At 37.9% G+C, this 116,733-nt stretch overlaps 3 protein-coding genes and 1 long non-coding RNA gene across 5 annotated transcripts; 2 read left to right on the forward strand and 2 right to left on the reverse strand.

Moving 5' to 3' along the window:
• Positions 1–29,176: 29,176 nt before the first annotated feature.
• LOC107763589 (uncharacterized) lies at positions 29,177–31,678 on the reverse strand. The gene is made up of 2 exons (XM_016582075.2): positions 30,429–31,678; positions 29,177–29,611 (listed from the first exon to the last, which is right to left on the reverse strand). The coding sequence occupies exons 1-2, from the start codon at positions 31,237–31,239 to the stop codon at positions 29,307–29,309; spliced, it is 1,116 nt and encodes a 371-aa protein (XP_016437561.1). The 5' UTR covers positions 31,240–31,678; the 3' UTR covers positions 29,177–29,306.
• A 25,906-nt stretch (positions 31,679–57,584) lies between these two features.
• On the forward strand, positions 57,585–61,628 carry LOC107763590 (selT-like protein). Its single transcript, XM_016582076.2, has 4 exons — positions 57,585–57,849; positions 57,952–58,025; positions 59,270–59,588; positions 61,203–61,628. Exons 1-4 carry the CDS (start codon positions 57,676–57,678, stop codon positions 61,320–61,322), a joined length of 687 nt encoding a protein of 228 aa, XP_016437562.1. The 5' UTR covers positions 57,585–57,675; the 3' UTR covers positions 61,323–61,628.
• A 324-nt stretch (positions 61,629–61,952) lies between these two features.
• On the reverse strand, positions 61,953–82,467 carry LOC107786215 (uncharacterized). The gene is made up of 24 exons (XM_075232180.1): positions 82,139–82,467; positions 80,569–80,693; positions 79,186–79,270; positions 78,406–78,459; positions 76,499–76,590; positions 76,304–76,407; positions 75,320–75,395; positions 74,062–74,518; positions 72,880–73,218; positions 72,577–72,780; positions 72,377–72,475; positions 72,226–72,295; positions 65,850–65,977; positions 65,459–65,747; positions 65,156–65,376; positions 64,948–65,072; positions 64,171–64,288; positions 63,999–64,054; positions 63,810–63,900; positions 63,542–63,737; positions 63,354–63,425; positions 63,184–63,281; positions 63,031–63,093; positions 61,953–62,479 (listed from the first exon to the last, which is right to left on the reverse strand). The coding sequence occupies exons 1-24, from the start codon at positions 82,196–82,198 to the stop codon at positions 62,366–62,368; spliced, it is 3,336 nt and encodes a 1,111-aa protein (XP_075088281.1). The 5' UTR covers positions 82,199–82,467; the 3' UTR covers positions 61,953–62,365.
• An 11,167-nt stretch (positions 82,468–93,634) lies between these two features.
• On the forward strand, positions 93,635–99,335 carry LOC107786225 (uncharacterized). Of its 2 annotated transcripts, none has more exons than XR_001648091.2 (3): positions 93,635–93,743; positions 95,180–95,236; positions 98,426–99,335. It is a non-coding gene; the product is annotated as an uncharacterized LOC107786225 (long non-coding RNA). The 2 variants fall into 2 exon arrangements; XR_001648090.2 differs by lacking the exon at positions 93,635–93,743 and adding an exon at positions 93,750–93,893 and having other exon boundaries at positions 98,426–98,600.
• The last annotated feature ends 17,398 nt before the right edge of the window (positions 99,336–116,733 follow it).

A 116,733-nucleotide genomic window follows, 5' to 3' on the forward strand; every position in this document is an offset into this window, starting at 1 on the left:
CAACAGGAATAGTGAATACAGTAAAGAAGAATGCACGGCATCACCCTTCGTACTTTTATTCTCAATCTCACCATAAAATTAATAGAAACAGCACGGCATCACCCTTCGTGCTTTTACTCTCATATCATGGCAAGGCATCACCCTTCGTGCATTAACACTCACAATATGGCACGGCATCACCCTTCGTGCATTAACACTCACAATATGTCATGGCATCACTCTTCGTGCATTAACACTCACAATATGGCACGGCATCACCCTTCGTGCATTAACACTCTCCCTTACCATAATGCAATGCATAAATAACAACAGGGAGATAGAATAACAAGTACAAACCTTACTTCAACATTTGGTTCCATAATATCAATCTCAACTTTGAAATAAAAACTCAATTATCACCAGAAAATCCGTAAACATGATAAGAACGATAAATTGAACAACACTAGTATAACACGTAGCAATTTGGCATAGGAATGAGATAATATCAAAAAAATAGAGAAACGTGAAAAAAGATGGCGGCGCATAGGTACTCGTCACCTCACATATATGACGCTCACATGAATTTCACTTAGCAATTAATCGAAGGTTCCTAATTCCCTCAAGTCAGGGTTAGACACAACACTTACCTCGCTCTGAAGGCCACTTAATTCTCAATCACAGCTTTTCCTTTGGAGTTCACCTCGAAACCACTCGTATCTATTCAAAAATGACTCAATAATATCAAATATTGCTAAAGGAATCAATTATATTGCATCAATTAAATTTTCCAAATTTTCCTCCAAAAAGTCGAAAAATCGACCCCGGGCCCGCTTAGTCAAAACCCGATGTTCAGACCAAAATCCTTTTACTCATTCACCCCTGAGCCCGAATATGTAATTAGTTTTGGAATCCGACCTCAAATTGAGGTCTAAATCCCCAAATTCCCGAAATCCCTATTTTCTACCCTAACCCCTAATTCTACCATGAAAACTTTAGATTTTAGGTGAAAATTCAAGAAATGTAATGGGTAATTGAAAGAAACGAGTTAAGGAACACTTACCTATGATTTGGGGAAGAAAATGTCTTTGAAATATCGCCCTAGGCCTCCTATCATTTAGAAAACGAGAAGAAAAATGGCTCGAGTCCGAATTAAATGCTCACTGCCCAGCGACCTTCGCACCTGTGGTGCTTTGGTCGCACCTGCACATCCGCATGTGCGGACAGGGTGTGCGCTTCTGCGGAAAAGGGCTGGGCCAACTGGGGCCGCACCAGCGGACAGGATTCCGCTTCTGCGGTCCCGCTCCTATGGAGAAAAGTCTGCATCTACGAAAAAATAAAGTCCAGGCCTGGGTCGCATCTGCGGGACTTTCGCTCGCACCTGCGACCAAAGGCTCGCAGGTGCGGGCACACCAGATTTGGTGCACCAGCAGCCTTGTTGAGGTTTGAACTCAACTCGCGCATCGCCCGAATGGCACCCGAGCCCACGAAGCTCCAAACCAAATATGCACGCAACTCTAAAAATATCATACGGACCTGCTCGCGCGATCCAATCGCCAAAATAACATCTAGAACTCTAAATTTAGCACCAAATCAAATGAAATTCTCAAGAACACTTTAAAACTTTTAATTTCTCAACTGGACGTCCGAATCACGTCAAATCAACTCCATTTCTCACCAAATTTCACAGACATGTCTTAAATATCATAATGAACCTGTACCGGGATCCAGAACTAAAATACGGACCCGGTACTAACAATGCCAAACATCAATCAATTCTTAAAAACAATTAATTTTCAGACTTTTAATTTTTATCAAAAATTCATAACTTGAGCTAGGGACCTCCGAATTCGATTCCGGGCATACGCCCAGGTCCCATAATTCGATACGGACCTACCGGGACCGTCAAAGCACGGATCCGGACCCGTTTACCAAAAATGTTGATCGAAGTCAACTAAAATCAACTTTTAAGGCAAAAATTCTTATTTTTATCAGTTTTCAACATAAAAGCTTTTCGGAAACCTGCCCGGACTGCGCATGCAAATCGAGGAGGGTAAAAATGAGATTTTTATGGCTTAAGAGCGCAGATTCGAGTTCTAAAATATAAGATTCGAGTTGAACTCACCGGAATGACGAGGCCTCTTGTCAGACCCCTGATCTCCCTGAGTAAGAACCATCTCGACTCGTCTAGCGACATTAGCAGCCGCCTGAAAAGAAATCTCACTCCCAGTCTCCTTAGCCATCTACAGTCTAATAGACTGAGCAAGTCCATAAATAAACCTCCTCACCCTCTCTCTCTCTCTCTCTCTCTCGGTGGGAAGTAGAAGAATGGCATGACGGGCCAAATCCATAAAATGAATCTCATACTGAGTAACAGTCATACTGCCCTGCTGGAGACGCTCAAACTGACGGCGACGCTCCTCTCTCAATGTGATAGGCAGAAACTTCTCTATGAAGAGCTGAGAGAACTGGTCCCAAGTAAGAGCATGCGACCCAGCTGGTCTGGTCAACAAGTAATCTCTCCTCCATTTATTGGCGGAACCAGTCATCTAAAATGCAGCAAAATCGACCCCATTGGTCTCCACTATACCCATGTTCCGTAGAACCTCGTGACAACTGTCAAGATACTCCTGGGGGTCCTCTGAAGGAGCACCACTGAAGTGAACAGGAAAGAGCTTGATAAACCTGTCCAATCTCCATAAATCCTCAGAAGACATAGCTGGCCCATCTCCGACCTGTGCCGCAATAACCAGTTGAACTAATCTAATTGGCTGAGCTGTTGGAGCATGATACTGGGGAGCTATCTGCTCCGGAGCGAGAGTGGTAGGAGTCTGGGCTCCTCCTCCAGCCTAAGAGACTGCTGGTGCCATGGGAAATGTGCCACTCTAGGCCACACTCTCCATAAGGGCCACCAAACGGACCAAAGCGTCCTGAAGTACTGGGTAGCAATGAACCCCTCTGGAACCTGAGCTGGTCCGACAGGAACAGTCTGGGCTGGAACCTCCTCGTCAATCTCTATCTGAGACTCAACTGCTGGGGCTGCTGCTCGGACCCTAGGTTGAGCCCTGCCCCTGCCTCGGCCTCTGGCACGGCCTCGAGCTCGACCTCTGCCCTGCGTAGGAGCCATCACTGGAGGCTCTGGCTGCTGCTCAGCTGAGAAAGCGGTATGTGTTCTCGCCATCTGCGCGAGAATAAGAGTAGAAGAGTTCAATCAGTATTGAGAAAGCAAAATCGCAGGACAAAGAAGAATATAAGTGAAACTTGTTCCTAAACTTCATAGCCTCTGGAAGATAAGCACACACGTCTCTGTACCGATCCTCCAGACTCTACTAAGTTTGCTCGTGAATCGTGAGACCTAGGCAACCTAGTGCTCTAATACCATTTGTCACGACCCAAAATTTCCCACCGACGGGACCGTGATGGCGCCTAACATTTTACTTACTAGGCAAGCCAATGTTAGATAATCATTTACCAATTCCTTTTTTCCGTTCAGTAATTAGCAATAATTAACTACGATGAAATATAACAAGTGCGAAAGATCATAAATCTGTATTAACTACTACCACCCGGATCTGGAGTCACAATTCACGAGGATTCTAGAACTTACTACAAGTAATAGTCTGAAAGAAATACAATTGTCTGAATGAAAAAAATAGTAGGACATAAAAAATAGACGGGGACTTCAAGGTCTGTGAACGCCGACAGATCTACCTTGAGTCTTCGGACAACGGACTAATAGCAAATCTCGATCAACCTGAGCCGGTATCAAAATGTGCACAGAAAGTGCAGAGTGCAGCATCAGTACAACCGACCCCATGTACTAGTAAGTGTCGAGCCTAACCTCGACGAAGTAGTAACGAGGCTAAGGCAAGGCACCTACAATCACCTTGTACAATTTAACAGTGTATACGCAAATAACAAGAATGAAGAACTAAACAGGAAATGTCGGGAGGGGAGACATACAGAGGGGAATACAAGATAAAGAACTACAATAGAATGATCACCGGAGCAGTCAATATACCATGAAACAACAGGAATAGTGAATACAGTAAAGAAGAATGCACGGCATCACCCTTCGTACTTTTACTCTCAATCTCACCATAAAATTAATAGAAACGGCACGGCATCACCCTTCATGCTTTTACTCTCATATCATGGCACGGCATCAACATTCGTGCATTAACACTCACAATATGGCACGGCATCACCATTCATGTATTAATACTCACAATATAGCACGGCGTCACCCTTCGTGCATTAACACTCACAATATGGCACGGCATCACCCTTCGTGCATTAACACTCTCCCTTACCATAATGCAATGCATTAATAACAACAGGGAGATACAATAACAAGTACAAACCTTACTTCAATATTTGGTTCCATAATATCAATCTTAACTTTGAAATTAAAACTCAATTATCACTAGAAAATTCCGTAAACATGATAAGAACGATAATTTGAACAACACTAGTATAACACGTAGCAATTTAGCATAAGAATGAGACAATATCAGAAAAACAGAGGAACATGGAGAAAAAAAAAATAGGTAAATTGGCGGCGCATAGGTACTCGTCACCTCACATATACGCCGCTCATATGAATTTCACTTAGCAATTAATCTAAGGTTCCTAATTCCCTCAAGTCAGGGTTAGACACAACACTTACCTAGCTCCGAAGACCACTTAATTCTCAATCACTGCTTTTCCTTTGGAGTTTACCTCCAAACCACTCGTATCTATTTAAAAATGACTCAATAATATCAAATATTGCTAAAGGAATCAATTATATTGCATAAATTAAATTTCCTAAATTTTCCTCCAAAAAGTCGAAAAATTGACCCTGGGCCCGCTTGGTCAAAACCCGAGGTTCAGACCAAAATCCTTTTACCCATTCACCCCCGAGCCCGAATATGTAATTAGTTTTGGAATTCGACCTCAAATTGAGGTCTAAATCCCCCAAATTCACGAAATCCCTATTTTCTATCCTAACCCCTAATTCTACCATGAAAACTCTAGATTTTAGGTTAAAAATTCAAGAAATGTAATGGGTAATTGAAAGAAACGAGTTAAGGAACACTTACCTATGATTTGGGGAAGAAACTGTCTTTGAAAAATCGCCCTAGGCCTCCTATCCTTTTGAAAACGAGAAGAAAAATGGTTGGAGTCCGAATTAAATGCTCACTGCCCAGCGACCTTTGCACCTGCGGTGCTTTGGTTGCACCTGTGCATCCGCATGTGCAGACGGGGTGTGCACTTCTGCGGAAAAGGGCTGGGCCAATTGGGGCCGCACCTGCGGACAGGGTTCCGCTTCTGCGGTCCACTCCTGCGGAAAAAGGTTTACATCTGCGAAAAAATGAAGTCCAGGCCTGCGTCACATCTGCGGGGCTTTCGCTCGCACCTGCGACCAAAGGCTCGCAGGTGCGGGCACACCAGATTTGGTACACCAGCAGCCTTGTTGAGGTTTGAACTCAACTCGCGCATCGCCTGAATGGCACCCGAGCCCTCGGGGCTCCAAACCAAATATGCACGCAAGTCTAAAAATATCATACGGACCTGCTCGCGTGATCAAATCGACAAAATAACACCTAGAACTCTAAATTTAGCACCAAATCAAATAAAATTCTCAAGAACACTTTAAAACTTCTAATTTCTCAACTGGACGTCTGAATCATGTCAAATCAACTTTATTTCTCACCAAATTTCAGAGACATGTCTTAAATATCATAATGAACATGTACCGGGCTCCGAAACCAAAATACGGACCCGGTACTAACAATGCCAAACATCAATCAATTCTTAAAAATAATTAATTTTCAGACTTTTAATTTACATTAAAAATTCATAACTTGAGCTAGGGACCTCCGAATTCGATTTCGGGTATACGCCCAGGTCCCATAACTCGATACGGACCTACCGGGACCGTCAAAATACGGATATGGGCCCGTTTACCAAAACTGTTGACCGAAATCAATTAAAATCAACTTTTAAGGCAGAAATTCTTATTTTCATCGGTTTTCAACATAAAAGTTTTTCGGAAACCTGTCCGGACTGTGCACGCAAATCGAGGAGGGTAAAAATGAGATTTTTAAGGCTTAAGAGCGCAGATTCGAGTTCTAAAATATAAGATGACCTTTTGGGTCAACACATCAGGACTCACCCTGAAGTGGGGCACTATCAAAATATTCTGAGGCTCATATATGGAGCTAGGTTCTGTGAGGCATGCGCCTCAAGCGCCCGATTGTGCGTGCAAAATATGCCTAACGCTCAACTCTTGGGGCTCATCTAACAGTTCCTACACAAATCATACGCCAAATTCCCTAATTAGCACTTTGAACCTCAAAATTCTGATCCCACGATCCTTCGAAGTCTTTAACACATGCGCGGAGCATATCCTCCAAGATCTGAATAGTGCGCTCGAACTGTCCGTCCCTCTAAGGATGAAATGATGTGCTCAACTCAACCCGTATGCCCAACTCATGTTGTACTGCCCTCCAGATGTATGAGGTGAACTGCGTACCTCGATTAGAAATGATAGACACGGGCATACCGTGAAGACGGACGATCTCGCGGATGTAAATCTCTTCCAACCGCTCCGAAGAATAGGTAACTGCCACAAGAGTGAAATGCGTTGACTTAGTCAGCCTGTCTACAATGACCCAAACGGCATCGAACTTCCTCTGAGTCCGTGGGCGTCCAACAACGAAGTCCATAGTGATACGCTCCCACTTCCACTTAGGAATCTCTATCTTCTGAAGCAAACCCCCGGGTCTCTGATACTCATACTTTACTTGCTCACAATTTAGACACCGAGCTACATAAGCAACTATATCCTTTTTCATCCTCCTCCACCAATAATGTTGCCGCAAGTCCTGATATATCTTGGCGGCGCCCGGATGAATAGAATACCGGGAACTGTGGGCCTCCTCAAGAATCAACTCACAAAGTCCATTCGCATTAGGCACACAAACACGACCCTGTATCATCAAAACTCCGTCATCTCCAACAGTAACCTTTTTGGCACCACCGTGTCGCACTGTGTCCCTAAGGACCAACAAATGAGGGTCGTCATACTGCCAATCTTTGATGCGCTCAAACAAAGAAAACCGAGTGATTGTACAAGCTAGAACATGGCTGGGCTCTGAAATATCCAACCTCACAAACTGGTTGGCTAAAGTCTTAACATTTGATGCATGCGACCTCTCACCGATTGGAATGAACGCAAGGCTGCCCATACTCACTGCCTTTCTACTCAAGACGTCGGCCAGCACATTGGCCTTCCCGGGGTGGTATAAAATAGTGATATCACAATCTTTCAATAGTTCCAACCACCTCCTCTTCCTCAAATTGAGATCCTTTTGCTTGAACAAATACTGAAGGCTCCGATGATCCGTGAAAACCTCACACGACACACCGTAAAGATAGTGCCTCCAAATCTTCAGCGCATGAACAATGGTTGCCAAATCAAAGTCATGGATAGGGTAATTCTTCTCATGAACCTTCAACTGCCATGATGCATATGCAATCACCCTACCCTCCTGCATCAATACCGTACCGAGCCAAACACGGGACGCATCACAATATACCATATAAGATCCTGAACATGTGGGCAATACCAACACCGGCGCTATAGTCAAAGCAGTCTTGAGCTTCTGAAAGCTCACCTCACACTCGTCTGACTATCTGAACGGGGCACCCTTCTGGGTCAACCTGGTCAACGGAGCTGTTATAGATGAAAACGCCTCCACAAATCGACAGTAATAGCCCGCCAAACCCAAGAAACTCCTGATCTCCGTAGCTGAAGTGGGTCTAGGCCAGTTTTGAACTGCCTCAATATTCTTAGGATCCACATGAATTCCCTCTTCTGATACAACGTGTCCCAAAAAAGTGACTGAATCAAGCCAAATCTCGCACTTTGAAAATTTAGCATACAACTAGCTGTCTCTCAGAGTCTGAAGTGCAATCTCGAGATGTTGCTCGTGCTCCTATCGACTGCGGGAGTAGATCAAGATATCGTCAATAAACACGATCACAAAGGAGTCCAAATAAGGCCTGAACACTAGGTTCATCAAATCCATGAATGTTGCTGGGGCATTTTTCAACCCAAAGGACATCACCAGAAACTCATAATGCCCGTACCGAATCCGAAAAGTTGTCTTAGGGATATTGGATTCCCTAACCCTCAACTGATGGTAGCCAGATCTCAAATCAATCTTCGAAAACACCTTGGCACTCTGAAGATGATCAAATAAATCATCAATCCTCGACAATGGATACTTGTTCTTGATGGTGACTTTGTTCAACTGCCGATAATCTATACACAACCTCATCGATCCATCTTTCTTCTTCACAAACAACACAGGTGAACCCCAGGGCGAGACACTAGGTCTAATGAAGCTCTTATCAAGCAAATCTTGCAACTGTTCCTTTAATTCTTTAAACTCTAGCGGGGCCATACGGTATGGCGGAATAGAGATGGGCTGAGTGCCTGGAGCCAAATCAATACAGAAATCAATATCCCTATCGGGTGGTATCCACGGCAGGTCTGCAGGAAACACCTCCGTAAACTTACGAACAACTGGTACTGAATCCATGGAAGGAACCTCCGCACTAGAATCGCGAACATAAGCCAAATAAGCTAGACACCCCTTCTCGACCATACGTCGAGCCTTCATATAAGAGATAACCCTGCTGGTAGAATGGCCAAGAGTCCCCCTTTACTCTAATTGAGGAAACCCCGGCAAGGATAAGGTCACCATCTTAGCGTGATAGTACAATATAGCGTGATAAGGTGACAACACTCTATACCCAAGATAACATCAAAATCAACCATATCGAGAAGTTGAAGATCTACACTAGTCTCAAGACTCCTAATGGTGACCACACATGAACGATAAACACGATCTACAACAATAGCATCTCCCACAGGTGTGGACATATACACAGGAGCACTCAAAGAATCACGAGGCACAACCAAATATGAAGCAAAATAGGATGACACGTAGGAATAAGTAGAACCCGGATCAAATGGAACTGAAGCATCTCTACTGCAAACTGAAACAGTACATGTGATAATAGCGTCAGATGACTCAGCCTCAGGCCTGGCTGGAAAAGCATAACATCGGGGTTGGGCCCTACCACTCTGAGCTACATCTCTAGGATGGCCTCTAGCTGGTTGGCCTCCATCTCTAATGGCCGGACCTCCACCTCTAACAGTCTAGCCTCTACCTCTGGCTTGCTGAGCAGGCGGTGCAGCAACTGGTGCCGGAACCATGGCACAAGAACCCTGATGTTGTGAGTTGCCCGATGCCCGAGGACAAAATCTAGCAATGTGCCTCAGATCACCACAAGTATAACAGGACCTCGGCTGATGTGACTACTGACCCTGAAACTGACCTTGTCAACCTAAGTAACCACCTTGAAAACTGTGGAGCGGAGGTGCACTAATAGGAGCTGGTGGTGCACTGTAGGCTAGCTGGTCGGAATAAGGCATATGAGGGCCACGACCACCTGAGGCAACGTGGGATGCCTGGAGTGCTGAATGAAACAGCCTGGGAGGATGGCCTCTACCAAAAGTACTCATGCCTCCAGATGAGGCATCGTTGAACCCCCCGGAATGACGTGGTCTCTTGTCAGACCCCTGACCTCCCTGAGCAAGAACCATCTGGACTCGCCTGGCGACATTGGCAGCCGCCTAAAAAGAAATCTCACTCCCAGTCTCCTTAGCCATCTGCAATATGATAGGCTGAACAAGTCCGTCAATAAACCTCCTCACCCTCTCTCTCTCGGTAGGAAGAAAAAGAAGAGCATGACAGGCCAAATCCACAAAACGGGTCTCATACTGGGTAACAGTCATACTGCCCTGCTGGAGACGCTCAAACTGACGACGGTGCTCATCTCTCAGTGTGATAGGGAGAAACTTCTCTAGAAAGAGTTGAGAGAACTGGTCCCAAGTAAGTGCAGGCGATCTATTTGGTCTGGTCAACAAATAATCTCTTCACCATTTCTTGGCGGAACCATTCATCTGAAATATAGCAAAATCGACCCCATTGGTCTTCACTATACCCATGTTCCGTAGCACCTCATGACAGTTGTTAAGATACTCTTAGGGATCCTCTGAAGAAGCACCATTGAAGCAAACTGGAAAGAGCTTGGTAAACCTGTCCAATCTCCATAAAGCCTCAAAAGACATAGCCGACCCATCGTCGGCCTGTGCCGCAACAACCGGCTGAACTATCCCAACTGGCGGGGCTACTGGAGTCTGATACTGGGAAGCCATTTGCTCCAGAGTGTGATTAGCGGGAGTCTGTGCTCCTCCCCTAGCCTGAGAGACCGTCGGTGCCATATGAAAGGTACCGGCCTGGGCCACACTCTCTATAAGGCCCACCAAACGGACCAAAGCATCCTGAAGTACTGTGCTGACGATGAACCCCTCTGGAACCTGAGCTGGTCTAGCAGGCACAGTCTGGGCTGGAACCTCCTCCTCAAACTCCACCTGGGGATCCACTGCTGGTTCTTCTACTCGAGCTCTAGCTGAGCTCTGCCCCCACCTCAGCCTCTGCCCCTCATAGGAGCTGCCACTGGGGGCTCCGGCTGCTGTCCAGTTGAAGACATAGCACGTGTTCTCGCCATCTGCGGAAGGACAAGAATAGAAGAGTTTAATTAGCAATGATAGAATAAAATCGCATGACAGAGAAGAATAGAAGTAAAATGATTCCTAAACTTCAAAGCCTCTGGAAGATAAGCACAGACGTCTCCGTACCTATCCTCCAGACTCTACTAAGCCTGCTCGTGAATTGTGAGACCTAGGCAACCTAGTGCTCTGATACCAACTTATCACGACCCGAAATTCCCACCGTCAGGACCGTGATGGCGCCTAACATTTCACTTGCTAGGAAAGCCGACGTTAGAGAATTATTAAGCCAATCCTTAATCAATTCAGTAAATAACAGCAAATAAGCTAAAATGAAATACAGCGAGTGCGGAATAATATAAAAACTTCATTAATTACTACCACCCGGATCTGGAGTCATAATTCACGAACTTCTAGGATTTACTACAAGTAAAAGTGTGAAAGAAATACAACTGTTTGAACGAAAGAAACAGTAAAGAAAAAATACAGAAAATATATATGGGGACTTCAAGGTCTGCGAACGTCAACAGATCTACCTTTAGTCTCCGATGAACCAATCCGAGCTGTTACGCCTCTCGATCAGCTAAGACTAATACCAAAATCTGAACAGGAAGTGCAGAGTGCAGTATCAGTACAACCGACCCCATGTACTGGTAAGTATCGAGCCTAACCTCGACGAAGTAGTGACGAGGCTATGACAAGACACCTACATAACTAACCTGTACAATTTAACAGTATATGTACAAATAACAGCAAGGAAAAACTTGACATGTAATATCGGGAGGTGGAACATACTGAGGGGAATACGAGATAGAGACTACAGCAGAATGGTAACTTGAACAGCCAATATACTATGAATCAATAAGAACAAGTAAACACAGTAAAGGAAAAATGTACGGCATCACCCTTTCTGCTTTTACTCTCAATCTCACCAATAAAATCAATAGAAATGGCACGGCATCACCCTTCATGTATTAACTCTCATAACATGGTACGGCATCACCCTTCGTGCATGTTACACTCACAATATGGCACGGCATCACCCTCCGTGCATTAACACTCTCCCTTACCATAATGCAATGAACAAATAACAACATGGAGATAGAATAACAAGTATAAGCCTTACTTCAATATTTGGTTCCACAATATCAACTTCAACTTCGGAATCAATACTCAATAATCACCAGGGGATCCGTAAACATGATAAGAATGATCAATTTAACAATACTAGTCTAAACACAGATAACATGAACAAAGAAAGCTATAATTGCAAGAAACCAAACCCCACCCGCATGCTTTAACCCGGCTATAACGCATAGGTACTCGTCACCTCACATATACGTTGTTCCCCAACATTTAAACATGTAGAAAATAGACAAACAAGTCATATTCCATCAAGTTAAGGTTAATCACGACACTTACATCGCTCCAAAGGCCACTCAATTACTGATTTTCCTCTAGAATCCACCTCCAAACCACTCGTATCTATCCACAAACGACTCAATAATATCAAATATTCCTAAAGAAATCAATTACAATGCATAAATTTAGATTCCTGAAACTTTTCCCCAAAAAGTCAAAAATCGACCCCTGTTTGGTCAAAACTCGAGGTTCGGACCAAAATCCATTCACCCCTCCGAGCCCGATTATGTAATTAGTTTCAGAATCTGACCCCAAATTGACGTCTAAATCGCTAATTTGCAAAAACCGCCAATTCTTCTTAAATCCCTAGTTTTCTACCATGAAAGAACAAAGATTAGGGCTAGGAATTTAATGGGTGATATTAGAAATGGAAGAAAATGAGTTAAAGAGTATAAACCTATGAATTGGTGTTGAGTTTTCCCTTCAAAATCGCACCTAGGCCGAGCTCTAATGGAGAGTTTATGAAAAATGGGTAAAATCCTGTTTTTGAAATGTTTTAAGGTCTGGGCGTCAGGCCTTCTTCGCGTTCGCGAAGGGCCTGCCGCGTTCGCGATGTGCAGCAGCCTAAATGGCTTTCGCGTTCGTGAGTCCTCCTTCGCGTTCACGAAGGCTGCTCCCCCCTGGCCTTCGCGTTCGCGAGCCATTGATCGCGTTCGCGTAGGAGAACGAGTGTCTCCTCCCCCAGGTCCCTCAAGTTTCGCATTCGGGAAGGGTAACCCCCCCCCCTGCTTCGCGTTCGCGACCTAGCTACCCTTCGTGTTTGCGAGAGTACCTTCGCGAATGTAAAGAAGAAAACACCAGATAACAGCTGAAGCAAAAAACAAACTAGATTTTCCTAAGTTCAAAACACCCGTAGCCTATCCGAAACTCGCCCGAGCCCTCGGGGCTCCAAACCAATAATGCACACAAGTCCAAAAACCTCACACAAACTCGCTCGTGCGATCAAAACACCAAAATAACGCCTAGAACCACGAATCGGACATCAAATCAAAGAAAATATTTAAGGAAGCTTGAAAACTTCTATTTTCACAACCGAACGTCCGAATCACGTCAAATCAACTCTGTTTTTCACCAAATTCAACAGACAAGTCATAAATATAATAACGGACCTGTACCGGACTCCGAAACTAAAATACGGACCCGATATCAACAAGACCAAACATCAGTCAATTCTTAAAAACCATTAAACTTTCAGACTTTCAAATTTCAATAAAAATTCATAACTCGAGCTAGGACTTTCGAATTCGATTTCGGGCATACGTCCAGGTCCCAAATTACGATACGAACCAACCGGGACCGTCAAAACACGAATCATCTCTCAAAGAGTACTCTTCAACCATTCCCTTACCATACTCTAACCCATGGAATCACTTATTTTAACTGTCAGTTTGTGAATAGGAAATTCCATTGGATGGTCCTTTGTGATACTAGAGGAGATGGTTCATTTAAATGGGTGATTGTGTCCTTAAATTATTCAAGCTATGAATACAAAGCTATACCACAATCTAACTATCAAAAGGCGCCACGTACACATGATTACATTGATATAGTTGTTCTAGAGTTTACTTTGTGTCTACCACTACTAGAAATCAGGTGATTTCCGTCCAAGGCTTTCCGACCGAAATCGATCGGAAACAAAAACCGACCGAAATCGGTCGAAAATAAGAGTATTTGGTCGCAAAAGTCAACAAAAAATTTCTGACAGCAAAAAAATAAAAATTTCGACCGATTTCAGTCGGAAAGTGGTCAAATATTTGGTCATACTTGAATATAATGTACAAAAATAATTATTTATTAAAAAATTTCCAACTTTCCGACCGCAACGGGTCAGAAATTAATCAAATATTTGGTCATACTTGTATATAATGTACAAAAATAATTATTTATTTAAAGTTTTCCAAATTTTCGACCGATTTCGATCGAAAATTAGTCAAATATTTGGTCATACTTGTATATAATGTACACAAATAATTATTTATTAAAATATTTCCAAATTTCCGATCGAATTCGGTTGGAAAGTTTGAATTTTTTGTTTCCCGCCCAAGACAAAAATTATATATATTTAATTAACCAACCAAAATAATTATAATTCAATATTTCCGATCGAATTCGGTCTGATAAATGCTTTTATACAAATTAAAATATAAATTTAATAATATTTGTGTGTGTAAATAATAAAGAGCTTTTAAATAAATAATATTTAATACTTATTTGATATATATATAACTTATAATAAATAATAAGTAGTTAATTAATTATTAAATATTAACTAAACATTTCGAACAATTGTATGTTGCACTTTCAAGAGGGATATCAAGATCGACAACAAGAGTTTTGGTCAAGGTAGAGCAACCAATGCATTAGTAGGAAACAAACACAAAAAAATATTGTCCACAAAGAAGTGTTCGTTTAGATACCATCACATTAAATACTTTTAAACCATAATACATAATTATCTAACTAACATGACAAAATTGATCATTTGTGTAAGTTTTAATGATGTCTTTTTATTTTAAATTCATGTATTATGCTAATGTAATAATATTTTTCGGCATTTAGATGATTGTTGTTTTATTATACATAAAATTTCTCTCATTAATTAAATTTTATTTTTCCTTCATATAAATAAATGTTTAAAGCATCACGTGTCATTATTAACGTGCAACTCACGTTCATAGATACTAGTATATATATATAACTAATGTTATATCGAATATAGCTTATATACTATACACTTAGTATATATATTATACTATACTATATATTTGTGTGTGTAAATAATAAAGAACTTTTAAATAAATAATATTTAATACTTATATATATATATATATATATATATAGAGAGAGAGAGAGAGAGAGAGAGAGAGAGAGAGAGAGAGCTTATAATAAATAATAAGCAGTTAACTAATTATTAAATATTAACTAAATATTTCCGACCGATTTCGGTCGGGAATTTTCAATTTAGATCTGCCAGGGACGGGCTTCTTCCCCATTTCCCCATTTTCTCTGTCTCTCTTCCATTTCTCATCTTCTTCTCTAGAGTTGCATTTCCACCCAAAATCAACTCTTGTCTCCCTTCTCACCCAAAATTAAAGCCCCTCATCGTCTCCCTCCCCTCCCCCGCCATTGTTCGGCCGTCGGCTGCCACCACTGCTTCCTCCGCCACCACCACCCACTGCTTTTAGCACCCAAAATCAAACCCCCTCTCTTTTCTTTCAAGGTTAGTTATCTATATTTTTTAATTTAAGTAATTATAATTATTCTATTGTATAAACTAGGGTTTAGTTAATGATTAATTAGATTTAGGGTTTACTCCTATTGATTATGTTTATACTAGTATTATCTATGTTAGAAGATTATTATTATGCTAGGGTTAGATAATTTTATAGCTTTCAATTATATTGATTATGATTATGCTAGTAGGATCAAAAATTGCAGGATCATAATCAGCCGGAAGCTTTCTCTGGTCAATCTCTACTTCTTCCTCGTTTTCCTCCTCTTTCCTAGCAGGCTGAGAAAAGTGTCGAGTAAACACATATGAGGTAATAAAACAGGAGTCAGCCACATTCAATCGAACCGATTGTCTCAAAAGTACACCAGGCAAACGATGCCTCAGACGTGAAATCAAACTCATTTCTCAATTCTGCTATACAGGAAACTGAACTAGAAAGCAACCATCTATCTGATTCGGAAGAAAGGTCAATCAATAGCCTGCGAAGACCAAAATGCAAAATTTAAAATCATATGCGAGTATATAACTATTCCAACTTCAGACCATATAGTGGCACTACTAAAGGATCAAAAAGAAAAAGTAACAAGTGTCGCACTGTGAATGAGAAACAAGTTAGTAACCGCATATATCATACACAGTTCAATACCTTATATAGACATTACACTAAGAATGTAATTTCTTCTGAAAATCATGGCAGAAATAGGCTTAATGAGCAATTTATTTTCAGGAGGGTCCAGAGAAATGTCAAGTTTTTTTTTTCTTGTTATGAAAGGGAAAAGGGGCAACTCTGCATAGTGCGCACACCTATGTACCATTCACAGTTTATATATGTATGCACCACTCAAATCTTTTTCTTTGATCATTATCATAAACAAACCAGTGAGGCTAGCATCTATAGTTATCACTTATCACAAGAAGATATAATTTCAAACACAAAGGTTCGGGGCAGGGAGTTAAGGGACTAACGGGAATATCCCATGGGATTAGCTATCCCCTCGAAAGGTTAACAAGAAACCTTCATGGGTTCTACCGGATTTATGGGAGGATCTGCAGAGGTATTGGGCCACCGAAAAATTCGAGAAGCAGAGTGAACTGGGAAAGAAGGCCCGAGTATCTGAGAAGGGTGGCTCCTTGCATTGTCTGGATTCAAGAAGCATGGGGGATACGAGGAAACAACTGGTAATTCCTTAAAATATTTCGGTCTATTTTTATCGAACTATATTTATATATGTTAATTTCGTTAACACGTTTTATTATATTTGTAGGAAAAAAAAATATGGGATGAAGATGAGTCATGATGAGTTCTTCATTGAAACTCACGTCTAGAAGAAGAAGGCACTGACAGATCCAACTAGATGGGTTGAGGACCAGACAGAGACTACACATGTAAGTTTCATAACTACTATAAATATTTATAATATTATATAGATAGAAGATCGAGGCGATTGATAAGTCGACTATATCGTCTATGCAACAGAAGATCGCAAAGATGACAGCAGAGCTTGAAGAGACATTCTAGAGAAAAAAAGAGAAATGAACAATTTGGTACCCTTCAAGTTCAGCTAGAAAGGAGGGACGAATAATTTAATCTCCTTCAAGGTCAGCTGGCCAATCTTCTTGCTAGTGGTGCTTTCTCCATTCCCCGGTCTCGTGAGCCTTTCCCATGTGCCGACGATAAAGGTTCTAGGAGTGAAGATGGAGATGATGCTAGATAAAAAAAAACTCATTGAATGGTGTGTATTGCTAAACAAAGTATTGAACTTGTCAATATTTAGTTGAGACTTGTTTTGAATGATGATTATATTGTTATTTTGTTATTGAACATTTTAGTAGTTGTTGTTGTGGTTGTTATTAGTTGTTGTTGTTGTTAGATAATGGTTGTTAGTGTTAGTTAATAGTTTTTGTTAGTTAATTGTTATTGTTGTTGTTAGTATATTCATTGTTGTTGATTAATTATAGTTGAATGGCAGCAATGTAATGCTGCCATTATAGGATGAATATTGGTTGTAATTGGCACGTGGTGTAGCTCAAAAATAGACATTTTCTGCCCAGTTTTTACCCAGATTTCCGACCGAATTCGGTCGGAAATTATGAATTTATATTTATTTTTTAAAATAAATTAACAATTTATTATAATTTACAACTAATTATTTAATTAAATAAAATTATTATTTTTTTAAATTTCCGACCGAAAGGAAAATGAAAATTTTAAATAAAAAAAAATTAATAGTTTCCGACCGATTTCGGTCGGAAATTTGAAAATTAAAAAAAATATTTAATTATTTCCGACCGATTTCGGTCGGAAATTAAAGTTTGACAGTCAGTCAACGCTTTGATGTTTCCGACCGAATTCGGTCGAAAATTTCCGACCAATTTCGGTCTGTACACGTTTGCGACCATTATTTTCCCGACCAATTAAAATCGATCGGAATTTGGTCGGAAATTATCAATTTACGAGGACAGAATTACACTGTTTTTTAGTAGTGTACATCCATTACTTTGGACGTTCTTTTGATTTCTGGACGATGAAAGATTATGGAGTCCAACAATCTTGGATGATGATGCTCTCTATCCCTCATGATAATATTCTGGCATCTGGTGGCACTCTTAATTTGGATACGAGATTATCTTGGTATATCTCCCCGTTGTACTTGTTTGAAAACGGTGATGTTTGGTTCAAGGCTGGCACACTTGAGAAACAGGACATTATGATTTACAAGAAAGACAAAAAAGTTTTCAAGCCTTGTTTTGGTCGTGAAACAACAATGAGAGGAAGAAGTTTTATTTATATAGAGACTTTAATTTCACCCGACCGATATTTGACTCCGGCCCGGTTTGAGAACCATAAAACTTCTAAATAGGGTCTCGGTGAATATGCTTGTTCATTATGTTTCTTAAATCTATGTATTTAATCCTTGGATAAGTTTGTGCTAATTTATGTGTATCACCAAAAACACAATGGATAGTTTTATTGTGTTGATGTTGCTTGCACAATTGTTATAATTATGTATATTTGTTTTGAGAAAATTATTGGTGTGATTTTCTCTATATTTAGTAATTGTGGTCAAAGGCAAGGTGATGTGGCATAGTTCTTAGGCTAAGGATTCCTCTTTCTTTTCTTTTTTTCTTGGGGCTTTTTTCCCCCCTTTCTTCTTTCATTCAAGTCAATCTTTTCTTTTGCATTTTTCTCCTTACTTTTTCTGTTTATTTAATTTTAAATGGAAAAGGGCCTAATAGTGTCTAAATAAATAAATTGCTTTAAATAGGGAGATTCTTTATGGTACTATTAAAAAGGAACGGTTATATCTTATATATGAACATGGTAAAAGCCTAACTATCAAAATATTTTAGGAGGTGATCACGATTGCATTGAAATAGTTGCTCTAGATGGTCTACTTTGTGTCTATTGCAATTACTTTGGACGTTCTTTTGATTTGTGGATAATGAAAGATTATGGGGTTCAACAATCTTGGACGATGATGCTCTCTATTCCTCGGGAGATGATGTCACATTGTTAAATAAAGGGACGCAAGCAAAAAAGAAAATGGGGATGTTCGGAAACACATCAATATTGTTGTTTACAAGAAAGACAACGTACAAAGTATTCAAGCCAATCGATGGACGTGAAACTAGTCTAAAAGGTGATTGTAATATCTATACAGAGAGCCTAATTTCACCAAATAGATATATCAGCCCAGCCGCTTTAAGAATTGTCAAACCTCTAATGGGGATCTCCAGGGATAGGCTTATTCAGTATGTTTCTTAGATCTATATATGCATTTCATCACTGGATAGGTTTTATGGAAATTCTCTCTCCATTCTTGTATTAAATTTATGTATATCGCCAAAAGTACAGTGGTTGGAACAGTTTTTATTTATGTGAAAATTCTCTAGTTTTGTTACTGTTGCTAGTTCGCAAAATTGTTTCAGCTATATATGGAAATTCTCTACCCGTTGTTTCAGTTACGGGTGTATAAAGAAAACTGATAAACCGTACCAAATCGATAATCCGAGTCAAACCAGAAAAAGAATGTTAAATTTTGACAAGATTAATGTGAACTAGTGTGAATATTTGAAGCCTCCTTTTAGGAAGAAATTGGTAGATGCATTTTTCATACATTTATATTGCATGTTCACACTTAATATGATGTCATGCATGACATTATTAAGGTCATTTCCCTTTTATAAATAGCAAGTGTTTTGTTCATTTGAAATCATCCCTCACTTGCCTTCTTATCTCCTAAGGCATTTGAATCTTCTCTCGCTTGTAGTATTTCACTTGTATTTTTGGAGTGAAATAAATTTGAGTTGATTGTGTCCGAGGACTAGGCAAAAATTTAATTTTACCGAACCTCGTTAATTTCTGGTGTTCATTTTATTATTGTCTAATTTACTATTTATTAGCTATCTTTAGATATAGTAGTTGGGATTTAATCACTCTCTATATATTCGGCTTCCGCAATAATTGGCATGTGGCAAGATGTGCAGGGAAGCAAATTGTCAATAATTGCCAATCTGAATGTCGAACTCGAATCAAGGCTGAGGGCTCGACCCAATACCGAGCTCGAGCCAGTATCGAGCTCGCAGACAAGAGACATTGCAACTGCACTAGGGGAGAGAATCTTAGCGGGAATTGAGGAAGAGGCAATTCATCATGGGTTCTCTACTATATATTTTTTATTATAAATAAAGTAAGATCCCTCTGCTATAAAAGGGGGAATCCTTGTAAGCACAAAAAGATTCACACATTGTAAGAAAAGACTACTTCTCTTATTGAAGAATAAATCTCTTGAGTTTGTTTTACTCAGCATACTTACTCTTCTTGTTCAATAATTTATCTCCCGTCTTTATAGCCAAGAATCTAAACATTTTCACTTCTACGTACGATTTATGTCAAGCTATATCACATATCCTTAGAACTACTTATAAATTCAACTATATCCGATTTTCCGGGTAAACAGTTTGGCGCCCACCGTGGGGCTAAGGGTAACAGTGGTTGTTTGATACAAATCTGCAATACACACCAATTTACAGCTTTCGAATCAGCAACGGCAAACCCTCGATTGATGGCTTACCTATCGACCACGAAGTCGTCTTCAAGATGAAACCAACAACTTGATTCCCAGGGCCGGAAGGCCACTTAACGATGTCACTGAAGCTCGAGTCGAAGTACCGCTAGATGTCAATTCACAAGTGGCTCTTGAGGCGAACCAACGTTCCGAACCGGAAAAAAGCATTCAGGGCGGTACTCGATCCATAGCTCGAGACACCCATAACGTGGAGGAGATCGGAGTCATCTTACGAATGATCTTCGAGATATTACAAGCCCAGCAAATAGCGATAGCTCAGTTGCATAGCCAAACTCGGGTACAAAGCAGGCCGGAGCCCAATCCGCTTTGAGAAATCACCCACATAACGGAGCCAGCCATAGTGAAGTCAAACGAGCAAGAATCGGGGACTACTCCCGAAATTATCAAATTGCTCGAGGAACTCACAAAATGAGTCGAAGCCAACGATAAAAAGTAGAAACATATAATTCCAGGGTCGATCAGATCCCGGGAGCTCCACCAATGATAAAAGGGCTAGATTCGAAAAAATTCATACAAAAGCTTTTTCTCTTGAGTGCAGCCCCAAAATCAATCCCCAAAAAATTTCGTATGCCCGAAATTCTCAAATATAACGGTACGACCGATCCCAACGAACACATCACCTCTTACACGTGTGCCATCAAGGATAACGATTTGGAAGACGATGAGATTGAATCCGTGTTATTGAAAAAATTCGGAGAGACCCTCTCGAAGGGAGCGATGATTTGATATCATAATCTGCCACCAAATTCCATCGATTCTTTTGCCATGTTAGCGGATTCGTTTGTAAAGGCACATGTTGGTGCCATAAAGGTTGCAACAAGGAAATCAGACCTCTTCAAAGTAAAACCAAAAGGGTAATGAAATGCTGAGGGAGTTCGTGTCCCGATTTCAAATGGAACGCATGGAATTGCCACGGGTCACAGACGACTGGGCCGTCCAAGCTTTCACCCCAGGATTGAACGAGCAAAGTTCAATAGCATCACGTTGGCTGAAGCAAAATTTGATCGAGTATCCAGCAATAACTTGGGCGGATGTACACAACCGATATCAGTCAAAAATTAGGGTCGAAGACGACCAGTTGGGAGCTCCTTCCGGATCCATGCATCAGAATAGGACAGCTATTAAAACCCAGAGGGACATCGATAGAGAGCAAAGGCCGAACAGAGACTGATATCAACCGTACGTCACAGATCGAATGAACAACGGTTCAATGCGCAATGCCGCTCGGAACAATCGAAGGAATGATCGAGGACAAAATTCTCGGGGGCTTATGAGCAAGAGTGTCTTTGATAAATATGTCGATCCTATAGAGGCAGCTCGGCTGTCGGAGTACAATTTCAGCGTCGACGCATCGGGCATTGTATCAGCGATCGGAAGAATCAAAGATACTAGGTGGCCCAGACCCATGCAAACCGACCCTTCCCAAAGGAACCCGAATTCGACGTGCAAGTATAATAGTACGCATGGCCACAGGACCGAGGATTGCAGATAATTAAGAGTAGAGGTAGCTCGTTTATACGATGAGGGCCACCTTCGAGAGTTCGTCAGTGACCGAGCCAAGAATCACTTCAAATAAAGGGACGCAAGCAAAAAAGAAAATGGGGATGTTCGGAAACACATCAATATTGTTGTTTACAAGAAAGACAACGTACAAAGTATTCAAGCCAATCGATGGACGTGAAACTAGTCTAAAAGGTGATTGTAATATCTATACAGAGAGCCTAATTTCACCAAATAGATATATCAGCCCAGCCGCTTTAAGAATTGTCAAACCTCTAATGGGGATCTCCAGGGATAGGCTTATTCAGTATGTTTCTTAGATCTATATATGCATTTCATCACTGGATAGGTTTTATGGAAATTCTCTCTCCATTCTTGTATTAAATTTATGTATATCGCCAAAAGTACAGTGGTTGGAACAGTTTTTATTTATGTGAAAATTCTCTAGTTTTGTTACTGTTGCTAGTTCGCAAAATTGTTTCAGCTATATATGGAAATTCTCTACCCGTTGTTTCAGTTACGGGTGTATAAAGAAAACTGATAAATCGCATCAAACTGATAATCCGAGTCAAATCAGAAAAAAAATATTGAATTTTGACAAGATTAATGTGAACTAGTGTGAATATTTGAAGCCTCCTTTTAGGAAGAAATTGGTAGATGCATTTTTCATGCATTTACATTGCATGTTCACACTTAATATGATGTCATGCATGACATTATTAAGGTCATTTCCCTTTTATAAATAGCAAGGGTTTTGTTCATTTGAAATCATCTCTCATTTGCCTTCTTATCTCCTGAGGCATTTGAATCTTCTATCTCTTGTAGTATTTCACTTGTATTTTTGGAATGAAATAAATTTGAGTTGATTGTGTCCGAGAACTAAGCAAAAATTAAATTTTGCCAAACCTCGTTAATTTCTAGTGTTCATTTTATTATTGTCTCATTTACTATTTATTAGCTACCTTTAGAAATAGTAATTGTGATTTAATCACTCTCTATATATTCGGCTTCCGCAATAATTGGCATCAGAGCCAAGGTTCTATCTTAGTATGCTTTGTGGTTGCAGCATAGTCTGAACTTTTCCATCAGAAAAGAATTACTTTGGTATTCTGTACTATCAGTAAATAAATAGTATCTATAGCAAAATGAGAGATAATTAAAATGAAGAGTCCACATCGGGTGTCACTAATACGTCGTTGGCATCTTCGTTTATGACAAGAATTATGTCAAATGCGAAATTTGTAATTAAAATTTTTAACGGGTCAGGACATTTCGGGGTTTGGCAAGCTGAGGTTCTTGATGTCCTTTTTCAACAAGAGCTAGATGTTGCCATAAAAGAAAAAAAACCAGACAATATTGGAGAAGGAGATTGGAAGATTATCAACCGCGTTGCTTGTGGTACCATTCGATCTTACCTCGCAAGAGAATAGAAGTATCCATACACAAAAGAAACTTCTGTAAGTAAATTGTGGAATGCGTTGGAGGATAAATTTTTGAAGAAAAACCGTCAAAATAAACTTTACATAAAAAAAAGATTGTTACACTTCACATATGTTCCTCGTACTACAATGACTGATCATATCACCAGCTTTAATAAGTTGGCGACAAATTTGCAGAATATGGACGTGACTTTTAGTGATGGAGATATGTCCTTAATGTTATTTAAGTTCACTTCCCGATGAGTACGAGCACCTCGAAACTACTCTACTTCATGGAATGATGAAGTGTCTCTCAAGGAAGTTTGTTCTGCCTTGTACAGCTATGAACAAAGAAAGAGAGAAAAACAAAAGAGTGGAGAAGGAGAAGCACTGATCATGAGAGGTCGTTCTCAAAACCATATGAGAACGAAGAAAGGAAGATCCAAGTCAAGATCCAGACCTAGCAAAGATGAATGCGACTTTTGCCAAAAAAAAGGGCATTGGAAGAAAGATTGTCCAAAGTTGAAAAACAAGGCCAAACCTTAACAATGGGAAGGCTGTCATGGATTCAAATGTAGGTGATTGTGACGACTCTGATTTCTCACTAGTTACAACTGAGCCATTATAACCATCTCACATATGGTTGATGGATTCATCTTGTAGCATTCATATGTGTCCCAACAAGGACTGGTTCGTTGATTTTCAAGAAGGAGAATGTGGAGTTATTCACACGGAGTTATTCACACCGCAAATAACAATCCTCTTACCACATATGGTATTGGTTCAATCCGATTAAGGAACCATGATGGATTGATTAGAACATTAACAGATATTCGATGTGTACCGGAATTGAAGAAAAATCTCATTTCTGTAGGAGCCCTGGAGTCAGGAGCTCAAAGTCGTTGTAGAAAATGGGATAATGAGAATATGCTACGGTGCACTAGTGGTAATGAAGGGAATTCGACGAAATAATAACAAGTACCACTATCGCGGTAGTACAGTTATTGGGACAGCAACAGTGACATCCAGTGATGATAAGGAGCCAAAAGCAACCAAGTTATGGCACGTGCGCTTGGGACATGCTGGAGGAAAATCTTTGAAACTTTTATCAGATCACGGATTGTTAAAAGGAGTAAAGGCTTGCAATTTGGAGTTTTGTGAGCATTGTGTCAAGGGAAAACAGACAAGGGTTAAATTTAGAACAGTTATCCATAATACTAAAGGTATTTTGGATTATGTTCACTCTGATGTTTGGGGTACTTCTAAAACACCTTCATTAGGTGGGAAACACTATTTTGTAATATTTATTGATGACTTTTTCCGAAGTGTGTGGGTGTATACTATGAAAACCAAAGATGAGGTATTGAGAATTTTTCTCAAATGGAAGGCGATGATAGAGACTCAAACAGGCAGAAAGATAAAGTGTCTCTGCACAGATAACGGTGGAGAATACAAAAATGATCTTTACAATAATATTTGTAAAGATGATGGCATTTTGAGATATTTCACCGTCAGAAATACACCACAACAGAATGGAGTGGTAGAACACATGAACCGGACTTTGCTGGAGAAAGTTCGGTGTATGTTGTCAAATGCTGGCTTGGGCAAAGAATTTTGGGCTGAGGCAATAACATATGCATGCCACCTCATAAATCGTCTACCATATGCCGCTATTGGAGGCAAAACACCATTTGGAAAATGGTATGGAATACCTACTGAAGATTATAATTTTTTGCATGTGTTTGGCTCAATTGCATAATATCATGTGAAAGAGTCAAAATTGGATCCGAGGGCAAAGAAAACTATATTTATGGGGATTACTTCTGGAGTCAACGGATACCGATTATGGTGTCCAGAGACAAGAAAAATTATATTGAGCAGATATGTTACCTTTGATGAATCTGCCATAACAGATAAGATGACAGTTGAAGATGTCAAACAAACTGATGGTGCTTCAAAACAGGTGGAGTTTGAGGGAAAATTAATTTTTCCAACACGGGGAGAAAACGAGAAAACGATAGAAGATTTTTCCCTAGAAGAAGAGTCAGTGGAAGGGAAGATTCCAACTCAGGAATCCCAACAACAACTTTAATCAATAGCAACCAGCAAGCCAAAAAGAACAATAAAGAAACCTGATCGTCTCATAGAGACGGTGGCTTGTGCAGCCTCAACTGTAGCTGATGGTGTTCTTACCACTTATAAAGACGCAGTCCAAAGTTCAGAAGAAGATAAGTAGAGGATTTCCATGAATAAAGACATGCAGTCCCTTCATCAGAATCGCACATGAAAATTGGCCAATCTCCCGAAGGGCAAGAAAGCAATTGGGTGCAAATGGGTATTTGCAAAGAAAGAAGAATTTTCTAACCAACAAGATGTTCGATACAAAGCAAGATTGGTGGACAAAGGGTACGCTCAAAAGGAGGGAATTGATTACAATGAGGTATTTTCTTCAGTCATGAAATACTCGTACATTAGAGTTTTGTTGGCTTTGGTAGCACAGTTGAATTTGGAACTAGTTCGGTTAGATGTAAAAACTGTATTTTTACATGGAGACTTGGAAGAGAAAATCTATATGACTCAGCCAGAAGGATTCAAAGTTGCTGAAAAGAAAAATATGGTGTGCAAACTTGAAAAATCATTGTACGGTTTGAAACAATCTTCTAGACAATGGTACAAACGATTTGATAAGTTTATGTTGCGGTAGAAGTACAAAAGAAGCAAATACGATCATTGTCTGTATTTGCGCAAGCTTGAAGATGGATCCTTCATATATCTTCTCCTATACGTTGATGATATGTTGATAGCTTCCAAAAGTCAAGAGGAAATTGAGAAGTTGAAGATTCAACTAAGAAAGGAGTTTGAGATGAAGGATTTAGGTGAGGCGAAGAAAATTCTTGGCATGGAGATAAAAAGAGATAGACATTCAAAGAAACTCTATCTATCTCAGAAAGAATACTTGAAGAAAGTAATAGATCGATTTGGCATGAATGAGAACACGAAGTTGGTTAGCACTCCTCTTGCTCCTCACTTTAAGCTTAGTGCTTCTATGTCGCCGAAGAATGAAGCCGAACGAGAGTATATGTCAAGAGTGCCATATGTGAATGTCGTTGGTAGCTTGATGTATTCAATGGTTTGCACAAGACCTTATATTTCACATGTTATCGGAGTTGTAAGCATGTATATGCATGATCCAGGAAAGGAGCATTGGCAAGCTATGAAATGGATTCTACGGTATATTTGGATATTGTGACTCGGATTATGCGGGTGATTTGGACAAGCGTAGATCAACTACCGGTTATGTTTTCACTTTTGCAAATGCACTAGTTAGTTGGAAGTCTACTATGCAGTCAACGGTTGCTTTGTCTACTACTGAGGCAGAGTACATGGCAATTACGAAGGCTGTAAAGGAGGCAATTTGGCTTCAAGGGTTGCTTAGAGATCTTGGTATTGGTCAAGAAAGCATCACACTATTTTGTGATAGCCAGAGTGCTATCCAATTAGCAAAGAACCAAGTTTATCATGCAAGGACGAAGCACATTAATGTTCGATATCACTTTGTACAAGATATTATAGAAGAAGGTAGAGTCATGGTGCAGAAAATTCGGGCTACAAACAGCCCTGCCGATATGCTAACAAAAGTAGTGACTGCGATCAAGTTTCAACATTATTTGAACTTGATCAACATTGTTGAACTTTGAAGATTGAAGTTGAAGACACAGTCAAAATTTATCACTAAGAGAAAATTGCAAAAGTGGAATCTTGCGAGGGTGGAGATTTGTTGAATTTTGACAAGATTAATGTGAACTAGTGTGAACATTTGAAGACTCCTTTTAGGAAGAAATTGGTAGATGCATTTTTCATGCATTTACATTGCATGTTCACACTTAATATGATGTCATGCATGACATTATTAAGGTCATTTTCCTTTTATAAATAGCAAGAATTTTGTTCATTTTAAATCATCTCTCACTTGCCTTCTTATCTCCTAAGGCATTTGAATCTTCTCTCTCTTGTAGTATTTCACTTGTATTTTTGGAGTGAAATAAATTTGAGTTGATTGTGTCCGAGGACTAGGCAAAAATCAAATTTTGCCGAACCTCGTTAATTTCTGGTGTTCATTTTATTATTGTCTAATTTACTATTTATTAGCTACCTTTAGATATAGTAGTTGTGATTTATCACTCTCTATATATTCGGCTTCCGCAACAAAAAAAACTCGATGTTGTTTAAATAAAATCCGACCATAATTGATTTGGTTTGGTTTTAACTAAAAAAAGTCAAACCGAAACTAAACCAACCCGATAGTATATTTATATAATTTTTAAAAATATTATATACATATAAATATTTATTGTAATGTAATTTATAAATATTTCTTAAAATTTTTCACAGTTTTATCTTTTAACGTATTATTTCAAGTTTAGACTTAACATTTTTTAATGGTAAATAAATTTTATAGCACATAAATGTAGTAACTCAAACAAAGTTCAAATCAATACTAATGCTAACAAAAGAAATTCAATTCAATACTAGGAATGACGATAGTGTTGGATAATTATTTTAGTTTTACATTGGTTTATAATGAAAATGCATAACTTAGTTTATCTTTTTCTTTAGTGCTTAGTTATGTAATTAATATTAGTACTTATTAGCTATACTTATTTTAGCATGACCTATATAGTATTTTTAAACTATGTTAATTTTTATTATGGCTTATTAATTAGCCATATTTGTTTTATGTAATTTTATTATTTTATCTTTGTTATTGAATATTTTAGTATAATGCTAAAACTTATCTCATATTATTGTGTTAATTTCTTGGAAAACACATTATATAGTTGTATTTTACTAGGACTTAAGAAATATTTGGAGCACAAGTTACATATTTTATGTTATGAAGACTTTACCGGAAAAAAACCCCGAAAAACCCGAGAAAATTCGAGATTGAAAAACCCGACTTTGTTGATTTGATTTATAAATTTAAAAACCCGAAAATATTGATTTGGTTTGATAATTGAAAAATCCGAACCAACCATCCTGTACACCCCTAGTTTCAGTTGCAAAAATGTACTCTACTTGTTAAGGTTGTTGGTGTGATAATCGATGAATTAGAATTAACTAAATCTAAGACCAAAAGTGTAACTTGCTTTATTTATATAGATCGCTCTTAAACTTGTCAAACAAAAAAGTTTCTTTTTTTTGTTTTTGGTGATTAACATTAACTTTTAATGCTTCATTAGGCATTTTATGGTCTAACCTAGGGGTGGAAAACGGGCGGGCGAGTCGAAACGCGTAATATAAAAAAACGGATAAATTATCTTATAAGACTCATATTTAATACGGATAAAAAATGAGTTAACCGGGGAGTCTTCTTGAATATGATCAATTTTGGTAGAATTCCTGGTCTCCCAAACTTGAACAACCTTCAATTTGAGGCTTTACATATGTAAAAGTTAAACTCATTAGTTATCCATTGGTTATCCATTTTCTAAGTGAATAATATGGTTAACAATATAGTTCTTATCCATATTCGACCCGTTTTTAAAAAAGTTCATTATTCAACCCATTTTTTAACGAATAATATGAGTGGATAACTATTTTCTTTTAACTATTTTGCCTCCACTAGTCCGAACTATTGAAGACCCAATTAAAGGTGACAGATATGCATACAGCATATAAACACTCATTGGTAACATGACACATCACGTATTTTACAACAAAATTGGGTGTGTGTAATGCCTATTATTTTCGGCCATTATTTTCCTCTCTTTTTTTCGGACCAATTCCTCCAAAATCAGTCGAATGAAAATTCATTCAAATCAGTTGAACAACTTCGAAAGAACAAAAATGAATAACAGCAGAACATAATACAAGGAGTTATAAATCTCAACTCTAAAGCCAGTCATGTTATAAACTTTCCAGATGCTGAGCCATGAATAATTAGAATTTGTAACTAAATTTTTTCTAGCCAAAATTTGAGACTTAGATATTATAATTTAATAAGTACGTATGACTCATATACAAATTGTCATTGTCTAAAATAATAAAAGTTCATGGACAACCTGATCTAATAAAAGTTCAAGAATTTCTTGTCCAAAATTTAGGCATAAATCCTCAAAATCTTCAAACTTGAAGTTTCCACTATTTCTAGTAGCTACCCGATATGACTCATTTAACTCTTCTTCTGTTAATCTACAAATTTCTCCAAGTACCTTTAAGTAATAATCTGTCTCTTTATTAATCTCCTTTTGTTTCTCAACTTTGCTTGTGATTGCAAGTTCTGGATTGGTGACTCTTGTTCGAGACTTTCTTGAATTAAGCTGCATTTTCCTTTCATTTCCTGCCGAATTTCATACAAAAGAAGGTATTAATAGCTGTTTACTCTGGGTAAAATAATTTCAAGGTAAAGACTAAAGAATGAACACGTGATTTCGATAGCTATCTACTAAAAGATACCTACAGTAGTTACTTGGATCAAGTCTATTTCATAAATCTAAAAAGAAATAGTATATCATTTCAATATGGATTCAACGGGATTTAAGAACTATGAGCTGGAATCACCTAAATCTATATTTGATTATTCAAATGGACTTGGAATGAAAATCTATGTTAATAAGTGGAGCTAATTATTTGAAAATAGAGGTAATTACAGGTTAAATTATACAGCTATAATGTAAATTCTTTTTATATTTTTATCCTTAATGAGTTAAGGTGATTCTTGAGGTGCTATTTGGTATATCATATATTTGCTTGATTTTAAATTTTATACACTGATAATATATAATATATTTGCAAGTTAGGTAAAGTTAATCCTCAATAACATGGAGTAATTTATAAGCCTGATACGCAAATGTAAAAAGCAGAGTAATACCCTGTTATAGGCTTATATATGTTTAAATAATATTATAAAAAGTCTTTAGACCTTACTTAAATTCTTTTCAGTTACTTTAGATTGACTAAGTCAAGCAAATTTATCTCTCTAATATATATATATATTTATTTATTTTGAAGAAATAAGCATCCTTGGTTTTCTTTTCTACCAAATTTCATCCAAAGGTAGAAGGAGTCAAATTAAACATTAAAATACTCAAAAAGGAAAAAAAAACAGAAACTATGGAACAAGTTAGGAAAATTAGGAGTCACTTTGTGAAACACACCTGCTGGGGTAGCAACTTGTTGAGGATGATGAATTGGAATTGAATCTGCTGATTTAAACAAAGGCTGCATTTTAGTAGACACTACACATTTGCTCTTCTTCTTCTTCTCCTTAACCTGGGATTCAACAGATATTTTCCTTGGATAATCCTCAAACTTCACTTGCTTTTTCACCTTATTAGCAATCCTATTTTGTTTTCCACAAACTTCTTTCTTCTGGCCAACAGTAGACATATTTAATGATGTTTTAGCAACATCAACTTTCTTCTTCCCTTTTTTCTGAACATTTTTTCTACTGCTATCTGCAGCATTCTTTTGCTTCATTTCTTGATTTCCCACCTTATTGGATTTTCTAATATTAAAGCCCTGTTTCTCTTTTTCATCATTGAAGCAAAATACTAAAAACTCTGACTTGAATTCTTGATCAAAATTTGGTATTTCGCGAAAAGACAAGGATGTTCTAACTCTTCTATGATGAAAATTTTCAGTTAGATTAAACTGCATCAAGTAATCAAGAGAATTAACTGACCTGCTTCTTGGAAATGAACCAACAAAAGTGTTGTTTTTTTCAGGTAATGAGTCTAATCCCATTAGCCTTGCTACAATTCCTGGACTATTGGCTGTAACTTTATTACTAGTAATGTTTTCATCAGCCTTGAAAGGTAATTTTTGACTAGAAAAATCAAATTCTGTTTTATTTGGTTTTGTAAATTGATCAGAAGGGTGTGTTGGGAGGCTCCCACCACAAAGTAGTCTTTGAAAAATGCCTGAAAAACACTTAGCTGAAGTTACATCCTTTGGATTTTCAGCCATGTTTTGAGTTTTCAAGAAAAAGAGAACAAAAAGTTATCACTGGTCAGTGACTGAAAGAGAAGAAAAGTCACTAAATAGAATGGTTTTTATAAAAAGGGGTTGATAGAGAATGATGAAAGGAACATCAAGTTGGCTATATCAGGGAGTTGAAAAAAAAACCTCTACTTCAAAAAATTAAGCATGAAAAGGACCTTTTTTGTTGTTTATTTTTGCAAGATTGAAGAAGGGGGTGATTTAAAGAAAGGGGTAGATAGGAAATAATGAAAGGAACATCAAGTTGGTTTTACAAGGGAGTTGAAAAAACAGAACAATTTCAAGAAGCTTAGCACTGAAAAGGACTTGTTATTTTTTTTTCTTGTTTATTTTTGCATAGTTTGGAAAAAAGGGGATGTGTAGAGGAGGACTAAGAGTTTGAATGATGTTTCTGAGAAGTGGGGGGACTTGGAACTATTTGAAAGCTTTAAGAATGAAAATTTGATTGAAAGACTTCTGGCTCATTGAGTTCACACTATAAGTTTGGAAAAATCTTGGACCTGAAAAACTGTTATTTTATTAATCCAATGCAATATCACACGCTTATCTACCCTTATTCTTTTATTTTCTTTACATCTATTTTGGTTGGTCCAATATTATAATTACTCATAAGAATCTAACATATATACTTTGATAGGGATAAAATAAGTTTTAACATTGTCAGTTTATTTTGGGGAGAAATTCAAAAATAGTCAGATTTACAAGTGGTTATTGAAAAATAGCCACAATTATCAAAAGTCATCGAAATTTAGTCACTTTTCATGTAAAGATAAATTTGAACGAAAACACTGTTCATAATCCGAAAAAATACTCCAGCATAATATACTGAAATTCCAGTATACTTTGCTGGAACTCCAGTATATTATACTGGAGCCAACAAAGTATACCGGTCCAACATAATATGCTGGAAGTTCATACACAGGTGCACCGAACTCCAATATATTATGTTGGACCGGTCTCTGTTGCAGCAAAATAGTGACTATTTTTCAATGACTTGGCAAACGCCGGCTATTTTTGAATGACCAGTCCGAAAACTGGATATCCCGTGCTATTTTAACTTTATTTTGATATATTGTAAGAAGCGGACAACATATCTTATTTTTCATGATTTCAAGTTGTACTTTTTATGGACAAATTTAAGTTATATATACTAGTAGTGTATTTTACACCATCTATTTAATTTAATTGTATATAGCAAATTATTACTTTATTTTTCAGGTTACTCTATCATATTCTTATGAAGACCTGTTGTCAAGTTAACCTAATGATCAATGTACAGATTTTAAACTATGGATGAATTTAAGTTATATACATCGACAGTAATAATTACGGGCGTACATGAGTCGAATTGATTCGGTTTTAACCAAAATCAAATCAAACCAACTATATCGGTTTGGATTGATTTGATTTTATTAGTTTTTTCAGGGGGTTTTTTGTTACATGAATATTATTTTAATTTTACTTTGTTAAAGTTATATAAAGCTTGATAAATAAATATATGTTTAGTAAAAATTGAAAAAACTGACAAACATATATATTATCTATTAAAATATTCTTATGGGAGAATTTTTTTTATTCACATGATAGTTATTTTCTTAGTTGTTGATGTACACTTTCAAGGTTAACTGAATTTAATAATTAAACACAAAAATTTATATATATGAAACCTAAATAATAATATTTTATTTAATTAAAATTACCGATAAAATACCACTTCAAATTCGAAAAAGATATAAGAGTTTAATAGATCTTGACATATGAATATGGAAGAACAAAAAGATTGACGCATTTCAATAATACTTGATAAGATAGTAATGATACAACCTATTATTTGAAGTAAATAATAATAGATACATTTCAGAGTTCTATTAAATATTACATCTCATGAGAGGGCTCACAAATATTTTTAGATATTTTTTAAAGAAAATCTATATAAAGTCTTAAAAATATATTTAAAAATTATATATTTATAAGTCGATTTGGTTCGAAATATTTTACTCAATACCAAACCAAATTAAATTAAATCTAATCAAATTTTTTAATCGATTTAGGTCAAGTTTTCAATTTGATACGATTTTTGAGTTCGATTTGATCACTCAAGTGCATAGTCCAAGGGCATTGAAGTTTGGATGTCACAATACAAAGAAAGAGACCTTAATTGGTTAACAATTCAAGACCAGTTAAATCAACACGTACCTATCGTTACTAAAAAATAACACACCAGTATGAGAAAAATGGTCTGATTTGAAAATCCCAATTCTGTTTACTTATGGATCGTGTTTTACATGTCAGCGTGTGTTGACTCAATGTTGCCGAATTTGTTGACTTTTTATCTGTTCAGACAACCGTTTTCTCATTTCACCGACATCTTTGACTCTTTTCATTTACATCCAATTTTTTGTACATTCCCTTTCAAAAATTATGTGGTCCAGTTTTTATAATATCATGATTTTCCCTATAAATTTTGAGGTAATTTATTATCCAAAATTTGATAAATAAATCCCAGAACATTGGTCCACGAGTTACGAGTTGAATAACTAGTTCAATTAGAAGTTGTTACTTGAAGTAGGAAAAAAAATTGGGTGTGCCTATAACCCAACAGTCACAAAAATTTCATAAGAAGGCTGTTCCTTTTTTATAGTGCTTTTGACAAAATTAAACAGCCCTAAACCTAACTTTTTGCTTTTAAAAAAAACCTATATTAACCAGAAAAGAAATTGAGGAGAATATATGCACTACTGGTGCGATTCTTGGCCAAATGTTTCTCGTGCAAGAGCAGAGCGAACTAATCAATAGGTTAGCTGAAAATATATTTTTGGACAAACGAACATACTTTTTCAAAAAAGAAATTTGATCCAATTATTTGTAAATGAAATGTGTATCCGAAATGATGATAATATATCGAAAAGCATTTTCCCTGCTCTCTTTTATTCTCTATTCAATTATTTGTTTATTTGATTGATCACTTATGTAAGTGGGAATAGTACAAAATTGATATTAGGATTAATAAGGTGACACTATATATGTTTCGATTGAGTTTCGTATATACCCTTAAATTTGAGATAGTTGGAGTCACAACGAGTTCCTTGAAAGTCTTGCGAGAAAATGGAAAGAAACATGGTGGATTAGACAGCATTATTAAATCTCATGATTCCACTTAATTACTTTAACAGACTTTTGAGACGTATTTTGTCATTTTCCTTATAAATCTCAAAGCTATATATGTTCAAAAGTTTGCTAAGTTGATACCTTGACGACCTTAATTTTCAATGGTCTAGCATTAAGGTTTTCTTTTCTTCTTTTTTGTCCTCTTAAAATGTAGTTGAATTTAAACCATAGGAATGCACCAAGCCACCAAGTAAAGTGGACAAAAACGACATGACCATCAATTGTGTGATGCTCACGTTGGAGGGTGGATGTAGCAGTAGCTATGCTCCAAACTCACAATATCAAACAGGAAACCCACTTGATTGTATTAATAGAGAAGAACGATTACAACTTCTGAAATTGCAGCAATGAAACAGTAACAAACATGGTAAGGATAAAATCAAAGAAAACCCTTCGGGATTGCCCAGTTGGTTTAGAGGGCGGTCATCCATACGGATGACCTGGGATCGATTCCCCCCTCAATATCTTCTGGGTTGAGCCTGTCACACGGGGTTTGTCTAGTGCAGTTTATATTCCCTGTGTGGTTTGCAGGTTATTACACAGGGGGAGGTTTACCCAGTGCGTACAAAGTGCTCACCCGAAGGACAAAAGCTGTGACAGAGATTGTAGCGGCCGGCGGTTGCGAGTTTTTCCTCTTACCAAAAAAAAAAAAAAAAAAGTTAGAACCAAAGAAGGGGAGATGAGCTGGGACAGAGTAGTGCAGAAGGAGGGTCAGAATAATCAGAGACTTCACAACTTTTTGCCTGATACTGAGTGCGCGAGTGCCCTTATTGTAACAACCACAACTTATTCTCACGCGTAAAGTACGTGCCCTCTATTAACTTGGACCCAAAACGTAGTCACCAAGTCTTTTATTTGGAATTCTTGGCCTGGAGCTTTTAGACCGGCAAGCTCTCGAAGAGGAAGTGCAATCTCACATCGGAATAAGAGGGAAAGTGAAGAGTTTTATAAGTTATAGTATAAGTTCACAATATGGTACGTGCACTTTTAAACTCGATAATGGTAAACCTCAAAAAAATAAATCGGTGAAGTCTGTTGAGCCAAAGCAAATAATAGGTGTTATGGTCGCGTTGTGACAAATTGGTGGGACTGCAAGTTCAGTCACAACGAAAAAGAGTAAAAACGGAACCTTTTCGTTGATGAAATTTAAAAATTAGCAAAGGCACTTGATCTTAGTTAATAATCTAGCTAGAAGAGACCTAATAAGCTAATTAATCTTAGACAGTAACACTAATCTAGAGAAAGGGACATAGAGGTTGTTTGGATTGACTTTTAAGTTGGTCAAATCAGTTTTTAAACTTTTTTTAGCTTTTTCAGTGTTTGACAAAGTCAAAAAGTGCTTAAAATAAATTTTAAAACTGCTTAAAATAAGTTTTAAAACTGCTTAAAATAAGCCAAAAGTAATAAGCTGGGCAACCCCAACTTCTTATTTTTTGGCTTAAAAGTTATTTATGCTGAAAAACTACTTCTTTTTTTTTTTAAGTCATTCCTTTAAGTCAATCCAAATGGGCTCATCCTAGCTCTTAGGCTCATTTGCTTTTATTCTTGCTCATTATAACACTCGTGTCCAAAGAAGTAACCATTTCGCATTTATGCTGTTACACCATTTGAGGGCACAGAGAGATAGAGTTTAAGAAAACAAAATGCTGCACATAATGATATTATTAAAAATGATTTTATATAGGAAACATTGTTTAAAACTTCGCAAAAGCAGGGGGTTTATGATTTTCCACTGGTTGGTTCAAGTTTTGAATTTTTTTTTTAGGTAAAGTATTTTTCACCGGAAAAAAAGGAAAAATAATCTATATTGCTGATGACAAAAGGTTACTCTCTTTGACTAACTATGAATTCTTACCCCATAATACTTAATACTTCAATGAATACATAAATATGGAGTATTATTAATTTTTAATTGATACTTAAAATTTTGTCAAGATACTATACTCATGGACTATCTTTCACCTTGTGTGATTACAACATGTCATTAATTTTTACATCAAACTAGACATAGAAAGTTAATCAAAATCAAATTCTCTCTAAAAAATAAAAAAATATTTTGTTTTCCTTAATTAAGAAAAATACCCCTATGGCTGGAAGAGTACTGAGAACTCAAGACACATATTCTATTGATATTGATGGTGTATGTGTGCTCTGAAACTCAAGAACGTACGTACTGCAGTTTTGAAACTTGAACTAGCTGGAATAATGCAATAGACTTTTGAACAGAAATGAAGATGGATACAAGGAAGAGCTAAGATCTCAAAGTGTACTGTTACTTTCTATATGACATTTAATTTGGATTGAAAGGAACAACAAATTGTACCAGAAAAGAACTAAAGGAAGGAAGAATATAATATGCTACAATTAACTGCATGCACTAGAGTTACGTTAGACAAACACAGGAAACTAAATTTCTGATCAGCTCTTTGTGAGAATGGATATATATGTTGATAGCTCATAGGAGGAGTGTGAAAGTATTGATTTCCATGGATTGATTGGGATTTTATGCTAGGGCTTGAAGAGTATCGAGAGAGAGAGAAAAAAAAGGAGAGGGAGATATTTTTATTTTAACTCTGCCAAAATAAGGAAATATTTTTTCTCTGTCTAGAAGGATCCAAGAATCGTTTGTATATACAGAACCGGACTAATCCTACTAATACAAAAAAAAAAATGGGCCTCACTATTACAAGTGGGCTGATACAAATAAATACATCAAGTGGGCTTATTAGCATCATATTGGGCCAGCTTATTTAACTCCAACACCCCCCCTTCAAGGTGGAGGATGACTGAATCCCCAGCTTGAGCATGAGAGAATGATGAACAAGGCCTGTCAAGGGCTTAATAAAGACATCAGCAAGTTGAGAAGTAGTAGGAACATGATTCAAAGCAATCAACCCCTCATGAAGCTTTGTCCGAAATGGCAGTCCATCTCAATATGTTTGGTCCTCTCATGAAAGACAGGGTTCTTGGCAATGTGAATGGCTGCTTGATTATCACAGAAAACAGGGACAGCAGCAGGAACAGAAATACCAAACTCAGAGACCAACCTAACCAGTCGAATTAACTCAGCTACAACTTTACTAATTGCTCTATACTCGGCCTCAGTAGAAGAAAGAGACACAGGTTGCTTCTTAGCCTTCCAACCAATAAATGAGCCCCCTAAGAGAATGCAGAACCCAGTACTATCACAATAAGCAGAAAAGTGAAAGATCAGGGGAGTTGCTTATGAATACCCCAACTTCAGAAGATCGCATGCATATGAGAGGAGGTAGGCTTCTGAAGATGTTGTGCAGCAAAAGCCAAGTCTGGTATGGTGTGGGTGAGAAAGTTGAGCTTACCCACCAGACTTCTATAGGATTTAGGAGAAGGAAGAGGATCCCTCGTGTCTGCCTTGAGCTTGACAATCAGGTCAAGAGGACAAGTAACAGAGGTAACAGTCTCACAATGGTACTCTTTGAGAAGGTCCTTAATAAATTTTCACTGGTGGAGTAACAACCCACCAGAAATGTATGCAACTTTAATCCCAAGAAAGTAATTGAGAACTCCCAAGTCTTTGATCTTAAACTCATTATCTAGAAAGCTCTTTAATGCAGTAATTTCAGCCAAGTCATTACCAGTAAGAATAATATCATCAACATATACAGCCAACAAGGCAGTGGAAGTACCAGATTTTCTGGAGAAGAGAGAGTAGTCATTGAGAGAAGAAGAGTTTCCCCTAGAGCATAAAGCTTGAGACAGCTTGGCATACCACTACCTTGAAGTCTGTCTCAAATCATATGAAGACTTTTGAAGATAGCAAACCAAAGGAGAAGAAGATGAAGCAAAGCCAGATGAAGGAGTGGCTGACAACCCAGGTGGCAGCCTCATGTAGACCTCTTCATCTCAGTCACCATGCAAAAAAGCATTGTTGACATCAAGTTGAAATAGAGGCCAGTTTTTCTTGACAGCCACAACAACAAGGCACTTAACAGTGGAAAACTTGACAACAGGGGAGAAGGTTTCATTGAAGTCCACACCCTCAACTTGGGTGTCACCCCTAACAACCAACCAAGACTTATATCTTTCCACAGTCCCATCAGCCCTATACTTGATCTTATAAACTCATTTGCAACCAATGGGTTTCTTACCAGGTGGCAACTGAATAATGGACCAAGTATGATTGGCTTCTAAGGCCTCAAATTCCTTCCTTGTGGCCTCCTGCCATGCAGGAATGGAGGCTACCTGCTGATATGAGGCAGACTCAATCTCAGTAGTGTTAACTAAATTATGAAGACAAGCAGAAGAAGAACTGGGGCCAGACAGGGATGGAGGAAGGTTACAAACATATTGTTGTAGATGAGCAGGAGGAACATTAGTCCTACTGGACCTCCTAGGAGCAAGTGGAGTGGGTGAAGAAGAGGGAGATTGTTGAGAAGGATGAGATGGTGAAAGAGAAGTAGAAGGTGAAGGCATAGGAGCTGGAGGAGGATCATGTAAAGAATTGTCATTTGGGAAACTCCAACTAGCAGCAGGATTGGGAGGAGAAGGAGATGGAGAAGCATTGGGGAGATTGAAAGAGGGAGCAAAGGAAAAACAGTTTCATGGAAGACTACATCCCTGGATATTAAGGTAAGCTTAGTTTTCAAATTGTACAGTTTGTAGCCCTTCTTAGCTAATGGATATCCCAAAAAAACACAAGGGTCAGCTCTAGGCTGAAACTTATCCCTATGGCATTTGGGAACTGTGGCAAAAGAGAGACAACCAAAGGTTTTAATATGGTTATAAGAAGGAGGTTGCCCAAAAAGCAGTTCAAAAGGTGTTTTGTTGTTAAGAAACTTAGAAGGGAATCTGTTTGTAAGGTATATAGCAGTAAGCACACAATCTCCCCAGAATCTAATAAGTGAGTGAGAATGAAAGAGTAGGGCTCTTGAGGTTTCTAAAAGGTATCTATGCTTTCTTTCAACCATACCATTTTGTTGTGATATATAAGGACAAGAAGTTTGGTGAACTATTCCATTTTCAGCAAAGAAATTACTGCCACAATTACTAGTCCCAAGCTCAAAAGCATTATCACTTCTAACAGTTTGTACAACAGACTTGAATTATGTTTTGATCATGGCAATGAAAGCTTTGATAAGAGGAAAAACATTGCTCTTGGACCCCATAAGGTGAGTCCAAGTAGCTCCAGTGAAATCATCAACTATGGTTAGGAAATATTTACACCCATTATGTGTAGGGCTTCCATAAGGACCCCAAGTATCCACATGTATAAGTTGGAAAGCATTTGTAGTTTTGATAGAGCTATCACGAAAAGGTAGCCTAGGTTGCCTTGCTAATGGACAAACAGTACAGGTGAAAGGCTGTTTAGTAGAGAATTTACAAGGTATATGAGGAATTTCTCTCATTCTAACAAAAGGTATATGCCCCACCCTATTATGCCATAATAACTCCATTTTATTCAATTCAGAATGATATGTACAATGAGAACAAGAAATAGAATCAATAACTAATGGAGAATGGTATTTACAGGGAACATTTTCAGAAAGTAAAGGAGCATTCATAGAAGTAGATTGACATGTTGTTGCATGGGATTGAAAAGAAGGAGAAGACTGCATAAGCCTGTAAAGTCCATCATCCAATTTACCAATTTCCAATGGCCTCTTCAGTGAAGGGGTCTATATCAAACAGGAAAACTTAGTAAATAGGACAATAGAATCCAACTGGCAAATAAGTTTGGATATAGAGATAAGGTTGTAATGAAAGCTAGGAATGTAGAAGACATGATGCAATGTGAAAGAGAGAAATTGAATGGAACCAGTACAAGTTACCTTGACCTTATAACCATTTGGCAAGGTGACTAAGTATGGTATGATTAAGGGTTTAATGTCAAAGATAAGGTCTTATTGGATGTCATATGGTCAGTGGACCTAGAGTCTATAATCCAAATGCATTCATTCATTTAGTTAACATGCAAGTATCATAAGATACATTTTTCACACAACTGGGTGAAGAGAGAATACCAGCAAAGTTAGCAGATGCCATGAGGCTGGACTGGGGTTGTGATTCTGAAATTTGTGTATGCTGAAGTAACATCATAAGTTGTGAATATTGATCCTTGGTTAACCCAAGGATCAAAGACTCTGAATCAGAAGACCATTCAGCTGGAGAGTGAGAAACCTCAACAGAATTCTGAAGACCAGCAGAATTTTGATGACCATGCACCTCAACATTTGCAGCAGTCCTTTTACCCTTGGTAAACTTGAAGCCTAGTGGGAACCCATGGAGCTTATAACATTTGTCAACTAAATGTCCAGGATTCTTACAATACCTACACATTATATTTGACTTGTTGTATTCAAAGTTGACTCTTTGAGTGAACTGTTTGGGAGGGGCAGGAGTCCCTGAGAACTTGTTAGTGAGATATGCATTGAAAGAAGTAGAATCAGTACGGAAATGGGATAGTGAGGACACTTGTCTTTGTCTCTCATCCTGAAGTAAGATGTTGTTGTCACACCACTTTTTTCCGAGGGGATAGGAGAGTTTTTTCAATTAAAGTGACATTATTCGAAATGAGATTATTTTATCAATCAGAGTCGCCACTTGGAATAATTTATGGTATCCCAAGTCACCGGTTTATTTTAAATCCCAAATCGAGGAAATGTTTACTCTGTTTTAAAGTCTACGAAACCAAAAGACCGGTTAAGGAATTCTGTTAACCTGGGAAAATGTGTGAGGCACTCCCGAGTTCCGTGGTTTTAGCACGGTCGCTCAACTATTAATAATTGGCCTGATTATCTGATTTATTATATGTTTAAAACCTATTATGTATTTTTAACCTTTTAAACCGCTTTTAATTATTTATGGAATCTGTTTGAACAAGTTGCGATGTCGCACACTTGTTGTTTTTTAACACATTGCGAATCGCGTCACATGAAATGCACCCGCTGTTTACAACATGTTTATTTTTATTACTATTTAAAGTTATGGTCGGGTCACATGAAATGCACACCCGAATTGGAATTTACGTATCGTGACTATGCCACGAGAACCGTACCCATAGTCACGATAATTTATTATTAATCGCGCCTAAAGCAACTAGCGATGGTTTATAAGTTGTTTAATTACCTAAGCTTGAGATTATTGTGAGGTCATGAATTATGGATATGACATTGTTGGAAAAGTATAATTTTAAGTAAAACATACATTCTAACAACACAATTAGACAAAAAAACATAAGTAAAATAATAGGAAATGCTCTCAAGCCCAATTTCTTTTCTAACGTCAAATAAACTTCCTCGACCAAACCCTTTTCCAATTTTATCAACCTGAGCCTAACTCACTGTGTGCTTCTAATTTCAGGCAAGATTTCCACAACAAACCATTTATAATTAAAACCAACTTAAACCCAAATTCTTTCCCTAATTAACCAACACAGTAGCTCAAGTTAAACAATAAAAAAATTATCAAGCAAGTTCAAGATAATAGTGACTTAAGTACCAACTAGACGTGAAGGCTAAACTAAAAACAACAGCATACTATATCCCTGTGGCGCACCAAATGCCTAAATCAATTTCAACTCAAGTCTTTTCCTTCGCCATTTTATTTACCGGATAAGTCACGAAGCTTTCAGTGATATAAGTCAAAGTTGCATTGAAATATCAATTCATCCTATTCACTGTCACGAATTAAGACATTTAACCAAATAATAAAACTAAGACAGCAAATGCAAACAAACCAACATAACAAAATACCAAAATCATTCAAAATCCTTCAGCAAACCAGAATAATGAGATGAAATAAGATGAAGGTTTGAAAGGTGCACCTTTACTGTTGCACACTCTTTGAAAGATTGTATTAATGAAAAAATACTGAACAAATCCTTAAACGAGCAGATGAACCTGTGACCGGAGACCTCGATCGGCGACCTCGAAGATCGCAATCCTTCGAAAATCAGACCACAGAAATAGAACCTCTGTTTCGTATGGAAAAGAAAAGAGAGGTGATTTATTTCTTTTTGAACTAGAGCCTCATGGAGAAATTGGATTGAGAAGGGGGAAACATGGTTAATGATTGGTGAGGATGAAAGGTTGCGGTTTGGATATGAATTTAGTTGCAAAATCGTAGAAGGGGATGGAAAGCTTGCTTCTGTTGCGCCGCTATCGATTTTCTCACGTCCCCTACATTTTTCTATCTGATCTCCTCCCATGCTTCTTTCGTTCCCTTTCTTTTGATTTTTGCCTCTCCCATTTTTTTTCCTTTTTTTCCCCTATGGTTAGCTTTAGGTCTGTATATATAATGTGTGTGGGCAAAGTCTTGGAGACAAAGAAATTCATATCATGAAAAATGTATGAATGGATAAAAGATCCAAAATAAGGTGCATGTGATTACTCTGTGAGAAAAATCACGTGAGGGGGAGAGAATATGCCATATGAGTTAGTTATTTTGGGATAGGGAGGAATCTTTTGACTAAAAGACAAAAACTCAACAAGAATACAAAAGAGTTGGCACAATTTGATTGGTTCTTTATTCTTGTTTTTTTTTTTTTCTTGTAAAAGATAACAAAAAAAAATTAAAATATTATGCCTACTAAATTGAGATAGAAAAATTAAATATTAACTAGCTACTTCCAGTCTAGGAACTATTAAAAAGCAATTCCAAAATTACTAACATACTAAAAATAAGAGGAAAATATATTTTTGTGTGTTTTCTTTTCTTTTGCCAATTAGAACAAAATTGTATACTCTATCATTGTGAAACCTTTTTGTTGATTTTCAATTTATCTAAAATAAAACTATAAAAAGGTAAAATAAAACTAAAATATTAAGATTAAACTTAAAAACTATTTAAATACTAAAAAGTGAGTGAAAATTCAAATATGGTCAAAATTTAGGTGCTCACAACTGCCTCTCTTTGCTTGGAAACATGAACAGTTTTCAAGCAAAGACAAAGTGAGTCGTGTGACTAAGTTTTTGACCATATCGTTATTCAAAACAGGAAGAAAATAAAAGAAAAAGGTGCAACTGAGTCCTGATTTTGGACAACCTACATATCCCAGGTTATAAGGGAATCAGGTCGCATGTAGTTCAAGGAGAATGATGGAGTGTGTGGAGAGGATGAGAGAGTCGAGTGAGGTACCGTTCCGTCGAGGTTCCAGCCCGCGGTCCTATTATTACATCAAAATCAAAAACGGAAAAAACTAACTATGCCTGCTAGCTATGAGTTACAAGATTCCTATCTATAAGTCTTCTGAAGCTTGATCTTGAGTCTTGAATGGTTCTTCACGCAGAATTTTGATTTAAACCTTGATGCTTGCTAGCTGCAGGTGTTGATTCATTCTTCCACAGCTTTTTCGGATCAAGACCGGACATGCAGTGCTCGTGACTTCAGCCATGTCTTGAGCAGTTCACATATTTCATCTGCTTCTGCATTTTGGATTCACTTCTCTTTTTTCTTTTCTTTTTTTTTCTCTGGATTGAGACTTCTTCTTTTGGTCATCTCAAACCCTGTCGACTCTCATTCTTGAGGCGAGCTTCTTCTACTTCTAACTTGAATTGACAACAAGACTGGAGGTTGCCCCTATTCTTCAGGAGGGATCCTATTATCTCTGACTTGAACTTGAAATGAATTCCCTCATTTTTTAGGTGAGTGCCTGCTACTGACTTGAAACTTAAAATGACTCTAAAATGAATTCTGAAATGTCTTCCCTCGTTCTCCAGGTGGGTACCTGATGATGGCTTGTAACTTGAAATAAATTCCCAGGTGGGGCGCCTGATAACTTAAAACTTGAAATAAATTCCCTCATTCTCTAGGTGGGCGCCTGCTGACTTAAAACTTGAAATAAATTCTCTCGTTCCCCAGGTGGGCGCCTGATGACTTAAAACTTGAAATAAATTTCCTCGTTCTCCAGGCGGGCGCCTGATGACTTAAAACTTAAAATAAATTCCCTCGTTCTCCAGGTGGGCGCCTGATGACTTAAAACTTGAAATAAATTCCCTCGCTCTCCAGGTGGGCGCCTGATGACTTAAAACTTGAAATGAATTCCCTCATTCTCCAGGTGGGCGCCTGATGACTTAAAACTTGAAATGAACTCCCTCATTCTCCAGGTGGGCGCCTGATGACTTAAAACTTAAAATGAATTCCCTCGTTCTCCAAGTGGGCACCTGCTGACTTAAAACTGAAATGAATTCCCTCATTCTCCAGTGGGCGCCTGCCAATGACTTGAACTTGAAATAAATTCCCTCATTCTCCAGGTGGGTGCCTACCGATTTAAAACTGAAATGAATTCCCTCATTCTCCAGGTGGGCGCCTGCTAATGCCTTGAACTTGAAATAAATTCTCTCATTCTCCAGGTGGGCGCCTGCCAATGACTTGAACTTAAAATAAATTCTCTCATTTTTCAGGTGGGTGCCTGCCACTACAACAAAATGGAAACGACAAAAGAAACTCTTTCTGCCTTAGTTTACACTAGGAAGATTTGTGAGTTATTAGCAGAACTATAAATCACCTATGCTATTGATGAAGGATGTAATTGTGAGAGTAAAATTGAAGACCCGACTAGGATGTACGTCTCTTGTGAGTAAAACCAAGAAAATTTCGACTAGCAAATACGTCTACTAAAAAACCTAAATGACCCAGACTAGGAAATGCATCTCCTAGGGGTGAAACTTGAATGAACCAAATTAGGAAGTGTGTCTCCTAAAAGTATATCCTGAAAGACCCAGACTAGGAAGTGCGTCTCCTAGATTTGAGATTGAGCTTGCGAAAAACTATAAATTAAGCTTGACTAAACAAAAAACTGACCCTATTCTCCAGGCGGGACCCCTGATTTCAAGAAATATAAAGATTAATAACTTAAGAAAACTAAAAATTGACCTTTGTTTTTTAAAAAAAGAAAATCCAGACTTCCCTTTTTTTATATATATTATTATCCTAGGATAAAATTCATTAGACTAGGTTTTCTTATCTTAGGAGAAAAATTTATCAGACTAAGACTTCGATCCCAGGAGAAAATTCATTAGACTAAAACTTTGTATCCTAGGAGAAAATGCATCGGACTAGATCCCTTTTTTTTTGTTATCTTAGGAGAAAGATTCATCAGACTAAGATTTCGATCCTAGGAGAAAGTTCATCAGACTAGGTCTTCTATCTTAGGAGAAAGATTCATCAGACTAAGATTTCGATCCTAGGAGAAAGATTCATCATACTAGGGCTTCTTATCTTAGGAGAAAGATTCATCAGACTAAGATTTCGATCCTGAAGAAAATTCATCAGACTAGGTTTTTTTTATCTTAGAAGAATAATTCATCAGACAAAGATTTTGATCATAGGAGAAAGTTCATCAGACTAGGTCCTTTTTTTTGTTATCTTAGGAGAAAGATTCATCAAACTAAGATTTCTATCCTAGGAGAAAATTCATCAGACTAGGTTTTCTTATCTTAGGAGAAAGATTCATCAGACTAAGATTTTGATCCTAGGAGAAAATTCATCAGACTAGGTTTTCTATCTTAGGTGAAAAATTCATCAGACTAGGACTTTTTATCCTAGGAGGAAAAATGTGAAGAGCAATGGCAATATTTTATGCACACTAGCAAGACAAATAAAAGCAAAGATTTGAGAAACTTCCCTTTGTCGGCTTTTCTCTTCTTCTTTTCTTTTTCTTTCTTTTCTTCTCTTTCTTTTTGTTTTTGAATCAACTTCCTTGCACTGCTTTGTTCCTGTTTAAAACAAAGAAAATTTTGTCAGTTTTAAAAGTGATTGTCGGTTTGTGGCCTTGAGTCTTGGGCAGCTTGGCTTTTGCTCAATCAACTCGAGTCAGTTTCAATAGACTTTTTGCTCTTCATCAACCCTGATTGTTTCACACCAAGTACCATTTGTATTTGTGGCTCAGTCAGCCTTATCTCAAAAAAGAGATTTCTTTTCTTGGATAACCTTTTCTGATATCTTGAATGGCTTTGCTTTTGGAGCAATTTGTCTGTCAGAGAGAATCACAACTGGTAAGAGCCTTTTGTATGATGTGCATACTTCATAGTCAATGTTCGGTACTACAGAGAATCTCTGATTAACCTTGAGGTTTGCTTGTTTTGACAAGAACTGACTCAGAGTGAAGGACACAATGATGCAAATAAACAAGTATTAACAACAAATGCCCCTGACGAAAGGACAAAAGGAAGATTTTTTTTCACTTTTTCTTTTTTTTCTTTTTATTTTGCGGTAACTAGCCTTAATGATCATGACATGCATTTTGGACTTAACGGTCTGGCCTATCAAACTAACCAAATCTTCCCTTTTACCATTCTTATGACTTTGAAGTCGGGCTTGTTCGTGCCAATCCTTTGCATCAGTTTCACGACTCACTATCGACTAATGGTGCCCCGAGGGGTTTTCACCACCAAGTCTCTCTCATTTATTCATCTCAGCTCACCGTCGTCTTACAGTCCCCGTGAGGGTTTTCACTAGTAAGACTCTTATTTTTTTCTTTTGCTTTCTAATGTGAGCAACTGACAGTGTTCTATGTTACGTGACAACTGTTGCCCATTGCATGCTTCTCTTGGCATTCTTGAAGGCATATTGGGAGGTCTTTATTCGGAAGGTTTTTGGATAAGGTTGGAAAGAAAGGACGACATAAGGCTCAAAGTACACTCAAAATGAAAGGGTTGTAGATTTACAACTCTTGGAATCAACTCTTTCAAAAGTGGAATGAAATCTTTGTCCCAGTTTCTCATACTGGGGATTTTTGGATTTTTTTTTTTTGAATTCTTATTTGGTTGGACCGAACCGTGTAAGGCTTCATACGTATCCTTTTTAAAGGAATCAGGTCTAACGTAGTTCAAACATCTGACCTAATATTATTATTATTTTCATCTTTCTTTCTTTTTTTCCTTATTTCTTCTCTTTTTTTTTCTTTTTTTTTTAAAACAAGTTGCCCCAGCTTTTATTTTCTGGGGGCATGGACATTGACTGTTCTTTTCTTATTCTTTTTTTTTCACTTGAACTTTCTAAGAGTCGCCCCAATTTGTACTCTTAGGACATGGACTTTTTTTTTATTTTTTCTCTTTTTTTTTGTTTTTTTTTTTTTAAGACTTTTGACTCTAAACTTGATTCCAAAAGGGGGTGGTCAAAGAAAATAACACAGGCTCGAAAGGGGTAATGAAGGGTATAAAGTGTTTGGATAGCAGAAAAAGGGCCTTCCAACCTCGAGAATGTCAATCATGTTAGCCCTTCACAATCACGACATTAATGGACATGTTGCTTTCTGGTCTTTTTCAGTGTAAAGTTGTATGAGCAATACTTTCCTCGCAGTGAATGACCCTTGTCAATTTGGGTGACTTTTCTTCGATTTTGTCTTGATGTAGAAGATGCATTTTGCCAATAAAATAATCCATATCAAACTGACTGGGATACATCTTCTTTTGAAAAATACTTTCTATCTCTTAGTGCTAAACAAACTTCAACCCATCTGATTGCCCTTAAGCCTGATCTCCTCAATAATTCAAAAGGTAGAGATCCTTAACTATTACGAGCATGACTGCTTTTGTTCCATGTAAACTTGGTTCATGCTTATTTTTCAAATGTTTCATGTCTCTGTTCATCTTCAAAAGTCTCTTTCTCAGTTATCCAATTCAAGACTAAATCAGTTTTCAAAGATCTGACCAAAAATTCTGCATGCATGTCCTGTCACTAGAACTAACATAAAAAGAACTATGCAAAAAAATGGACACAAAATGACTGACTGTTTTTTATTGAATAAAGGATAGCAGGGTCCGATAATACAAAAAGAAGAAGAAAAGAAGACAAAATAAGCTACCATGGCTAAAAGAGGAGTGACTTTCCAGTTGCTAAGCGACATCTTAACCACACATTCGCACATCAGCATTACTATAGCATTTAACCGTTTTGATTGCTTTGGATTCAACACTCAAATTTTTACAATCATCTCGAGCAGGCCATGTCCTATTGCTCAAATCTGGTAAAGTAAACCCCACATTTGTCTCCATTTGTTCTATTTTTCACCGCCAACTTGCCTATTTGCGTTTCCGTGACCTTGGATCAACAACAATTGTGTTTGTTCCATTGGTTTAGAAGATGCTTTTATTTCCGAAGGATCCTAGACTCGCCATTGCAAACCAAAAAACCGACCACCTTTAACTAGTTTTAATTTCAAAACAACAAGCATGTTAGAATAAACATTCTCTTTCTTTTTTCCTTTTCTCTCTTTTCTTTTTTTTTTTTTGTTTCTTTCCTTTCTTTTTTTTCTTTCTTTTTTCATTCGATAGAACCTGATGTAGGTTGCCTACGTATCATGTGGGAACATGAATCGGATCTTGTGTAGTTCGGGAGGATCAGAAATAAGGTAAATAAACTAACTCTTTTTGGATTTTAATTTTTTTTTTTTAATTTCCAAAAGAAAGACTTATAAAGAAGAAAGAAATTATTTTTGGAATTTGATTTGTTTGTTTGCTTTTTGATAATTTTTGAAAAGAAATATTTCTAAGAAGAAAGAAAATATATATATTATTTTTGAATTTTGACTTTATTATTTTCTGAAATTTCGAAAGAAAAACTTCTAAAGAGGAAAGGAAATACTCTTTGGATTTTTGGACTTTTATTTTGAATTTATGAAAGAAACACTTCTAAAGAGAAAAAAAATTTGAATCTTGAATTTTCTTTTCAATTTCCGAAAGAAAAATAAAAATATTTTTGGATTTTGAGAAAATATTAAAAGGAAGATATTTTTGTATTTTTTTTAAAAATCGGGATCTAAAAGAAAGAATTTCTAAAGAAGGAAGTAAAGAAAAATATTTTTGGATCTTGTTTTTTAAATTGTGGGCCAAAACCGATGAGGTTTGCCTACGTATCTCACATCCAGTGAGAATCAGACCCGTGTAGTTTTAGTTTTTCAGGACCGGGGAAAATGTCATTTTTGAAAAATTGGACTCATTTGCGAAAACCTTTTAAAAATTTGGCAGAGTTTCAGGATCTTTTTTTTTTCAAATACCGGTATTTTCAGGAACCGGGTCAATTTGCTCTCCTATTTTTTTTATTTTCTTTTCCTATTCTAGAAGCCAGTCAACATGCAAGCTGAACAAACAAATACACAAGTAGCACGCAAGATGCATCAGGATGGTCTTTTAATTTGGGGTACACCTGTCCTAGAAGGACCCAACCCCTGTGTTGAGTCCCCAAAGTCAAATGCATGTGATGCAAACAAGAGTACCTACTAGGTATCCGGCATGAGGTTATGTTATTCTAAGTTTTAAACCTGGGTGTATTGTTCTAGACCTGGCTTACCCGAGCGGACAACTCGAGCCGAGGGAGGGCAACGTACCGGTAACCACGCCACATCCTCGTTCTAAATTAGGGTATGACACTAACAGAAAAGAAGTCACGCCAGCGTGCACTTCCTAGAAGATTTAGAAGACTCAGAGAGAAGAAGGGTTTCGTAACAGTTTATATACAGTTCAAGCAATATCAAAGCGGTAAAAAACGGAATTTAGCATATTAGGCTCAAACACGTAAAGAATCAGATAATAAAGAAAAGCGAATATAACAGTTATTCTAAGCTCGAATTCTGAACCTTGAACCAGAGATTCTGGGTCCATTCCCCAGCAGAGTCGCCAGAGCTGTCACACATCTTTTTTCCCGAGGGGATGGAGAGTTTTTCCAATTAAAGTGACATTATTCGAAATGAGTTTATTTATTCAATCAGAGTCACCACTTGGAATAATTTATGGTATCCCAAGTCACCAGTTTATTTTAAATCCCAAATCGAGGAAATGTTTACTCTGTTTTAAAGTCTGCGAAACCAGAAGACCGGGTAAGGAATTCTGTTAACCCGGGAGAAGGTGTGAGGCCCTCCCGAGTTTCGTAGTTTTAGCACAGCCGCACAACAATTAATAATTGACCTAATTATCTGATTTATTACATGTTTAAAACCTATTGTGCATTTTTAACCTTTTAAACCACTTTTAATTATTTATGGAATCTATTTGAACAAGTTGTGATGTCGCACACTCGTTGTTTTTGAACACATTACGAATTGCGTCACATGAAATGCATCCGGTTTACAACATGTTTATTTTATTATTATTTGAAGTTATGATCGGATCACATGAAATGCACACCCGAATTGGAATTTACGTATCGTGACCATGCCACAGGAACCGTACCACAGCCACGATGATTTATTATTAATCGCGCCTAAAGCAACTAGCGATGGTTTATAAGTTATTTAATTACCTAAGCTTGAGATTATTGTGAGGTCATGAATTATGGATATGACATTGTTGGAAAAGTGTAATTTTAAGTAAAACATACATTCTAACGACACAATTAGACAAAAAAACATAAGCAAAATAATAGGAAATGCTCTCAAGCCTAATTTCTTTTCTAACTTCAAATAAACTTCCTCGACCAAACCCTTTTCCAATTTTATCAACCTGAGCCTAACTCACTGTGTGCTTCTAATTTCAGGCAAGATTGCCACAACAAACCATTTATATTTAAAACCAACTTAAACCCAAATTCTTTCCCTAATTAACCAACACAGTTGCTCAAGTTATACAATAAAAAAAAATTATCAAGCAAGTTCAAGATAATAGTGACTTAAGTACCAACTAGACATGAAGGCTAAACTAAAATTAACAGCATAATATATCCCTGCGGCGCACCAAATACCTAAATCAATTTCAACTCAAGTCGTTTCCTTCGCCATTTCATTTACCGGATAAGTCACGAAGCTTTTAGTGATATAAGTCAAAGTTGCATTGAAATATCAATTCATCATATTCACTGTCACGAATTAAGACATTTAACCAAATAATGAAACTAAGACAGCAAATGCAAAAAAACCAACATAACAAAATACCAAATCAATCAAAATCCTTCACCAAACTAGAATAATGAGATGAAATAAGATGAAGGCTTGAAAAGTGCACCTTTACTGTTGCACACTCTTTAAAAGACTGTATTAATGAAAAAACACCGAACAAATCCTTAAACGAGCAGATGAACCTGCGATCGAAGACCTCGATCGGCGACCTCGAAGCTCGCAATCCTTCAAAAATCAGACCACAGAAATAGAACCTCTGTTTCGTATGGAAAATAAAAGAGAGATGATTTATTTCTTTTTGAACTAGAGCCTCATGGAGAAATTGGATTGAGAAGGGGGAAACGTGGTTAATGATTGGTGAGGATGAAAGGTTGCGGTTTGGATATGAATTTAGTTGCAAAATCAGAGAAGGGGATGGAAAGCTTGCTTATGCTGCGCCGCTATCGATTTTCTCACGTCCCCTCCATTTTTCTATCTAATCCCCTCCCAGACTTCTTTCGTTCCCTTTCTTTTGGTTTTTGCCTCCCCCAGTTTTTTCCTTTTTTTTTTCCTATGGTTAGCTTTAGGTCTGTATATATAATGTGTGTGGGCAAAGTCTTGGAGAGAAAGAAATTCAGATCATGAAAAATGTGTGAATAGATAAAAGATCCAAAATAAGGTGCATGTGATTACTCTGTGAGAAAAATCATGTGAGGGGGAGAGAATATGCCTTATGAGTTAGTTACTTTGGGATAGGGAGAAATCTTGACTAAAAAACAAAAACTCAACAAGAAAACAAAAGAGTTGGCACAATTGATTGATTCTTTATTCTTTCTTTTTGATTTTCTTGTAAAGGATAACAAAAAAAATAAAATTTTAAAATATTATTCCTACAAAATTGAGACAGCAAAATTAAATATTAACTAGCTACTTCCAGTCTAGGAACTATTAAAAAGCAATTCCAAAATTACTAACATACTAAAAATAAGAGGAAAACATTTTTTTGTGTGTTTTCTTTTCTTTTGCCAATTAGAACAAAATTGTATACTCTATCATTGTGAAACTTTTTTGTTGATTTTCATTTATCTAAAATAAACTTATAAAAGGGTGAAATAAAACTAAAATATTAAGATTAAACTTAAAACTATTTAAATACTAAAAAGTGAGTAAAAATCCAAATATGGTCAAACATTAGGTGCTCACATTGGAGACAGTGTCTAGAGATGGAGGAGGTTGCATCATGAGCAGATTACTCCTAACTCCAACATAAGTCTCATTAAGCCCATGAGGAACTGATGCAACTTGTTCTCATCATCCTCCATTTGAAGCTTAGATTTAGCAGCACACGTGCAAGAGCTACCACGAGAGGCACGCATGAAACCCAATTCATCCCACAATTTCTTTAGTTTATTGAAGTAAGATTCTATGTCTAAATACCCCTGACTGGTGGATGCTAACTCTTATTTTATCTCAAAAACCTTGGTTCCATTAACAGTACTATACATTTTGTTAAGTTGAGTCCAAATGCTTTGGGTAGTGTCAGAATACTGAACACTCTCAGCTATGTCTGGTGTAAGGAAGTTGGTCAGCCAAGAGATGACCATGTTATTACACATATCCCATTGCCTAAATTGAGGGAAATTTTCAGAAGGTTTAATAATTGTTCCATCAATGAAACCTATCTTATTCCTAGCAGAGAGAGAAACAATCATATTTCATCTCCATCCCCCAAATCCAGTTCCAGAAAAAGGAGTACTGACCAGAGAAACTCCCAGAACATCAGAAGACAGGAGAAAAAGTGGACTCGAAGGGTTAGGGATGAAACTAACAGAGGAATTAGCAGATGTAGACTCATCAACGACATTCACCATTTTGAGTTCAAATAGTCAGTCGAAAAATCATATAAGAAGCAACCACAACACATGCAACACCAAATATCCAACAACAAACCCTAATTGTTTGACTCTACAAACACTAAATATCTAACAACAGCAACAAAAATGAGCTAGATAACGAGAATACCCGCCGTCTTTGTGACCGAAAGACGGTAACAGCCTCGAACATGAACGAAGCAAACCCTAACTGTCGGATAGAGAAAACATTGAAGCAACCGGCTGATCTCCGCGTCAATCCGATGAAACTCCGATAGAATAAAGCCGTCGAAGTAACGATTATAGAAGAAAACTTAGCAAAATTAGAAAACCCCAAACTTCTCAACGAGTACGAATTTTCGAATGAAAATTGGCGGGGTAACATCGGGAGGAAGTTAGTGAGGAGCAGGAACGAAATCTCTGCTCTGAAACCATGTGAAAGCATTGATTTCCATGGATTGATTGAGATTTTATGCTAGGGCTTGAAGAGTATCGAGAGAGAGTAGAAAATGAAGGAGAAAGAGAGATTTTTATTTTAACTGTGCCAAAATAAGGAAATGTTCTTTCTCTGTCTAGAAGGATCCAAGAATCGTTTGTATATACAGAACCGGACTAATCCTACTAATACAAAAGAAAAATAGGCCTCACTATTACAAGTGGGCTGATACAAATAAATACATCAGGTGGGCTTATTAGCATCATATTGGGCCAACTTACTTAACTCCAACAAGGAGAGAATATGGCACTTTATTGGGAAGATAGATTTTTTAGTGCGCGTTTGGACATAAGAATTGTGAAACACCGAAAAAAGTGAGTTTTTTTTTTCAAATGCAAAAGGTATTTGAAAATTAAAATTATATTGGGACATGAATATAATTTTGAAAAAAGTATTTGTGAGTGATTTGAAGTGAAAATTTTGAAAAATAACTTTTTACAGTTTTTCAAATTCCAAAAATTTAAATAAAATTTGAAATTTTTATGGCCAAACACTAATTCTGAAAATAAATTAAAAAATTATAGCCAAACATGCCCTTAGTATTTCATGAAAGCAAAACGGTTAGTTGCTTTGGTTTGTACAATTACACTTGGTAATTAATGAAAAGTTCTTTAATTGCCAAAAGAAAAAGGGGATAATTTCACTTAAGTACAACTCACACACCTGCATTGCAACATAACAGCCTTAGATACCACTTTGCAAATCTATAGCCCAAAAATAATAGGCTAATTTTCGAAAAACAGCTTATTTCACACAATCTACTACGGTTATTGTTCCCTCTTTATACAACCAGTTATTTTCATTCTCTTGTTTTCCTTTGATTATTACGCATTTGATAAAAAAATGCAAATCCGCCACAACGCAACTCAAAAATCCTGAACAATACATATTACCTGAAGGCAAGAAATTCAAACACTTTTATGTACAATTGCTGAAGCAATCCAACGGGATAAAAAGAAAAATTAAAACTTGGTAAATGAATTGTAGAATCCCTCCAACGTGTACAAGATCTTTTTCATACATCACATACACGAAAAAGAAGAAGATAAGGAAGTGTGAAACTTCCATAAAGGCTTCTTATATACTGACAATGTATATACATCCTTATAAACTGAAAAAATATATAATTATACAACATTATATACAAATATACACATTTGTACGCAATTATACATAATTATACAATACTATATAAGTGTATATAAACACCACCTATACAATATTTTCACTAAAAAACATAATATGTCCAACACTACACTTACTGCAAATAATGTATCAACTTATATAAACATGTATAATAGTGTATAAGAGGTGCTTGTATATCCATATATACAATTATACACTATTATACAATGTTGATACAAACTGCTACATAGTTATGATTTTTTATCCATGCTTCGAGTTGTAGTAGAAGGTATTGGATGATCCATGCGCCAACGATTCGGAATTCAACACCCAGACAGATACACCCAATTTCAGATTCGAGACTTCAAGATCATAAGAATGATGACTAGAATTTCAAAATTCAAAAATTTCCAAAATTAGTGGTCATTCTTTTGGTGCAAATCAAGTTTGAGAGCTATTTATTTTCAGATTTGTGTGTATTTTCATTTTTCTTTTAAAATCTTCAATATTCTTCTGCTTGCCACCATCAGACGTGGCGGGCTTGGTTGACGGAGGAGGAGCCTGAGCCTTCTTCGAGCCATTGATGGTAGAACTGTGTAGGGAGTAGGGGAGGGGGAATAGCAAAGGCTAGGTTAAGAGAGGATGAGGGGATCTGTGTGGGCTAGAAAGAAAGAAACGAGAGGTGGTGGGGAGAGAATTTGGTGTGTTGGGAGTGAAGAAAGAAGAAAATAATAAAAACCCTAGAAGTGTGTCTTTAATAATGGGCTAAAGGATGAAAAGTTTCTTTCAAGTTATGTATAATATGGGCTAAACCGGGTAAGAACTTCAAATTTGGGTCATTTTCGGTTGGGCTGTTAGGCCAAGTGACAAGGGCCGTAATCCTTCCAAGAAAAAGCACCCCTAAAGGAGGAGAAAAAGTGAGCAAAACCTAGTGTTTAGGCAACACCTTATAGACTTGTGGTCTGCTATTTTGATAAGTGATAACCTTGGCATTTTCCGGACGTGTTTGGACATGCAATATTTTAATTACTTTTGGATAAAAGTTGGGATTTTTTTGTTTCTATATAACATTTGAAGCTTATTTATAATTATCTTAATTTTGTATATTACATGTCTTAAACAAGAATTGCTTACAGTTCATTATTAGTGCCTTAAATTATTCAGTTACACTATTTTTCCTTTTTCTCTTCTCTTCTCTCCTCTTTCCCTATTCTTTGCCGCCTCTCTCCATATATAATCCATTATTAGTGTATTAAATTATGGGATACAATTATACCTTTTCCTTTTTTTTTCTCCTCTACTCTTTCCAATAGTGCCTTAACTGTAGTATAGCAATTCCACTAATGCCGAACCACAGTAACGTAAAATCGTTCAAGACTTAATTGAGAACCAAATCCTATAAACTATTTTAATAGCTTGAACCAGAAAGTAGCACCAACAAAAGCAATAGAGACACTGCCAATAGACAGTACCTAAACCAAACGAGTTTAATGCCGGAATATTCAAATTTGATACATTTACAACAACATATAAATTAAAAATATTTTTTATATAATTAATTATATATTATACAACTTATTTATAACTTATCTACAATTTCCATACATCATTTTTACCCAGTCAAAAACAATCATAACATCATACAACTTATATACAATTTTCATATAAATTTATACAAATATGTCTTTGTATATATTTTATATATGATTTGTATATATTTTGTATGTGGTGTGTTCTTCTTCTTCTATGAAATTCCAATCAAAACTTCATCTCTTAATATAATTTTGATACACATCAACAATTTTATGTAAAAAGAAAGTATTTATAACTTAAATACAAATTTCACAATGATTCATACATTATACAACTATTTTCAACTTTCATACAATATTCAAATAAAAAAATATAACTACACCATAACACAACTTAAATACAATTTACATACAATTATAATACAACTTTAATACATCTTCGTCTTCGAGTTTCAATCTGAAAATTCATCCAAAATCAACTCTAATTTTTACCAAACACCCTTAAAATTGAGATATAAACATCAAAGAATATCCTTAATCGTTTGCAACAATACCCAATCAAAATAAATAGTAATTTTAAAAAATTCGAATTCAAAACCAAAGTTTCGAAGCTTGTGATGGCTTTCAATAGCTGGCGGGGCAACAAACAACAACTGATTCGATGGTGACAAGCATCGACACCAAATCTATTATTGAATTCTCTGGGAAAAAAGAAAAAGAAGATGAGAAAAGGGGAGAAAATTATAGAAATACAAAGAATGAAGAAGTTGGGCAGAAAAAAGAAAAAAGAAAATAGAAAATAGAAAGAGAGAGTGGGAGAGATATGTAGAAGCGATACATCTATGGAATTTGACTTTCATATTAAAAGGCTACAATCAAGAATATTTATTTAAACTTATTTATATTTAACTGGTAAATTATATATTAATTTGTAATTAAGTTAAAATCTAAACAGTGAGGGTAAATAAATTTCTAATATAGTATATATAGGTAAAAATCTCATAAAAGTCATACAGTCAAACATTTCTATAATAACCGTGTTTGTTTGAAGAGTTGTTATATAATATAACATAACATAAAAGATTGGTTCCGAGTAAATTTGACTTTTATAGTGAATAACTGTTATATTAAGATATTGTTATAAAAATGTGTGACTATACTAGTATTTACTTTAATTTAATACTTAAATATTATTATTCATTTTAAATACTTAAAATATAGTTAAAACAACATCGTCAATTTAAACAGCATCAATGTCACCAATTTTTACAACGACCAAAACAGAAAGAAGTAATTCAAGATCTAATTTCTCACCCAAAAAAGGACTTTACATTTTTTTTTAAAAACATTTTCTTTTCCTTGAGAAAACCCCACTCCTCTTTCTTCCCCTCCTCTCTCTCTCTCTCACACCCACACACACAAACAATGGATCGAACTCAGCTTCTTCTGGTGGGATTACCCCTTTTCCTATTCATCTCCGATCTTTTCAATCTTTTTACTCCGCCCCCTCAAAAACCCTCTTCCGATCACCACCACCACCATCAACTGCCGTCAGTTATCCAACAACAACCACCTCAGACTCTTGATTTCCCTACTCAGGTACCTCAAAAATGTTCTCTTTTCTTTCTCTTTCTTTTTAACAAAAATGGTATCTTTAGTTTTAATTTTTAATTCTTTTTTTGTTTGTGTTTGACTTTGCAGAAAACTGCTGGTATTGGTGCAGTTGGTATTGGTAACACCGTCAGCATTGATTTCTGTTCTTCATGTTCTTTCAGGTTTTGTTTCTAATGCTGTTTTTATAGCATCATATGGGGTTGCTTGATTTATCGAAATTTTTGGACAAAGTATATTAGTTTAGTATATTCTTGGCAATGTTTGGAATTTTTCTTCCAATTTCCAAAAATGCTCTCTCATAAATTAGCAATTGAAATGGCATGTTAGCTTATGTGATGGACAAGTTGTTTAAAGTGGGAAAGTCAAGATAATAGGTTATCAGTCAGTCAATCAACTAGGCTTCAGTCCCAAACTAGCTTGGGTCGGTTGTATATAGTGGCGGAGCTAAAGGGAGACAAGGTGAATCCCCCTTCCTCGGAAAATCGCAACGAGTAAATAGGGTAAAAAACAATTTTTTTTGGTTATATATGAACTGTGAATCCTCTTGACACAGGAGTAAAGGGGTTTCAAAAATTGCCTTAGCTCACAAGTTCAAATCTTAGGTGTGACACTTTAATACTCATTTTTATGAATCCCCTTGTACAAATTTCGGGCTCCTACCACTTGTGGTATAAATCCTCTATATCCTCAAGAAAAAGAGATGATACTGTCAAGGATATTGAGTTATTGAGGAGCATAATCTCTTGGCTTTCCGACATGGTTTGAGCTCGTTTGATTGTGTGCTTATTTCATTCTAAGTTAAGTGGTGGAATAGTCTTAGTTGCAGGATGGAAAAGAGTTCCCAAAACTAAAGGAGAATTTACTGTATAGGCCTCTTATAAGGCCATAACCTTGTTGTTTGATTTGTAGAGAGGACCTTGTACACCTTCCTTGTTCCGTCTGTTGAATGCCATTAAGATGCAAAAGCCTTTCCCATATATGCCAATATACAGAATCCATAGAAGCAGGGGCAGATGTAGAGTCAGATTATGTGTTTATCCGAACCCGGTAGCTTTGGTACAGACCCTGTATATATGTAACAAAATTCATCAAATAAGTACAAACAATTGATTCCAGACTTCCCGAACTTGAACCCATAAAGTTCAAATCCTGGATCCGCCTCTGACGTGGTCGGGTTGATAAGTTTGGTGCGTAAACAATTTTAGTCATGGATGCGGTCCTTTGTGTGCGTAAGAGAAGATAATGGCAGCGTCATAATGTCGAAAAGGAATTTGTATTTACCTTTCATTACTTCATTCAATTGGTCATCTAGTTCTTGTTGTATCTATTATGTTTGCTGTACAACTGTTTTCCCTTGGCACTCTTACCATAACAAACTGCATTTAAGTTTCATCTTTCTTTCCAGAGGGACAGCTGTGACAATGAAAAACATGTTGGAAAATCAGTTTCCTGGTGTCCATGTCGTCCTTGCTAACTATCCTCCTCCACTTCCAAAACGTTTGTTGAGCAAAGTAGTACCCGTTTTTCAATTTGGCGTCATTGGCCTTGTAATGGGTGGCGAACAAATATTTCCTAGGTTGGGATTTGCTGTACCACCTCCATGGTTCTATCACTTGCGTGCTAACAGATTCGGAACTATGGCAACCACTTGGCTCCTGGGAAATTTCTTTCAGTCCATGCTGCAAAGCTCTGGTGCTTTTGAAGTGTATTGTAATGGTGAACTGGTACGTACTTTCTCTATCTGTCGATGCTTATCTTATTTGTTTACCTTTTTCCTTGAGCTTAAAAACATTGGGAGATGATTACTATTTTTGTGCTTTTTTTGTGGATAAAAGCCTAAAACTATCTGATCTAGGAGAAAAGAAAATTCTGGAAACCATTTTTACTAGAGACTAAATAGATGTCCATCTTTACTATGTTAATTTCTTTGCTCTTTTCAGAAAAGAAAATGAAATAGAACTTCACTTTGACCTTAACTCTTTGCACAGCTCTCATTCTCCTTCTCTTTCACCTCTCACAGAGAGAAAATTGCCTAAGACAAATTATGGTTCATTTTCGGAATAAGGATGCCGTTGGCATGTTATACTCCCTTTTCAATGATATAAAATGTTTCTACTAAATTTGGTGAGAATCATCTTCGGGCGGTACCATTATATGAAAGGATTTTAAGTGTATCCTAACTTTTGAAGTATCAAAGGTTCACAGAAATCTCTGTAGCCCCTATAGCATGTGATATGAAGTTTTTTAATTGACTGCCTAGAATATGTCAAATTTATAAGGCTTGAGAATGTGAGTCAATGTCGGGTCCATTTACATTTGTCTGTTGCATAACCTGAGGTATGGAGTCAGCTGTGTGTCAGTTAATAGCATAAAAACGCATTCTCTTAGTAGGATGTTGTGCAATTTGAAAAAACTGCTTGATTAGACTTAAAAATCCGAAAAGCACAGAAACATTGATTAAGAGGCAATGCCATGCATGACTGCTCTACCTATGATAAGATAAAAAGGCATTTGGCTGCCTTTGCCAACCGTTTTTTTATAACATCAAACAACCCGTTAGTCTTGTTACTAAAGTGTTCCATTGGGTGGGATTATTATTACTTCGTCCGTCCCAGTTTATGTGGAGGTTCTTGACTAGGCATGGCGTTTAAGAAAGAACGGAAGCTTTTTGAAATTCGTGGTCCAAAACAAGTTATCGACATTTGTGTGGTTGTAGATCAAATTATTAAAGAGTAAGATGGAAAGTTTAAACTTAAATTGTTTCTGAATATAGAAATGTGTCATCTTTTTGGGACGGACTAAAAAGGAAAGTGTATCATATAACATGGGACAGAAGGATTATTAAAATATACAATAGTCGTACACATCATCCTTAGGCGAATAGCTTCTTCGAACACCTATACTTGGGCTTTTGTAGCTTCATAGATAACATCAATTTTTGGAAAAATGTGTATTTTCAAGAACGAGAATCTTATGATATGTTGGAATTTCTTATGATAATCATCCACTCTTGAAACGCATCATAATGCCTGAAAGTTGGATAGAATGGCCCTTATGTAAGAAGTATTTGCCCGCAATTTTTATGAAATGCAAGATGCCTCATTAAATGATAAGAAAGCTATTTCCACTTAAGACAATTTCAGATGCAGCTGAAACTTACCCCTTGAGATATTTTATTTTTATCAAGCGAGCCGGAGGGTAATTGCCTTTTGCGTTCCTTCTCAGCAACACTTACTGTGTACTGAATTTCCTTTTTCAGTTCATAGCAAAAATTAGCAAGTAGCTTGCTGTAAATTCTTGTGTCACCTCTCACTGTTCAATTTCAATTTATATGACAGGTATTCTCTAAACTGAAAGAGAATAGGTTTCCTGGCGAAATTGAGCTGAAAGATCTAGTTGGCAGAAGGATTGCTAACCCAAGGGTAGTGGATGGACTTGGTGCATCTTCCTGGTCGTAGAAGTGGAGATTTCACTTTGTTCCACATTACCTTAGAGTTCTTTACCTTGTGGTCTTCCATTGTAATAGACATACAGGTCCAACAGCATCTTCTTTAGAAATTGTTGATTCGCGGTTAGATAGTAAAACTTTTTGCAAAGAAACTTTCAACTCTAGGGACTGGATCTGGTATTGATCAATCTCTTGAAGGTTTTTCCTCCCACAAATCTTTGTGACATTTGACTTGTATATTGTATAAACACTTTCTCCCGCAAATCCAACAGTATTTAGTAGAAGCTTGAATGGATAATATGCTTAATTGTCATTAGACATTGTGGATTAGAGACTTAACCTTTCATCTCATCTTTGCAAGTGTGAGATTGCTAGTTAATGGTAAATCTGTACGTGCCTGTGCCAGGAGGAATAAACTTTTTTTCCTTAACCGTCTGCTACTAAGCCCATGAGTAAGAACCAAATAACAAACTGAAAAAGCACTTCGGCCATATATGAATATCTGCTCTCAGTTATAGTAACTGTTGATCTGAAACTAGACTGGGCAACGTCAGAGGTGGTTCGATGTTAGATTCTAAAGAACCAACAGTTCTATTAGTGACCCATATAAAACGAGCTTTGAAGATGCTTCAATCCAATATAAATAGTAAATCATATACGTGCTTTTATTGTTGGAAGAAAAACATGTTTCATCGATTTCCGATTACACAGAAACTCCAAGATCTAATACACGTTGCACATTATAATTCTTGGCCGTCATTGTATTTTCTGTATACACACTTCACAAACAACATCAATGACATCCGTTACATACATAATTTTCCTTTGCAGGCAAACAAACAGACTATAAATGAAGAAAAAATGCTAGGTTATTCAGTCAAGAATAACAAATAACCTAAGCTACTCTCTCGTTTAGTTGCTTTAACCCAAAGTTCTCAAAGGCAGGCCGATCTATACAGGTTATATGTCCACACTGACACTTTCTTAGGTGTAAAATGATGAATCTTCCGTTGCCCAGTGAAGGATGATTAATAGCAAGGAAAAGGCCTATCTTCATATTTGCCACCATTTGCGATTGCGATTTTCCATTACCTTGACAAGCTCATTTGCCAATGATGCAAAGTCTTCAGCCCCACTGCGTAGTTCGTCAGTTCTTTGGCTAATTCTCTGCAAAACCATATAAAGTTATATGTCATCATAAACCAGAATAAGCAAGGTTTGCACAAGAAAACTGTTTATACAGTATAATGAGAAGTTGAACAAATTTCAAGGAGGAGCACAGTGCAGAACCAGACAACGGTCAGGGACCAAGTTGCAACACAAACACAAGAATGAGCATATTATCTTCCAGAAAATATGCAACTTAGAGGTTCTATCCCCCACTTTCTTTAATCTTTAAACCATGAGTGGTCTTAGCTTAATATACTCTCACAACTAATTTTGGTTACAAGCAAGAATTTATTTCATGTATTATCATGCTCAAAGAAGGGGAACCTTGGAGCAACGGTAGAATTGTCTCTGTGTGACCTATATGTCACGGATTCGAGCCGTGGAATCAACCATTGATGCTTGCATCAGAGTAGATACCCTGTCTACATCACACCCCTTGGGGTGTGGCCCTTCTCCGGACCCTCTATGAATGTGGGATACTTCGTGCACCGGTATTATCATGCTCAATATTTTGTGTTACATATGTGTATCTTCACCATTTTAAATACCTCAAGTTTCTCTTGGCGTTCTAGAAGCTTGTTTCTAGCTTCTCCAGCCGCTGATGATGCATCCTGGAAGATATAATGATTGAATAAACAATGAGAACATTTATTAGACACAGTGGGGTCTGAAAAAGTTCCAACACCGACAAATATTATTACCCCCGCTTTTCTATATTTTGCTATGATTTCTTCACGTGTCCTAAGTCTGGGCTTGACATCGTCACCCTCAGAATCAAGCAACTTCCCTCGTTCAGTTCCTGCAATGTACAAGGAAAATATTTGTTATTATGAATTCTGAAACTGCAGATGACTGATTTGATGCAAGTTACCTCTTTTACTATTTTGTGTGCTATGAGATGAAGTAGGAGCCACAGGGACAGGGTCATCAATTTCAATATCATCTGCGTCAGAAGTAAATCTTCAGTTAGGGGCACCTCAACTACAGAAATGTTGTATAGACCAATATATAGGGACAGAAAAGTGTCACTCTTGAAGAAGCAAGGTATGTAGGGATAACCTATATCGAGCTCCACTGCTCCTTGAACTTCCTTAGTGATAATTGGGGACGGTTCTGGGTTGAGTGGGTTCTTCATAAAGATACCTTCCAGATGACTAAAGTTTGACTTAGACATCTCACTGAGATCCATATTATGGTTCGTTTTTCCCACTTTAAATCCTTTAACGAGAGTACCAATAATGTTTGGCCCACTACCCTGCAGCAACATTGATAAGAATTCAGCCACTGCAAAATATAGACCACAAGGAAACATCTTCATCAACCAGACCTGTTTCTTCTTCTGAGTGGAGAATTTGATGGCAGCATCTGCTGCAGCTGCGAGCACTTCATCATGAAGAAACGGCAAAGATTCTGGAATTCTGGAAAACACATTGCTGAATCAGTAATTTTGAACAATCTATGCAGCTCATGAGTAAGCTATTCACTTGATGGAAAGTAGCACTGGTTGATCATATACCTGAAATCATTTTCACTAGCTAATAGGGACACGAAAGCCAGTTCAGAACCATTTGCCTGATATTTGTTATGACAAAGATGTTAAGAGGCCATGCAAGAATAGGATGAAATTTTAATAAGCAAGGAATAATGCTAAACAATAGGATAATAGCATGCACTGCAACTTTTTTTACCAAGGTAACATGGCCATTCTCCATGGAACTCATCGCCCTGTCCATATTTAGCTTGAAATTCCACCTTAAAACTGACATTAAGGAGGTCTGCTCCACCAACTCTAGATCAGGCAAAGATCTGGAGATATATACATGTTAGCAATGTTCTAACACACAGTTCTTTTGTAATATATTATCTAGGACATGCAGCAAAGAAGCAATCTTTCATTATTGACAATAAGGAATTGTACAAGGCACATAAAACTTGCATATTCAAGGTGCATTTAGTATGATGTAAAACGGGAAAATCTTACCTTGAAAAACTTTTCTTAGATCGTTTTCCGACATTTGGTTAATATAAAGGTAGGTGACAAGTCTCAAGCAATTCTCGTCTCCACCTCTAATGCTAGAAGATGGGGTATAGGGCATCAGAAAATATTTTGGTAATGGAGCAGTACTAAGAGCTTACAACAATGTTTATGTGCTGATTGAAGGAAGTGATATATGGTATGAATCGTGATAATTGTACAGGAAAATGACTATACGAATTAAGATACTTTCAAAGAAAATATGAATAACATCCATAAATATCACGAGTAAATTTTCTCCATTTGAAGAAAACTAGTTTAGGAACGAGGTGTAGTTGATTGATTGGTTGATGTGATTATTTTCTTGGAGAGAACATTTTTAACAATTTAAGGCAGCCAAATACTGGAGAACAATCTGATTATGCCTTACTAACATCCTTAAAGTTGGGAAATGGTACTTGCTGGAACATTTACGAAAGAAAAAGCTTACCTAATCTCGATATCTCCATTCTGAAAGAGTAATAGTAGCCCACAAACTTTCCCATCTTTCATAAAAGTAGTTGTCCAGCAACAAGGTTTGTCGAGCTTCACTTTGCACACAGATTTATTGTTCCCCTAGTAATATCAAATGGAATTATATAGAACATTCAAGGACATAGAACTACAAGAAATCAGAAGCAATGAAAAAATAAACTCACATGAACCACAGATTTTGTAGCATAAGTGCGTATTGCATCTTTACAGCAAAGTAGAACAAAGGACTCCTCAAAGTGTTTCCTGGAGGGGTCATTTTGTAGAAAGGGAGCCGTATCACATTGATCACTAGTGGTCATGTCCTGTGAAGGCTCATTACTATTTGCATCATCCTTGCTGGACTGTGGCTTCTTACTTATTATACCAGAAAATGGGGTGTTGTTTTCTGAAATGCAATAAATCAACACAAAACTGAGTGCAACTTACACGTAAAAACAATTTGAATTTCTCTACAAATATGTACTTGCCTATGACATACATAGAAATTGCTGTTGACACTTTCTTTAAATGCAGGGGCTCTAAACTGGACGTTTTACCACTACCACCATCAATTACATAGATCTTTGCATCCTCAGTTAAAACGAACATGAGTTCCTCCATATGATTTTCTGGAAGCTCTGATTGTTTTGGGCTTTTGCTATGACCATCACTATGCATAAATCTCTTTGCAATCACTGAGACCAGTGGAGAGCTACCAACAGATACGGAATCTGTCAAGAACAAAACTGATAATGAAGTCATATCAAGCACTGCAACCTGAAATTGGAGGCCTTTGTGAATAAGTATCCACATCAATCAACAAGAGTGACATCATAAGATCATCACAAAACTTGAAGAGAAGGATGTTGGGTTTCTGACCTTAACATTTTCATATCCAACTGCAAGTTTGGCTCCATGATTTATAAATTCGATCGCTCGGACGCGAACATCGAGAAGCTTTATAACAGCTCTGCAGCTAGGTCCTTGACCTTGTGCCAACTCATGAACTATGAAAAGGTATGTACCAGTGAATTCAAAGATAATAGTTGATTTTCAAAGAATTATGCAAAGTAAATCTGGAAAATATCAACATGCCAATGACATATTACTTTCTCTGTCCAATTCTGTCAAACAATATTACAATTTGAAGAGTCAGACAGCTTTTTGACTGTAATGTTCTGAAATAATTTTTAAGCGCTTTCAATTTTTTTAAGTTTTAGGCTATAGTACTTTTTGTGCAGAGTAAATATGTAATAAATGTCTGAAATCAATGTGAAAACTAAAGGGTTTGATCCTCATACTCGACATCCCATCACTCATTTTAGGGAGAAAAAGATACTGGTAAAAAAACGTGCTGTGCAGTAGATTCAATTAATTGGCCGCAAAGTAGCTTTAGATGACTGTACCTGGAGCCATAGAGGTGGTTAGAGGTTTTGTGTTGTCATAATCAAATTCAACTAAGAAAAAAAACCATAATCAGGGGCAATCAAATTTGTCATTTGTGTTACGCATGTTGTGGCTGTGAGAAGGCACGGGAGAAAATATGTTATTGATATATTGAATGAATGAATAATACTACACAAGAGGTCCTTATTTATAGCTATACTATACAAGGACATACTACTCCTCTACCAATGTGGGACAATACTACACTATATACATGCTGTAAATTAACACTCCCCCTCAAGCCGGTGCATACAAATCATATGTACCGAGCTTGTTACATATATAACTAATACGAGGACCAGTGAGAGACTTGGTGAAAATATCTGCAAGTTGATCATTTGACCTCACAAACTTTGTAGCAATCTCTCCTGAAAGTATCTTTTCTCTGATGAAGTGACAATCAATCTCAATGTGTTTAGTTCTCTCATGGAACACCGGATTTGATGCAATATGAAGGGCAACTTGATTATCGCACACAAGTTCCATCCGACTGATTTCACCAAATTTCAACTCCTTGAGCAATTGTTTGGTCCAGACTAGCTCACATGTTGTCATAGCCATTGCTCGATATTCTGCTTCTGCACTAGACCGAGCAACTACATTCTGTTTCTTGCTCTTCCAGGACACCAAATTTCCTCCTACTAAAACACAATATCCAGATGTAGAACGTCTATCAGAAGGTGATCCTGCCCAATCAGCATCTGAGTATCCAATGATCTGCTCATGACCTCGATCCTCAAAGAGTAACCCTTTGCCTGGAGCCGATTTTATATATCGAATAATGCGGACAACTGCATCCCAATGACTATCACAGGGAGAATTCATAAACTGACTTACAACACTCACAGGATAGGAAATGTCGGGTCTAGTCACTGTGAGATAATTTAATTTTCCAACCAGCCGCCTATAGCTTGCAGGATCGCTAAGCGGCTCCCCCTGTCCTGGCATAAGTTTAGAATTCGGATCCATCGGAGTGTCAACAGGTCTGCAACCTATCATCCCCGTCTCCTCAAGAATGTCTAAAGCATATTTTCTTTGAGAAATAACAATACCTGAGCTAGACTGGGCAACTTCAATACCCAGAAAGTACTTCAATCTGCCTAGATCCTTAGTTTGGAAGTGCTGGAAGAGATGCTGCTTCAGGTTGGTAATACCATCCTGATCATTGCCAGTAATAACAATATCATCAACATAGACTACCAGATAAATGCAGAGACTTGAAGCAGAGTGCCGATAAAACACAGAGTGATCAGCTTCACTACGAATCATGCCAAACTCCTGGATAACCGTGCTGAACTTACCAAACCAGGCTCGAGGAGACTGCTTTAGACCATAAAGTGACCGACGCAAGCGACATACAAGGCCACGAGACTCCCCTGAGCAACAAAACCAGGTGGTTGCTCCATATAAACCTCATCCTCAAGATCACCGTGAAGAAAGGCATTTTTAATGTCCAGCTGATAGAGGGGCCAATGACGAACCGCAACCATGGATAGAAAAAGGCGGACTGAAGCCACCTTAGCCACGGGAGAGAAGGTATCACTGTAATCGAGCCCAAATATCTGAGTATATCCTTTGGCAACAAGACGGGCCTTAAGTCGATCAATCTGTCCATTGGGACCAACTTTGACTGCATAAACCCAACGACAACCAACAGTAGATTTACCTGAGGGAAGAGGAACAAGCTCCCAAGTACCACTTGTATGTAAAGCAGACATTTCGTCACTCATAGCCTGTCGCCATCCTGGATGAGACAACGCTTCACCTGTAGACTTAGGGATGGAAACCGAGGACAAAGAAGATATAAAAGCATAATGGGGAGATGACAGACGATGATAGCTCAAACCGACATAATGAGGATTAGGGTTAAGTGTGGTCCTTATACCTTTCCGAAGTGCAATCGGTGTACTAGGAGCAGGGTCCGCAGCAGGAGCAGGGTCAGGTGCAGGACGAGAACCAGTTGGGCCTGATGGAGGACGCAAACGACGATGATAAGTCAAGAGTGGTGTTCCTGTGGCCGGGGAACTAGGGGGAACAACACTAGACTCCTCAACGGTTGGTATGGATGAAAACTCTGTGGTCGAAGGTGGAGGAGGAGCTATAGTAAACTCCTCAAAGGTCGGTATAGGTAAGACCTCAGATATATCATGGTGGTCAGCAGAGGTAAAGAAAGGTTTAGACTCAAAAAATGTGACGTCAGCTGACATAAGGTACCTACGAAGATCTGGAGAATAACAACGATATCCCTTCTGAACACGAGAATAACCAAGGAAGACACACTTGAGAGCACGGGGAGCTAACTTATCTTTCCCAGGGGCTAAGTTATGAACAAAACACGTGCTCCCAAAAACATGAGGTGGAAGAGAGTATAAGGGTGACTGGGGAAACAATACTGAATGCAGAATCTGATTCTTGATGGGAGATGAAGGCATCCGATTAATCAAATAACAAGCTGTGAGAACTGCATCACCCCAAAAACGCAACGGAACGCGAGATTCAATTAGAAGTGTGCGAGCAGTCTCAATAAGGTGCCTATTCTTTCTCTCAGCAACCCCATTTTGCTGAGGGGTATAAGGACAAGATGTCTGATGAATAATTCCCTGAAAAGTCATAAATTGCTGAAATTGAGAAGATAAATATTCTAAGGCATTATCACTGCGAAAAATGCGAATAGAAACATCAAATTGGTTTTTGATTTCAGCACAGAAACTCTGGAATATAGAAAATAACTCAGAACGATCTTTCATTAAGAAAAACCAAGTACATCTTGAATAATCATCAATGAAACTGACAAAGTGACGAAATCCCAAGGATGAACTGACTCTACTAGGACCCCATATATCAGAATGAACTAAGGAGAAGACAGACTCTGCATGACTCTCAACACTACGCGAAAAGGAGGCTCGGGTATGTTTCCCAAGTTGACACGACTCACAATCTAATGTAGACAAACTAGATAAATTAGGCACCATCTTCTGAAGTTTGGATAAACTCGGATGTCCTAAACGTCTGTGGATTAGATCTGGAGGATCTGTAACTAGACATGTTGTGGAAGGACTGAGTGAGTTAAGGTAGTAAAGGCCTTCTGATTCACGTCCTGTACCAATTGTCTGTCCCCTACTGCGGTCCTGCATAATAAAAGAATCGTCAATAAAGTATATACCACAATGGAGGGCACGAGTTAAACGACTAACAGATGCAAGACTAAAAGGACAGCCAGGGACATAAAGAACGGAATCTAGGGTGATAGAAGACAAGGGATTAGCTTGTCCAACTCATTTTGCCTTAGTTTGACATCCATTGGCTAAAGTAACAGTGGGAAGAGACTGTAAATATACAATATTTGACAAAAGTGATATATTACCAGAGATGTGATCAGAAGCGCCAGAGTCCATGACCCATGGGCCAAGAGTGCTAGACTGGGAAACACAAGCAAAAGAATTACCAGAAACAGAAGTATCAGTCTGAGCAACCGAGGCTACTTGTGGAGATGTCTGCTTACTTGCTCGATACTGAAGGAGCTCATTATATTCTTCTTTAGATAAAGAAAATCCTTGGTTACCTGGAGTCTCGGTCTGAGCAATGTAAGCATTTTTGGGTGGACGACCATGTAAGGAATAACACATTTCACGAGTGTGTCCAAGTTTGTGACAATAAGAACACTTGGGTCTAGATCTTCCAAAACGACCTCCTCCTCGTCTATGCTCCATAGTTTGAGATGCCCGAATATCCATTGTCTGGGATGCAAGAACAGAGGAATCAAGTATCTGTGATGAGATCACTGGTGGACTTGGTGCTGCAGCAAGGCGGAGTAATCGAGAGAATAATTCATCAACTGTCGGGACAGACGGACTAGCCAAAATCTGGTCACGTACTGAATCAAGATCATTAGGAAATCCAGCGAGGGTAAGAACGAGAAACATCTTCTGTCGCTGCTCTTGTTGTTTTTCCACACTAGCCGAAACTGGCATCAACTTCTCAAATTCCTCCATGACTGCCTGTACTTGACCCAAGTAAGTAGACATATCCAATTCCTGCTTCTTTAAGTTTGTCATCCGTGATATCACATCATAGAAGCGAGATATGTCATTAGTGTATAAGGTGCGTGCCTTTGCCCAAACCAAATAACATGTCTGGAATGGACGAAACAAGGGCATCAACTTGGAATCAATAGATCGCCACAAGATGCTACATAACTGAGCATCGATTTTTGCCCAAAGTGCTATTGCCTTTTCATCTCCATCGCTAGACTGTTTGATTAGATGATCTTGAACACCTTGACCTCTACACCATAACTCGACAGATGAAGCCCAAGCTAAGTAGTTTGAACCTCCCATTAAAGGTTCCGAGGTAATAATAGCACTAGAGTTTCCAGAACTCATGTTTCTAGACCCAAAAGCATCAAATCCCAAAGACATTGTTGCAAATTATTACCAAATAGGAGAAAGAATCAACTGTAATCCACTGAAACAGTGTACGGAAACACAGAAACAGAATACTGAAAACTGTAGCTGCCGGAATCTACTGTAGCTGCTGGAATCTACTGTAGCTGTCGGAATAGTACTGTAGCTACCGGAAAAAAACTAGGAATGAAATGAAAACAGTAGGGGTAGGATCAGAATTACCAGGCGACCCAACTGTTCTGAAGGAAGATTTTCAAAAAATGGCCGGAAGTGGTCGTACGCGCCGGCGCGTGAGCTCACGCGCGTGAGCTTCTGGTGGCGCGTGAGGCTGCTTCTGCCGGAGTTGTTCACTGGGGTTTGGTCGCCGGACAGTGACGACTCTTGTGGTAGTGTTGGATTTTGCACAACACTGACAGAAATGAACCAGATAGAAAACAACCTTAAAAAATACTGATTTCTCTTTCCCGGAATCGCTGGAATTTATGCAAAGCGATAAGTCTCTCACAATTGCTCTGATACCATGTGAGAAGGCACGGGAGAAAATATGTTATTGATATATTGAATGAATGAATAATACTACACAAGAGGTCCTTATTTATAGCTATACTATACAAGGACATACTACTCCTCTACCAATGTGGGACAATACTACACTATATACATGCTGTAAATTAACAGTGGCTGTTTAAGAATGTGTTGCGCTGTCTCAACTTGCTTCATTGGTTTTACAGGGGAGAAAGTCCACGAGACCCCCACAAGACGAGACCCCCACAAGACCCGGTAGAATCAACATTGTTGACTAACAAATAATGAAACCTGTGCTACAATTATACAAATATGTATTCACTAAGGCTGGTACAAATATACAAGACGAGGCCGAAAACATTCATCCAGGAAAAAATTACTTCAATGGAATCGGACATGAATCTTGCAGCAGCTATTCAACAAGAGATCTTTTGATAAAAGTTCTTATGTAATCTTCACTATCTCATCCAGCTGCATTTGGAGGACCAATTTCAAAGCTAAGCTGTTAATCAAATGCTAGACTTAAATATTTGGCCAAAGTTCCAATCCCAAGTTCAGCCAAAAGTCTATAAGTTTCAGTTAGGAAATTAAGATTAAGTTCAAAATTCCACCCCAAAAGTTGAATGCAACTACCTGATATTAAAGAATTCAACTGTTCGATCTTATAACATTGTCTATTTCTGACAGAGGTAAAACTTTTTCCATCCATTTCACAGAAAACCTCCAAATATTGCTGTAGATATAAGCCATGAGATCTTGTTGAAATTCAGTTGTCCGGATAAGGAATTTTGTAACCCAATGTCAAGCATATTCTACTCTTAAGGCGGGCCATTAGTCTATGACAAGAAGGTCATTGTATACTGGAATAATAGTTACATTACCTTCACTTTTAGCATCAGTAATAAAATGGAAGTTCTCCATATCGCTATGTTTGAAATCATAAAGGCGTACCTGCATTTCATGTTAGTTTGGATTAATATAGCACGGATATACACCAACACCAAATTAGAAATAGAATAAGGTGTTTCCCACCAGACCACACTCATCCCCAACTGCCAATCTTAATGTCTGGAAGCAGAAATCTATTTTTGAAACTGAAGCGGTTGATATAACTGTATTTACACCTTTAACCTGAAAATCACCAGAGTAAAATTTAGAGTTCCGTATTCAAATGACATAATGAAAAAACTGCTCATTAGAAGTAACTTGGAACTTGTAACTGTTGTTTCAACCTCATTATCCAAGACACAAAGGAGAAAGAAGACCGGATGAGTGGCATCCCACATCCTTACAGATCCATCCTGGTAACCTGCTATATAAACTCTTTGAATCCTGTTAGTCTCAGCTTGAGAAATATGATTATACACCCCTCCAGTTAAGGGCCATCCGTTAGCCCCAGATGATGTTGCTGTGCAGAACTTCTTGAATAAAGGTGTCTGGTTAAGATACAAATCCCATAAAAAACTAAATTAGAAATAAGTCTGGATTTTTAGAAAAATGAGAAGGGGGGAGACAATGATACGGGGAAGCAGCACCTCTTGAAGAAGCTCGGGTAAGTTTCCATCTGAATGCAACTGGGTAAGCTTTGTCACAGTCATGGAAGGATCAACTGTCGGTAATTCTACAGGAAAATCCTCAGCTGATAGAGATACTTTCTTCAACTCTTTGGATACCAAGTCAGACAAGCTTGAACAATCCAAAAGTTTTAGTTGTCCAGGACTCATCAACACAAATAAAGCAGCTTTTTCATCAGTTGCTGCTGTCCCAGTAGTTGGTAATAAGATCGTATCGGCAAATGAGCCACTAAAAGTGAGGTCAACACGACCAACACATTTCAAAGTCTCCATTCCAGATGACCAATCAAGGGTAAGAATCTGCAGCAGCAAAGCAGAAGAAATTAATGTTTTTATCATTACATACGATTATGTTTGAGAGTGTAGGTAGTATGATGGTATGTAATATCCCAAGAACACAATTGGCACCCAACAGAAGTTTAAGAGTTGTTGTTCAAATTCTTTCCCCTCTCTAGGGATGAAGACCGAGAGCTGAATCTGTGAGGACTTTTACCACTAGTTCCTAATTTAGAAATGTATCCTCCCCTAAATTGCAAACAGTCAGAAAATATAAACGAACTAGAATATAATGAAGATTGTAGGGAAATGATACTTTTCAAAGCAACCTTATGTACACGTGTGCACTTCTACTACCATAGATTATTCATTATTCTGACTCACCTAAGGCAGTTTTCTGATAACCCAATTTAGCATTTAAAATTGATTGGAATTTATCGATGGATGGGTTAGAAATGTCAAATTAAAAGTTCTCTACACGTCAAGCACCAGTTTAAATGTTATATAGATTTTAAATCATAATCTGTTTTGACTCATTGAAAATGTTACAACAAGAACAACTTGAGGTATCTACTAAAACTCTAAAATGGTAGATTCCATTAGATATCAAATATAGTTATTCAATCAGGATCATTTCATACTTCAAAAGCCAATATATATTACAATTTGGAAATACACACACTAAGATATAGCTTGACTTTTATTTGTCCCAAAGTGCAGTTCAATTTGACCCAGAAATGCAACATTTTATAATCTTGAGGTACAGAGAATATTGAAATAATTAAGTCTGCATGGCTAGCGAGCTTACGTATAGCATAACGATAAAACAATAATGAGAATATTTCAGTGATGAAATGTAAAACTTACTGTAATGACTTCATCGGATCCTATTTCATCACCGCCATAAATGAGGAGATGGCCATCGCTGCTATTCCGGGATTTACTGTTCGCCCACCAGTTTAAGACAATGACAGGAAGCCTTTTTTCAGCAGAAGACAACTGTAGCTTAACAACATTATCAAATGGTCCGGCTTCTTGACCTTTGCTTAAGGTTGATTTTGATGTTTTCCAAAACAGAATATCTCCATCTATGTACCCAACAGCAAGAATGGATCCATCAGTGGATGCCCAGCAAAGTGTGGTTATCTCTTTCTCCTCAAATTCATGCTGCAATAAATCATCAGGAGAGCTGGAATCTGCGTTCTTTTTAAAGTTTACAGCACCATCCTTCAAATGGAGATCTTTATCACCTTTAACAATGATAACATGGGCTTCAACGACGTCCCATAGTATAATTAAACCACTCTCATATGCAATCAATAATCTGCAATAAATGTCATCAGTTCAGGAACTTATAAGAAAAAACATAATCAAGATTCTAACAGAACCCATTACAGTTACTAAGTCATAAAGACAAAGCCACACTACGTAGAGAAGGATACATCACTCATGCTTCATTTGATACAACTGACTGCCGTACAGCAACTGACAGATTTAGTTGACCAATAAAGAGGAATAATAGTTTCTTGCCAGTAAATTATACCTCCTCCACCATGCAATTTTGCCTAGTACTTACCCAGGCACTTCCTATCGATTAATAGAAATATACTACTTTCTTGGTTTTTGGTTCTTACTCAGAAGACCGCAACAAAGGAATTTTGGCCAGAGAAGACATCTACAATAAGACCAAATGGTATATGAGTGGAGACATCACTTCATCTATACTTCTATAGCTTTTACTACATTGACAAGCTTCTTATGACCAAAATATATTGGCATTCGGTAATCACTTTTAGAAATTGCTCAACAACAATTCTTTTTTATCCCACGAGAACCACTTATTTTATCCCAAAGAAGCACTGAATGCCACCTCATAACTGGGTCATGTATCTTGGAAAAAAAATCTGTAAGCAAGGATAGATCTTTCTCCGGTTTTCTTGCTTCATTCACATTTAAGATTCTCCAACTTGTATGTCAAAAACCAGCAACGATTAACATAACATATACCTTGCAAGACAATTAATAAGGAAAAAAATAAACAAATGCAAAAGGGTAGGGCTTAGTTTGGTTAACATGAGGTTAGTGAGGAGTGAGGAAGAAACTATACACAATAATTGTGACTTGCCTATTTCCTGACGTAAAAGGTTGGGGGAGAATTCCAACAACTGGTTGATGATCTGCATTCGCAAAACCAGCTGCTTCTGCAAAATAATTCAAAAAGAGGTTTGTTGAATTATAAAAGCACACGAGAATTTGATAATAAGATTCTTTAAGACAAAAGAACAAACGTGTTGTTAGGTACTCATGAGGTTAAATCAAGCCAGTCGGTATTCTCTGAACAAATGAAATATGCTTGGTGGAGATGCTTAGTCTGATAGAAAAGATCTGAAATCCCAAAATAGAGCCAACTGTCTTCATGTGGCCATAATTTTCTAGAGAAGCTAGTTCAATCACATACATCCCACATATATTAAATAATGTAGGATCTGAAACCAAAGCTACTCGAGGTTGATTGTATTAGAAGAAATTAGATCCAGAACTAATGGACTTGAAATAAAGTTATGCCAGAATAAGGTAGAGGAGGCGAAAACCCTATAAAGGAGAAGATATAGTTGTGTTAATTACAGGTGCATATGGTACCAGCAAAAAGCTCATTGAATAGCCTCTATTACTAGAACAAATTATATTAAACGTAAGGATTGTGTTTCTTGGCAGCTGGCTACAAAATGGTTCAACCATTGTATAATGAACGTGAATCTCTTCTGAATCAAGAGACATGCCCATGTATTGGAATTGCACGAACTAGGCCTAATTATCTGCAATTTGCATCCCTAGACTTTGGAATACGGAAATGCATATCTTGGTACAGCCAACCTACAGGTTTTTTAAGTAGATATCCTGATTCCTGCCTTAAACATGAATGAGCTATTTGTGCTTGTAAATCCAAAGTTTTAACATCCACCAAAAATAGCTCAAAGTTCAAAATACTCTAAAATTAAAAATTATCTCAACTAAACAAGAGTCGCTTTACAAGAATAAGAAACAGACATAATCATATAAAATAATAGATCAGATAAAAGATTTTTCACTAAGATCATGCAGTAAGCACCAGAAAGAGAACTCCACAAGATCTGATATGGCAGTTGCAGAAGCTCTCTGTTCTCAACACAGAACTTCAAAACTGAGATTGTTCCATATTCATCTCCAACATACCTGGAATGACAGGAGAACTTTATTATAAGCGTAAAATACTCTCAACTTTTTGCACTGTAAAAACTTTCTTGTATGCACATCGAATTCGTACAAGAAGGAAGAGCCATTGATAACTGAGAAAGCAGTTATATTTGATTTCCACTGCAAATCACAAGCTACAGATCTGCTTTTGAGATTCCAAACCTGCAGAAAATCAAGAGAAAGAGAAATCTTACAGACCTACTAACCACAAACAGTTCCTAACCCATGTTTTACAGGGGCCCTCTGAGCACCAATGTCAGTGCAACCTTTAATGAAAGATTTTTCTTTTGACTTTTCTTCTGGGCTTCTTCTATCTTTAGGGGCGGGGTTTGCAAAGAGGTCTTCATTGGCCATTCAAACTGTTCTTGCTTTCAAGAGGAATGCACCCTTGAAAGGAAACCATTCACCAGTCAAAGTGTACTTGCTTTCAGGCAAAACATAAAAAAGCAGAAAATCATGGAAATGGTCTTCTTATAATTTTAGGTAGTGACGTAATTTAATTGGTGATTACTAGACATTTGACATTATACAACAAAACTTCATTAAACTGCCGGGCAATATTTCACGTTCAACATAAATGTATAAGTGTCTCTGAGAAACACGTTCAAGGAAATAAATGGAGCAGGTTTTGAGATTAAGCAAATTGAGTCATAGTAATTAAACACAACAAGAAACATGAGTTTCTTCAAACCTCTTGCATCATTGTGTTTTACCATTGCAGCTGAAAGAACAATGTCCAAGGTACAATATAGCAGGTTCAAATGAAAAACGAGTCAATTCACCACACAATTGTAGAGATTCTGCCCTGGGTAATTGCAAGATCCATCAGTTGCTTCTTTGTTTTTTATTTTCTGGGGGATATGTTAGGTACAATTTCATTAATTATAGCACCCAAGTGTGTTCTCAAATACAGTAAAACGGTGGATTTAGAATCTTTTAGTATAGAAGAGCGTATGAAATCCAATATAGAACCTATGTTATATACATTTTTCACATTACACCAAAATGTTATTTCAAGAAACTACAGTTGCTATACCTCCTAGCAATTTCTCTTTACGGTATAACTAGAAGTAATGATCTCTCATTAATTTGTAGATGCTATTTCTTGTTTACTATCACTAAGGATACCAACAAGTTCCAGTGAGACCTTAATTCTTTATGTACATTATACGCTTTTTCACATTTTCCTGCGCAACCCTAGTAACACTTAACCAAGATATTATAATATATATGGTAGAGCTAGATCCACAAACCTAAAGCAAGACTTATATCATTCACTTGCTTAGGCAAGGTCATGGCGCGGCCAAGCTCATGCAGGAATTCCTTGATTACAAATGCCAAAATTAACATATCTCAGCAGAGAAAGCAGAGTTGATAGGGCCATCAGGGACACCTGGAGGATGATACCAGCTTGTATTATTTGGTGACTAGGACTGAAAGAAACCTCAGATGTTTCGATGGAGTCTCAACTCCAATACACTTGCTAAAGGCCAGTTGTTTGCTTAGTCTTTTATGTTGGGCCAAACAGTCCTATGTAATTAATTCTACTGTCTTTTTAGATTTTGTGAGCTCCCTCACTCTAGACTAGCCTCTTTGAGATATGTCTTTTGGTTATTGGCTAGCTCCAGACCCTATCATAACATCTTGTAAAGGAGCTAGAATCTCTATTTTTGTAATCACTGCATCTGTTTGATGCCTTTCAGTGAAGCAACCTTCTTTATGTAAAAAAAAAAAGAAAAGAAACCGAGGAACAGACAAGAAATACAATACAAGCTAAGGCGTCAAATTATGTTCAGTTTCCCTTCTTTGATTGGCATTTGAGAATGCCGCACCAAGAAGGGCATTAAAACCCAACAAGAAATAAAATACAAGCTACGGAGCATAAATGGTCTTAAGTTTCCCAACTTTGATTAACATTTGAGAATGCTGCACTGAGAAGGGCATTAAAAACCAACTTATTGGAAAAAATAATAATACCTGGATATCATTTTCATTTGTGATGCTGACAAGAAAACCCTGGTTTTGAAGGAACTGCCACAGACAAAAAAAGAAATAAAAGAGAACAGATTAAACATATACCTTGAGATTGTAAAAGAGAAGGATTAAAGAAATCATGAATATGATACAAGGGCAAGATATGAAGACACCATCAGTTTATTGGCGCTACAGGAAAATAGTGAGCCAGATTATTTTAAAAAATAATAGCAAACTTTCGTATTATTCAGCAAAGAACCTTTTCTATGTCTGACCAATACTACCCAAAATAGGAAAAGAGAAAAGCTGGATGTTAGCTTTGACAAACAAGCAAACACCTAGCCTCAAGGATGAAAAAGGCCCCAGTGGGATGGAACTTCCTTTTCAAAAGGAAAAGAGAAAAGAAAAAAGTGAATACCCTTTCCTACCTTGTATCATATACCATTAATGTAGGCCCTTTTCAGTTAATTGTCCTCTTATTCTAGGTAAACCCATGGAATGCAACACTAAAAACGAAAATGGTCATCATTGGACTTTGTCATCCAAAAGTATTGGAGTGACATTTTGATTAAAACCCCAGCTCTTTATTGACTTAGCTCATACACCTAACATTATCAATTCTAAAGACCATTATCTCTCAGAGACTCTTAAATATGTTGATAAGGAAACCAGGCTCCAAAGGTGTTACAAAATGCTCACGAATAATATCGAATAATATAGACTTGGAACCTTTAGAACTGAGCTAAGAATCTCTATGAATGACTTCATGTGCAAAAACCAAACCTCTAAATATTTATAGGGCAACTGCTTTGGAGAAATCAAGAGACCTTCAATATTGTCCCCACCAATCACTTTTACCCTACCATCCCTGCAAAAAAATTTGGATACTACATTAAAAAGATACAGCCATCAAGCCATCTATGTAAATAGTTTCTAATTGCAAGATAGTATGGACAGATTATAATATACATTGAGCCTTCACCTAACTTTAATCCATCTGAAATAGATTGTCGCTACCTCAAAACGGAAGTCCTTTTCGATCACAAAATAAGAAAGCGCAAGAGAAAAGAAAAATGAAAATGCGTTGCTACTTCTGTATTCATTTAATTAAGACTCAACTTCTCTCTTGAGCTTAATATGCTATCAGAATAGACTCCTTCCCCCACCCCCCACCAACCAGTACCTGACTGATTTGTATAACTAAACAGAGTTTCCATTTCTTCTTTATGTTCCGGAATAATGTGGTGAGGAACCCCCTTCTTAATCAGCCTAATATAATGGGGCACGATCCACCCTCTTATTCAGAACTATTGCTTCAAGAATCAATCAGACCTTTACTTCTCCCATCCCAAAATTTTAGTCCAGTTTAGCTTCCCAAGAATAAAGACATAAACCTTTGGTTAAGATTTTCAGATGTACTATGTCATAATCTTGAAATTAAAAATATCGTAATTTAATATTGTAGTATTTTTCATGTAAATTTAAATTTTGAGATGTATTATGTCATCTTTGAAAGTAGAAATATCGCAATTTATAGTACTTTCATGTAGCTTTAAGTGCCAAAACTTTTAATGATAAGTGAATTAATCTATGTCCAGAATCGGTCGAATGGGCCCTTAAAAGGCAAATGGACTAAAAAATTGGGCAGAGGGTGTATTATTTAAAATTAACAGTGGAGGCCCACAGAGGGAAGTTTGTACAAAGCTAAACAGCCTAAAAAACCATACACAGGGATCTCAGGGGCTGAAAGGTCAAGCAACACTACAGGGTACTGGTAAACGTATCATTTACTAAACAAGGGAGCGGGGGTGCCACATGACCATAACTGGCCTGCAGCCAAACAATAGTGGCTATACGCCTATTGCATCCACCAGTTATCTCTTGGTGAAAATATGATTTTGACAAGCCTTAACCTTTTCTCTAGCCTCTTCAACCTTCACTGGAGTATAATGGGGGAAGTTCAATGCAGAACTGAACTCTAGAAACTGAAATGATCAGGATTCAATGACTCACTGCTTCCAAAGAAGCATATCAGGAGTAAGAATCTTGTTATGTTTGTGCACAAGGAAGTGTCTTATCAGCCAAAACAGAGTTAGCGCTTTACTTAACAGCTGACCTAACAGGCTTCTGTCCATATTAAGTGCATAAAAATCAAAACTGACTCACAACGTTCCAATGGCCAATAGGCGCTGGATGGGATCTACTGCAAGAATTGATGCTGTTGACGGGATACCATAATGTACAGTAGCACGAACATTCAGGTCAATTGCTGTCAAACCACTGCCATTTCGCTGAACACAAGAAAAGTTGAAATAAAAGAATTACTCCACCAGCTACATTCAAGTCATAAAAAGTCAAATGGAATGAATACCATAGCCAATTAAGCACCAATAGAGTAACAACGACCAAATAAATTAGCATCGCATTTTCTAAAAACAATGCCCTATATATTGCTCTTCAGTTAGTAATGCACTATATGTTGCTCCACATTTTTTCCATATTTCTTGGAGATTGTAATGAGCAGTGGCAGAACTAAGTGTGTTGAAGGAGGGTTCAATGGGATCCCCTACATCAAAAAATTACACTGTACAAATAGGGTACACGGAATTATTATATAGTATATAAATTGTTGAATCCCGTAGATAGTTTTTTTTTCTTTTTTTGATAACTAAGACATCCCTGAGGGCCAGTGATGCATCGTTTGAAACTGGTGGATAATGGGTCCGCCCCACTACCCTTCTCCACTTAAATACCAGGCTTTTGTCTGCGGCAAGATTCAAACCCGTGACATGTGCCTAACTCACACATCACAAGTTATGCTCTTACCACTAGACCAAAGCCCTAGGGGCAAGATTCGAGTTCCATGTATTTAAGTCATTCACTCACTGTTTGCAGCAGGATTCAAATCCCCTTGATAGTTAAGTCATTCGCTCGTTGTGCAAGTTTACATTTTTTTAGTTCCCTTGTTAGAATTCCTGCCTCCACCACGGGGAATGAGATTCAAAATCATACATAACAATCAACTTAGCGTCAGTCCCAAACTAATTGGCCTGGCTATATAAATCATCTATATCAATTCACTATCTTTACGTTGACTATCAACCTACTGCTACCATACTCTTTTATCCAGGCTTGAGACCAGCAATATCTTGCAAAGCTCAAATAGGCAGAGTTCATAAGTAACAGCTCCACATATTTTCCCGATATAAAACTTGTTTTTTTTTTTTTAACTATGGTGGTGTCTAGGCCAACTTGAGGTGCAACTCGACTATTCCAACATTGCTACCTCCCATCTGCACAAGTATCAAGAAACTCTGTCCACCAAGGATTAGGCAGATGAGAAGAGTATCAAAAGCCTTCTTGTCGACTTATTTCACTATAATCCAGCTTTGATCGATCAAAATACTGGCAATTTCGCAGCTCAGTTATAAAAAAATCTACCGCATTTAGCAAACAGAATGGAAAACAAAAGGAGTTGTTTCAATTTCCGATATAAAACTCGAGCAAAGATTTTTATCCACTTATATTTCACTATGATCAGCTTCGATCAATCAAATAATTGCAATTTCGCAGCTCAGTTACAACGAAGTGCTTCAATCTCGCATCAAAAATTCCAACATCATGATTACTGCTAAATGAACATCACTATCACTAATTACAACGTCAAATCATTTCTAGAGAATCACAAAGTAGACAAAGTCAACTGAAGAACACTTAAAGACAAAAAAAAAATTACCTGTTGATGTTGATTATGATGATATTGTGTGGCTTTCTGGAAAAGCTTCTTCGCGAACATGGCGAAATGAGAAGTGAAGATTTTTGGATCGGTTTCGAATTTTGAATTGGCTTAGGCGTCCGGCATTTATTTGGCTGAAATGGATTAAAAAAAATGCTTTGGGAGCTATATGCTGATTGATGTATTAATTTAAATTTAAAATTTATGCATTTCTCGAATTGTACGCTAAAATAAAAGGGTTGGACTGAATATATCTTTGCTGCATATTTACAACCAAAAATAGGCTGTTCAAGAGAAACTCAAAATCAATTCCAACCACTTTAGAAGCTAAATTTTATTTGGTAAGATTTGTTGTTAAATTTTTTTAGAAAAAGGAATATTATCTACTTCTTACGTCCTATATGATAATGATTTGACTGGCATTATATTTAAGGAAAAATAATTATTTTTAAGCTTTTAATTTAAAATTAATTATATCTAAATATAAAACTATATTATTCTTTTTGAATAAACGAAAGTGAAAGTGCTACAAATTGACTTCAATCTTGCAGCATACTTTCTTACTCCTATTCATCTTGCAACATACTTTCTTACTCCTATTCATCTTGCAGCATTCTTTCCTACTGCTCAATTAGATCTTATTAAATAACTATGGTTAATTTTTAGCCTTTTGAATTTTTGATTATTACTTACTCTTACCATTATATGCCGTAAGCAATGTTAAGTACACCACTACAAAGGAATTTGGAAAATCAAGTAGCTAAAATAATTGGTTATATTCTTGAGTTAGAAGTTTGTGTATACGGTCGAAATAGATTTCGGACTTCGCACGTCTGCTCGAGTTCGAATGATAGTCGATCGAAGTGAGATTTCGAGATGGTTTCCGAAGATGAAGCAAACAAGCCTCGAACCCGAGAGACCGATCAATGTCGAGTTCGATATTGTTATTGAGCTCGAATCCAAATCGAACTATGATGCACAGTAAAGCTATCAAGCTTATGAGCCGGAGACCAACCAACATTGACCCCGAATCAATTCAAGGGTCCGAGTCAGAATCGAGCTTAAGCCAAAGATCGAGAGCTCGAGTTAGAATCGGGCTCAAGCCGAGATCAAAAGCCCGAGTCAAATCGGACTCACAGACATAAGCTGTTGCAATCCCACTAGACGAGGGAATCTTGGCAGGAATTGTGAAAAATCTGATTTATCATGGATCTCCCATTGAGTATTTTTTAATTATATTTAAAGTAAGGTCCCTCTACTATAAAGAGGGGTTTTGTCATTTCTGGAACGAGGAGAGTTTTTTGGGATAGAGCTCACATTGTAATTCAAGCACCATATCCTCTTATATTCAAGAGTTACTATTTTAAGCCTAAAAACACTGATCTATCTTGTTTAGTCCTAAAAATCATCTTCTTTACAACTTTGTTTATTTTATATTCTTTGTAGTCCATATTTGATATTCCCCTTTATCCTTACGATTTGTATTGAGCTTTATCACATATCCTTAGAATTATGTATAAATTCAACTCTATCCGTTTTTCGGGTAAACAGTTTAGCACCTACCATGGGGCTAAGGATAATAGTGGTTATTTGATACGAATCCGAAAAAATACGCCATTTGTGTTTTGCGCTTGTTTCCAAAAATATCTTGAATTTCGGATTAGCTACGACTAACCATCACTCAAATGGCTTCACCAATCGACAACGGGGCCGGTCTTCAAGACGAAAACAACAACTTGACACCCGGTATTGAAAGACCACTTGTAAATGCCATTGGAGCTCGAATCGGAGTGCCAATAGACATCAATTCGCATATAGCCATTGAGGCGAACCTACATGCTGAACCCGAGAATAGCATCTATGGTGGCACTCGGTATGCGGCTCGAGATACCCATAACGTTGAGGAAAATGGTGTTAGCTTACGTGTGATTTTCAAAATGTTGCAAGCCCAACATGCAACAATAGCTCAGTTGCAGAGCCAAACCCAGCTACAAAGCAGGCCGGAGCCCAATCCATCTCGAGAAATTACCCGCAGAACGGAGCCAGCCATAGTGAAGTCAAATGAGCAAGAATCGGGGACTACTCCCGAAATTGCTAAATTGCTCGAGAAACTCACAAAGTGAGTCGAAGCCAACGATAAAAAAGTATAAACTTATAACTCTAGGGTCGATCAGATCCCGGGAGTTCCACCAATGATAAAAGGGTTGGATTCGAAAAAATTCGTGCAAAAACCTTTTCCCTCGAGTGCAGCCCCAAAACCAATCCCCGAAAAATTCTGTATGCCCGAAATTCCCAAATATAACGGAACGACCGATCCCAACGAGCACGTCACTTCTGACACATGCGCCATTAAGGGCAATGATTTAGAAGACGGTGAAATTGAATCTGTGTTGTTAAAAAAATTCTGAGAGACCCTCTCGAAGGGGGCAGTGATTTGGTATCACAACCTACCACCAAATTTTATTGACTTTTTCGCCATGTTAGCAGATTCTTTTGTGAAAGCACATGTCGGCACCATAAAAGTCGCAATAAGGAAATCGGACCTCTTCAAGGTAAGGCAAAAGGATAACGAGATGCTGAGAGAGTTCGTATCTCGTTTTCAAATAGAACGAATGGACTTACCATCGGTCACAGACGATTGGGCTGTTCAGGCTTTCACTCAAGGTTTGAACGAACGAAGTTCAACGGCTTCACGGCGATTAAAGCATAACCTGATCGAATACCCAGCCATCACGTGGGCCGACGTGCAAAATCGGTACCAATCAAAAATTAGGGTCGAAGATGATCAATTGGGATCTGAACCTGCTGTTCGAAGGGATACTAATCGAGAACGAGGTCCGATCGGGGATCGATACCAACCGTACAACGGAAGCCCTAGAGTCAGTGAATCGAGACATGACCTCAGGCAAAATAACAAAAGAAATGATCGAGGTGAAGGGTCCCGGGGGCTGATGAACAGAAGTAGGTTTGATATGCCTGTCGGATCTAAGGAAGCACCTCGATTATCGGAGTATAACTTCAGCATTGATGCATCCACCATCGTATCGGCTATCGGACGCTTCAAAGACACTAAATGGCCTCGGCCCATGCAAATCGATCCTGACCAGAGGAATTCCAATCAAATGTGCGAATATCATGGCACCCATGGCCATAGAACGGAAGATTGCAGGCAACTAAGAGAGGAAGTAGCCCGGTTATTCAACAAATGGCACCTTCGAGAATTTTTGAGCGATAGGGCGAAGAACCATTTTAAAAACAGGGATTTTGGCAAGCACAAAGAATAAGAAGAACCACAACACGTCATTCACATGATCATCGGCGGTGCCGATACCCCTCAGGGACCGGTGCTTAAACACACTAAGACGTCGATTGTGAGAGAAAAATAATCTTGAACTCGAGATTACACACACATAGGAACGTTGTCCTTCAGTGATGAAGATGCATAAGGAGTCATACAACCTCATAATAACGCACTGGTAATATCTGTACTCATGAATAAAACTAAAATTAAGTGTGTGTTGATTGATCCAGGTAGCTCGGCCAATATTATCAGATTGAAGGTCGTAGAACAGCTCGGCCTGCAGGACCAGATCGTACTCACAACCCTAGTTCTAAACGGATTCAATATGGCATGTGAAACCACCAAAGGCGAGATAATTCTACCAATAACGTGGCCGAAACCATCCATGAAACAAAGCTTCACGTAATCGAATGCGACATGAGATACAACGCGCTTTTCGGAAGGCCATGGATCCACAACATGAGAGTTGTACCTTCAACCCTACACCATGTCCTCAAATTCCCAATAGCGAGAGGAGTCAAAACAGTGTGCGGAGAACAACCAGTCGCAAGAGAAATGTTCGTCGCCGAGGAAGCGAAACCAATATCCTTGCCTTTGCCAGTAAAGGGATCGAGCTTAGAAGGGGAGCGAGATACCAAATAGCAATCACAGACATCGTCTTTGACCCAACCAGATAACCAGAAGATCAAAGAAGATGATGATCAGAGGATCCCTTGATCCTTCATGATTACCGATGACTCCAACGCCACCAAATCAACGATGAGGAACTGGAGCAAGTCACACTAATCGAACATTGGCCCGAACGAAAGGTATACCTGGGAACGGATTGAGCCCCGAACTCAGGAAGAAACTTATTCAATTTCTTATCGATAACATTGATTGCTTTGCCTGGTCCCATTTGGATATAACAGGGATCCCACCGGACATAACGACGCATCGGCTAAGCTTGGACCCTGGGTTCAGACCGGTAAAGCAAAAGAGAAGACCCAAATCCGAGGTAAAGCACACATTTATAAAGGACGAGGTAACCAAACTTCTCAAGATAGGGTCCATTCGGGAGGTGAAATATCCTGAATGGTTAGCCAATGTAGTTATAGTGCCTAAAAAAGGGAACAAACTTAGAATGTATGTGGACTATAAGGATTTGAACAAAGCATGCCCCAAAGATTATTTTCAGCTGCCCAACATCGATCACATGATCGATGCCATGGCCGGCCACAAGATCCTCATTTTTCATGATGCCTACTCCGGGTATAATCAAATCCAGATGAGCCCGGAAGACCAGGAAAAAACTTCATTTGTCACTAAATATGGAACATATTGTTATAATATGATGCCCTTCGGGCTAAAAAATACAGGGACTACTTACCAACGCCTAGTAAATAAAATGTTCGAAGAACAAATAGGTAAATTAGTGAAATTTTATATTGATGACATGCTAGTTAAGTCCCTGCGCGCAGAGGACCATTTGACCCATTTGCAGGAAACGTTCGAGATTTTGAGGAAATACAACATGAAACTCAACCCCGAAAAATATGCTTTCGGAGTCAGGTCGGGCAAGTTCTTCGGCTTCTTGGTGTCAAATCGGGGAATCGAGATTAACCCCGATAAAATTAAGGCCATCGAAGATATCACCATCGTGGACAACATGAAAGCTGTACAAAGGCTAACTGGATGGATTGCAGGCTTAGGCCGATTCATTTCGAGATCATCAGATCGAAGTCACAATTTTTTCTCTCTACTTCGCAGTAAGCGCTGTCCTAGTTCGGGAAGATCAAGGTACGCAATTTCCCATTTATTATATAAGTCGGACCTTAGGAGAAGTTGAAACTAGATATCCGCACCTAGAAAAACTAGCACTTGCACTGATAAGCGCCTCTAGAAAGTTAAGACCGTACTTTTAATGTCACCCCATATATGTATTAATCACTTACCCGCATCGTAATATTTTGCATAAGCCCGAACTATCAGGCCGATTAGCTAAATGGGTCGTCGAACTCAGTGGATACGATATCGAATATCAACCCCATACGACTATCAAGTCTTAAATTTTAGCAGATTTCGTGGCCGATTTCACGCCAACCCTCGTACCCGAAGTCGAAAAAGAACTCCTGTTGAAATCGGGTACGTCATCGGGGGTATGGACCCTTTTTACGGACGGGGCTTCGAACGTGAAGGGGTCTGGGCTAGGCATAGTTTTAAATCCACCCACGGGTAACACTATTAGGTAATCTATTAAAACTACCAGATTGACTAACAACGAGGCCGAGTATGAGGCCATGATTGCAGGTCTCGAGCTAGCTAAAAACTTGGGAGCATAAGTCATTGAAGCCAAATATGACTCTTTGCTGGTGGTAAGTCAAGTAAATAAAACGTTTGAAGTTCGAGAAGATAGAATGCAACGGTATTTGGACAAACTACATGTCACTTTGCACCATTTCAAATAATGGACTTTACAGTATGTTCCACGAGAACACAACAGTGAGGCTGATGCACTTGCAAATTTGGGATCGTCGGTCGAGGAAGGTGACTTGAGTTCGGGGGCTGTCGTTCAACTCTCGAGATCCGTGATCGAAGGTCACGCCGAGATAAATTCTACGAACTTAACCTGGGATTGGAGAAATAAGTATATTGAATACTTAAAGAGCGGAAAGCTCCCATCGGACCCTAAAGATTCAAGGGCCCTACGGACTAAAGCTGCTCGATTCACGTTGGCTTCAGATGGAACGCTATACCGAAGGACATTCGATGGACCATTGGCAGTATGCTTAGGTCCGGGAAATTTCGATTACATCCTATATGAGGTGCACGAGGGAACTTGTGGGAATCACTCCAGCGCCGATCCATTAGTCCGAAAAATAATCAGAGCAGGGTATTATTGGATCGATATGGGCAAAGATGCGAAGGAATTTGTTCGAAAATGTGACAAATGTCAAAGGTTTGCACCAATGATCCATCAACCCGGAGAGCAACTTCACTCAGTCCTATCCCCATGGCCATTCATGAAATGGGGAATGGATATCGTCGACCCTATGCCATCGACCCCAGGTAAAGCCAAATTTATTTTATTTATGACTGACTATTTTTCTAAATGGGTTGAAACGTAGGCATTCGAGAAAATAAGATAGAGAGAAGTTATAGACTTTATCTAGGATCATATCGTATGTCGATTCGGGATACCCGCCGAAATAGTATGTGACAATGGGAAAAACATTATTGGCAGCAAAGTGACAAAATTCTTCGAAGATCACAAAATAAGAAGGATATTATCAATACCGTACCACCCCAGTGGGAACGGACAGGCCGAATCAATGAACAAAACTATCATTCAAAACCTAAAGAAGAGGTTGAACGACCCTAAAGGAAAGTGGAGAGAAATCCTACCCGAAGTCCTTTGGGCATATCGAACAACGTCAAAATCTAGTATGGGGGTAACCCCGTTCTCCTTAGTATATGGGTCCGAAGCATCGATACAAGTCGAAGTCGGCGAACCCAGTACCATATTTCGATACACGACAGAAGAATCAAATAACGAGGCTATGAACACTAGCCTCGAATTATCGGACGAAAAACGAGAAGCTGCTCTCGTCCAATTGGCCGCCCAAAAGCAACGAATCGAAAGATACTATAATCGAAGAACCAAGCTCTGCCATTTTAAGCCCGGGGACTTAGTGCTAAGGAAAATCACCCTCAATACCCGAAATTCGAAGGAAAGAAAACTAGGACCGAACTGGGAAGGATCATATCAGGTTCTCGAGAACGTCGAAAAGGAATCATATAAGCTCGGCATTATAAACGGCAAACAACTATCAAGCAATTGGAATGTGTCACATTTAAAAACGATACTACTGCTAAGGTACGACCCTTTCATATTCATTTATATTTCAAAACGGACCCCTGCAGAATTCCGATCAGGAGCTAAGATGGATCCTTCGATACGAAGCCATAGATATGAAAGCACGTGTTGCACTTTTTTTTCCTTAGACCGATTTTATCCCAAATGGGTTTTCGGCAAGATTTTTAACGAGGCAATCAATGATCGTGTTGTACTTACAATAATATCCGAGACCTCTTTACAATCAATCTCGAATACTGGGGGGGGGGGGGAGGGGGGATTAGCCCTCAAATATATCAAGTTCTGATGCAAGAAAGTTAGTTCGCAACAATGGGGTTCCAATAGGAAAAGTTGTAAGAGCCAAATGGTCAAAACGAATCATGCTCATGTAGTTGGCCCGAACCCAGGCGCGAAACATGATCACATGTATAGTGACTTGCAAAGAAAGTTCTCCTCTTTACCGACAGCTTATATCCAAGAAAAATTTCCTCTATTTGGAGATTTATTACGCAAACAGAATTAAGATAAATTCGACCATTACGCCTACGGGCTATATTACTTTGAGTTCGAATCATTCACTCGACTACTAAGCCTGCGAGCTACTTTTATTTCGAGTTCGAGCAAGTACTCACTCGACCATTACGCCTACGGGCTACATTACTTCGAGTTCGAATCATTCACTCGACTACTAAGCCTACGGGCTACTTTTATTTCGAGTTCGAGCAAGCACTCACTCGATCATTACGCTTACGGGCTACATTACATCGAGTTCGAATCATTCGCTCGACTACTAAGCCTACATGCTACTTTTATTTCGAGTTTGAGCAAGCACTCACTCGACCATTACGCCTACGGGCTACATTACATCGAGTTCGAATCATTCACTCGACTACTAAGCCTACGGGCTACTTTTATTTCGAGTTCGAACAAGCACTCAGTCGACCATTACGCCTACGGGCTACATTACATCGAGTTCGAATCATTCACTCGACTACTAAGCGTACGTGCTACTTTTATTTCGAGACTCACTCGACCATTACGCCTACGGGCTACATTACATCGAGTTCGAATCATTTGCTCGACTACTAAGCCTACATGCTACTTTTATTTCGAGTTCGAGCAAGCACTCACTCGGCCATTACGCCTACGGGCTACGTTACATCGAGTTCGAATCATTCACTCGACTACTAAGCCTACAAGCTACTGTTATTTTGAGTTCGAGCAAGCACTCACTCGACCATTACGCCTATGGGCTACATTACTTCGAGTTCGAATTATTCACTCGACTACTAAGCCTACGGGCTATTTTTATTTCTTTGAGTAAGCACTTACTCTACCATTGCGCCTATGAGCTACATTACATCTAGTTCGAATCATTCACTCGACTACTAAGCCTACATGCTACTTTTATTTCGAATTCGAGCAAGCACTCACTGGACCATTATGCTTACAGGCTACATTACTCCGAATTCGAATCATTCACTCAACTACTAAGCCCACAGGCTACTTTTATTTCGATTTCGAGCAAGCACTCACTCGACCATTACGCCTACGGGCTATATTTCCTCGAGCTCAAATAATTGACTCAACTAATAAGCCTAAGGGTACATCACTTCAAGTTTGAATAAGCACTCGCTCGATTATAGAGGCTACAAAGTCCAAATTCGATTAAGTTGTTTAAATCCTTGCGAAAACATTAATAAGGCATGAATAAAGTCTTCACAAAACAGAAGCAAGTCGGCAAAATTGTCTATATACAAATTTGTCTACATGATTGATTACAACGTAAAAATTAAGGACTAAGCTTTCTGGTCATCCTCAGGAGCGGTCTCTTCTCTATCGGGCTCCCCCCCCCATTCTCGGATCCGCTCTCACTCCCATCATCATCATTATTGTCATCATCATCGTCATCAGAAACCAGGGCTTCACCATCAGCTTCAATTTCTTTGGCCCTTTTTATCTCTTCAGCGAGATCGAAACCACGAGCATGGATCTCCTCGAGGGTTTTCCTCCGAGATTGGCACTTAGCAAGTTCGGCGACCCAATATGCTCGAGTATCGGCGGTCTCGGCTGCCTCTCTTGCTTGGACCTGGGCAGCTTCAGCATCGGCCTGATAAACGGCCACGAGTGCATCCGCATCGGCCTTTGCCTTTTCGGCATCAGATTCGGCCTTGGCAAGTACAGAGGCCAACCGAGCCTGGAGCTCATCTATTCTTCTTGCTTGAACCAGGCCTTTTTCCTTCATTCTCTGAAGTTGGGTTTCGGCCGATGATAGCTAGGCTCTAGCTGTTTCTTTCTCTACAGCAAAGCGGTCCATACCTTCTTTCCACTGCAAAGACTCCGCTTTTATCACGTCGACCTCCTTACGAAGCTTCCCGATAATCTCAATTTTTTGCTGCAACTGTGAGACCGAAAATTTAGCCATCGTTCTGGTATCAAGCCCATAGGCTTTTAAAAGTATCATTACCTGCTCAGACAAGTTGGTCTGATCTCGATAAGCCTTGGCTAACTCAGCTCGGAGGTCTTTTATTTCCTCTTCTCTCTGCCCTAAGAGAAGTGTTAGGGAGTTCCTCTCATCAGTAACCCGTTGAAGGTCGGCCTCGTATCGACGCAACTCATTTTGGGACCGAGAACATGTTTCTCGATGAACTGCTGCTGCCTACAAAGAAACAAGAAACGAAGTTAACGAAAAGTAAACATAAAGATAGTACCAACAAAATAATTTCAAGGCTTACCTGATTCAAAGCCTGCCGCACCTCGTGAAAAAAATCCGGTTCATCACCAGTACCGACAACGTCCTCGATACTAGTAAATAGATCATGAAAGGGATCCTCTCCATCGTGAGGCCTTTCTAGACCGAGGGCCCCCAGAGCTTGGGCTTCCCGAATCACCCCTTCAGAAAAAGCGGGAAAAGTAGGCGAATCTTCGATTGATATTGCCCCAAATGAATCACTTAGAGCATTCTCTTCGGTTCGAAGGGATTCAAGGGCCCTTTCAGACATATCCCCCATCCGTTGGCTCTGATGAGATGAGTCTTGGATCTCCGATAATTCAGGGATTCCACCCGAATCTTTCTCCGGTATATCCTCAATTTGAGGCGGAGCCTCATGAAGCATCATCGATCCAGCTGCCGATGGGGCATCGGTGGTTCTCTTCGTTCGGGCCTCTAGCGCGGACCCATCATTTTCTTCTTCTTCTTCTTCATCTTGATACCTTAGACACAGAACTGATTCCACGATCAAAGGAATGGCATTCTTGTTCGGCTTACGAGCCGTCCTCTTCTTTGATTTTGGATCTTCGGGAACGATGGCTTTTTTCCTTTTATTTCCCTTCACCGGCTTTGGGACAGAGGCTAAAGTTTCTTCCTTGTTGGACAAGGGCCTCAAAACCACATCTTTACCCAGACCTGCATATGGAGAATTTTATTAAAATATTCGGAAACTACCTCGTTCGAATTATCAAAGAATACGAGAAAGGGGCTTACCATGATTTTTGGCCTCTCACCGACCCTTTGACAAATCATGCCATGAGCGCTCGGCGTATGTGGAGGTCGAAACAAGAGCTCGTACCCAGTTCTTGAGATCGGGAACTGCTTCGGGCATCCAGGGAACCGCTATATCACAAAAAGAAGAGTGTCGATGAGAAAAGTAATGAAAGAACAAAATAGAAGCAACAACAGGATCACACTTACGTTTCATATTCCACTCCTCGGGAAAAGGTATCTTTTCGGTCGGAATCAGGTCCGAAGTCCTCACTCGAACGAACCTGCCCATCCAGCCCCGGTCTCTGTCCTCATCAATGCTCGAGAACAGAGCATTCGTAGCCCGACGCTGAAGTTTTATTAACCCTCCTCGAAAAAGTCGAGGACGGTATAATCAGATAAGATGGTCGAGGGTGAACGACACCCCCTCAATTTTGCTCACGAAGTATTGGATCAGGATAATGATCCGCCAAAAAGAAGGATGGACCTGGCCTAGTGTTATTTGGTATTGACGACATAAGTCAATAATAACGGAATCGAGGGGACCTAACGTGAAAGGGTAAGTACACATTTAGTGGGAGACTTGGGCAATATGCAAATAGTGATGGAGCCAGAAACATGGATTTTATTAAAAGAATTTTACTTCTATAAAAATAGGTTAGATCAAGGTCTTGTTTCAAGTCAAGGGAATTCAACTCTTGTATTTATCATGTATTTTTGACTTGTAATATATTTCTAGTATATAGTAATTAACATATTAATAAGCAAAGATTCCTTGGACGACCCAGGGTGTTTTAGTTATTTCATACATGGATAATTTTTAGAATCTGGACTCATTATTATATTATTACAAGACCCATTGAAAGTGTACCGCATGGGTCCTTTCGATCTCCACGTGCTCCACTTCTTACTTTACCATTCATTGCCTTTCTTTTATATTTTTCCATTGTCTAATGTCCAGCCACTTCATCTTCTTCACTGGAAAAAGGTACACTCTCCCAACTTTCTTCAAACCTTCTTATGTCTTCTTATAATTTTATTTCCTTGCTTAAAATTTTGGCTGGATTCTTCTTCTTCCTCCTCTTTCTTTTATGGTTTAATATTTCGGGAACAATGACCTGTCTTCAGCAAAGCTTAGGTGACTTCTTTTTCCTCCTCCTTCTTTTTTTCAGAAATTTTGTTGGAATAATGGGGTGTTCCCTTTAATTTATTTTCCAGCATTTCTCTATTTCGATTTTTGTAGAATTTTTCTTCGTCTTCCTATTTTTGGTGGCTTTATTCATGCTTTATGTGTTCCAATTTTCATCTTCTAATTTTGGGATTTGGCCTTCCCTGATTTTGACTGAGTTATCCTATGTCTTGCATGTGTTAGCTATTCTATTTATGATTCTTGTTAAAAATCTTTCTTCTTCTTCCTCCTCTTTCTTTTTTCCAGTAATTTTGTTGGAATAATGGGGTGTTCCCTTAATTTTTTTCCAGCATTTGTCTATTTCGATTTTTGCAGGATTGTTCTTTGTCTTCCTCTTTTTTGTGGCTTTATTCATGCTTTATGTATTCCAATTTTCATCTTCTAATTTTAAGATTTGGCCTTCCCTGATGTTGATCGAGTTATCCTATGTCTTGCATGTGTTAGCTATGTCTTGGGATGAATAGTGAAAGTTAATTTATAGTGGTTACTTACAAATTTGGTCTTCATATCTGCTGTGTTGAATAAAATTAAGGACCCCTCCATCTTTTGGGAAGTTTTTTGTTGATTGCTTACATGCATGTCAATAATTCTACAACTAGGCTTCTCTTTTTCCTCAAAATTGTATTTTCCGATATCTTATGAGATTGCGACTACACTGAATTGGTTTGTTTGCTTAAATTGTTACCTTAGAAGAATTCCAAAGAACCAGCATTCACTGAAAAAATATTTGTAGGCGCCTGATTATATAACTCCAAGAGCCCCACTTCATTATATACTAACTCTTTATCAATTTGAAGAGTCTTTCCATTTTGATTTTATAAAATATTTTAAGTCTTAAAGTGAAATTACAACTCCAAAAATTCCCTCACAGTAAGCCGGCTGGAGAAAGTAAAGTAAACTTTCTTTTAATTTATAATATATTCTTCAGATGGTGCACTTCAAATTTTGGAATCTTAATTGGAGGCGCAACGTCCCTCGCAGCTTCTTATTTATATCTGCCAATTGCAACTCGTGAAAAGTTTTGTAATTCTTTCTATCCTTCTATAGCTAATAGAAACAGAAAAGGGAATGGGTTTTCCATCCGAAAACAACACTGTCTGCTTTTACCTTCAACTGTATACACACATGATACTTACCTCAAGCAATACTAATATATCATATTTTCCCCGCAAATTATCGCATATGTTTCCTCGATTCAGCTAGAATATAATGGTTATTCAATTCTAATTTTCCAGGCTCTTGAGAGTGAACTTTGCTCTAGGGGAAAAGTGAAAACAGTATTGCAACACCAGGTAATTTTCGCAACTTCTGATCTATAACGTTATCTGTTTAGCTACAATGCAACTTGCGTCTACCTTACGTTTTGTGTTATGATATGTAGATATGTGTACCTATAGGAATAGATTAAATGTTACCCTTATAAACTTTTGACTTTAACAAAAGGCCTATATGAAATGCGTTCAAGTCAGATGTCTTCTAACAAAAGAAAGATGGATGAAGACCAAATTGATCACACGACAGGCCATCCATATCTTCGTGCCGAAAATAGTGAAAGAAACCTTAGGCGATGTATCGCATACAGAGAAATGCCACCTGATAAAAAGGCAGCACTTCTAGAGCGACGTCGGACTGAATATGTTGCGAGAAAGCGCCGTCTTTCTGAAATTTTTTCCGCCAATCCTTCCGATCAAAGTCATTCTTCTTTTGAATCTCAAAGGATGATTCCAGGACAAGCTGCTACCTTCATCCGAGACATACCTTCTTCTTCCCGAAATGGTTGGTTGAATTGAACCGTAATATTCCATTAACTTCCGGCATTTTAGGCTACCCTCAGATAGTTAACATATTTTGAGGTGCTGCCTGTATATTACAGGCTCGGCATCAGGATCATATAATGAAAATTTAAGTACTTATAATGTTGCAGGACGCACCTCAACACAGGTGGGGTGCTGGAATATCAACCAGCTACCCAGTTGTCCTTTCGTTCTAAAGAGGGTTCCGAATTGTAAATTCTGCGGAGCTAGAAGATTTCAATATGAAACTCCTAGCTTTTGTTGTAGTAATGGTTCAGTAAAATTAGTTTCACAACGCCTACCTTCTGAGTTAAAAAGCCTTTACTTTGACGTGAACGATGAATCCAATCATTTCCGTACTTATATTAGAACATACAACATGTTTGCATTTACTTCACTTGGAGTAAAGTACGATAAGGAATTAGCAAAAAGAACTCAAGGTGTCTATACATTTAGAGTTCAAGGACAAATGTACCATTTTATAAATAACCTCACCCCCAGAGATAACAAAGCCAAAAATCTGCAGCTTTATTTTTATGACAATGATGATGATGATATAGTTAACAAGATGGCCTTTCTCAGAAAAACTTGACAGGTCGGTTATTGCAAAATTGATGAACATTCTAAAAATTAATCCATACTCTATCTTTCTGAAATCTTTGACAGACATTCCAGATTTATCTAACTTCTACATCGCACTTAAGTGTGATTCTACCTTGGACCAGCGAACATATAATTTACCCAGTGTATCAGAAGTCGCAGCTATATGGGTTGACGAAGAATTGGAATGTTCTTTATCTACACCCCCCAATATTCGTATCTACACCCATAGTAACAGTAACCAACTAGTTCACTATTACTATGGCTGCTACGACCCATTACAATATCCTTTGTTTTTTCCCTACGGTGAAAATGGATGGCATTGCGGCATCCAAAAGGTTCAACAAAAAACTAGCTCTCCTAGGCCTCGTGCTTCCTGCAAACATGAGCAACTTCCAAGTGTAACTAATATGTGTTCAATTGATGGACTACTAAACATAGAACAAGAAATCTTGCAAAAAGAAAGGAAGAAAAAAAATACTGTATTACTGCTACAAACTTCAAATTAGAGACGACGAAGAAAATGGAACTTTACATTCTGGATTCTTTAATATTTTTATGTATTAAAAAGCTCTACATGATGTACCTCTTTGGATAAAACATGATGGGAATGTAAATCAATTGAATTCTAAATGTGTAGTAAAAATCTCTAGGAAAACCAAAATAATTAAAAACAGAATAAAGAAGAAGATAGAAAATAAAAAGTACTCTTAAAGCAAATTGAGCCGGGAATCTGAAAGGTTCTTCTTTGTTGCATATTGAGCTTTACTACACTTTTCATCCCAAAGTTAAATGAAACTCTTTAGAATGTTGAGCGTAATCAAGCAAAATATTTGAAATTTTGTTTGATGTGTGGAAGCTTTACATCATATGTCATGATGTCCTTCTTCATTAGTAAAGACCAGTATTTACTTTGTTCTCTTCCACTATGCATTCATGACCTCATTCAAACTGACACTATTGTATATACTCTTCACAAGTATTGCCATTCCTGACGATCATGCCTCGACTTAAGATGTAATAATACTATTTTTTAAGAAATTGAAATTGAAATCAGTCCCCCAAGTAAAGTTTTGCATCTGAATAAAAACTTGAATGTGAGGTCCAACTCTTCTGTTTTGTGTTTTCATCCGATGCTTTTGGAATCTGCTCTAAGGGAAAAAAGAAGAAGAAAATTCAATATTAGCAGAACACTTGAGAATTATCTTTGTTCACTTAGAAAACATATACTATTTTCTCAATACTTTGACTATTAGATATTCCCGTGTTGTAAATTTGGCAACACCTCCTGGTGTTGTATATAACGTATAATTGTTCTCTCTTTACAGAACACTTGAGAATTATCTTTGTTCACTTAGAAAACATATACTATTTTCTCAATACTTTGACTATTAGATATTCCCGTGTTGTAAATTTGGCAACACCTCCTGGTGTTGTATATAACGTATAATTGTTCTCTCTTTACCCTTTTAAAGGGGTTATAAGGTTTTCTAACTTACAATTGATAGCTTTCTTATTACATATAAAGATGGTGCATTACTCTAATTTTCATTGTTGAATAATCTTTTTCAGATATTTGGTTTAGTTTATAATTAAATTGATGATTATGTGCTGCCTCTGCAATGGCGACAATGAAATATTGGTCTTCTTTTGGGTACTGAATTTTGGATATAACTTTAGAATCAGATGACATTTCCCCGTTTGCTTATGTGCCACTTACGTATATTGTTGTTTCCATGTTAATGACCATGGTGAAGAATTACTTTATATGAGCAGTAACGTGCATTTTTGGACTCATGTATCCGCTGATCTTACAATAAGTTAAGTATATGTTGAACCAGATTATTTCTGTGCTTTTTCGAAATTTCTTGGCTAATGAGATAAGAATATCATTATGTTGAAATTTTTGCTACCGTGGGATTCTGTTTCCTGCATTGACTCAATTTTCTCAATTATCACTTTTACGCCTCACCAATATTTTCTGATGTTAATATTTTGTCTTTGCCATTGCTTTTATTGTAGATCATCATGGATTTAGCTTCGCATACTATGTTTTATTTCTAATGCGTGCTTTTCCTTGTCTTTCAGTGAATAACAAGATGAAGCATGTGTTGTCAGTTGCAGCTCCTAAACTCAAGATTTTATCCAATCTCACCAACATGAACATGAACAATCTGACTGTTTTGGTATTTCTAGCAAGCTTAAGAATGTACCTGCACAATTTTGTTCCGCAAATACATCTATATGTAGATAACTGGGATATCTATACGGAATCATGGTGGAGGCATCTACACAGTCAAGGTGGGATATCAACAGATGTGTTCTAGTAATCCCATGATAGATAACTGGCCCTGGAAACTTATTTGGAGAACCAAGCTGCCACCAAAGGTTATCTGTTACACCTGGAGAGCATTATATGAGGCATGCCTCACACAAGATAACCTGAACTTCCAGTTACCTAACAGATGCTACATGTGTCAAAAGAAAGCTGAAAGTACCTGCCACTTGCTCCTACACTCTGAGGTGGCCTCAGACATATGGTACATGTTTTTTTGCCTTTTTGGTCTCAAATGGGTCATCCCTTACACAGTCAAGGACTCTTATAAGAGCTGGAGTTTATGGAGAGTTGATGAAGCCATCATGAAAATCTGGTCTGGTCAATGGTCCCTGCTTGTATTTTCTGGTGCATTTGGACAGAGAAGCAAGAGATGTTTTGATGGAAACTCAACTTCTATAGGTTCTTTAAAGGCTGTGTGTATTGCAAATTTGTATACTTGGTCTAGACTCTACCCTATCAATAATATCGATCATCTTTTGGATTTCATTAGTTCCTTAGGTCTGGCTTAGCCAATTAAGTATAGAAGCCGGAATATTTTTTGTAAGCTCAAATGCCAAATCATGTACTTCTTGCATCTTCTGGATGCCATCTATTGAAATCACTTACTTCATCAAAAAAAAATACATCTATATGTATGATGTACTTTTTGTTAATATTAAACACATTATGCCAATATTTAGCTTTGAGCTTTGTGGTACTACTTTCTATTATTTTTTCATAGTCTAACTAAATAATAAAGCTATCTTGCGCACAACAATTTCGCACAAATGCCCGTGCACGGGGCCATAAGTTATATAAGTGAAAGTTTAGTTGGATGACAAAGGGCATTTCTGTCATTCATGCTGAGCACATTCTGATTTTCCCTCCATTCCATTCGTACATATTACAACGTGTCAAATTGTAATTTGCAAAAACTACGTGGGTTTACATTTTTTGGCTTTTCTCTGCCATCTGAGAGCAGCTTCTCATATTTTTAGTTCTCTCTCCTTTTCTTTGTTCTTTGTTTAGTTGTTACTTCTTTACAATCTTGAAGTGGCTCTTTATATTTTTCATTGTGAAGTTTGACTCTTAAACCTAATGTTTGAAATTAGGTTTTTAGATATCAATCTAACTCTAATTCAAAGATGGACCAAACAATTGAAAGGTCTCCAAATGCAAAGGTTTTTGGAGTTCAAGGGGTATACACAAAGAGAACTGCGTAGAAGCTGCTTGATACTGATCTATTGGAGCCTCATACCGAGAGGTAAGAAATAAAATTTTCACATTTAGGGAAAACTATTAAATTGTTATATGGTTATTTTAATTTCCCATCAACAGTCATTTTTACTGACTTCTTCTTGGGTTCTTAGGAAATATTTTATTTTGTATTCGGTTAAAATCGGGCCTACCCGATTTTACTATTTGACCGGTGACCTAGAGGTTGCATCGAAGGATAGCCTCGTAATGAAAAAGACTAAATCACGATGATAAGATACCGAGTTCAGAATCGAGTTACCTGTCGAGATCGAGGCTACTAGCGATCGAAGCCAAATGAAACAGACATGAGCAAGATCAAAGATAGCACAAAAATAGAAAGGCGAGATATCCGTGACTGGTCGAGGATCATGGCGTAAATATCGAAACGGATCAAATCAGAAACGGTTAATTAGTTAATCATGGATTTCCTTCTTTAATTAGAATTATACCACAAGTGAAATTCTTCTACTATTTAAGAGGCTCTAATCATCTGTAAGATACATTGTTCATAGATATCAAAGCAATATAATTCTCTTTCTCATTTATACTGTTGTTCATCATCTTGTTATATTTTAATAGTTCTTGCATCAACCAATTCGAAGGTATCCAAACTCGAGGGCTGAGTTCCATTCTAACACTGGTTTGCTTTACTTTACTTTATAATTCATTTATGTTATTAATCTTCATATTTATCAATTGGTATCAAGTGAAATCACGGATCCTTAAAACCACATTATAAGTTTAATTGTTATCCAATTTGAAGGGTAAACATATTTATCATATATTTATCCACCCCATTTCGGACATGCATGTTCTTATTCACCGATTTGCATAGATCACATTGTGTATTAGAATGTTGTGGCTTGGCCGCCAAGACCGTCACTGCCGTAACTGTTAATCATCTTGACTATGCCAAAGTCCAATTTCGTATTCCCGTTTTATTAATACCATGTTTCTGGATATTTTTTTCAAGTGGTATTTTGGGTTAATTGTTAGTCCTGGATTGCTAAGTTGTAATATCTGATTAATTTCTATATAAGATACACAGGGTAAAATGAAAATGTACCTACAGAATAAAGAGGAACTATACTTTTGATTTGGTTGCACAATTTATAACTCCATCTTAGTTATACTATCTTTTTGTGAATAAAATTTTCATTTTATTGATTAAAGGAAAAAAGAAAAAGATAAAACATGGTAAAAACTAATACCGTGAAGAGCGCAACATATTCACTATCACCTCTTCTACCATCTATTATACTGTCAAACAGATTAAAGATTCTGTTGAGATTAATATTAGAAAAAGATTATATGGTGTTTGCATCACCCTCCTGTTCAAATATCTTTAAATTGCAGTTGGCTACAAGGACTACTCTATCCAAAAAACATTTTTAAGGACATGTACATCAATGTTGATGAGAGATCAGGATTCACTACGTAATACGCGTTCAAATTCATTTAGAAGTAAGAATTTAATCATAAAATTTGAATTGAAGTAATCTGAGATTTTAGTTAGTACTGTGTGTTGAAGTTTACTTATCCTCTCCTTGTACCTTTATGTCTCTGAAAACTAACATAGCCTCAAAGATGAAAAGGGATTAAATTAATGAGGCTGAGGAATCTGTATAATGACTGTAAATCTCACACCATTAGTCTACTCATTTACGCATTTGAAAGTATTCACGATGCTTATCTTATGAAACTTGACTTATAATGCACAAATACTTGTTAGTTTTTGTAGTTTTAGCTCATTGGCTATTCATTTGATGTATCTTCTTTGGGCAGATAATGCCATACTAATTGCATTAATTGGTTCATTTCATGGGAGAATGCCTTTTCGTCCGAAATGCTACATTTGCATTGCTCACAGTTGCATGTAGACAATGACCTGTGGTACTGATTTGTGTATTATGTCGTATGTATCTCCTTTTTATTTTAATTTTTTATATTGAAGAGTATTGCGGAAGCGTAGAACCGTATAGCATATAAAACAGAAGCTTCTGAAGGAAGTTATTACAATCGGAATATAGTGGAGAGAATGGCCAGCAATAGTTATGTCTCCTTATTCAATGACCAGGGGTCTCATCTGGGGTTGCTGGCTCTGTTGTTATTGCGATTATAATACCTATATTCCTCTCTTTGGTGCTTATGGGGAAGAAAAAGGCAAAACAGAGGAATTCCAGTTCAAGTTGGTGGTGAGGCAGGTCTAGCGATGCGCAATGCTAAATCGGCCAAATTAGTTGAAGTTCCTTGGCAAGGGACTACAACAATGGCGGTACATACATATTATCATTGAATCAGCAAAGAGATAACATAAAAGGGAGATGCCTATTTTTAAGGTAAAGTTTGCCTGCAAACCTGTGAGGTCAACAAAAGAGAGAACATGAAAGGGAAATGACTAAATTTAAGGTAAGAGTTTTGAAATGAAGAAAAATATATCATTGTCTAATCTAACGGGTAAATGGCATGTGATAAGTGATAAATGCTGCTCTGATTTTGCTTCAAGAGATTGAAAAACTAATGAAACTCTTAGGGGATTATTTATTTATCATAAATTATGACGAATTTAGCCCTCTGTTCGCTGCATGTGCAGATATGGATATACTTTTTGAGAATGTTTATTCGTCATTTTCTCCATTCATGTTTGGATGATCTAATTCTTCTTACATTGCAGTGGTGTACTATTTCACAATTATTACTATAATATATAATGAACAGTTCAAAATAATATCTAAAATTCGAGAATATCATTGGTGTAATAAAATGTTAGAAGAGAATAATCAAATACTAAAGCAGCTTTGGACATGTAAGAAAGTTAGAAAAAAATAAATGGGATACCAAAATCATGAGTAACACCTAATATAAGTGTGACGTGTACAGTATGTGATTCTGATATATCCAAAGCGGAAAATTTTGAAAAGGAAAATTGGGAAATATTGGTTTTTCTTTATTATTTTATGTGACTTGAGAAAACATTTCTTTATCTCTCTCTTGCTTGGCATTAATCATCATATATCTAGCTTGGTATGCTACCTTCTGATTCTAATGTTTTTTTTCCGGTGGATGCCATCTGCAACTGCAGCTGTTAGAATCCAAATTTTATCCAACTGTAGCATCAACTCTTGTGTTAGTCAACTTTGTCCCACAAATGAATATACATAGTATGAATCATATTATGTGAATATTTAGCTTGATGTATTACTTCCTTTTTGGTTTTGTTTGATATGCGCACGGGCTATCTAGTATGTATATTGTATAGTAAGTGAATTTTTTTAGCAAAGAGTTTTATTTGAACCCCTTGCTTCAAGGTTTTTCCGCCCTTACGTGAAAATTGAATATATTTAGGTCCATCTTGTCCCACTAACAAACAGGACGGGACAGGTTCACAGGCCTTAAGTGTCGTTTTTAAAAAAAAATTATTTAAGCATTAAGTTTGACAACGATTATTTTTTTGACAATGACTAAGTTTTTAAAGTTTGCAACGGCTAGTTTTTTGACTTATTTAATAAATTTAAAAATTAAACGGAAATTAGGAAACTAAATAAAGAATTATAAAATATTAAAACAAAAGACTTGTAATGAAATATTCTAGTAATTATAAATTTATAATAGAGTTATAATTTATTTAATATAATTTCAAGCCATTAAGTAACTAAGTAAGAGTGTAAGGCAATTCATAAAAAAAAATTCAACGCTTAGAGCCTTTTATTTTATTAATAGAACTTTTAAATCTCACATACAAATATAATTCTTTTGAAGAGCACATAATCTACGCAGCCACCTTCTAGGAAGGGTTCTGTTTGAACTAGGCCTCTTAGTAGCCAATTACAAATTATCATACTAATATTTGTAAGCTCCTATATAACTTCGTTGTAACTTATCTATAATTTCTCTCGGACATTGTTCTGGAATTGGCAATGTTGATTGATGTTCCATGAGTTCCATGCCGTCATCGCTCCCAGTGCTAAGTATCTCATTGTATTCTTCTTCTTCCCTAGTGGTTAATTTTTCAAAACCAAGATTTCTTCTTTCTGAATTAATCAAATCTCTGAATAATACGGAAATCTCTAAGCTGTCCTCCGCTAATGAATGTCTCTCCGATTTGAAATCTTGCCGCGCTAAAAGCACTCTCTGATGCTACTGATGATGCTTGAATAGCAAGGATATCTCGGGCCATTATTGAAAGTGTTGGAAAAGTCTTGCTACGCTCCCTCCACCATGCCAAAAGTTGTTTGTTGCCTTATTCGTCTTTAATACTTTCCAATCCTTGATTAAGATAAGAATCAAGTTCATCATCAATAGAGGAATCAAAACATGTTATATCATCCATATCTTCCCATAAAACTTCTACTCTAGGCTTAGAAGTAGAAGGAGCGGTTTCACCACCTGTTGTTTCCATAGATTTATATTTATCAAATATTGATCTAACATAAGAATATATGTTAGCTTCGCAGTCTTCGAGAGATAGTTGTTCATTTTCTTTAATTGCTAAATTCTCATAAATTTTACGAACAAGTTCATTTGCACCTCTTAATTTTAAAGATGGGTTAAGTATAGTAGAAATTAAATAAACTTGGGGAATAGAGAAAAAATACTTTTTAAATTTTGCAATCATTTCATTAATGGCCGGTGCATAAGTTGGATTAGTTTTATACTTACCAAATACAACCGAAATTTCACAAATATACCATAATATTTGTATAACAGTAGGATAATACATACCAGAAAGTTGTTTTGTAGCATAATAAAATTTTTCTAAAAATTTAGTAAGAGCTCTTTGATATGATCCCAATCAGAATCAACAATTTGATCAGCGGGGATACCATTATGCATATTAAATACCTTTTGTATAGGCACCCGATAATCATAAGCAACTTTAAGCATTTCATAAGTAGAATTCCACCTAGTACAAACATCTTTTGGAACTTTTCTATATGGAAGGTTAGCGCTAGCACATTGTTGAGCAAATTCACGAATTTTACTCGCTTTATTAGCACAAAAAATATAGCTGCAAGCATGTTGTACTTTACTACAAGCATCAGAAAATAAATCAATACCATCTTTTACAACCAAGTTAAAAATATGTCATGCACATCTAATATGAAAAATTATTGGATTAATTGGACAAAGTCTAGTTCTTAAGCTAGTTGTTGCAGTTGTGTTAGCAGAAACATTATTTAAGGTGATAGTTGAAACTTTATCAATGAGTCCATAAAAATCAACAATTTGTAGAACAGTAGTTGCAATATATGCTCCAGTGTGTTTTGAATCAACAAATTTATAATCAATAATACGTTTTTGTATGTTCCAGTAATGATCAACCCAATCCATTAGGACTACGACCTATATCAGATGTGATAGACACTTTACAATCTAAGTGAAAAAATGCAGAACGAATATACTAAAGATATTCAGTTTAAAATTTAAAAACATCATTTCTAACCGTGGTCTTAGAAAAATCTTGAAAAGCAGGATTATAAGTTTCTTGTATATAATGCACAAAAGCAGGGTGAGAAGGAAAAGTAAAAGGTAAGCCACAGACAACCATCATTTTTGTTAAGTTCTCACGATCTCTATCTTTGTTATAGGGGCGTAAAATAGTACCAGAAGCATGGTCAAGCTGTTGTTGTAAAAAAATAGAACCCCCGCCAGATCTACTAGGAGTGCCAGTACCGGTGCTAGGATCCGCTATTAGTCCGGCTTCTATTTTAGCTTGTATCCATAAAGCTTTGTGCTCCCTACCTAAGTGCCTAGTTAAACCCCTCGTCCCACCACTTTTGGTGTGCACAAAGTTTTGCTTACATATTCCACATGTAGCACATTGATTGACTTTATCATGTTTAAAAAATTTCCATACAAGTGATGTTTTGGGACGTTCATCCTTAGGCTTACCCCTTACAGAAGGTACGAGGGGTAAAGTTCCAGACCGAGATTCAGTCTGAGTTGGAGCTTGTATTGCGGGACTAGTGGGTGTTTCATCTAAATCTTATTCCTCATTTTCTTCGTCCTCAATAAAAATATCATTGTCAAATTGTCTTTGTAATATTTCATGATCTAGTTGTTCTCCGAAATTAATATTATAACATGCGGGGGGGAGGGGGGTGGTGGAAAAATAAAGTTTCATCAACATGAGTCATTTCATCTATATGATTTCTAATTCTAGGAAAAGGGTTATGATTAGGACTAAGATTAGGATTACTACTACTTTCACCTTTACTATTACTTTTTTACTAATTTTTTTAAAGCCAAATACATATTTAGGTGTCATAATTTAAATATGAAATTAAATTTAAAAAGTTAACACAAAAATTAAACACACAAATGAAATACGAAAATAGAACACGTAAAGTAAACATAAAAATTAAGCACTAAAATAATACGCAAAAATTATATTAAAATTAGGAGATGGAACGAGTGCACCGTGATTAAATATTAAAACTTGAATAAGTTGCCCAAAACATTACTCCAAATACTTGACGAATTAATTTGAAACTTGAAAGTTGCTCCAAATATTTAGCCAAATACTTAAAACTCACTTGATAGTTGATAGTAAAAAAATTGAGAGAATAATATAGATAGAATGTAAGAGATTTGAGAGAGAATGATTGATTTTTGTGGGAAAAAATGAAGAAGGATGGGAGTATTTATAGTAAAAAATAGGGCCAAAGTATAATTTAATAAACTTAGGGGTTATATTAAAAGTTTGGGAGGGTAGGGTTTTTTTTTGGGGGGGGGGGGGAGGGGGGAGGGGGTGGAGGCCAATTATAGCCATTTTTGGCCGTTGGGAACGGCTATTTTTGCAATTGGAGTCGTTGCCCAATGACTAGAATTTAAAAAATAAATAAATAAATAAATAAATAAGTAGGACGTGGGATAGGCGGGACAGGACGGGACAAACGGGACGAAATGGCCATCCCGTCCCATCCCGTGTCTCGTTTAACATGGGCCCATCCCGTTTAGAATTAAGTGGGACGGGACGGGACGCGACGACCCGTCCCGTTGGACAGCCTTAGTCTTAGGTGAAGGACAAGATATGTCCTAAGCCAACCCCCAGGGCGCGAAAGGATTATGATCCTAAGATGAGAAGCGCCACGACATGTCTAGGGCCAAGTGCCTAGACATCTTACGGGTGACACAATTAGAGCATGCCTTTTAGGCAGGCTTCACCAACAGGCACATGATCGTGCTTAAAAACCTGGGAAAGGAGATAGGGTGGCCTGCAGCGAAGGGAACTACAGGTGCCGCATAGGCAATTCGGTGCCGCTGGCGAGCGTAAGGAAACGGGCCCGTGATACGTGGTATCAGAGCTGATTAAGGCCATACTATGCCATGACACAATGTCAAGGCAAGGGTGGAGATGGCGAGTGCATTTTGGATGTCAGTGCGGAGATCATGTCAAAACAGAGATTGATGTTCATATGCCACCAGAAATCGAGAACCCGATACTGCTGGTCGAAGAAAGAAATAGGTGATTCCATTTTCTTTCGAAAGTCTAGGTTTCTATTAAATGAGGTGATATGCCGATGAGTCGGATGGTCAAGAGAAGGCCATGTTTGCCAGGTCGTGCAACCATATTACAAAGAGTGGGAGCCATGGACTATAAATGTTGGGCATGATCATAGCAGAGATCTTGCCAAAGATGCGTGCAATGCATCCGTTGAGTGTCTTTCCTACGAGATATACTTTTGTACTGCCTCAGGGCATTGTCAAGGTGAGGAGACGCATTCGAGGGAATATCGAAGCTTCAGCTTGGGCGGATTTCCAAGTTGGAAGATGTCATCATTCTGGAAAGGGGTACGCCGAATGATCGGGGACCGTTGAGAGTCCAAGTGCGTGGCACAACCGGACCGGGAAGCCTTGCTAGCAGGACCAAGAGAGTACCTGACTATAGGGTGAGTAGTAACCTACTACCAGAAACATTGGGTACTTGCTGAGGAAGTGACAGTTGGAAAACAAAGAGCTTTGTTCGGCAGTGCGGCGATGCTATGACTTTGAGAATGTAGTACTCACCAAGAGTCGTCCCAAGAGCTGGCCGAATGCCAAATGGGAGGACAACGCTAAGAAGTATCCTTCACATTGAGTGTGGGAGGATCCCGCCTATGCAAGAGGCATGGGGGCGAAGTTGTGAGTCCGGAAGCAAACACATCTTCAAAGGTACAGTGGGCAAGGAAAAGCTACGGGAGCGAAAGGCTATGGGAGCTATGCCGGAGGGCGTTTTAAGGCTATATGAGTGATTAAGCTACTACAACCGCGCCAAAAGCGCACGTTAATGTGCTTACCATTGAAGGAAAAGCTTCAGACGAACATGAAGGCCGTGAGGGTCATGGTGTAGTTGACTAGTATGGGTCAACTACAAAGTTAGACACCAGAGGGTGCAAGTACGGAGGCACTTTCCAAGTGAACACCGAAAGGAGGTGAAGTGCAGAGGCACGCTTGGAAGATACTTGGGGGAGAAGTGCATGGGGCACGACTCCTTTTGAGAAAGGACTTCGAGGAAGTCCAACCCACAGGACAAAGGGAGCTTGAATGGGACATACCTAAGGGGGCAGACTCCGGGATGTCGTAGGCCATGATGTGTCATCGGGGACAATGACATAATGAGTGTGGGAGGATGTCACAACCCGCACTTTGGGGTTGTGACTTCGGCCAAGAACTGGTGAGAAAAAGGCTTTTCTGATTGTCTGATGTAGACTTGTCTACTCAGGTAACTTGGGCTTTTTAATTTTAAGCATATATAAGGGGGGTATAGGTGATGAAAGCTCCGACCTGCCTCTCCCATACGTATTGCCACCAAGCCGTATTCAATGAACTACCTTGAGAGAAACCTCAAGGGTCTGCCTGGATGACTCAAAGGAGTGTCCCAGGTATCCATACGAGTTAGGGAACTCTATGGACGGCGCAATGCCTTTGAGCTAGCGTTGGGCACCAAAAGGGCGCTGGAGGTTGATATGTGGGACGGCTGTGCCTCGCGGGCTGCCGAAATGTTGGACAAAGACCTCCGTGCCAATTGGATACTTTATGCACCTATCTTAGGGGCTTTATGTGTCGACTTGTGAGCATGGCTTGGGTTCAACCATATGAGCAAGGGTCAGTTGGCCTAAACGTGCAGTTATGGGGCGACACTGTACTATTCGGAATGGAAGTGTGTCGCGAGGGCTATGTATGGGCATAGCACGAAAGACGCGCATGACAATGGCCAAGGACTAAAGGTTGCCTTACTCGGGCGAAGCACAAGCCGGTTGTGGATGCACTAGGCGAGTGTCAAGCTTGAGGATTAGTATGTGCAGGCGAGAGCGATGCTCAGTCTTAGGCGAAGGACAAGACATGTCCTAAGCCAAGCCCCAGGGCACACATGGATTATGATCCTAAGACGAGAAGCGCCACGACATGTCTAGGGCCAAGTGCCTAGACATCTTACATGCGACACAATTGGAGCATGCCTTCTAGGCAGGCTTCACCAACTATCACAAGATCGTGCTTGAAAACCTGGGAAAGGAGATAGGTAGGCCTGCAGCGAGGGGAACTGCAGGCGGCGCACAGGAAATTCAGTGCCGCTGGCGAGCGTAAGGAAACGGGCCCGTGACACGTGGTATCAGAGCTGATTAAAGTCATACTATGCCATGACACAATGTCAAGGCAATGGTGGAGATGGCGAGTGCATTTTGGATGTCAGTGCAGAGATCATGTCAAAGCAGAGATTGATGTTCATATGCCACCAGAAATCGAGAACCCGATACTGCTGGTCAAAGAAAGAAATGGGTGATTCCATTTTCTTTCGAAAGTCTAGGTTTCTATTGAATGAGGTGATATGCCGATGAGTTGGATGGTCAAGAGAAGGCCATGTTTGCCAGGTCGTGCAACCATATTGCAAAGAGTGGGAGCCATGGACTATAAACGTTGGGCTTGATCATAGCAGAGATCTTGCCAAGGATACGTGCAACGCATCCATTGAGTGTCTTTCCTACGAGATATACTTTTGTACTGCCTGAGGGCATTGCCAAGGTGAGGAGACGCATTCGAGGGAATAGCGAAGCTTCAGCTTGGGCGGATTTCCAAGTTGGAAGATGTCAACATTCTGGAAAGGGGTACGCCGAATGACCGGGGACCGTTGAGAGTCCAAGTGTATGGCACAACCGGATCGGGAAGCCTTACTAGCAGGACCAAGAGAGTACCTGACTATAGGGCGAGTAGTAACCTACTACCGGAAACATTGGGTACTTGTTGAGGAAGTGACAGTTGGAAAACAAAGAGCTTTATTCGGTAGTGCGGCGATGCTATGACTTTGAGAATATAGTACTCACCAAGAGTCATCCCAAGAGTGTGGGAGGATCCCGCTTATGCAAGAGGCATGGGGGCGAAGTTGTGAGTCCGGAAGCAAACACATCTTCAAAGGTACAGAGGGCAAGGAAAAGCTACGGGAGCGAAAGGTTACGGGAGCTATGCCGGAGGGCGTTTTAAGGCTATGTGAGCGATTGGAAAAAGACCTTTGTGCCAATTGGATACTTGATGCACCTATCTTAGGGGCTTCATGTGTTGACTTGTGAGCATGGCTTGGGTTCAATCATGCGAGCAAAGGTCAGTTGGCCTAAACGTGCAATTATGGGGAGACAATGTACTATTTGGGATGGAAATGTGTCGCGAGGGCTATGTATAGGCATGGCGTGAAAGACACGCATGACAATGGCCAAAGACTAAAGGTTGCCTTACTCGAGCGAAGCACAAGCCGGTTGCGGATGCACTAGGCGAGTTTCAAGCTTGAGGATTGGGCTGTGCATGCGAGAGCGATTGTCACGCCCCAAACTCGGGGAGCGCGACCGGCGCTCAACCGAGATTTCCTTCTACCCATCTCATCCATGAATAAAGAGGAGATGTACTCCATTAATCAATCACTGAAAAGATTTTATTAACAACTTCCTTTTTATTCTCATTAGCAGCTTCATTCTTAATTTCCAAAACATTAGTAGTTTATAGAATTAATGAAAAACATGATTTCCAAATACCAACATTTATAGTTCAATTCCCAACTTCAACCACAACCCACAACCTGTCTACAGGGCCTCTAAATACAATAGAAGAGTAATATGAAAATGCCGGCAACAAGGCCCCAGCTATACCTTCAAATACAGTACATGAGAAACAAAAGATACATGACACCGAAATGAAGTGGGGATCACCAAATCAGCTGAAAAGAGTGTACTGCTATCACTGATCAATGTCGCCTGCTGAGGAACCACCTGCATCCATTAAAGATGCAGCGTCCCCGGCAAAAGGGACGTTAGTACTGTCGAATAGCACTAGTATGTATAGTTAAAAATCCTCTTTCAAAATAGAATGCCCATATAAGAAAAGGCAACACATAGAAGCAGCAAGTCACAATCAACTATATCCAAATGTCCAGTTAAAACATAATAATTTTTTAAAATACGAACTTCATATATAATTTTTGGTTGGGAGATTATTAGCACCGATATACCACCGTCTTTGTTAGCACGGAGTCCGAACATGCCCGATCGGCTAGGCCATCTCCCCACGGACAATGTGGTTTGACAGGTGATGCGAAAGAAAGTTGTTACCAAGAGTAGTACCACCATGTGCGCAACATGGCGTCTGATCTCCACCCGATTAGCTAGGCCGCCTTCCCACATATGCCGTGTGGGTTGACTTTTCCAATCCACAAAGGTTCCAGTTTCATCCCAATTAAGGGAAATAATATCACAATTTCCTAAAGGTTCCAATTTTATCCCAAATAAGGGGAATAATCACAATCCACTCCTACACCGGCACGTGTAGTTTCAGGTATGGGCCTTATGACCCACCCTTCCTCGGTTTTGCTAATGATGCTCCCAAAAATATTTTTGATTTGATTTGCAAACGAAAATATCATAAATACAATTGTACTCATCTCAACATCTTTCACATTGTATAAATTCTCATTAGTATTTTCAGTCATTCACAACGACAATATTTCCTTGGCTCATTAGGCCATTGACAAGATTCTTTATTCATGGAGCAATGGCCGTATTTCATATTTCACACTTTCACCTCTTTTAATTTCAAGATCACCATCAAATATCAAGATATAGAATATTCCAAAAAATTGCAACTTTAAGTTCATTAGAAATGAACAATTTAAGCACAATAGATTTCTTTCCAAAAAAATAGAGTAAAATAATTGGCAATTGATACGCAAGTTCAAATCATCAACAAGTGACACCCTATTTATTCTTGAAATACTTTCCCCCAAAAATGATAATGTACAATTTTGACTCATGAGTATATAGAACTCGAATCACACTGGATATATTTATAAAGCAAGACATTAGTTAAAGCAGCCACTTATGGGCATGAATTGAGTATAAAAGCCTTAAGGCAATTCTATTTTCGAAATCGTTTTTAGACAATCGAGTCGAGGTTCATTTCACATTCTTTATCGCATTCTCTCAAATCAGTTGCACTACTAACTACAATCATAACTTAAATTTTGGGCACGTTGGCCACACACTATATCCCCAATTCAATTATTTCGTTTCCAGCCACCTTTATAGGTTATCAACAATAAGACATTTCCAATCAAGACTTTAGGTACACATATGAGCAATTATGAGTCTTAAGCATATCGAGTTTTTCTCACCCAATTGGTATACTAGTTTTCATTTAAAACACAACCCAAAGCCACACCATTTTAATACGCAAACCATACTTTGAACATCTATCTTTTGACATAAGGCTCATTCGGAATAAACAAGTTTATAGGGAGTAACCCTGAATATAGAAGTTAGGAATTTTGAGCCAATCATACTTGATCTTACGGAAACATTATGGATATCTATTCTAAGAGAGAAAGTTTAGCCAACATACCTCGCTTTGAGCTTTCCTTAAATTACTTCAACGTTCCGAAAATTATAGCAATCCCAATCTATTTTGAGACATAACAAAATTGAACCATAATTAGGAAGATATTCATGGTCTCAGCTCATTTGAGCATTTTATCAAACACTAGGTGTGCAAATTTAACTACAAGGTTCTTTTACAAGATTTTCTTTACTTAACAACCCAATCTCTACTTATTTGAGCTCAAGAATCTTCCCACAAACCTTATTAGTACAAGCATGTACAAATAATACTCTTATACCCAAGAATCATACTCCAATTCAACCTTCTTTTACCCAAATTCGTAATTGAAAAACTAGGGTATGGAACTTTACCTCTTAGATGAAGATCTTGTGGGTTTTCCTTGTTAATCTTCCAAGATCTGAGCAAGACTTGATGAATAATTAGCCTAGGGTTTCCTCTCTCTCTAAAATACTCTCTCTTCTCTCTAAAACATCAGATTTTTGCTCAAAAATGACCCAATGCGTGTATTTAACGAAGTAGGGTCGGGTTTTAAAAACCCAAAAATGGAGCTCCGGGACAGGTTCTGCGGTCGCATATGCGACCTCATAATGGTTATGCGGACCGCATATTGGTCGCATAATTGGTGTCCAAAATATCCAAAAAATCTGTCTGAGTCTGCGATCACTATGCGGTCCGCATAACTATTATGCGGTCGCATAATGCACCACAGAACAGTTATGCGGTCGCATAGTCAACCGCATAATTGCTCCCAGATTAACCCTCTCCTGCCTCACTTCTGCGGCCATTATGCGGCCCGCATATCGATTATGCGGTCACATAATGGACCGCATAAACGCGCTTTTCCGCCAAAAATTTTCCTTTACTTTTCGGTGCATTATTCAACCCAAAACGTCCGAGCCGCGACGAGCTTAGCTGAAGAGTTTCTAAAATCCTTAAACATGTATACCTACTCCGGCACCACGAAACCTTGAATTCATTTGCGAAATTTTACTGGGTTGTACACTTAAATACTTAGAAATTTTTCAGGGTGTTACATTCTGCCCCGCTTAGGATCATTCGTCCTCGAATGAGGGTAAAAAATTGTCATTAGCATCAAATGTGTCCCAACTCACTAGTAGTTTCAAAATTTGGCGAACTCCCTAAATTCCCAAAAAATTTGTCAGAGTCTCCCCTGTAACTGGGCCTATCTACCTGTCAGAGTAACACCAAAAAAACTGCTAACAACACATCCACAACTCATCAAAACATCTCTATGTATATCAACATCACTAATCTCAACATTACATGCATTACATTATCTCAAGCAGCATCTGGACAAGAATCTCACATATATAAATCGTAACATAAAGAGAGTGCGTTTCGATCCACAATCATTTAACTATACACTCAAGTGAGAACATTTTATTTCCTTAATACTTTTGGCCATCAATGTGGCCTCCTCGACTTACAGGCTTCGCCATAACACATTAACAGAGACAATCTAAACTCCCAGACTTTTCTAACAAGGATAGCAAATAGTTGCTCTTCACAATTCCATTATCCATTAACTTCACCTTATTAGACGTGGACACATGAAACTCCGGGTACACGGAGAAAAGAAATAGGAAAATATCATATTCATAGTTTGGCCTATTTCCTTCAAGATTTCATAAGGCCTAATGTGACCACATCTACTACACCATTATTAACAATTCACATAGCATCCTCATGGAGAAAATATATTGAGAATAACCCATTCATTTTCTTCAACTCTAAATCTCCACGCCGAACACCCAAACTAAACCTTTGGCAACCTCCAACAATTCCTCTAAGATGTGCTAGCATGAATATGATCATAAAATTTTCTATCCAATATATTTGATCATGGAATGATGCTTCTTCTTTGACATGTTTGAACCTTTAACCCCCATAGATTTACTAAAAATAGGAACAACGAGGTTCGAAATTGGGTTGGAATTATTCAAGAATCCATCAATGTGCTGAGCCCGACATTTCAGGAGGTTATATCCTAAGATACATGAAGGTCACTACCAATAACGCTGACATGGTGATTCATTGTGGTGACATCATTGGTTCAACAAACGATTCATAGAGTTGCCTAGTAGGCATTGATAACGTAGGGAAAATATTCATGATTCTGAGATTTAAAAGAAATGAGTTACGAAAAGGACATCAACAATTGTTTCATTCCATTCGTGCCTTATTTGGCAATAGTAGGTCTCAAAGAGAGATAACACTTATGTGACACCAGTCGCATCCTGGAGTGTAGGAAAAATCAGTTTAACTCGAAATAAGAATATTCTAGCACCCTGAATGTGATATGGGTTTCAAAATACATGAAGTTGCATTATGCTCTTAACAGTAACTAGCAAAATGAATCTATGCCACAAGCCTACGAGGATGAAAAAGAAGTTAAGCACCTGTGATATTATTATCATTCTGACATCTTAACCCTTCGCAATAGTCGATCCTATATGAGAGGACTAGAGATACAACAAACTTGTCTTTCAAATCAATATGCTCATCATAAAGCTATTTAAATTTCAACCACACACGAGTGAAATCATGTAGATAGGACATCTTAATATTTGGATGAAATCATGTATTGGTTAGAGAGAATGTACACTTTGTTGTGAGCTAGACATGTTTTTGCCATAACAACCCTCAAGCTACAATACTAGGCCACTTCATGTACAACTACAATGCTAGGTACAAAGTGAGTTACTTATTGAGGCATGATCTAGGTGCACATGAAAGTCATACTGAGATGGGTAAACAACAAGTTCTCCCTATGAAGAATTTGTGATAAATCTCAAATTGCTCAGAAACTTTATGCGGATAAGTGGCCCCTTTCAATTGACATGTAGGCACATGATAGGTGCTGAGATATGCTCTCATGTTACTAGACAATGATACCACGTAGGTAATTATTACGATGGTGCGTGCATATGCACAAGTGAGCAGAGGTTATTCATTCGATTCAAAAGGTTCTATAAGAAATTCATCGGGTATAGTCCCTTGTTGAGAATTTAGGGAAGCAAATGGGAAGTATTAATCCTAGAGTTATAACTCAACTTTAAGGACATAATTATAGAGCTCAATTCCTCAAGGGGTTGTAAACAAGAGAATTTGTGATAGGGTGGCTTCACGAATAATGTGTCTCATTCAAAGAGTAGATAAGGGGAACGACTCATAAAGTTGTTCCAGTTCTATCCCAACTTCCATAATAGCATAAAGAGTGACATATGACAAAGTGGAACCGAGATCAATAAGAGCATACACATCATGAGATTGGACAGTCAATATACCTGTAACCACATCTGGAGAAGCCTCAAACTTTCGAAGCCTCCTCATAGCATAAAACCTGTGGGGGCCTCCCGAGCTCTGAATGCCACCCCTAGCTGCTCCACGCCCTGTGGGCGGTATAATGCATCTAACTGGGAGAGGCGTTGTGGATGTAGTTGCTACAGAACTGGCTGGCTGGGCCATACCCATGCCCAAGCTCTGGCGAGACAAATAACAATCTCTTTGAAAGTGATCCATCATACCACACTTATAGCATACTTGGGTACCATAGTGACATACTCCCGGATGACACCTCCCACACTTCACACAACGGGGATGAGGTCCGCTAAACTGATTCGTCTCACTGACCTGATATTTACCCTTTTTGCATACATCATAAGCATACCCCTTATCCTTCTTCCAAGCTTCCAATGCAGGAGTAATAATTCCAGCATCGGGTTGCTGTGTGGGCCTTTGGTATTGCCCAAAGCTATCACCCCTAACGCGCTGTTGAGCATACTCACAACACGACGTCAAATATTTCTTCCCGCATGACGGACACAACTGGATGGGTATACCCAACCTTGGGCATTTGTTCTTCTTGTGCCCCCTCTTTCCACAACCATAACATATTTCAAGAGTCATCCAACATCTCCCCAAGTGACTCTTCTTGCAAACCAAA

The sequence above is a fragment of the Nicotiana tabacum genome, chromosome 2, assembly GCF_000715075.1.
Source record: "Nicotiana tabacum cultivar K326 chromosome 2, ASM71507v2, whole genome shotgun sequence".
NCBI classification, from domain to species: domain Eukaryota; kingdom Viridiplantae; phylum Streptophyta; class Magnoliopsida; order Solanales; family Solanaceae; genus Nicotiana; species Nicotiana tabacum.

What these genes read in the sequence shown, in the direction of transcription:
- LOC107763589 (XM_016582075.2), bottom strand. Translation starts at nt 31,239, where the DNA reads ATGGCTGAAAATCCAAAGGATGTAACTTCAGCTAAGTGTTTTTCAGGC. An exon ending in ACAAGTTGCTACCCCAGCAG is followed by an intron (nt 29,612 to 30,428) that starts GTGTGTTTCACA and finishes GAAATTCGGCAG; the next exon opens with GAAATGAAAGGAAAATGCAG.
- LOC107763590 (XM_016582076.2), top strand. Translation starts at nt 57,676, where the DNA reads ATGGATCGAACTCAGCTTCTTCTGGTGGGATTACCCCTTTTCCTATTC. An exon ending in TGTTCTTCATGTTCTTTCAG is followed by an intron (nt 58,026 to 59,269) that starts GTTTTGTTTCTA and finishes CTTTCTTTCCAG; the next exon opens with AGGGACAGCTGTGACAATGA. An exon ending in TGTATTGTAATGGTGAACTG is followed by an intron (nt 59,589 to 61,202) that starts GTACGTACTTTC and finishes TTTATATGACAG; the next exon opens with GTATTCTCTAAACTGAAAGA.
- LOC107786215 (XM_075232180.1), bottom strand. Translation starts at nt 82,198, where the DNA reads ATGTTCGCGAAGAAGCTTTTCCAGAAAGCCACACAATATCATCATAAT. An exon ending in CTTGTGGAGTTCTCTTTCTG is followed by an intron (nt 75,396 to 76,303) that starts GTGCTTACTGCA and finishes ATTATTTTGCAG; the next exon opens with AAGCAGCTGGTTTTGCGAAT. An exon ending in CACACAAAATAGTAAAAGAG is followed by an intron (nt 63,282 to 63,353) that starts GTAACTTGCATC and finishes TGTACATTGCAG; the next exon opens with GAACTGAACGAGGGAAGTTG.